This window comes from Rana temporaria, chromosome 12 (assembly GCF_905171775.1).
Source record: "Rana temporaria chromosome 12, aRanTem1.1, whole genome shotgun sequence".
Taxonomy (NCBI): Eukaryota; Metazoa; Chordata; class Amphibia; order Anura; family Ranidae; genus Rana; species Rana temporaria.
Genome location: NC_053500.1, coordinates 75,239,638 through 75,367,503, shown reverse-complemented (window position 1 = coordinate 75,367,503; position 127,866 = coordinate 75,239,638). Strand labels below are relative to the sequence as shown.

Sequence of the window (127,866 nt, the reverse complement as noted above, 5' to 3'; positions counted from 1 at the left end):
ATACCCCTGCAGGAGCTGGTTAACCACTTAAGACACGGACCTTTAGGCAGCTAAAGGACCCGGCCAGTTTTTGCGATTCGGCACTGCATCGATTTAACTTAATTGCGCGGTCGTGCGACGTGGCTCCCAAACAAATTTTTTTTCCCACAAATAGAGCTTTCTTTTGGTGGTATTTGATCACCTCTGCGGTTTTTATTTTTTGCGCTATAAACAAAAATAGAGCGACAATTTAGAAAAAAAATCTATATTTTTTACTTTTTTCTATAATAAATATCCCCCAAAAATATATAAAACATTATTTTTTTTCCTCAGTTTAGGCCGATACGTATTCTTCTACCTGTTTTTGGTAAAAAAAAATCGCAATAAACGTTTATCGATTGGTTTGCGCAAAATTTATAGCGTTTACAAAAAAGGGGATCGTTTTATTGCATTTTTACAAAAAAATATTTTTTTACTACTAATGGCGGCGATCAGCGATTTTTTTTTTCGTGACTGCGACATTATGGCGGACACTTCGAACAATTTTGACACATTTTTGGGACCATTGTCATTTTCACAGTAATCAGTGCATTTTAAATGCATTTTTTGCTGTGAAAATGACAGTTGCAGTTTGGGAGTTAACCACAAGGGGGCGCTGATGGGGTTATGTATGACCTCATTTGTGTTTCTAACTGTAGGGGGGTGTGGCTGTAGGTGTGACCACACGATCGATGACGGCGCCACAGTGAAGAACGGGGAAGCTGCGTTTACATACAGCTCTCCCCGTTCTTCAGCTCCGGGGACCGATCGCGGGACTCCAGCGGCGATCGGGTGCGTGAGTCCTGCGGCCACGGTCAAGGAGCTTCGGACCGGGTCACGTGCACGCGCGACCCCACGGCTGGGCTTAAAGGGCCTTGTACCTGTACGTGGATGTGCCCAGCCGTGCCATTCTGCCGACGTATATCGGCGTGAATGGGTCCTTAAGTGGTTAAAAGAGAAGTCCAGCCTGAGATTTTTAGGCTGGGCCTCTATGGGTCACAGGAGTGCTATTCGTTTGGCAACTCCTGTAACCCGTTTTCAGTGGAGAGCAATCTGAAGTCCACTCTCCACTGACGTCACTGCCATCAGTCAAGGCAGCAAGTCATCCCGACTTCCAAGTCTGGATCCACCAGCTGCCTTGATTGATGGCAGTCTCAGCGAGCCGCTGAGACAGCCTCTTCTCGCCCCTCCACATCTCATCGCTCCAATGAGCGTGGAGGACCAGATCAGGAGCCATGCTGACTGTCAGCATCGCTCTGCTCGGGGAGGAGTGAGAACCGAGCCATCGGCTTTGTTCGGTGGCTTGGTTCTCAGTGCAGAGACTAGGGTTGCCACCTGTCCGGGATTCACCCAGACAGTTCGGGTTTGGAATAATGCATCCAGATTTCAGACCGCTTGAAACCCGGTCACATGATTCAAACCAGACTATGGCTTCCCAGCAGGGTTGCTGGCTGCAGTTGTGTAAGCTGAGAATGTCTGTTACACTCGTTCACACTGCCCAAAGCCAGCACTAACAATTCCCCCTCCCTCCACACAGACAAGAGAGGAGAGAGGGCTTGATCTGCTCCTCTTCCTCTCGCCCCTACCCCTCTGTGTTTGCCCACACTCCAATCCCCAGTGCTGTGCCTCAGAAAAGGAAAGTGGGGGCCAAAAATTTGAAGTCCAGCAGCCTCAGATACATCTGGATGAGAGGTGCTGACTGCCAAGGTGTGAGTGCGCTCACCATCCATCCCTGTATGTGACTGAAGTCTCCCTCCCTTCTCTCTCCTGCCTCTGAGGGTTTTCAGAGACCCCTTACATCAGAGTTCCCCTTTACACAGTGTTCACATCAGAGTCCCTTCCGTAGATCAGAGTTCTTAGTGTTCCACCTTAGATCAGGGTTTCCAGAGCATCCCTTATGTTAGAGTCCCCAGAGTTCTCCGTTACATCAGAGTCTGTAGAGTCCCAGTCCCCCCCCCCCCCTTAAAGTGTAAGGGAACTCTGATGTAAAAGGGGAACTCTGTGGACTCTGATATAAAGGGGAACTCTTGTGCTTAACTTCCTTTGATTAGAAATGTTATTCAATTGCAAAATATATGTATAGTTTATATTTAAAAAAGATTGCTGTGTGCCGCTAAAGTGTTCAGGTTTGACTTGAAGAAAAGGTGGCAACCCTAGCAGAGACGCCAGGGGACAGCTGCAGCATCGGTCTAATGCACCATCTACCGAGGTAAGTATGAATATGGGAAAAAAACGAAAACCCATACTTCTCTTTTAAGTTAGTTCAGTCCGTTACTCTGCCTCTCAACCAGGGTCAAGTCCTGGGAAAAAAGTGTGGGAACTCCCACCCAAGATCCACTCCCCCACCAAAAAAAAAAAATGATACGCTCATATGCATAATTACTAAACCGCATGTTTTTTTTTCGATCCACTGTACCTTAGTAATCCTTTGTTACTGGCCACTTCCTGTATATGGATTAATTGGGTAGTGTGCGGGTATTCGCAGACCTCCGCAATGTCTCCTGGGAACAATGACAAAATCTCCCAGGAGACATTGCGGCATTGAAGAAGTGACGGAATACCCGCACACTACCCAATGAATCCATATACAGGAAGCGGCCAGTAACATAAAGGATTACTAAGGTTCGCCTGCCCCTGACAGTGACTCGAGCTGGGCATCGCTGCTTAGTGAAGAATTGGCTCGGGCGGCTTGACTTCTGCTCGGCTGCTCTAGTCCTGCAAAGGAGTTCCTGCTGTGAAAAAAGTGCAGGAACTCCGTTCCCACGCGTTCTGGCAGGACTTGAGCCCTGCTCTCAACCCTAATAACAACCTCATTCCCCTCTGGCACACCTGGAAATAGTGTAAGTGCAATGACCAATGAGAAACACACACGTTATAATAAAACACAGAAATTTGTCTTTACTGCAATATTTCTGTGGAAAAGAGTAACAAACAGTAACAATATATATTCAAAATAATCAACTGAAGAGCAAAAACTGGGATCAAGAGCAATATAGCCCTCAAGCTGCTTTCAGGGGATTCCAAACACTAGAATGTCCCCAAGAGCAAAGGCACACTTAAATGGTAAATAAAGCACATTATGGCACTTTAAATTAGATTGGTTACCTTTACTCAGATTGTCTCTATGAGTCCAGGCAGGAGGAGAGCAGAGGAATGATCCCCTTTTTGTCAGGCAGGGGAGGGCTGGCAGGGGGGGGGCAGAGTGGAAATCTACCCCCGGGCTGGTGACACTATGCACAGCCACCGGCCGCCACTACCAAATGCTGTTTTTGGAGAGCAGGAATATGCCTGCTGGAGCTCTGTTAACACAGGTCACGGCCGCTGCTCACCTCCCACTGAGAAAGGCACGGAGCAACACAGTGGGGGAAGGGCCGCATGACAGGGTGGGACCGTAAGTGAGGATTGGTCAGGGGGAAGTAGGGGATGGGCTGGCCGGGCAGAGGGGGCGTGGTCGGCAGAAGGAGACGTGGAGGAAGTGACGTGGGTCACTCCTCCATTTTACAGCAGAGGAAAAGCTTGTAGCTCGCAGCTCCTCTAAACATGGCGGCGGTTGCGGAGCTAATTGCGCAGTTACGCGCGCGGCGGCCACGGAGGGGGCCGATTGGGTGAGAGAGCAGGTGGCTGCAGCGTTGAGGCGCCGACCGCGGCAAACGCTGAGGGGGGTAAAACATCGCGCGCTAGGCGGTCAAAACCGCCGGAGCGGTACAGTCCGGGGCCTTCCCCAGGCACAGACCGGATACACGGAGACCCGCCAGGGGCCCTCCAGCTCCATCCCCGCAGCGGTCAAGCTGGGCCCTCGGGGGGGGGGGGGAGGAATCCGCGTCGCGGACGTTGCGCCGCAGTGGGGGGGTCAGACAGCCCGCCTGGGCCCTCACCACCAGCTCGACGGAGATGCCCGGACAGCGCGGTCGGGACTGCAGGGGACGGTCGTGGCAGTCATGCGACCCAGCGGGTGGAGTCCAGCCAGCGGGCCCGGGGCCACTCCCTACGGCGGCCAGGGGCCCGGCAGCGAGTGGAGGGAGTTCGGAGCGGAGTATGGGGGCGGCGAGGAGTGAGGGACGTGGTCGGGGAGCGGAGGCCCGGGCCAGCGGGCGCTCACGGAGCCCATCTGCGGAGGTCGCGAGCAGGTCTGGTGTTCCGGGACAGAGGGGTCGGAGTTCAGCGCAACACAGGCCGTCTGCAGCTGCGTCACGACAAGACGGGGACCGGCAGAGAGACTTTTCGCCAGCGCGGAGTGAGGACCGGTCCGAGGGGGAGCTGTCCGGGTCTGAGAGTGATGATGGTCCGGGACAACGAGCAGCGGTGGATTCCATTCCGGCGGCGCGTGGACCTAGTCCAAGGCGGCCTGGTAAGTCACAATCTACTTCAGTTTGTAATTTATTGCAGGATTTGTTAGTGCAGAGTGGTGCGGGGGGGGGCTCTGGGAAAGACAGGGCTCAGGAGACGAGGGGGGTTGCCACGGGCGGGGCACTGTCAGGGGGTGAGGCTCAGGATCTCTGGGCCGGGTTGCGGGACTTGGTTAGGAGGTTCGAACCAGGGGCTGGCAGCACGCCCCTCCAGCGGTGGCGTGGTCCCCGCTGGGGGGGGGGTCGGGTCAGACGGAGGGGTTCAGGCAGCAGGCCCGGTGCAGGAGGGCTCGAGCGCGGGGGCGGCGTCGGCGAGCGGAGCGGCGGTTACGAGTGTGTCGGGGCGCAGGTGGTTGCGCCGGAGGCGGCAAGTGATAAGAGGGAGGTTGTCCGGTTAGCAGATGCCGCGCAGAGCGAAATGTACACTTGCTTTGAGGCGACGTTGGGGGCTCATCTGAAGCCGGAAGTTAGGGAAAAAATTTGGAAGGGGGAGTACGTGGAGATTTTCACGTTACTTCCCCTCGAGAAATTTAATCTAACCCGGGTGAAGCCAGAATTGAACAAGAAGGAGGACGAGGAGCGACGGCGGTATCGCTGATACCCCGTACGTTTACCAATTGGCTCCAAGCGTTTTCGATCCTGGCATGCGTGGTGGGGGAGAAAGGCTGAGCACTGTTCGGGTTTATTTATATACCAGGAGGCTATCCGGTCGGCGCACCAGACGTATGGCGGGACGGCGTGGTTGCAGTATGATGAACAATTCCGTCAACGGATGTCTTTCCGACCGACACTGCGCTGGAACCAGAAGGACATCAACCTGTGGATGACCTTGATGACAGCGGCGCGGGCTCCACAACAGTTTTTTCAGGGAGGGGTCGGGGGTGCTTCTGCCTCAGGACTACCGGCCGAAAAGAGATGGGGCTATTGTTGGCAATTTAATGAAGGGACGTGCAAATACGGCACAAACTGCCGATTTAAGCACACGTGTTCAGGGTGCGGAGGCACCCACGCGTTGGCAAATGCTTTAAGCGGAACAAAGGTCGTCCCGGCGAGTCTGGGGGAAAAGCGGGTGACTCCGTGCGGGTGACAAGGATGCTTCCCTTCCTCAATAGATACCCCGACAGGCGCGCGGCAAAGTTGCTGGAGGAGGGCTTTGCCAGCGGTTTTAGGATACCATGTTCTCTTTCAGTTGTCCCCCCGAAGCGAGTAATTTGAGATCGGCGGTGCTGCATTCTGAGGTGGTTTCGGAGAAACTCACCAAAGAAGTGCGTTTGGGTAGGATGGCCGGGCCGTTTGCGACGGCTCCGGTTGATGACTTGGTCGTGTCCCCGCTGGGGGTGGTCCCCAAGAAGGAACCGGGCAAGTTCCGGTTGATACACCATTTATCTTTCCCAAAAGGCGGCTCGGTCAATGACGCCATTGCGCCGGAGGATTGCACGGTGTCTTATACGTCATTTGACGCAGCGGTCTCGTGGGTGCGCAAGTGCGGCCGGGGTGCTCTCATGGCGAAGGCAGATGTGGAATCGGCTTTTCGGTTATTGCCGGTTCACCCTGACAGCTTTCGGCTATTGGGATGCAGCTGGGATGGGGCATACTATGTGGATCGTTGTTTGCCCATGGGTTGCTCCATCTCTTGCGCGCTGTTCGAGACGTTTAGCTCCTTTCTGGAGTGGGTGGTGCGAGACGTATCAGGGCTCAGCTCCGTCATTCATTACCTGGATGACTTCTTGTGCATTGGCCAGCCTGGGGCGAACACGTGCGCGGTACTGTTGGGCACGCTGCAGTATGTGGCTGATCGGTTCGGGGTTCCACTGGCGCCGGGGAAGACGGAGGCCCCACTACCTCCATTGTCTTCTTGGGTATCGTGCTGGATTCGATGAAGATGGAGTGCCGATTACCGGAGGACAAGCTGGAGGCGTTGAAGGCGGAAGTGCGAGGGACCATTGGGCTACGGAAGATTCAGCTGCGCAGTATGCAGTCGCTGCTGGGTAAGTTGAACTTCGCCTGCAGAATTATGCCCATGGGGAGGGTGTTTTGCCGCCGGTTGTCGGGAGCGACGGCTGCGGCGGAAGCCCAAGCACTTTGTTACCCTTACGGGGGAGCACAGAGCCGACTTGAGGGTCTGGCAGGAGTTTCTGAGTTCCTTTAATGGCCGTGCGTTGTGGATGTCCGGGCCTGTGAGCAACTTCGACTTGGAGTTGTTTACGGACGCTGCTGGCTCGACAGGGTATGGAGCATTTTGTCAAGGCAGGTGGAGCGCTGAGGCTGGCCGAGGCAGTGGCAGGAGGCGGGATTCTTGAAGAATCTGGTGCTCCTAGAGCTCTTCCCGATTGTGGTGGCGCTGGAGCTGTGGGGTGAGACGCTGCGGAATTCGAAGGTACGTTCAATTGCGATAACCTGGGGGTGGTGCAGGTAGTGAATCGTATGTCGGCGGGATCCCCGCCGGTGATTTTTGCTGCGCCATTTGGTGCTACGTTGCTTGCACTTGAATGTCTACATGTATGCTGTACACCTACCGGGGGTCGAGAACACCTTGGCTGACGCTTTGTCTCGTTTTCAGTGGGACAGGTTCCGGGAGTTGGCACCAGCAGCGGAGCAACACGGAGTCCCCTGTCCCGCCTGGATGTGGGACATTGTTTTCACAGCGCAGCAGGGTGGATCCAGCGGTCGGTGAGCAAGGCGACATGGTCGGCTTACTCCAAGGTATGGCGAGAATGGGTGGAGCTGGCGTTAGGACTGGGTATCTCCCCGGTGGGGCAAGAGCAGGCATCGCTGTCCTCTATTTTCTCACGTTGAAGATGGAGCAGGGGGTGTCGGTGTCGCGATCGATCGGGTGTTGGCAGGCTTGACGTTTTTCTTTAAGTGGCACGGGGTGACGGATTGCACAAAGGAATTTTGGGTGAGGCAGACGGTAAAGGGTATAGGAAGGGCAGGAAGGCGTGATTGCCGCCGGCCGGTGTCGTTTGGGATGCTTCAGAGCCTTTTTCTGCGTTTACCGGCGGTGTGTTCAACGGCATACGAGTGTGCACTTTTCAAGGCAGCCTTTGCACTGGCCTTTTTCGGAGCATTGAGGGTGAGTGAACTGGTCAGTTCCTCGCGAGGGGTGCAGGGTGGTTTGCTGATTCAAGATGTGGAACTATCCGGGGGAAGTCTAGGAATCTGGGTGCGTAGGTCTAAGACGGACCAAAGGGGAAGGAATGCGGCTACAGTTGTTCAGGGTTCCGGAGCGGCAATTTGTCCAGTGCGGGCGGTGGAATCGTTTCGATCCATGCGTCCTGGGGCGGCAGGGTCCTTCCTAATGCATCAAGATGGGTCAGCATTGTCAAAGTTTCAGTTCGTGGCGGTTTCCGGAGATGTTTGAAAGACACAGGGTATGACCCGAAGATTATTCGGCGCATTCGTTCCGGATCGGGGCGGCTACCGAGGCCGCCCGGGCCGGTTTGGCTGCGGACGTGGTGAAAAAATTGGGCGGTGGGATTCGGAGAGGTTCAGGATCTACATCCGCCCTCATTGATGCTTGAGTAAGTTAGGGCAGGGGAGTTATCTGGGGGCAGTTGTTTTACACAGTGAGAGTGGGAATGGGGATTGCTGTTAGAAGTTATATATGTTTTACTTGATGTTTTTCAGGTGGTGAGCCTTGCCTGGTATGGATACTAGGCACTCATACGTGCATTGGGGGGCCAGACAGGTGGATGGTCGGCCGAACGCAGGCAACTGGGCATCCCTTTTCAAGAAGCTCTGGTCAGGTGGATTGGGTTTCCCGGGGTTGTATGGAGCAGGGTCATGCCGGAGGTACAGAAGTTCGTGCGGTTAGATAGGGCTCCGGACGTCCTGGTACTCCATGCAGGGCGGGAACGACATGGTTCTAGGTCCATGCATCAGCTAATCCGGGACATAAAGTATGATTTTCTTAGGTTGCGCTCTTTGTTCCAGACATGATTATTGTCTGGTCGGGAGATGGTTGGACGCACAGCGTGGAGATGGGCCTGTCGTGGAGAAGGTCAACAAGGCGCGGGTTAAAGTGAACAAGGAGGTTGGGAGGTTCTTTATGCGCAATGTGGTGGAGTGGTGTGAGACATAGGGAGTTGGAAGTTGAGACGTGGCGTTTTTCTGCGTAGGGACGGGGTCCATCTCAACGAGGTGGGCATCGCCCTATGGTGCTAGGGCTGCAGAGGGAATCCAGAGGGCCCTGAGGGTGTGGAGGTGCTCGCAAGGGGTAAGGCTTTATCCTTGTGAGCGGTGGCGTGTTTTTGGGTCTCGGTAAGACAAAAAAGTCTGGCTAGTTGGGGTAAGTTAAAGTTGTACCCATACGTGGGTATGGGAGGTTATGGTGTACCTTGTGGTTGGCGGTTGTTAACCAGGAAGGGGTTAAAGGGTTAAGGTCACTGAGACGGTTTATACTGCCTCCGAGTCGGTGTCTTGCGGCTGAGGCCTAGTTTAGAAGTATTTGTCCCAGTGTCCAAGTTCGAGAGGGGTGTCCTTTTGACCACCAGGGGGTTGTTGATAGGGTTATATATAGTTATTTAAAAGCTATTTAAAACAGTTATTTATGTTAATGTTATTGGTTTAATAAATAAGGCCTGAAGGCCAATTTTACTCCACAACGTGGTCTTTGGCATTATTGGGGTTAGCAGGGTAGTACGAAAGGGGGGTGTTAACATGGGGGGTTAAGGTATTAAGTGGTCACTAAGATCGGTCCTTAACATGTCATGAAGCTGTGCCTGTGTCAGCTCCGAGGTAGATGGCTGCAGAGCTGAGCTATGTCTCGTCTCACACATGGCTCAGCCTCAGCGCACACCACACTGACATCCCCTTCTCTCTCTGCACAGACACAAGGAAAAATAGAGCTCATCTGCTCCTCCTTCTTCTGAGTCTGCCCTGCCCACACTCCCCGGGGCATGTGTGGGCACTGACAGGAAGTTTGAACTCAAAAAAAGCATCAGACAGCCTGCCTGCGCCTCAGCCTCCATTCTGCAAAGCTCACCCTCTCTAGTCTCTCCTGCCTCCCAGTGTATAAAAAGGGGCGCTCTGTGGACTTTGTTAAAGGGGAGGGGGGCAGGCTTTGGTGAGCAGAGACCTCTTTACACAATAGTCCACAGCATGCACCCTTAAATCAAGTTTCCCAGTCCTCTGTGCGGACTCTGATGTAAGGGGAGGCTCTGTGCGGACTCTGATTTAAGGGGGGGGGCCTCTGTGCGGACTCTGATTTAAGGGGGGGCCTCTGTGCGGACTCTTGTGATCATGAAAAATCTTAGACTGTTTTCCCCCTCGATCCATCACTTTTCCACGCTCTATGGGCCACTTGACTGGACTTGCCCCCCAGGCCTAAGGCTGCCAGCCCTCCCCTGGTGTCAGGCCTCTCACTACTGTCCCTGGCATCACAGGTCCAACTTTACACACCTATTCAAGTCAATAAACAATGGTTTAAACTTTATAGATAAATTGTCCCACACAACCAATGCATATGCTTGAGCCCTGAATATGTCTGTGCGGATCTGTATGGCACTAGTAGCTTCAGTCCTTTTTGAAGCAAAGAACATTTGGGCCCAGATTCTCGTAGGGCGGCGTAAATGTAAGCGGGTGTAGCGTATCGTAGTTACGCTACGCCGCCGCAACTTAGAGAGGCAAGTGCTGTATTCACAAAGCACTTGCGTCCAAAGTTACGTCGGGGTAGCGTAAATGTGCCGGCGTAAGCGCGCCTGAATCAAATGAGAATAGGGGGGGCGTGTTTTATGTAAACTAATCATGACCCCACGTAAATGGCGCTTTTTTTCGAACGGCGCATGCGCGCGAATGCTCAGTATCACGTCGAATTTTCAAATTATATTACGCCCGCTCAATGCCTAGTTGACGTGAACGTAACTTACGTCCAGCCCCATTCACGGACGACTTACGCAAACGACGTAAAATACGACGCTGTTCGTATGTTTCCGACGTCCATACCTAACATGACTTACCCCTGCTTTATGTGGGGGTAACTTTACGCCGGCGTATGTCTTACGTAAACGACGTATCTTGATACGCCGGGCGCACGTACGTTCGTGAATCGGCGTATCTAGCTAATTAGCATATTCACCGCGGAAATAGACGGAAGCGCCACCTATCGGCCAGCGTAAATATGCACCCTAAGATACGACGGCGTAGGAGACTTACGCCGCTCGTATCTAGGCAACTGTGAGGCGTATCTGATTCTATGAATCAGGCACGGAGTTGCGACGGGCCGCACTCAGAGTTACGATGGCGTATCTGAGATACGCCGGCGTAACTCCTTTGAGAATCCGGGCCATAGTGTCTTGAGCTAGTCACTTTCGTTGGTGCACTTTAACTCCTGGGTAGCAGGGCAAACAACATAACTGGCCGAGATTATCAAGTGAAACAGACAAGATTTGTTCAACAAGGCGAGAGGACGATGGTGCCTGTATGTCCCAGAAATGGATAACCTTATCCTTTATCCCTGTAGTACTACAGTGTCAGTGAGATGACTACCGGCAATGATGTTTGTATACAGTGTTCAAAATAACTCTTCTGTAGTGCAGTGTCTCTGTTCCCTGCAGATGGGGAACAGATGTGCAGGAGGCAGTGGTGGAACAGGTGTGGGGGAAGCAGTGGTGAACAGGTGTGCGTGAGGCAGTGGTGAAACAGGTGTTCAGGAGCAGTGGTGGAACAGGTGTGCAGGAGTCAGTGGTGGAACAGGTGTGGCAGGAGTCAGTGGTGGAACAGGTGTGCAGGAGGCAGTGGTGGAACAGGTGTGCGGGAGGTAGCGGTGGAACAGGTGTGTGAGAGGCAGTGGTGGAACAGGTGTTCAGGAGGCAGTGGTGGAACAGGTGTGCAGGAGTCAGTGGTGGAACAGGTGTGGGGGAAGCAGTGGTGGAACAGGTGTGCAGGAGTCAGTGGTGGAACAGGTGTGCAGGAGTCAGTGGTGGAACAGGTGGGCAGGAGGCAGTGGTGGAACAGGTGTGCAGGAGTCAGTGGTGGAACAGGTGTGCGGGAGGTAGCGGTGGAACAGGTGTGCGGGAGTCAGTGGTGGAACAGGTGTGCAGGAGTCAGTGGTGGAACAGGTGTGCAGGAGGCAGTGGTGGAACAGGTGGGCAGGAGGCAGTGGTGGAACAGGTGTGCGGGAGGTAGTGGTGGAACAGGTGTGGGGGAGGCAGTGGTGGAAAAGGTGTGTGAGAGGCAGTGGTGGAACAGGTGTGTGGGAGTGGGGAACAGGTGTTTTGTAGGCAGTGGTGGAACATAAGGGCAAACTCTCTCCTGCTACCCCCTCTATGACCAATGGATAGAATCATGCATGAATGAATGAATGAATGAATGAAAAACGTATATATCGCGGCACATGCGAACTAAAATCGCTCTGGGCGCTTGTTGTTCCTGTCTCCTTTGATATCAAAAGAGATGAGTCTTGATCTTTCTCCTGAAGGCTAAATGGTTTTCCTCCAACCGAATGCTGGTTGGTAAAGCGTTCCATAGTCTGGGACCTTGGAGCGCGAATCTTCTTTCTCCTTTTGACTTGTAAATGGCTTTTGGGTATCTGGAGCAGATTTTGGTTGGTGGATCGCAGAACCTGATTGGGGTTGTGAGCTTTTATTTTTTCGCATAGGTAATGGGGAGCATTCCCATGGATACATTTATGCGTTAGACAGAGTGCTTTAAAAGCAATTCTGTCTTTACTGGCAACCAATGAAGGGCTCTCAGTGAAGGTGAGATTGATTCCCATGGTTTTTCCCCAGTCACAAGTCTGGCGGCCGTATTTTGAGTGACTTGCGGACGAGCGATTTGGTACTTTGGGAGTCCGAGGTAAAGGGGCATTAGCATAGTCCAATCTGGAGTTTACAATTGTTCCCACCACAACTGCTATGTCTTCTTTGGGAATAAAAGGAATAAGTCTGCGTAGAAGGCGCAGCAGATGGTGAGATCCGCTGACTACTGACCCTATTTGTGCATCCATTGTCATGTAGGAGTCGAAGATGACCCCGAGACTTTTGACTTTGGAGCTAGGGGTGATGATTTGGCCCAGAATGGGCGGGGGTGTCCAAGTTGTTGCAGGTTGATTCATACGCTTGGCGTGAAACAGGAGAAGTTTTGTTTTCGCTCCGTTGAGTTTAAGATAACTCTTTGTCATCCAATTTTCCATCAAAGAGAGGCATGTCCTCTAGATTGAGATGATGATCCTTTTTGTTGCAAATGCGGAAATACAGTTGCATATGAGTGATAAAGCAGTTTTTTGGCTGATGATGATTTCAAAGAGTGGGCGAAGATAGATGTTAAACAACACCGGCGACAGAGGGGATCCTTGAGGGACTCCGCACGACACCGTGCGTTTTCAGAAGTGAAAGGTCCCAATTTCACTATTTTGTGATCGGTTTTCCAAAAAAGATGAGAACCAAGATAAATCACCTTCTGCGACTCTGGCTACTTCAGCTAGCCGAGTTAGTAGTAGTTTGTGGTCTACAGTGTCGAAAGCTGCACTTAGGTCCAACAGAACCAGAAGACAAGATTCTCCTTCGTCTGCGGCCTCGAGAGCGTCGTCCCATATTTTTGAGCAATGCTGTTTCCATCCCGTGTCCGGGACGGAAACCCGATTGAAATGGATCAAGTAGGTTATGGGTATCTAGATGCTGTTGCAGCTGTTGTACCACTACTTTTTCCATTACCTTGGAGAGAACATTTAGCCTGTTATGGGACGACGGTGAATTGGGGTGAATTCATGCATAGCATGAATCTATCAATGGCCGCTGCTGCCACCCCCCTATTCAGGCGCCCGGCCCCTTTTTGGGTGCCGGGCGCCTGAATTACAGCGACGGGGGGGTGTTTTTAAAGCACCTGTTTAGAGCCATAGCCTCTATTAGGCGTCAAAAACGCTGACCCTGCGAGCGCCATGCTTGTTAGATGGGCACAAAACAAATAATGGTGGTGATTAGTGACTTATAGTGGGACTGCAATGGTGTGTGTAAGGCAGCGGCGGAACAGGTGTGTGGGAGGCAGTGTTGGAACAGGTGTGTGGGAGGCAGTGTTGGAACAGGTGTGCAGGAGGCAGTGTTGGAACAGGTGTGCAGCGGTCATTTGGTGAACAGGTGTGCAAGAGGCATTGATGGAACAGGTGTGCAGGAGGCAGTGGTGGAACAGGTGTGCAGGAGGCAGTGGTGAAATGTGGGCAGAGTCAGTGGTTGAACAGGTGTGCAGGAGACATTTGGGGAACAGATGTGCAAGAGGCATTGGTGGAACAGGTGTGCAGGAGGCAGTGGTGGAAAAGGTGTGCGGGAGGCATTGGGGAACAGATGTGCAAGAGGCATTGGTGGAACAGGTGCGCGGGAGGCAGTGGTGGAAAAGGTGTGCGGGAGGCATTGGTGGAACAGGTGTGCAGCAGACAGTGGTTGGAACAGGTGTGGAGAGGCAGTGATGTAACAGGTGTGGGGAGGCAGTGTTGGAACAAATGTGCAGGAGGCAGTGTTGGAACAGGTGTGCGGGAGGCAGAGGTGGGACAGGTGTGCAGGAGGCAGTGGTGAAACGTGTGCAGAGTAAGTGGTTGAACAGGTGTGCAGGAGAAATTTGGGGAACAGGTGTGGCAAGAGGCATTGATGGAACAGGTGTGCAGGAGGCAGTGGTGGAACAGGTGTGCAGGAGGCAGTGGTGAAATGTGGGCAGAGGCAGTGGTTGAACAGGTGTGCAGGAGACATTTGGGGAACAGATGTGCAAGAGGCATTGGTGGAACAGGTGTGCAGGAGGCAGTGGTGGAAAAGGTGTGCGGGAGGCATTGGTGGAACAGGTGTGCAGGAGACAGTGGTGGAACAGGTGTGGGAGAGGCAGTGATGTAACAGGTGTGGGGGAGGCAGTGGTGGAACAGGTGTGGGGGAAGCAGTGGTGGTACAGGTGTGTGGGAGACGGTGGTGGAACAGGTGTGCATGAGGCAGTGGTGAAATGTGTGCAGAGTAAGTGGTTGAACAGGTGTGCAGGAGAAATTTGGGGAACAGGTGTGCAAGAGGCATTGATGGAACAGGTGTGCAGGAGGCAGTGGTGGAACAGGTGTGCAGGAGGCAGTGGTGAAATGTGGGCAGAGTCAGTGGTTGAACAGGTGTGCAGGAGACATTTGGGGAACAGATGTGCAAGAGGCATTGGTGGAACAGGTGTGCAGGAGGCAGTGGTGGAAAAGGTGTGCGGGAGGCATTGGTGGAACAGGTGTGCAGGAGACAGTGGTGGAACAGGTGTGGGAGAGGCAGTGATGTAACAGGTGTGGGGGAGGCAGTGTTGGAACAAATGTGCAGGAGGCAGTGTTGGAACAGGTGTGCGGGAGGCAGAGGTGGGACAGGTGTGCAGGAGGCAGTGGTGAAACGTGTGCAGAGTAAGTGGTTGAACAGGTGTGCAGGAGACATTTGGGGAACAGATGTGCAAGAGGCATTGATGGAACAGGTGTGCAGGAGGCAGTGGTGGAACAGGTGTGGGGGAAGCAGTGGTGGTACAGGTGTGTGGGAGACAGTGGTGGAACAGGTGTGCATGAGGCAGTGGTGAAACAGGTGTTCAGGTGGCGGTGGTGAAACAGGTGTTGGGGAGGCAGTGGTGGAACAGGTGTGCAGGAGTCTTTCTTTCTGTCCACGCCAACAACAGTACAAACGGCCTCCATGTAAGCATTTTTTTTATAGTGTGGGGCACTTTGTCCCTGCCACTGCCTTTGGCCAATTATGACTCTCGCAGCAGAGCGTGCTGTGATTGGCCAAAGCATGCAGGTCAGGTTCCTGCTTTGGGCAATCAATCGACGCTAATGCACTGCAATCTCGCAGTACATTATGGGGCGTTCTGTGGCACTAGATTTTCCTGTGAATACCCCATAATGTTCGCTGTTCGACGAATGGACGAACACCCAATGTTCAACTTGAACATATTGTTCTGTTCCCTAGTCATGAGGTAGTTGGGAAACAGGGGTGCAAAAGGCAGTGGTAGAACAGGTGTTTGGGAGGCAGTGGTGGAACAGGTGTTTGGGAGGCAGTGGTGGAACAGGTGTTTGGGAGGCAGTGGTGGAACAGGTGTTTGGGAGGCAGTGGTGGAACAGGTGTTTGGGAGGCAGTGGTGGAACAGGTGTTTGGGAGGCAGTGGTGGAACAGGTGTTTGGGAGGCAGTGGTGAACAGGTGAGGGGGAGGCAGTGGTGGAACAGGTGAGGGGGAGGCAGTGGTGGAATAGGTGTTTGGGAAGCAGTGGTGGAACTGGTGTGCAGGATGCAGTGGTGAAACAGGTGTGCAGGAAGGAGTGGGGGAACAGCTGTGCGCGATGCAGTGGTGGAACAGGTGTTTGGGAAGCAGTGATGGAACAGGTGTGTGGGAGGCAGTGGTTGAACAGGTGCGCGGGAGACGCTGGGGAAACAGGTGCGCGGGGGAACAGGTGCGTGGGAGGCGGTGGGGGAACAGGTGCGCGGGAGGTGTGGGGAAACAGGTGCGCGGGAGGCGGTGGGGAAAAGGTGCGCGGGAGGCGGTGGGGGAACAGGTGCGCGGGAGGCGGTGGGGGAACAGGTGCGCGGGAGGCGGTGGGGGAACAGGTGCGCGGGAGGCGGTGGGGGAACAGGTGCGCGGGAGGCGGTGGTGGAAAAGGTGCGCGGGAGGCGGTGGGGGAAAAGGTGCGCGGGAGGCGGTGGGGGAACAGGTGCGCGGGAGGCGGTGGGGGAAAAGGTGCGTGGGTGGCGGAAAAGGTGCGCGGGAGGCGGTGGGGGAACAGGTGCGCGGGAGGCGGTGGGGGAAAAGGTGCGCGGGAGGCGGTGGTGGAAAAGGTGCGCGGGAGGCGGTGGTGGAAAAGGTGTGCGGGAGGCGGTGGGGAAAAGGTGCGCGGGAGGCGGTGGGGGAACAGGTGCGCGGGAGGCGGTTGGGAAAAGGTGCGCGGGAGGCGGTGGGGAAACAGGTGCGCGGGAGGCGGTGGGGAAACAGGTGCGCGGGAGGCGGTGGGGAACAGGTGCGCGGGAGGCGGTTGGGGAAAAGGTGCGCGGGAGGCGGTGTGGAAAAGGTGCGCGGGAGGCGGTGGGGAAAAGGTGCGTGGGAGGCGGTGGGAGAACAGGTGCGCGGGAGGCGGTGGGGAAACAGGTGCGCGGGAGGCGGTGGGGGAAACAGGTGCGCGGGAGGCGGTGGGGAAACAGGTGCGCGGGAGGCGGTGGGGAAACAGGTGCGCGGGAGGCGGTGGGGGAAACAGGTGCGCGGGAGGCGGTGGGGGAACAGGTGCGCGGGAGGCGGTGGGGGAAACAGGTGCGCGGGGAGGCGGGGGGGGAAACAGGTGCGCGGGAGGCGGTGGGGAAAAGGTGCGCGGGAGGCGGTTGGGAAACAGGTGCGCGGGAGGCGGTGGGGAAACAGTGTGCGCGGGAGGCGGTGGGGGAAAAGGTGCGCGGGAGGCGGTTGGGAACAGGTGCGCGGGAGGCGGTGGGGGGGAACAGGTGCGGGAGGCGGTGGGGGAACAGGTGCGCGGGAGGCGGTGGAGGGAAACAGGTGCGCGGGAGGCGGTGGGGGACAGTGTGCGCGGGAGGCGGTGGGGGAAAAGGTGCGTGGGTAGGGGCGAAAAGGTGCGCGGGAGGCGGTGGGGGAACAGGTGTGCGGGAGGCGGTGGGGGAAAAGGTGTGTGGGAGGCGGTGGTGGAAGATTTCCCCTCTACTCCTGTTCTAGTAACAACCCAAAAACTGGGATTTCTTTCCCTCTCGGTGATGAAGTACAGTAAAACAGACCAATAGAGAGGGTGAATCTCCCTTATGGGGCACAGACAGTTATAACAACTGACAGTTGTTCTAATTCCTCTCCAAGAACTATAAAAAGTCTTTCCTTCAGTGTCATTTCTAGTAGGAGAATAATAAGAGGTCCAGCTGAGGAGAATAAAGGGACAAAGGGGTTGTTTGGGGTCTCTATGGGTTAATCCTGTGCTGGGACATTCCTCAGCCTGTACATGCCTGCACTCAGCCCGGTCACCTCCCTTCTATTTTCATCATCTGCCAGCAGGCTTCTCCAATATATACAGTGGGTGTGTCCGTCAGTGAGAGGGGAGGAGAGAGTACAGTGCGGCTCCTCCCCATCCCCCTGTACAGTTATGCGGAGCTCCCGTGTCCCGCACTCACACTATCTGTCTTCTCCGCACCCCGCCCGGTTCTTCTCCCCTCTCTTCTCAGAGGAAACTTCCCGGACTCCTCCAGCTGAACATGGCGGACACCAGCCTGCAGATAGTGGAGCAGCCCACCGTCCTCCCTGACACCCCACCCGGGGAAAGTTCGGACACCGAGCCCATCAAAGCCGACCAGATAAACGGGGTTCTGGTGCTGAGCCTGCTGGACAAGATCATCGGAGCCGTGGACCAGATTCAGCTGACCCAGAGCCAGCTAGAGGTCCGACAGCAGGAGATGGAGAGCGCCGTCATCAGCATCCAGGGGGAACTGACCAAACTCACCAAGTCCCATGCCACCACCAGCAACACGGCCGGGAAACTGCTGGAGAAGGTGAGGAAGGTGAGCGTCAATGTGAAGACCGTGCGACACAACCTGGAGAGACAACAGACTCAGATCAAGAAACTGGAGAGCAACGAGTCCGAACTTCTCCGGAGGAGGAACTTCAAAGTCATGATCTACCAGGTCAGATCCCGTACACAGCAACCTGTCCTATATATCCTATATATCATCCCATATAAACCATCCCATCCCATATAGACATTGTCCCATCCCATATAGAAATCATCCCATCCCATACAACGAGTCCGAACTTCTCCGGAGGAGGAACTTCAAAGTCATGATCTACCAGGTCAGATCCCATACACAGCAACCTGTCCTATATATCCTATACATCATGCCATATAAACCATCCCATCCCATATAGACATCATCCCATCCCATATAGAAATCATCCCATCCCATACAACGAGTCCGAACTTCTCCGGAGGGAGAACTTCAAAGTCATGATCTACCAGGTCAGATCCCATACACAGCAACCTGTCCTATATATCTTATACATCGTCCCATATAAACCGTCATCCCATATAGACATCGTCCCATTCTATATACACATCATCCCATATAAACCATCATCCCGTCCCATATAGATATCGTCCCATATAGACATCGTCCCATCCCATATAGACATCATCCCATCCCACACAACGAGACCGAACTTCTCCGGAGCAGGAACTTCAAAGTCATGATCTACCAGGTCAGATCCCGTACACAGCAACCTGTCCTATATATCATGCCATATAAACCGTCATCCCATCCTATATACATCATCCCATATAGACATCGTCCCATTCTATATATACATCATCCCATACAACGAGTCCGAACTTCTCCGGAGGAGGAACTTCAAAGTCATGATCTACCAGGTCAGATCCCGTACACAGCAACCTGTCCTATATATCCTATATATCATCCCATATAAACCATCCCATCCCATATAGACATAGTCCCATCCCATATAGACATCATCCCATCCCACACAACGAGACTGAACTTCTCCGGAGGAGGAACTTCAAAGTCATGATCTACCAGGTCAGATCCCATACACAGCAACCTGTCATATATATCATGCCATATAAACCGTCATCCCATCCTATATACATCATCCCATATAGACATTGTCCCATTCCATATAGACATCGTCCCATACAACGAGTCCGAACTTCTCCGGAGGAGGAACTTCAAAGTCATGATCTACCAGGTCAGATCACGTACACAGCAACCTGTCCTATATATCCTATACATCGTCCCATATAAACCATCATCCTATCCCATATAGACATCGTCCCATCCCATACACAGCAACCTGTCCTATATATCCTATACATGTCCCATATAGACATCGTCCCATTCTATATATACATCATCCCATATAAACCATCATCCCATCCCATATACATCATCCCATATAGACATCGTCCCATATAGACATCGTCCCATCCCATACACAGCAACCTGTCCTATATATCCTATACATCGTCCATATAGACATTGTCCCATCCATACACAGCAACCTGTCCTATACAACAAGTCCAAACTACTACTACTACTACTACTACAGAGGAGGAACTTCAAAGTCGTGATCTACCAGGTCAGATCCCATACACAACAACCTGTCCCTTACACATCTTCCCATTCGATTAAACAAGTCTGATCTATTCATGAAGAAGGACTTCAAAGTCATGATCTACCAGATGAGATCCCATACACTGCTGTCCTATATATCCTATACATTATCTCATTCTTTACATATCACCCCATCCCATACACATCAAGCTGTCCTATATACATTAATGCAATTAGTCCAAACTACTGAGAAGTAAGAACTTCAAGGTCATGATCTACCAGGTGTGAGAGAGAGAGAGAGAGAGATTTATCTGATATCCTTGTCCATACACATCATCCATCCCACATATACGTCTTCCCTTATGCCTCGTACACACGATCTGAAATTCCGATATAAAAAGTCAGACGGACCTTTTCCATTGGAAATGTGTACGCCCATCGGAGTTTTTCCATTGGATGTTCGAGGAATGTGGTCGGAGTTTACATAGAGTAACATGTTCTCTTTTCCTCCCTCGGAATTCCGATGTGAGTTTGGTCGGGCTAAAGCCCAATCGTGTGTACAGGGCATTACACACTATATCCTTTCATACATCCTATCCTATATATACACACATCATCCCATCCCATATACATCCTGCCATTCATTCCATTCCATACACACATCATACCCTTCCTCACATCTCATCCATGGAAGATCAATGCATACATCAGCAATAGTGAACTTTCTACATCAGTCCAACTGCTTTTGATGAAAAAAGTTTAGAGGCAACAAGTAAGCAAATGCGGGAAATTATATTTGCAGAATTCTCAGTTGCTCCATACGTCATATAAGCATGTTAATGATCACCAGAATTTTCAATCCATCTCCTGCAAAAGCTATTAAACAAGTAGTTAAAATAATCGATAATCGCTGGATTTGATCAGAATTTTGAAACATTTAAAAAGATCCATACATGTATGGTCAGCATTACTGTCCTAGGCGTGCCAACTTCAATACCACCACCTTGCCACTACCATTTATCTCATACCTCTAACTGGTATGGTAACATCTATCATCTCTATTACACACCTCCGGTGTTACTAGGTGTGTTAGGCAGGCCAAAGACAGTGCAGATTTCTTGTAACCATGGGTTGCAGGAAAGAAATTTGCACCATTCCCAACATCAACACAGATAGTGCTGACAGGGCAATCCCTCCTGCTGAGCAATTGTCTGCTCCTGGCCAGGGGGAGGAAGCCAGAGAAGACAGTGATTATTGCTAGCAGCTATAGCAGCCACTAGTGATAATCGTAAGTGAATGCGACAGGCTCGTTGTACCCAAGCTGATTGATCGATCAACTTTGTACAATCAGCCTGCCCCCACATGGTTCCTGCTGAACCGGTCGAGATTCAAACCGTCTATAGCTGGCCTTAGCCACTGTACTTGTACTGCCATCTGGTAAGCTAGTATCCTCTTCAACATCTTACATATATCTATTTTAACAAAGTGTGCCAACGTCTGTACCTCTACCTTCGTGTGGTGTGCCCATACCTTCCACTCCTTACCTATCTCCATTTTTCCTAAGTGTGCTAACATCTGTACTACTTTTTTCATCTAGTATGTCAGTAATGATCACTTTTATTATTGCAACACTGTCTTTATTTAGTATGCCAGTACGTTCCACCTTTCACATAATTCCATTTTAACTAAGTGTGCCAACATCTGTATTACTCCCAGCATCTGTATCACTGGTGTGCCAGTACTTCTTACCTGTACGAACTACCCCCTTCTGCTATCCCCCACCCCACCCACTACATAAAGGTTGCTAGGATCTGTACTCCAGCCCCTACTTAGTACACCAATACCTACCGTGAATACTAAGGCCTCTTTCACACTGGGGCAGTGCGCTTGCAGGACGGGAAAAAAGTCCTGCAAGCAGCATCTTTTGGGCGGTGCCCATTTAAACAAAGCGCGTGCAAAGTGCTTTCTGCAGCGCCACAACACGGGTGCTTTTAACCCTTTCTTCGGCCGCTAGTGGGGCTTAAAAGCGCCCGCTATTGGCTGAAAAGCGGTGCTAAAACAATGGTAACGCACCCCCTGCCCCGGTGTTAAAGTAGCCTTAAACTTACTAGGTGTTTTGCATTACCACCAAAAATGTATGTGCATTATTTTGCACATTAACAACTATCACAATCATTTTGAATGGACTGTGAATGCACCACAACACATGAGAAAAGCAGACAGGGACCTTTTTTTTGCACAGTGCACCACAATGCACAGGGTTTTCATTGTGGAGTTGTGGTGCAGTGACGACCTCCTTTTGAAAATACAAGTCAATGGGCTTTCTCTGGGTTCAGTAATTAAAACACTGACCTGGAACAAGCAACCAGCGACTTAGAAAGCACTGAATCCATTGGATCTGTATATTATTCTGCTAATCCATTGGATCTGTTTGGAGACTAGTCTATTCAAAGGGAGGTCAGCAATGGCAGCCTCTATACTTTTCTTTACATGACTCCTTTTAACGCCATCTATATTATCTGTACCTATCTGTACTTCTTATCTCCACCTTTACTTTGTTTATCTCTACTCAATATGTCTACATCTACGATATAACAAATATGTATGGTACAAATGTCCATCATTCCAACAGAGAGTTTGGATCGAAAACAGATATGGGAAAATAGAAAAAAACAGATAGGCCCGGATTCACAAAGCACTTGCGCCGATGTATCTCAAGATACGCCGTGTAAGTGCAAATATGCGCCGTCGTATCTGTGCGCCGGACCCACAAACTAAGATACGCCTAAAAATAGGCTTCATCCAGCCGACGTAACTTGTCTATGTCGGCGTAGCGTGGGCGCATATTTAGCTGGACGCATGGTGGCGCTCACATTGATCAGCCATTCAAATATGCAAATTAGGAAAATACGGCAATAGTGCGCCCGACGCAGGCTACGACTGGTGCGCGTAAGTTGTACGTCCGGCGTAAAGTTAAGCCCCATAAAGGAGGTGTAAACCCAGCAGCAGACATGCAAAGGTTTGCACCAAGGAATACAAGCCTGCGTATTTTACGTACTTTAGGTTTGGACGTGAGTCTGGCTGGGCGTAGGATACGTTCATGGCGTAGGCAGTGATCCGGAGTATCTTAGGCAGTTGTTCCGACGTGGTTGTAAGCATGCACAGGGGGATGCGTCCAAGCACGATGCATGCGCAGTTCGTTAAAGGTACTTGTCTGGCGCTCGGACCACCATTTGCATGGGGTCACGCCTCATTTGCATGGGTTGCATGGGTCAAGCCCACTTCAACCTACGCCGGCCTGCGCCTTCGAAACCTACGCCACGCCGACGCAGCGTGGGGGAGCACTGGGCTTCCTGAATTCCATGCTTGCCTCTCTGCGCTGCGTCGGCCGTAGCGCACAGGCGGATGCGCTGCGATCGGCGTAATGTGCGCCCGCTCGCTGTGAATCTGGGCTATAGTGTTTTCCCCATATTTATGGTCAAATGCATTAAAAACCCACCCTCCCTGTATACCCTCAATGGACATAATAAGTGTGTGGCAGTGGTGGCCACCATCCTCTAAATGCGTCTCCTCAAACTCTAACAATGAAACGTACAAAAGATACATCTCAGTGCATGCCCTTTGTTTCAGGATCATGCAAGGCCCCTTGTGGCATGTGGGGTCCCGTGGCTCCAAAACAACAATTTAATCTGATATATATTTAATTATTTTGCTGGATTTAAGGAGTGCCGTCGTCTAGATCGCACATCTTTGTAAGTTCATCAGAAACTATTTATAGGCTCGCATTCCTCTTCCACACCCTTCCCCTCCAAATGCTGACGAATCTTCAGAGCCATGAGGAATGGAAGAAACAGTGAAATAACCAACTCAGACTTTAATAATAACCACAATGGGTATATTACAACTATCAATGATGTTCCCTTTGCTGTACCTGCATTCTCGTGCATTTTTTTGTGCTTTTTTATTTTTTAAGTGCAATTGTTCATGCACTCCCATTGTAGTCTATAGAGTCAGAAAAAAAAGGAAATGGAATTTGGGAACAGTGATTAGCTTTCTATGAATATCTAATACATTTACTGAAGAACAAACTGCATAGGAAGTCATAGAACAGAAAGTCGTTTTTTGTGATGAAAAAAAAACGACATTTTAAAAAACGTCATTTAAAATGATCATGTGTGGGCAAAAACGTCGGTTTTATGTCTTTAAAAAAAACGACCAAAAAAAATTCGAACATGCTTGAATTTTTTGTGTCGTTTTTCAAAACTTCATTTTTTACTTCACAGAAATTGACCGTGTGTAGTAGCAAAAAACGTTGTTTAAAATGACGTTTTTCAACCCGCGCATGCCCAGAAGCTAGTTATGAAGCGAGCTTCAATGGAAAAAAGTGGTGAAACGTAACCTCGCTTTGCTAGAGCATTGTGAAAAAAACGATAGTGTGTATGCTACATCGTTTTTGAAAATGAAGTTTCAAAAATGTCTTTTTTTTTCATCACATAAAACGTCATTTTTTTTCATCACAAAAAATGACCGTCTGTACGCGGCATAAGTGTAGCAATAAGTTGCTAAATGTTGTACCCTTCATTAATGTTACCATATTGCTACACTTAGAGGCGCCTCTCTTCTTTTTTTATACTCAGTTGTGACATGACGCTACTCTTATATCAAGACATCGCTTGTATATCAAGGCAAAATTTATTAAACATTTTGCTTGTCTTGCAAAGCGCTCTCAAACCAAGTTACTCTCAAACCAAGGTTTTACTGTAAATGTAAACCCTAACTGAACAACATTTATGTACACAGCAATGTGTATCATAAACTATTTCCATTTTTTTAAATAGTTAAATTGTTCATTATTTGTTGCCTCTCAGTGCAACTGATCCTCTGCAGCCTCTTGGCAGCCTTTTCGTGTCTGCGTGACATTTCTCAGGCGAGTTTCCTGATGGTGACAACAGTGAAGAATGCATTTGGAATGTGTGTTGGCCTGCCCACTTGTAGTCTCCATTGGTAGAGAGTGTGATTGGGTGACAAGCAATTTACAGACAGGGCATTGTCACCCAATAGCAGGAAGTATCAGAACAACGACCTTTAGGTTTGCTGGGTTAGTAGGTATTATTTTGATAAAATCTGAACAATATTGAAATTGACCTTTAAATTGACATTAACATGTTAAAGCTTATAGAGGATTATAGTGATTGGGGTCCGATCTGCTTTTATATTCCCTTTGCATACTTAAGAACTGAGATTGTTGGTGCGTTACCAGTGATGGGACAAGGTGTTTTAGCAATGAAGCCAAAAGGCTCCTTACACACGGTGGCATCTAGCCCTTGCATCTTGCATTTTCCGTGTTTTTGTGCGCCTGGGTGGCACATGTGCAACATCCAGCCCCGCTGCCTGCACCCTGTTAAAGTCTATGGCAGGCTGAAATGCACTGTGGCTGGGTGGGGCTGAACGCTGTACCAAGTTCAGGGATGCTTGCCTGGAACACAGAATTCCTGCTTTTCGGGCATGTGCCCCTGATTGCATTGGGGCCCTAAAAGCAAGTACTTTTTATTTGTATGTAACATTTAACATGGCCAATTCTGGGCCTAGTCACACGTGTCCCTAATGCAGCTCAACTCATGTTACTGCATAAAAGTGAATGACCCATAGAAATCCTGGGCCAGATTCACATACAAATGCGTTACGCTGCGGCGGCGTAACATATCCTATTTACGTTACACCGCCCGCAAGTTTACAGCGTAAGTGCTTGATTCACAAAGCACTTACCTGTAAACTTGCGGCGGCGTAGCGTTAATCCGCCCGGCACAAGCCCGCCTAATTCAAATGGGGCGGGGACCATTTAAATTAGGCGCGTTCCCGCGCCGAACGTACTGCGCATGCTCCGTCCATAAAATTTCCCGACGTGCATTGCGCTAAATGACGTCGCAAGGACGTCATTGGTTTCGACGTTAACGTTAATTGGCATCCAGCGCCATTCACGGACGACTTACGCAAACGACGTGAAATTTAAAAATTTGACGCGGGAACGACGGCCATACTTAACATTGGTTAGACCACCTAGAGGGCATGCTTAGTTTTACGCGACGTATCTCTACGGAAACGACGTAAATTTAGAGCGACGGGCAAAGCGGACGTTCGTGAATCGGCGTAACTAGTCATTTGCATATTCTACGCCGACTATGAATCAGGCGCATAGATACGACAATCGTATTTCAGAGATACGACGGCGTATCAGGAGATACGCCGTCGTATCTCTTTTGTGAATCTGGCCCCCTGTTCTTTACTAGGAGACAGGTTCGTATTTATGCGTTGAAGCTTAGTTTGTAAGGGAAACTATGTGAGCCCATTCACACCAATGCATGCTTGTTACCACACATGGTGCATGCGCAGTGTGAATCCAACCTTCAGTGTTATACAATGTCCTCATTGTCTGTTTCATATGTTTTCTATAAGCTGGAAGGCCCATCTGGATCTTGCATTTCTAGCACAGTAGGGAAGCACATTATACAGTTTGTCACCATATTTCCCAGGATGCATTGCAGTTCATATTTGTGTCATTGCAAAATGTCAGCTATGAGAGGCATGGGGCATGTATACTTCAGAGCAGTACTGTAGCTGCAACCGATCCAGCAAATAACCCGATCGTTACCCTTTACTTGTATAGATATCAAACAATTAAATGAAAAGCATTTCTGATCGTCATCCATCTGTTGCATCTATCAAATACATTTTCCAGTGAACTGAATAACTGTTAACATTCAGGTACTTAAATATGCTAAAATATCCCATGTAAATGGCTATAGGCCAAGTTGTTTATAACACTGCAGGCCCCTCTACTCGTGTGCGTGTTTTAATACGTGTGGTTTAGTGTGTTATGGCAACCCATTATTTTTGAGTAGGCTGACAACCCATCTTAATGTACAAAAAAACACGCCTGCAGCATTTTCAGCAGCACCAAAACGCATGGCATGTGGGTTGTGGTGCGCTGTAGCACAGTTGTGTTGTCAGCTATTGTGTAGGTAAATGACTGGCTCAGCAGCACAATACACATGTAGCCAGATTCAGGTAGGGCGCCGCATCTTTAAGGCAGCGTAGCGTATCGTATTTACTACGCTGCCTTAAGTCAGAGAGGCAAGTACTGTATTCACAAAGCACTTTCCTCCTAACTTACGGCGGCGTAGCGTAAATGGGGCCGGCGTAAGCGCGCCTAATTCAAATGAGGATGGGGGGCGTGTTTTATGGAAATGATTGGTGACCTGACGAGATTGATGTTTTTTTACGAACGGCGCATGCGCCGTCCGTGTACATATCCCAGTGTGCATTGCTCCAAAGTACGCCGCAAGGACGTATTGGTTTTCGACGTGAACGTAAATTACGTCCAGCCCCATTCACGGACGACTTACGCAAACGAGGTAAAATTTCGACGCGGGAACGACGGCCATACTTAACATTGGCTACGCCACCTAGGGGGCAGCTTTATCTTTACGCAGCGTATCTATTACGGAAACGGCGTATCTTTACTGCGACGGGCGCACGTACGTTCGTGAATCGGCGTATCTAGTCATATACATATTCTACACCGAACTCAATGGAAGCGTCACCCAGCGGCCAGCGGAAAAATTGCACCCTAAGATACGACGGCGCAGGCCGTCGTATCTTAGCTAGGTTTAAGTGTATCTCAGTTTGAGCATACACTTAAACTTACGACGGCTTAGATTCCGAGTTACATCGGCGTATCTACTGATACGCCGGCGTAACTATTTGTGAATCGGGCTAATAGTATGCACCTGTGTTTTACCACAATGCATTTAAAGTGTATTTAAGCAATTATTGCAGAGGGCTAATGCACAGAGTCATTCATTAGGGTGCACAACCATAAAGAGTAAAATGTGCCTGTTGTTGCAACACCTAGGAGCCACAGCTGTAGCGTAATTTAGCCCATGTTCTCCCAAACGTGCAGGAAAGTGAGCAAAGCCCATGTTCTCCCAAACCTGCAGGAAAGGGAGGAGGGAGGCCCATGTTCTCCCAAACCTGCAGGAAAAGGAGCGAATCCTATGTTCCCCCAAACCTGCAGAAAAGGGAGCGGGGCCCATGTTCCCCCAAACCTGCAGAATAGGGAGCAGGGCCCATGTTTTCACAAGCCTGCAAAAAAGGGAGTGAGGCCCATGTTCTTCCAAACCTGCAGGAAAGGGAGCGAGGCCCATGTTCTTCTTAACCTGCAGAAAAGGTAACAAGGGCCATGTTTTCCTAAACCTGCAGAAAAGGGAGCGAGGCCCATGTTCTCCCAAACCTGCCAGAAAGGGAGCGAAACCCATGTTCTCTCAAACCAGCATAAAAGGGAGCAAGGCCCATATTCTCCCAAACCTATATGAAAGAGAACGAGGCACGAGGCAAATGCTCCCCCAAACTAGCAGAAAAAGAAATGAGGCCCATGTTCTCCCAAACCTGCAGGAAAGGAAGCGAGGCATGTGTTCTCCCAGATCTGCAGGAAAGGGAGTGAGGCCCATGTTCTCCCAAACCTGCGGGAAAGCAGGCGAGGCCCCTGCTCTTTCAAACCTACAGGAAAGGGAGCAAGGCCTATGTCCTCCTAAACATGCTAAAAAGGTAGCAGGGCCCACGTTCTCCAAAACCTGAAGGAAAGGAAGTGGGCCCATGTTTTTCCAAGGCTGCAGGAAAGGTAGCGATGCACATGCTCCCCTAAACTAGCAGAAAAGGGAAAGGAAAATTACGGAAAGGTGAGTATACAATTTTCCGTTTTTCTGACGCATTCATGGCAGCACACATTGGGAAATAACTCACCAGTCGGGAGGGTGCAAGAAAACAGTAATATTTATTCTTTATAGCACTGAGGAATTGGTTTTAACAACAGATCTGCCGAAGTCGGCAGTAGTAGTAAAGTGAGCAGAATCCACTCTGTAGTGAGAAATGAAGGTGTGTCGGGAAGACCAAGTTGCTGCTCTGCATATGGTCTCCGGTGAAATCCCGAATTATATGCTGCCCATGAAGTGGCCACTGCCCTTGTCGAATGAGCCCTAATGCCCTCAGGAGCCGTAACTTGCTGGATGGAATAGGCTTCTTTGATAGCTTTAACTAACCAAGAGGCGATGGTACGGGAGGTAGCTGCCTGACCTCGTCTGCTCCCGTGTGGGATAATCAAGAGAGAATCCGTCTTCCTCAGGTGAGATGTAGCTGTGAGGTAACTGGAGATGGTTGACTTGACATCCAAGGCATGGGGCCCGCCTCTCTCATTAGTGAAAGACGGAAGGACGATGTCCTGGTTATAATGAAAGGAGGAAGCTACCTTTGGTCTAAATCGGTCTGAGGGTTTCAGTACCACTCTGTCGGGAAGACTAAATAGGGTTCCGTAGCCATAAGTGCTTGAATCTCCAACACTCTCTTAGCTGAAGTGATAGCAATAAGGAAAGCCAGCTTTAGAGTTAGGTTCCATAGTGAGACTACGTTGAACGGAAAAAAGGGTGGATTGGACAAGGCCTCGAGTACTACTGAGAGATCCCATGTTGGAAAGGCTGGCTGTACAGGAGGGACTTCCAAACAGGAGAGGCTTGAACCTGCTGGGACGATGTGCGGTAAGAGAGATTGCTGCATGTCCGTCCAATCTGTCAGGTGAGGATAAAAAAAGAGAATGGTGCGGGGCGTCTCCCCTTCAAATTTATAGCTACCCAATCCTGTCAGGTTGTGGGGGCGGAGTCACAACCCAGTGTGTGCTGCCATGAATGCGTCAGGAAAATGTGTTTGTTGTACATATACTGAGAGATTAAACAAGAGAAGCTTGTAGCGCTGGGAATAAATTTCATGGGTACATTACGAATTAGCACATCACTTCTGATATGTCAAGGGTGAGAATTGTTTGCTGGCTGTCTCTGATGCCTTGTACACACGAGCGGAATTTCCGAAATTCCGGCGGAATTAGATAGAGAACATGTTCTCATTGTTTCCGATGAAAAAAATCGGAATTTACGTTCGTTTGGATGCAATTCCGACGGACTAAAAACCATGCATGCTCAGAATCAAGTCGACGCATGCTCGGAAGCATTGAACTTTATTTTACTCGGCTCGTCTTCGTATTGTACGTCACCGCGCTCTTGACGGTCGAAATTTGGTGTGACCGTGTGTATGCACAGCTTATTCCACCGGGAAAACCGGTCGTGTGTACAGGGCATTCGTTTAACTGTTGTTGAAAGACAATGGTTGTACTAACAATAATGAACCAATCAAAATTGGTTTTATCAAAGGTTCCTTGATACCTGAAAACGATTTCAGGGGTTCTTTGGGGGTAGAAAGGCTGGTATACAGTAAATATATCCTGGCTGTAAGGATGATGAAAATGACTTATATGATGGCACAGATGTTTCTAGAGTGTTAATGTCTGGAGCTGTGTATATATAAGCACTATGGTTTATATTCTCTATTATACTCCTGCCATACTGAAGTGTGCACTAAATTATTCAGTAATGTGTGAAGTGATTTGACACATATGTTAGCGTCTTACCATGATTCAATAGCTGCTCGCCTTGTAAAAACGATTTCTTTACCATTTAGGGAATATGTAGAAACATAATGCTGCTGTGACCAATGAAATGTTTTTCCATCTTCTAAGTAAAAACAACTTGTCGGAGCTGGAGACATAATTATAGGTAAAGCAGCCTGTGTCCCTTATATCAAGGGACAGTCCTGGGTTCTAAAGACTTGTCCCTCAATTTTAGATTTAACCAACCACACAGTAAAATTGCGTCCTTCTCTGCAGGATAAAATTATTTTCAGGCCCTCCGGAACCTTTTCTAAAACCAATTTTTTGGGGTCAATGGAAAAAATGTTCATTACATTGGTGGTAAGTAGGAAGAATGCAACCCTTATAGAGGTGGTCGGATCCCACCCTTAACGACAGATAAAAAGATCATTGGTTTCTTGCTGCTGGTTTTGCCAAATCGCCTTGGTACTGGAACCAAGCAAGCACGATCAGGTCCTGGGGAACCTTTACTAAAACAATTTTTTTAGGGGTCAATGGAAAAAATGCTCATTACATTGGTGGTAAGTAGGAAGAATGCAACCCTTATAGGGGTGGTCAGAATGCCAACCTTAACGACAGCTCAAAAGATCATTGGTTTCTTGCTGCTGGTTTTGCCAAGTCACCTTGGTACTGGAACCAAGCAAGCACTATCAAATAAAAGGTCATCCAGCCACAGATCAAGGAACCCCTAGCAACCTCTGATGGAACCCTAGGGTTCCACAAAACACTGGATGAGAATGACTGGGCTAGAGTAGTCTTGTCAACACATGTTCCCTCTGCATGTTTATTGCAGAACAGCGTTTAATATGTAGAGAAGAATATTTGGCATGTTTGGGTATGTAGTGATTAGGGTTGTCTCGATACCACTTTTTTAGGACCGAGTACAAGTACCGATACTTTTTTTCGCGTACTCGCCGATACCGAATACCGATACTTTTTTTTAAATGCAGCCACGTGTCCCCAAATGCAGCCACGTGTCCCCAAATGCAGCCTTGTGCCCCAAATGCAGCCTTGTCCCTTAATTCAGCCATGTCCCTAAATTCAGCCATGTCCCTTAATTCAGCCATGTCCCTTAATTCAGCCATGTCCCTAAATTCAGCCATGTCCCTTAATTCAGCCATGTCCCTAAATTCAGCCATGTCCCTAAATTCAGCCATGTCCCTAATGCAGCCTTGTGTCCCTAAATTCAGCCATGTCCCTAATGCAGCCTTGTGTCCAAGACAAAGCCAAGTCAATCCCCCCCTCCCCCCGCCGCTGCCGACATCTAGTTACTATGCGCTAGGGGAACACAACAGCTGTCATTTGCATTTGAATAGCTGTGTGTTTCCCCGCCGCGCCGTCATGTATAGCCCCTCCCCCTTGCCCAGAAACTTTGATAGACAGGTCACCCGTCGTATCGTACGGCTTGTGTTCCCTGGTCCATACCTTTGCATGAGTTGCGCCTCCTATATGGGGAATAACTTTCCGCCGGACCTACGACTTACGCAAACCGCGTATATTATGCGCCGGGCGCAACTACGTTCGTGAATCGGCGTATCTCCCTCATTTGCATATGTGCATAGAAAATCAATGGGAGCGGCAAATGCGCCCAGCGTAAATATGCGCCCACGATACGACGGCGTAGGAAAGTTACGTTGGTCGGATGAAGCCTATTTTTAGGCGTATCTCAGATTGTGGGCACGGCACATAGATACGACGGCACATACTTACACTTACGCGGCGTATCTGGAGATACGTCGGCGTAAGTGCTTTGTGAATCCGGGCCTATATATTTACATGTTCATGATGGTCCTTCTGCAGTTTTTGGCCCCTTTTCACACGGGGAGGATTCCATTCCGATCAGCTCACAGATCCCCTGCTGATCGGAGCAGAACCAGCGGATGAAACATCCGTGTCCGCTCAGTTTCTGCAGAGCAGACATGAACAGAGCGCACTCTGCGGGCCACCACACCACCTTCAATCCTCTTTGCCTAAATGGAAGAGGACAGAATCCCCTTTGTTTTTTGTTTTTTTTAGCAAACCCAAAAGGAGGTAGGTATAAATGGACACAAGTCCGTCTGTCTACACCTACCTGTCCATAGGGATGAATGGACCCATGTGAAAGGGGTGTATCTGTTATTCTTCCACTGTACAGAGCGTTAGACGTTATTGTTCTTGACAATGCATTTAGAACCCAGCTGCAGCCATTTTTTTAGTTTAAAGTGATATTAAAGATAAAAATATTTGTTTAAAAAAAATACCAAATATGGCATGCTTTCCTGCTCTGTGCAATGGTTTTTCGCAGAGCAGCCCCTATCCTCCTCTTCTCGATTCTCCTGCTGGCGTTTCTCCTCTTCTTCGAATGCTCCCATAGCAAGCCGCCCGCTATGGGGGCACTCGTGCGTGCTCAGTCCCAAGCCCCGCTCTGTATGTCCATAAGACACACAGAATGGCGCTCAGCCCCATCCTCCAATCCCTCCTCACTGGATATGATTGATAGCAGTGGGAGCCAATGGTTCTCAAAGCCTTCTCTCAGCCAATAAGGAGGAAGAGACCTGGGAGAGCAGCTATTCTAATGCACGTTGCTGATTGTGATTGGGCTCAGGCAAGTATTGGGGTGGGGGCTGCATACTGAGGGGTTTTTTACCTCCATGCATAAAATGCACGAAGGAAAAAACCTTCAGCCTTTACAAGCAGTTTAAGATAGAGTGGGGAAGAATTAACATTCCTGTAGAGTTTTTATTTCTGTCATTTACTCCATTTGGGAGATTTTTTTTACGTTCTGACCCTGTGACACCTGTACAAAATGGTGCTGTCGTCACCAGGACAGAAAATCATGGGCAGCACGAAAAATAATTGTTACCACTCTCCACTCCACAACTAAAATTGTGTTTTTTTTATATATCTCCATTGGAAACATTTTTCAAACCCAATAGTGGTCAACTATCTTGATATAAGCAACCTTGTGTGCGGCCCCTGACCTCGACAAAGGGTCACACATACTATTCAGGGAATGTAATGCTGCAAAGACTGTCATAGCCTGCAGACACATAATGGGAGACGGTGGAAGACTACCAACATGCTGTAAGGGTTTTAGAGTCTGGAGACATCAATAAGACGGCTAGGGATTCCTGCTATCAAAGCCATTTATTAGATCAAAGCTTCCATATGTATAATTCCTATAGCCTTCTTAAAAAATACTTGATTGGACAGTGCAGGATGACTTATCCCAGCACAGGCACTGTGCCCAAATGTAAACTGAGCTGCGCGTGCACAGCTCAGTGTACATTTCAAAGAAGACTGAGCAGGTAGGTAAGATTATTTTATTGTTTTTTTCCACTTTAATTACTAGAAGCCTTTCTCAATATTGTTTTTCAGGGGCCTCAGTAAGGCCCCTTTCACACAGTCGGACCGTTTAGGTCCGCCTGTCAGTTTTGTCGGTGGACCTGAACGGCCGATCCATTCTTCTCTATGGAGTGTCGGATGTCAGCTGAGACATGTCCGCTGACATCCTATCCGATCCGCTAAAATCAGACTGATAGCGATACGTCGCCATCCGTCCATGGCGGATCGGATGAGATCTGATAAAAACGGACATGCTGTCAGTTTTCATCAGATCTCTCCATAAGAGACAGTAGTGCTGGACAAGCCCCTCTCCGCTCAGTGAGCAGAGAGGGACTTGTCATCTGCCGGCTCAGCGGAGATCTACGGAGAGATGGGGTGGAATAACAATGTTAAGTATGGCCGCCTTTCCCGCCGAGAGGTTCCAATTTTTTACGTCATTTGCGCAAGTCGTCCGCGAATCGAGATTTACGTCGTTTACGTACACGTCAAAATCAATAGGCCCGTACGGCCTAGGTAGCCGCAATGCACACTGGGAAATGTAGTCGCCCGGCGCATGCGCAGTGTCAGAAAACGTGAGGTCAAGCCTCAATTCCATACAACACGCCCCCCTCCAAGTCATTTGAATTAGGCGCCCTTACGCCCGCTCGTTTTAGGCTACGCCGCCGAAAATAAGCAGGTAAGTGGTTTGAGAATCACTACTAGCCTAACTAATTTACGGCGGTGTAGCCTAAAAAGGCTTGGCTAGGCCGCCCTAAAGTTAGGCCATTATATGTGAATCTACCTAAGTGAGCTTATCACAATGTAAAGAAAACAGAAATCAGGGAAGGAAAAATAGATTAAACTAAAAATTAAAGCCAGCAATAGATGGAGCAGAAAAATAAGTTGCTTAATTCCACCAACACAGTGGGCCGGATTCAGAAAGAGATACGACGGCGTATCTCCTGATACGCCGTCGTATCTCTGAGTCCGGCCAGTCGTATCTATGCGACTGATTCAGAGAATCCGTTACGCATAGATATCCCTAAGATCCGCCAGGTGCTTTTCCTGTCCCCTAAGAGAAATGAGCCGTTAAACCTTACAGTGCAGGCACAGCCCCATTGTAAAGAAGGAGTTTTCCCAGAGTTTGTCTTTAAATGATCCTGTGCGGGAGTTGTTCTTCCAGATAGACATTCCTGTCCTGCTTGTGAACCAGGCATCTCTCTAAACTCTATAGCCTGAGGATAGACATTCTGCTGCACCATTATCCCATCCCATAGCGGTTAATGGCAACATCTGTACTGTTCATGAACCGCACACAACCCCAGCTGCAGAATCTACCGAAGAAGCACAATAGAAAGAGATGTTTGCTGCCTGTAATTTAATGTTTGTAAGGACCTCTGCCAAAGGGATGAGTGCGTTCTGGTATTGTGTGACTCATGGCTGAGCGGTGGGTGTAGAATCATTCCGATTGATCGGGGCGTGCACTGGAGCAGTGGAATGGGGTGCGACGCCAGGAGCTATGACTTCTCCAACTGCTATCCCTGTGAAAATATTCCGAATCCCATGATTTTATTTTCCAAAGTAAAAGAGTCTCCATAACATAACATTTTCCTCTAAGCAATCATGCCGGTTAACCATGTCATGGTATGCAAGTAAACCCACTCTAGATAATGCAATCTTAACGATAATGTTTCTAATGTACACAGTGTAGTAACCAGTCATGACTATTCAGTATTAAAGGTGCCTTCAAATATAAAAGATTTTAGGAACTTGTGCACCCAGTGGTAAAATACGTTGGATCTTGCCAGATGGTATCTGAAAACTCCAGCATAAGGTTACATGCACACAGCTACAAAATAAAACCCCAATTTTTAAAGCTTATTTTGAATGCCTCTAAACACAGCCTAATACGTGCACATTGTGGTGTTCATTTAGGCATCAGAAAAAAATCGTACGGGTGTAATTTACACATATGTGTGCAAAAAACGCACATGTATGCTTGTAATTTCAGCCCAATGGCTAGGACAAATTAATGTTACAGCCAAAAGAAACACAAACATTTCCCAGCTCATTCTGAATGGCACCCCCCACACAGTTCGTGTGTGGGAGAAGACCATGCGATTTCCTTGCGAACACATTTTTTTAAAAAGGTGCATGCACCTTTTTTTTGTGGAAATGCAGGCATGGCAGCCTATTCATTTGAATGGGCTGCCGTGTCTGCACAAATATGGCCCAAAAAAATGCATAGGTGTGAACCTAGCGTTTGAAGTCTTTCCCTGCTGGTTCTAATAAGCTCCATGAATGCTGCTGACTGTACTCGTAGCACAAATCTGTGTGGGTATAGCAGGAACCTGAAGCTTATCCTGGCTGCCATAACTGAGAATAAGGGCACTGGGGACACTTATTTTAATATGCAGCTGAGATATTTATGTAAAAAAAACATTTGTCTTAAAGTGGGTGTAAACACCCCATGCACCCAGTGAAGAGCCTCAGATGATACACAGAGATGAAAAAAAGCTCCCTACATAGGTTTTACATGTATATCTGCTGTCTTCACATTTATATACTGTTTAGAAAGTTCAGATCATGTAAGAAAATGTTCTCTTGCTGTATAACAGAGTGTGATGTCTGTGCATACAGCCAGGATAGCTAAAATTGCTGATTGGAAGAAAGGCACACACCCCCTCTCATCATAGGCAGAAACTCCCAGAGGTGTTTTGTAACAGGGCCAGCTCACTGCTAATCTGTTAATAGAAACCTCCCCTGACAGAAATGTCAGGCAGCTTTTATCTGATCCAATAATTTGTCAGGAGTTATCAGGCTGATAACAGAGGAACAGGTCAGGAGAGAGCTATGGGGCTCTTTGAGGAAAGATAAGAAAATATTGCGGATATATGTGCCCATCTCAAATTTCATGAATTGGGTTTACATCCGCTTAAATGCTGGCTTACAGTACAGCACAAATCAAGAGCATAACTTTCATAACTTGATTTTAGACCCATATTTAGAGTAAGAGAGACCCTGGGAGAGTAGGGGGCCCAGCTGTACCACAACTGCCGGCATATTTGTGCCACCACCCTACCATGTGTATACCTTGTGTATTGCCAGTCCTTCCTGCAGTTTAAAGCTGTCTGTTGGTACCATTGAGACACAATGCTCTAATGCCCCGTACACACCATCACTTTATGTGATGAAAAAAAATGACGTTTTTAAAAACGTCACTTTAATTGACCGTGTGTGGGGGAAAACGTCGTTTTATGTCTTCTAAAAAATGACCAAAAAAAATTGAAGCATGCTTCAATTTTATGTGTCGTTTTTCAAAACGTCAACTTTTACTTCACAGAAATTGACCGTGTGTAGTAAAAACGTCGTTTAAAACAACGTTTTTTCATCCGCGCATGCCCAGAAGCTACTTATGAAGCGAGCTTCAATGGAAAAACGTGGTGAACGTAACCTCACTTTGCTAGAACATTGTGAGAAAAACGATGGTGTGTAGGCAACATCGTCTTTGAAAATTGAAGTTTCAAAAACGTCATTTTTTACTTCACAGAAAATGTCGTTTTTTTTCATCACATAAAGTGATGGTGTGTACGCGGCATAAGTGTCTAGCAGTTGAAAGCACAATCCCATTTTTTAATGTTTCACTACCTCCGGAAATTCGGATTAATCAAGCAGCAGATGTAGAGGGTGTAAGCATTGTCTCTTTTTTTTTTTTTTGCAGAAAGGATACAGTACAAATGTGGTAAAATTTGACAATCCAACAGATATAGAGGTCTTCAATAGAAGGCTCGCATTCAGTCTCCCGTGAGGGTAGCATACCATATGTTGATCCAAAGAAATGGGCGTGGTAGTACATTACATAGATCATGTGACCCGAAAACTAGGCCATACCACATATACAGAAATACTTAATATTGCTATAAATACTGGGCAATATCCACAATGGGACCACTGGTGTCCTTAGCCAAACTGGGGGGAAAAAGGGACGGCCTCAAAGGAATTGGAGGTAAAGCCATCAGTTGAGAGTATAGGGGGTGAAACAGATAAGGAGTAGAGAAGAGAGGGAAAAAAAGGGGGGGGATGGGGGTAGTCTATGAACACGAGCATGATGGACACGGCAAGGGCGTCGCCCCACAATCAGTTTGCGTCGGTGTGACCTTTAAGGCCGAGTACTCACGACAGGACATGTCCGATGAAAACGGTCTGCAGACCGTTTCCATCGGACATGTCTGGCCGGGGACTGCCCGGGGACTTCTGTTCGATGGCTATACACACCATCGAACAGAAGCCCGCGCGTAAACATTACGCGGGGCGTGTCCGCGGTGTCGCCGCGTCGATGACGCGGTGTCGCCGCGACAATGACGCGGCGACGTGGGCGGGCCGCCTTAAAAATGCTTCCACGCATGCGTCGAAGTCATTCGACGCATGCGAGGGATGCGGGCGGCAGGACATGTACGGTAGGTCTGTACAGACGACCGTACATGTCCGGGCGGACAGGTTTCCAGCGGACTGTTTTAAAACAAGTCCGGGAAACAGTTGTCCGCTGGAAACCTGTCCGATCCGTCCCAAAATGGTCCGCTCGGGCCAACACACGGCCAAACATGTCTGCTGAAACTGGTCTGCGGACCAGTTTCAGCAGACATGTTTGGTCGTGAGTACGGGGCCTAAGAGTTCAGTAAGGTCTGTCCTTCGTCGGAGAAAATGAACCAGGTCTTAGAGTGCTTCTCTTGTTTGTGTTGGGCCCATTGCCTCTTTTCTGGTGGGCTCTTGATTAGTATCCTGCACAGTCCGGTGCAAATAAACAGCATTTTTGCATGCAATAGAATCCTTTGTCCCCTAAAGATGAGTTTTTGTCACATGACACTGACAATATTATTCTGTTGCAGACAGTGCCCCTTTTTCTTCAGCAAAACACAACGATAAGTACGCATTTGAGTGTTTATGATATTTTGAGTGTTTATTATTCCTTGTCATGGCAGCAATGAGTCATACAGATGGCACGTAGTTCTTCATTATGAGAAGAAAAAGAACATTCAGTTTTCACATTTCATAGCAAATTATTTTAATAGTCGTGGAATGTACAATGCATGTGTGCAACCACCGGTCACGCGGTAAATATTATGGGATAGATGGAAGAAAAGGCACTTTCTTTTGACTCGTATGAATGGCTGTTTTTTGTTTAGTACAACTTTTAACATCGAAATGAAAGATATAATACCAACATATCAAAAATGTGTTTTGGAAGAAGTTGGAGAAAGGATCACCCCTTTGTGTCAGTATTTTCTTGAACCACCTTTTGCTTTCATTCCAGCCTATAGTCTGTTGGGATTTGTCTCTACTAACTTTGCAATATTTGCTAACTATTCTTTGCAGAACTGTTCAAGTTCAGTTACATTTGATGGTGACCGTTTGTGGACTGCAGTCTCCAAGTTATTCCACAGATTTTCAATGGGGTTTAAGTCTGGGCTCTGACTAGGCCATGCAAGGACATTCATCCTTTTCTCCTTCAATCACTGTGTGGTCATTTTTGCTGTGTGCTTTGGGCCATTGTCATGTTGGAAGGTAAACCTTCTTCCCATTGACAACTTTCTGTCAGAGGACAGCAGATTTTCCTCGTGAATTTGCCCCATCCATTTTTCCTGCTATCAAGACAAGTGCTCCAGTCCCGGCTTCAGATAAACACCCCCCTTAACATGATATTACCACCTCCATGCTTTACTAAAGGAGTGGTGAGCTGTATTGGATTTCCACAGACATATCATTTGGTGTTGAGACCAAATAATTAAATTTTAGTCCCATCTGACTATAATACCTTTTTCCATGTGGCTTTAGAATCTTCAAAGGTGCGTTTTGGAAAAACTCAGTCATGACTGCATGTGGCCTTTCCTAAGGAGTGGCTTTTTTTTGCAACCCTCCATACAAGTCACATTTGTAGAGAATTTGTGATATTTTTGTCACATGCACACAATGGGCCGGATTCAGATACAATGGCATATCTGTCCAGCCCGCGTAACGTATCTCCGATACGTTACGCCGCTCTAACTTTGGGCGTGAGTTCTTTATTCAGAAAGAACTTGCGCCCTTAGTTACAGCGGCGTAACGTATGTGCAGCGGCGTAAGGCAAATGTGGAAGGGGGGGCGTGTTTTATGTTAATGTGTGATGACCTGACGTGATTGACGTTTTTTACGAATGGCGCATGCTTCGTCCGTGTACATATCCCAGTGTGCATTGCTCTAAATGACGTCGCAAGGACGTCATTGGTTTTGACGTGAACGTAAATTACGTCCAGCCGTATTCGCGAACGACTTACGCAAACAACGTAAAATTTCAAAACTCGCCGCGGGAACGACGGCTATAGTAAACATTAGCTACCCTTCATATAGCATGGGCAACTATACGCCGGAAAAAGCCGAACGCAAACAACGTAAAAAAAGCGCAGGGCGGTCGTTTGTTTCTGAATCGGCGTAACTCCTCATTTGCATATTCCTCGCGTAAAAATACGAAAGCACCACCTAGCGGCCAGCCTGGAATTGCAGCCTAAGATCCGACAGTGTAAAACACTTACACCTGGCGGATCTTAGGGATATCTATGCGTAACTGATTCTCTGAATCAGGCGCATAGATCCGACCGTTGGAACTCAGGGATACGACGGTGTATCAGGAGATAAGCCGTCGTATCTCTTTCTGAATCTGGCCCAATGACTCTGTCATAAACTCCTGCAACTTCTTCAGAGTTGCTGTAGGCTTAGTAGCTTCTCTGACTTGTTTCCTCCTGGCTCTTTCATCCCGTTTAGAGCAAGGTCCTGATCCAGGGAGGGTCTGTGTTGTACCAAATACCTTCCATTTCTTAATAATAGACTTCAATGTGCTTCTAGGCATTGATAAAGCCTTTTAAATTCTTTTCTATCTATCTCCTGACTTGTGCCTGTCCACAACTTTATCCCAGAGATCTTTTGACAGTGACTTGCCTCCCATAGTTGATTGTTTGCTTCAGTTGCACTACCAGGGACTGAAATGCTCCAGGAAAGCTCTTTTCATGCTGCCCTAATCAAAATGAATACAGCTGATCATAGTTGAAAGTCAAATGGCATTGTGTGCTATTGAGAATATGATTAGTTATCTGGTTAAGCTTACAAGTTTACATTTACAGGAAGGGGTGATTTCTTTTCAACTCAGTGATTCTGTTTTTTATTTTTTATTTTTTTTCTGACATAGTGTTATATGGTGGAAGGAAAGTAAACTGTGGTCTGCTTTACAGTGTAATAAGAATAAAGAAGAATCATTATTAAAGCAGTGATACAGCCTTTTTTTTTTTAAGTCAGCAACTACAAACACTGTAGCTGCTGACTTTTAATAAGGGCACTTACCTGTCCAGCGAGCCCGCAATGTCGGCCCCCTGAGGCCGATCAGTTCTTCGGATCGGGTGGCGGAGCCACCATTCCACCTAAGGGAAACAGGCAGTGGAGCCTTGCGACCTTACTGCCCATTTCCTACTGTGTGAGTCGATTTGTGAATGTTCCCATTGTCTTCTGGGACACACACATGTCCCAGAAGACAACGGAGGAGCTCACCGAAGAGGTGTATAAATGTTTTTTAGGGAGGACCTCCGCTTTAAGCAGGAAGCAGAGGCTGCATACTGTATGTAATAGATACCTATACAGTATGTGCACTGTACATATAACTACATACTTCACAGAATAACAAAGTATTTAAAACATTATCACATACCGATACGAATACTTGTACGAAGTTGATCATTGTACAAATGTACATCTACAAATATTCTTGTATTCTCTTGTTAAAAAACATTATTGTACAATTAAAAGTTGAAGATGAAATCCAGGTATGGATATTTTTATATAGTTATATTATTTCAGCTTGGACCAAAGCAAATATGTACTGTATATACTACTTGACCGATGCCCCTGCAAGCTAGAAGACACTGGAGTAGACACCACTACTATAGTGATTGCCACTTGTTACTGGGTCCTGTGTTGGGCAGATGCCCTGCTGCGTTGTAAACACAGCAGATCGACTGTTTGGTGTGGGCATCATTCAGAGATTGCTTTGCACCTTCTCAATGAATGCAAAGTGTTCCCTGATTGGACAAGGTGGAGATCATGATGCCACTGCCGTGCCTCTCCACCTCGTACAATCAGAAGATTATTTTTTATTCATTGAGAAAATGCTTTCATCTCTGAATGGCTCTGATGCTGAGTGCCAGACTACCTGTGTTCAGATTGCTGCAGGGCAGTCACTCTGCACGGGATTCAGACGCAAGTGGAGATCACTGGAGTAGTGGAGTTGTGTCTACCAGCTTCTAGAGGGATCCCATGGGTATGGTATATACATAGTTACAGTGGTCTAAGCGAGGCCAGCGTAACTATTTAAAAAATGCCATACCTGTAATTTAACCGCTTGCCGACCACTCGCCGCAGTTATATTGCGGCATGGTTGGCTTGACTGCGTGAATCGCTGTAGCAGTAAGGCGTTTCGTGCAATAGCCTCTGTAGGTGCTCACGCGTGACGATTCACCAGCGGGGGATTCAATCGGCGGATCGTTCTCCGCAGAGACAGAATGGGGATCTGCCTAAGTAAACAAGGCAGATCTCCGTTCTGACATTGGATTACACTGAGATCTTCTCTTTCTAGTATGCACAAAGACAGATCTCTGTGTTATCCCAGGCAGCCCATCCCCCATACAATTAGTAAACACACCCAGGAACACATTTAACCCCTTGATGGCCCCTGATGTTAACACCTTCCCTGCCAGTGTCATTAGTACAGTGTCAGTGCATATTTTTATCACTGATCACTGGTTCACAAAAAAAGTGTAAAAAATGTCAGTTATGTGTCTGATCTGTCCGCCACAATGTGGCAGTCATGCAAAAAATCTCTGATCACCGCTATTACTAGTAAAAAAAAAATAATAATAATAAAAATGCCATAAATCTATCCCCTATTTTTTAGATGATATAACTTCTAGCTTTTTATAACCGCGCAATTATCAGCTAAAATAACGCAGTGCCGTATAACAAAAAATGGCCTGGTCATTAGGGGTAAATTCTTCTAGGGCTGAAGTGGTTAATATAGCTAAGAGCCCTATAGACACATATAAAAACCCATCTTTGAATCAGTCTATTAATTTTCAATATATAATAATGTTTTATGGTTCTGTTGGAAAGTGTTATAAAGGTAACCGGTTTTGTTTGAACATGTTGGGAAAGGAAACCTCTGTAGTTTGTTATAAATGTCTTGTTACTTGAAGCATGAGTCACTTTGTTCTCGTTTATAATAGAGTATTGTTTTTAGAGCATGTTAAGGCAGCAGAGTAGACAGACATCTCCATTTTTAGATTTATTTAGATGGTATTTGGTGGCAGAAATGAAGCTGTGTCGGTTTAGTGATTAGGATCTTTGATTTTTCATCCATTGCATCATGATTTCCACACTGTATGCTGTTCTTACATACTCTGCATAGACACACATGAATAATATACAAAAAAATGGGGCAGCTCTACCCCCAAATCTTCCTTTTTTTTTAGAAGGTTTTCTTGACTAGTTAACGTGTAAGTACCGATATTTCTGCATAGTTTCATTGGTCCAGCGTGGATCAGTGGAAGTATGTATTGGGCATTACTGTGGGTTCCCTGTGGAAGCTAGAAATCACAGTAATAGGCACTGCTCAATCATTGAACAGATATAGTTGCTTGCTTGGTACAGGTCCCATTCCGAGAACGCTTTGAACAGTGAGTGGAGACAAGTGATTGGACAAGGTGGACCATCTCCAACTCGCCCAATCAGAGAACTCTTAGCATTCATTGAGAAAAGATGCTGTCCTCTATGGGCAGTTGGATGTAAACAAATTGCCTGTCCGTTTACACACAACTGCCATCCAATCCACCAGATGGATAGGGAACGGATTCCCATCCGCCTGTCTTTAGCGGATAGGATCGGACGTCGGCGGGTGTCAATGGACACATGTGTGTTGACTCCGGCCACACTATAGAGGAGAATGGACGTTCCAATCTGGTGTGCCTGAAAAACTGACATTTAGACCCGATCGCTTAGCTAGTGTAAAAGGGCCTCAATCACAGGCAACTTGTCAAAGGAAAAGTCTTCAGCTTCTGTTTTCTGTAAAAATGATCACAAATCAGCACAGCAAACATTACACAAATGTGAGCATAGTGTCAGCCTTTCAAAAGCAACACATGCCAAAGGCTGGGTTACTTTTAGTAAAGGAACATAGTGTCGTCTCCATGGGCACCATTTAACAGGTGCCAGATGCTGTTGCTGCCGAGGGCAGAGAACCAAACGAGCTGGATTTGTTTCATGTCATATTTATGTTCCTAATTCGAAGCCTGACATCTGAGCCTTGTATACTTGTATGTTTTTTTTTTAGTGTGCATGAAACATACAAATATTAGTGTGCTAAGAGCAAAAAATGTATATAAATGTATTTTCCAGACATTCTGCAACCAGTTGAAGTTATTTTTGATTGTCCAGCTTAGGACAAATAAAGTTGTGTGAATATTTGGGCACACATTCCAGAAGTCTCCGTAGTAAACACAAGCTGGACCCTCAGTGACTGTCTGATTTCCTCACAGATGCTGCTGTTGTGTATACAGCGTAATGAGGGATTCAAGGCGCTATAGTGTGAACTAAGCTTCCCAGATCTTAACCACTTCAGCCCCGGAAGATTTTACCCCTTAACCTCCCTGGCGGTATGATTATGTCAGATTTTAGGTGCTGAAAGCGGTACAATTATTTTGCATGGAAATTTGGCGTTTTATATTGTAGGCATGTAATTCTTAGGAATGAGGCCTCGTACACACGAACATTTTCCTCGACAGAATCCATCAAGAAACTTGGTGGCAGAGCTTTTTTGCTGAGGAAAACGGTCGTGTGTATGTTTTTCATCGAGAAAACTGTTGAGGAACTCGATGAGAAAAAAAGAGAACAAGTTCTCTTTTTCCTCGTCGGAAGTCTCAATTTCCTCTTCGGGCTGGTTTTTGACGAGAAACACGTTTGTGTGTATGCTTAGAAACCAGCGCATGCTCAGAATAAAGTATGAGATGGGAGCGCACCTTCGGTAAAAGTAGCGTTCGTAATGGAGATAGCACATATGTCACAGTGTAGACTGAAAAGTGCAAATCGTCTCTTACCAAACTTTTACTGAACACGCAGTAACATGAGATTAGCAAAAGCAGTCCCAAGGGTTGTGCCAGTGGAATCAAACTTTCCCTGCTGTCGTACGTGTTGAACGTCACCGCGTTTGAGAACGACGAGATTTGGTCTTGACAGTGTGTACGCAAAGAAAGCTCGTCAAGATTCTCGACAAGCCTAACAAGGAACTCGTCGAGGAAAACGATGTTTCATTTATGACGAGTTCCTCGGTCGTGTGTACAAGGCATAACTCACTTAAATCTGTCCAAACAAGAGTCTAGTAGACATCCCGGGTATGATAAAGTTTGAAAAACAAAATCATAAATTATAATATAATACATAATTATAACAAATAATAATGTAATCAGGGCTCAAAATTTCAAGTCCTGAGCTACTAGCCAGGCCTCAAGGCGTACTCACCACCAGTTGCCCCGCCCAACCCCTACCATGTCCCGCCCCCTAATCCCACCCCTAGACACGCCCTCATAAATTATCTCATGAAATGACACTTAAATGTTTTATGCAGAATTAAGTTATAAAAATAAATATTAACAACAACTTTATCCGTGCCCAAAAATGCAGCCTGCCCATGTCTACCAATGCAGCCACGTGTCCCAAGTGCAGCCACGTGTCCCCAGTGCAGCCACGTGTCCCCAATGCAGCAAAATGTCCCCATTGGAGCCAGTGTCCCCATTGCAGCCAGTGTCCCCATATTGCAGCCAGATGTCCCCATATTGCAGCCAAATGTCCCCATATTGCAGCCAAATGTCCCCGCATTGCAGCCAAATGTCCCCACATTCCAGCCAGATGTCCCCATATTGCAGCCAAATGTCCCCACATTGCAGCCAAATGTACCCACATTGCAGACAAATGTCCCCACATGCCGTGTTGCATAAACACTATATAGTGTAGTACAGCCCTCAAAATTTCCACTCGCCTACTAGCATTTGGCGAGTGGATTTAAGCTGGGGGTGAGTGATGACAGGGCTGCATGAGCAATCTCCCTCCAATCTGTGCCTACACTTAGAGCCCCGATGAGATTGGACGGCCGGAGAGGAAAGATACATGCTCGGGAAAAGTAGTCTGTTGAGCCGCGCACAGGCAGAGCAGTACACAGGTGCTCTATTTACAATTCTCATTAAGCCATGGGACCTAACAGTATGACCTCTTTGAGCCCTCCCCCGGGCCCGGCCAATGTAGCTGGAGAGCAGAAAGTAATGAGTGAGGTGGAGGATTGCAAAAATTACCACTCCGGTGCAGCGCTCACTGAAAGTTGCCCTGACATGAGAGTGGCAGCCTTCCAGTTTGTGCAGTTTTCTTCTCCTTGTGCTCTATGTAGGTGTCCAACAGTTTAGCCAGAGCACTGTGAACAGACTAGTCTCAATGTGTGCTGTGCGCTGTCAGTGTGCGCTGTACTATGGTGTCAATGGCTGTGCAGTTGTGTGGATCTCAGCGCTGGATTGTACTCCCTCCCGCTGTGCTGCAGCTCCTCTCCTCTCTGCCAGCCTGAATAAAAGGGGGAAGTGGGGACATGCAAGCGTGGAGCCGCACACACAGGCTCCTGATGATGAGATAAATGGGAGAGAGAGAGAGGATGGATGGGAGTTGCAAAGGAGACAGCAAGAGAATGGGGAAGAGACCCAGTTATAGTGCCCTGTCCCTCTGGTCTGCCACCAGTGCCCTGTCCCTCTGGTCTGCCCCCAGTGCCCTGTCCCTCTGGTCTGCCCCCAGTGCCATGTCCCTCTGGTCTGCCACCAGTGCCCTGTCTCTCTGGTCTGCCCCCAGTGCCCTGTCCCTCTGGTCTGCCCCCAGTGCCCTGTCCCAATTTGTTAAAGTTGTTGTTGGTAATATTTAATTTTGTAACTTGATTCTGCATAAAACATTGTCATTCCATAAGATAATCTACGAGGGTGTGTTTATGGGTGCAATTAGGCACAGGGCAGTGTATGAATTAGGTGGGGCAACTGGTGGCGAGTAACTCTTGAGGCCTGGCTAGTAGCTCAGGACTTGAAATTTTGAGCCCTGGTGTAGTACACTGTATAGTGTACAAGCGTATTCAAAGAATAAAAATGTTCTATTCTTGGAATACGCACAATTGCTGAATGAGTGTTTACGTGAGTCATGCACAGCCTTTGATATCCATGGGTGGCTATACGCAGCAATTGGGCTTCCCGGATTGGCAAATTACGTTGGAGTTTAAGTTGCACGAGCCCAGGCGTCCTATATGTTGCAGTCTGACTACTTGTTTGCCAGGTACTCCTGATAAACATGTCAGAGGGTTGTTGTTCCTTAGTAGAAAAGGCCAGCACTCTTGTCATGCCACAGTTAGTGTCCTATTACTGGCTGATATGTGAGTTGCTTATGTGCGGAGTGTATGTCAGGGTAGGCAGAGGTGCTGGTCAGTGTGTGGGAGGAGGGGGTGAGAAAGATCATATCTGAGTACCCGTCTCTGACTATGCCTGCGTGGGCAGTTAATATGAGAGGTTGTATGCTTCATCTCGATGTGTGGGTGGAATGCTTCACATAATTCTTATTCCTGATCTCTGAGGTACCCAGGCTTACATGTTTGTATTAGGAAGCAATGAGAACTATACACTTAGTGAAGGGCTGGAAGGCTTTAGCTGGGGGTTGTACAATTTTCAGCAGAGAGATATGTGATCTGAACTTCACTAGCAATTGTCAGGAAATATAGGAGCTAATTATTGTTCTAATAATTATACAAACTTAGAAACCCAAAGCTAGAAAATCACCACAACTGAGGATTGTTTCAGACTTATTACTGATCAAAAAGGGTACAATTAGTTATGCTTTCATGGCTGTAAAATAAGTAAAAACGGGCTGATTTGTATTAAAAAATAAAGGACAATCACAAAATTGTACAGATCTAGGAGTCTGTGGCCAGCCTCTATGGCCTGTCTCTGCCACCCTTCTGCAGGAAGTAAATAACACAAACAGTTTGGTACTAAACTTCACTACTGTGTGTTGTTGGCAGCAACATAAATTCTGCAGTGAGCCTGCAAGTGACTCATCCATTGATTCTGACTGATGTAGTATCATTCAGACGGAATCCTTTCAGTGTCTTCAATGTCTTTTCCTAGTTTACATACTTATAGAAGCAAAGCAGATAGATGACGTTATAAGGTTAATTTCACTAAGCTATAATAAAGATTCTTATTTGAGATAATGACCTTTATTTTATTTTCAACACATTTTTATTAGGGATTTTAAGCACACGTACATTACAACTCATCTCACAGAGAATTGTCACAAAGTTAGCACCCCTTGGGACCGAGACTGTTTTAGGTCTGGTACACGCTAGTGCGATTTCAGATGTGACTTGTGTTGCACAGAATCACATGACAATGGAAATCACACCAATGCAGGGTGGCTGCAACACATTTTTGGAAAGGTGCAGGTGTTTCTTTGGTGCTTTAAACCCTATAGATATCAATGGAAACGCACCATGTACATGCATTTTTGTTACATTTTTGCCAGCGTTTTGTATTGGTTGTAAGGAGCTGGCATCCTGACAACCAGTGACTCATCCCTGTTGTCAGCCAGGGATTCCCAACCCCAGAAGAGGACGATCGGGGCCAGTCTGTGCAAAACGAACTAAACAGTGGAGGTAAGTATGATATGTTTGTTAATTATAAAATGTATAAAAATAAAAGCTTTAGTGTCACTTTAAGCCAACACCCATGCTTGAGAGCTTCGTCCACTCCCTGCACACAAAAATGTCAAGTCTGAAGCTGAACTCTGGGAACGAACCAAAAATTACCATGTATCAGACCTCCCCCCTGCACTGGACTGCGATTTATGCCTAGGGCAGGGTTTGACAAATTTGCTTGGAATCTAGCAGCCAGCTAAATAAGTTAGGAGCCAGAAAACGCGCCCGTCCCGCCAAGCTCGCGCGCAGAAGCGAACACATACGTGAGTAGCGCCCGCATATGTGTGTATTTTATTCTCTAGGGTGTAAGATTAAAAATATATACATAATGTTTGGGGGTTCTAATTAGAGGGAAGGAGATGGTAGTGAAAACAGTAAAAAAAAAAAATACACATTAGAACTGCTGTTTTACTTGTAATGCCAACGGCCACCACCAGATGGCGCCAGGTCACAGAAGGAAGCCTGGGCCTTCACAAGGCTGCAAAGCCGCGGCCTAAATTACCGGCCGTCGTGGGCCCACCGCGATAGCACGGCGGTGGAGGTGGGGGCGCACGGAGCCTCTGTGCGCCCCCCGATCGCAGCAGGCCCGCGACGGCCGGTAATTGAGGCCGCGGCTTTGCGGCCTTCTGGGCCGCAAAGCCGCGGCCTCAATTACCGGCAGGCGCCAGGTCACAATTTTTTGTCGCAATTGCGACCTGCCGCCCGGATTTTGTCGAGCCCTGGCCTAGGGTACCAGTAAAAAGGACTTTTATCTACCTTTTATCTACCTTATCCTATGCTCCCTAGGCACCCGGCACTATCCTCTTCTCCCTGACACTCCTACTTGTAGACAGTCCGTAGGCATCCTTACAGAGAGGCAGCTGCGGGGGTCAATGTTATAGCAAAGTAAATATCAGTTTTAATGGAACCATAGGCATTAAGCATCACTTGACCCTTGCAGTATGGGGGGAGCCTCACAGCAATGGATTTTTATCTCCCTGGAGTTCAGCTTTAAATTGTTTCTGTAATAAGAGAAGATACGGAAAGCAAGTGCTCATCTGTAGCCCACTTTATTTTCCATTTTGAGATGACAAATGCTGGTTAATCTTTTAGTAGGAATATTAGTTGGATGTCCTCAGTTCATACTAGGCCATGTAGGCCAACTCTTAAACTGCCACGAAGCCATAGTATGAATAGTGGCAGAGACCCGTCTCATACAAGTGTCCTACTCTGATAGTGCTGCTAATGCCTGGTTCCCGAAGGCTGGAGGAATTCAGGAATCCTGAATGTCTGAAACGTGAATCACTAAGCTAAATATGGATTGCAGCTTTTGCCAAGTTAACACCAGTGTAGTGTCTGCTTACTGTCCACAGAGCAGAGTGAGGCAAAGGAACTGGATAGCAGCACTGAAATCATTCTATGGAAAGATCAAGGGAGTTAAGACAGTATGCCTTCACCCAGTCTTGACACACAGGTGTCCAGGAACATTAAGATAGTGAGAAATTCTACAAATACTTGTGATGTACTCTAAATACTATAGTATATGTATTAGAGCTGCACAATTATTGGTTAAGAATCAAAATTGCAATCGTTTCCCATTTCCGATCTTCAAAACAGCATCTCACGATTCTTTCTAAGCGCCCTTTCACACGTAAGGATCCATTCCTTTAACTTGCTCAGCGGGGATCGCTCCGTTGATCCGGCAGATGACAGGGCGGTCGCTGCACACTGTGCAGGGACCGCCCTGTCAGATTGCCGTTCTCGTCTATGGGGGGATCGGATGAACATGTACTGTCTGTCCGTGTTCACCCGATCTGCAGACGGATGGAAAATCGGAGTATAGCAGACACTGATAAAATGTTCATCCGCTAACATGTATGTCCCTTTTTCATCCGAAAACGGATGGATGAAAAACGGACATACGGTCCGCATGTGTGAAAGAGCCCTAACAAGTGCAGAGAGTTCTCAGAGCTGAAAAAAAAAATCCAGGCAGCATGCCAATTTTTCTTACAACATGCGAATAAGTAGAAACAAAGTATTCCGGCGTGTAAATGAAGGGGGTTCAACCATTTAAAGACCAAGGGGTAGATCCACGTACAACGGTGCATTATTGCACTACGCCGCTGTAACTTACTTTTTTTTGTTTTGAATCCTCAACGAATTTGCGCCGTAAGTTACGGCAGCGTAGTGTATCTCTTGCGGCGTAAGGGCGCGGAATTCAAATGGATGTAATGGGGGCGTGTTTTATGTAAATACGTTGTGACCTGACGTAAAAAACGTTTTTTTAACTGCGCATGCGCCGTCCCTGGGGGTATCCCAGTGCGCATGCTCGAAATTTAACCGGAACAAGCCAATGCTTGCGACAGTGACGTCATTCTACGCAAATTCCTATTCGCGAACGACTTACGCAAACGACGTAAAAATTTAAAATTTCTAGGCGGGAAGGACGGCCATACTAACCTCCCTGGCGGTATGATTCTTTCAGAAAAAACATGCTGAAAGCGGTACCATTATTTGCAAGGAAATTTGGCGTTTTATATTGTAGGCCTGTAATTTTTAGAAATAACTCACTTAAATCTGACCAAACAAGATTCTAATAGGCATCCCGGGTATGACATTTTTTTAAAAACAAAATTATAAATTATAATCTAATAAATAATTATAACAAATTATAATATAATTATAATAAAAATTATTCAATAATGTAATCAAATCAAAATCACTGAAATTTGCTCAGTTGCAGAATTGTCGTTGTCATTATTTTTATTTTTTTATGACGAATTTCCCCATAAATCGCTATCGCACAATTCTGCAAGTGATTATAATTTATTATAGCTGATCTAAAACTATTTTTGACATAAAGGGACACTTTTGGTTGCTATGGACAATCTACAGTTTGCAGGGAGAAAAAAAGGTTTTTATTATATAAAATGACATGTAGGACACAGGACAGACCACTAGGGACAGGGGGGGTGTGTTTTTTTTTACATACAGTATACTGTAATCTTATAGATTACAGTACTGTATGTAATGTGTTTGTTTACGTTTTTGAATTTGGCGCCGTTCTCTGTCCCCGTGCGTCGTAACGTCGCAGGGAACGGAGATCGGCGGCACAGGAGGACGCTGTGTGAATCGAGCGAGGTCCCGCTCGCTCACACAGCGCAGTGGCATCGCTGGATCCAGGGACATGGTAAGTAAACACTCCCTGTACATCCAGCGAGGCAAGCCCGAGTCTGACTCGGGGTTACCGATTTTAGCCCAAAAATCTCACCCCGAGTCTGACTCGGGAATACCGCTCAGAAGGTTAACATTGAGTACGCCTCAGAACAGCACCTTTAACTATACGCCGGAAAAAGCCGAACGAAAACGACGTAAAAAAATGCGCCGGGCCGACGTACGTTCGTGGATCGCCGTAACTAGCTAATTTGCATACTCGACGCGGATTTCGACGGGAACGCCACCTAGCGGCCGCCGAAAAATTGTCGGATCGATCCCAGATGCCGTCGTATCTTGTTTTGTGGATACAAAACAAAGATACAACGCGGGAAATTTAAAATTACGCCGGCGTATCAGTAGATACGCCGGCGTAATCCTTTTGTGGATCTGCCCCCAAAGCTTTTCTGACATTTGTTGATTACCAGTAAAAATCATTATTTTCTGCTAGAAAATTACTTGGAACACCCAAACATGATATATATATTTTTTTGCACAGACCCTACAGAATAAAATGGTGGTTGTTGCAATATTTTATGTCACACCATATTTGCACAATGGTCTTTCAAGCGCAATTTTATTTTATTTTTTTAAATACACTTTAATGAATAAAAAAAAAAATGAAAAACAGTAATGTTAACCCATTTTTTTTTTGTATAATGTGAAAGATGACATTACACCACAAGAATCGTGTTCTTTATTCTAAGCAAAAAAAATTGTGATTCTCATTTTAGCCAAAATCGTGCAGCTCTAATATGTATCATTATAGGCCAAAATAAACTGATATCCTGCAAATGTGCTGGGCAAAATATTGAGGTACCACAATAAAACTGATGTTGTCTTCAGTAGTTCCATATAAAACTTCAGTGAGCTGCAGCAGTCACCTAAACATCCATAGGTTAGCAGCAGTGGGCCAGATTCAGGTGCGACGGCGTAACTTATCCGATTTATGTTACGCCGCCGCAAGTTTTTCAGGCAAGTGCTTTATTCACAAAGCACTTGCCTGTAAAGTTGCGGTGGCGTAGCGTAAATCACCCGGCGGAATTCATAGGGGGCGTGTATCATTTAAATGAAGCGCGTCCCTGCGCCGAACGAACTGCGCATGCGCCGTCCCTAAAATATCTCAGTGTGCATTGCTCCAAATGACGTCGCAAGGACGTCATTGGTTTCGACGTGAACGTAAATGACGTCCGTAACTTTATAAAATGTAGACGCGGGAACGACGGCCATACTTAACATTGGCTGCGCCTCATATAGCAGGGGCAACTATACGCCGGGAAAAGCCTAACGTAAACATTGTAACTTTACTGCGGCGGCCGCGCGTACGTTCGGAAATTCGCGTATCTAGCTAATTTGCATACTCAACGTGGAAATCGGCGGAAGCGGCACCTAGCGGGGAAAAAAATCATTGCAGTATAGATCCAACGGCGTAAGAGACTTACGCCTGTCGGATCTAAAGGATATCTATGCGTAACTGATTCTAATAATCAGTCGCATGGATACGAAGGGGCAAATTAGGACTTACGACGGCGTAAATGGCGCTGCGCCGTCGTAAGTCCTTTCTGAATCTGGCCCAGTGTCATTAGGTAAGATCCACTCTCGAGTCCAGGATGTCGATGCACTCCTTGAATTATAGCCAGTGGTAAGATATGGTATGCACACTATGCCCACCGCACCCACGTGGTCTGATTTTCTGCTATATTAGACATGTTTTAGCATTTAAAATGTAAATTAATTGAGATTTTTTTTTTACTGTTTCTTTTAAAATATAGCGACAGCAGAAACAGTGGTCTGTCTAAAGTGGACCCCCCCCCCTCACTAAAAATCACAATATGAGGCAGCTCTCTATATTGATGTGAAATCATCTTAGTTTAATTAAAGCAATTATTTTTGCTTTTACTTAAAATTACTGTTTTTTTCCACTTTCTGGTTGAGTGAGGCACAGGTGATGCAGACAGTGCCTCACAGACACATTCTGAAAGGGCTGCATCACCAGTGCCTTTTCCCTCAGATGATGTGCACTGTCACATGTTCCAAGAAGTAAAATGGTCATTGTGAAAATAATGGGGGGTAAAGGAAAAAAAGGTATTTAAAGAATAAAATAAGTACTCTATCTGTTTGTAGCTTGCCATTACTAAACATTTTTTAAAGGGGCCTTTGTAAGTTTTAAGATACGGGTGAAGTTCCTCTATTCTCTTTTGGTATATTTTTATCCCTGAGACCTTGCGCCATCTCACAAACATTTTTGCTGTACACAGAAAGGATCTTTCAAGTTTAGTTATTATTATTATTATACAGGATTTATATAGCGCCAACAGTTTATGCAGCACTTTACAATATAAAAGGGAGACAATACAGTTACAATTCAATAAAATACAAGATAATTAAGAGGGCCCTGCTCAGAGGAGCTTACAATCTTATAGGGTGGGGCAGATGGTACAAAAGGTTGTAAGTGTGGGAAATGGAAGTAGTAAAAGATTAGTTGGAGGCGTGATAGGCTTCCCTGAAGAGATGCGTTTTCAGGGATTGCCGGACAGGTTGAGGTAAAGAGTTCCAGAGGATGGGAGAGGCTCTGGAGAAATCTTGGAGACGAGCATGGGAGGAGGAAACAAGGAAGCTTGAGAGTAGGAGGTCTTGAGGGGAGCAGAGAGGACAGGACGGTTTGGGTGATATTTGGAGACAAGATTGGTGATGTCGTTCGGGGCAGAGTTGGGAATGGCTTTGTACGTTGTAGTTAGTATTTTTAATTTAATTTGCTAACTCAGGGGGCTGAATACAAATGCACCCTGCACTTCACTTTAATTGTAAAAAAATCTTGAAAATATCACATAAAATCCCAATAAAACCCATTTACATTTTTGGTTGTAATATGACAAAATGTGGAAAATGTCAAGGGGCATGAATTATTTTTCAAGGCACTGTATATGAAGTGGGTAAAATAAGTATTGTCACTATTTATTTTTCTGTAAATATATTTCTAAAGGTACTTTTGACACAAAATTTTCACCACATGTCGGTAACAACCCATGCAATTTATACATACAAAGAAACCAAAACAAATAAGTTCATAAATTAACTTATGTGTAATAAAATGGAATGACACAGGGCAAAATTGAACAGGGTGGTGCAAAAGGGCATGGAACTCCAAGACACCAGCTGAAATCTATCAGTAATTAAAAAGCAATCCTACCCCTTATCAGTGCAAATTAATATCAGTTGGTTCAGTCTCAACTGTTGGCCTATAAAAAGGTGTCTTATTTCTAAGGTGTCACATGAAACTCATGATGGGTAAAAGCAAAGAGCTCTCTCAAGACCTTTGCAACCTTATTGTTGCAAAACATACTGGTGGGCATTGGTTATAGAAGGATTTCCAAACTTCTGAATGTTCCAGTGAGCACTGTTGGGGCCATAATCCAGATATGGAAAGAACATCATTTAATTTCATCATAAACCGGCCACAACCAGGCATTTCTCCAAGATTTCTACAGAGGAATGAAAATAATTATCAGCCAAGTTGTCCAAGAGCCAATGACCGCTTGTGGAGAGCTTCAGAAAGACCTGGAATTAGCAGATACTATTGTTTCAAAACACAAACAAAATGACCTGAAGAAGGGCCACACCCGAAAAACGCCTCATCATGGCAACAGCCCCGTGACAGACTCCACTATGTCCATTATCCCCCTGCTATTTGTATGTCAACAGCTCCCAGCCTGTGACATCATCTCGACGTGCCACCTGTCCATCCCTGCCGGGTAGTGCAGCTTGTGACCTGTCCCCTGCCTCAAGGGATTTACAGTGGGCTCACCGCAGTACACTGCAGCAGACATCTGTGCCAGTGAACTGCCAGCTGTTTCTAGCCCCCCTTCCTTCTGAAACCAACTGTGGCAGCGCAGCATGGCTTCCTACAAACATCTTCCATGCCATTGATTCAGCTGACTCTCCTGGGATGAGGTAATATTTACCTGGGCAGACCACTTCCCCTCTACTCTCCAGCAGCATTCCCTGTAGGGTGTGCGGAGCCTCCTATTGTTGCTCATGACTTTGGGATGATGCGAAATTGACATTTTTACTAACCAGTCTGGTTTTTATGATTATTATTACTTTTTAATAAACTTCAATGGTTATATATACCTTGATGACAACATTCCTTTGGAATTATCTGTTTATCCCTGTGGGACTACAAGCAGCAGCAAGCTTTTTTAACAGCATACAGTTGAGGCTGCAGAGACTGACATCCACCAGCGCTACACTGTGAGGATTTTTTCTTGTATGGGTGTACAATTGTTGCAAAGAAAACAGTAAGTAACGCACTCAACCGCCATGGCCTGTATGCACGCTCACCACGCAAGACTCCATTGCTGAAGAAAAAGCATGTTGAAGCTCATTTAAAGTTTGCTGCACCACATTCTCTTTCACACGGATGTTCCTTTTTTTCTTTCCGTTCAGTTCAATTCATTTTTTTTGGAGTGAAAAACGGATGCGGATGTAAATTTTTACATCCATTTTCATGTCCGCGAACGTCCGTTTTTTCCATCAGCAGATGTCCGTTTTTCATCTTTTTCTATTGCTTTTTCTTCAGTTTTTCATCTGTTTCTCATCCTATTTTTATCTAATCTCCCATGAGACTTTGCTCTTCTCCAGCATGCTTAGTGTTTCACATGCTGCTTTGTGGTATATTTGGGTAAAAAACAGATGTCAATGGATCGGACGTAATCGGTTCATCCGCTGACATCCGTTTTATGTCCTTTACGGTTTTTATACGGAAGAAAAAATAGGGTTTTCCTATTTTCCATAGCGAAGACGAATGTCATCAGATGTCAGCGGATATACATCCGCTGACATCCACTATCCCATAGGGATACATGTATGTCCGTTTTTCATCCAAAAACGGATGGATGAAAAATGGACATACGGAATGTCGGTGTGAAAGAGCCCTAAGGCCTCGTACACCCGACCGAGGAACTCAACGGGCGAAACACATCATTTTCCTCGTCGAGTTCCTTGTTAGGCTTGTCAAGGAACTCGACAAGCTTTCTTTGCGTACACACAGTCAAGACAAAATCTCCTCGTTCTCAAACGCGCTGACATACAACACATACAACGGCAGGGGAAGTTCGATTCCACTGGCTAAACTCTTGGGGCTGGTTTTGCTGATCTCATGTGTTTGCGTGTTAAGTAAAAGTTTGTTAAGAGACGATTTTGCACTTTTCAGTCTGTTACAGCTTGAAAAATGTGTTATCTCCATTACAAATGCTACTTTTACTCCCGTCTCATACTTTATTCTGAGCATGCGCGGGTTTCTTAGCATACACACGCTCTAGTTTCTCGTCGGAAACCAGCCCGACCAGGAACTCGACGAGCCAATTAGAGACTCCCGTCGAGGAAATAGAGAACTTGCTCTCTTTTTGGCTCGTCGAGTTTCTCGACAGTTTCCTCGACAAAAATGTACACACGACCGGTTTCCTCGGCAAAAAATATATCTCCCAGCAAGTTTCTTGCTGGTTTTTGACCTGTAAAATATTCGGATATAGTGTCGTCAGATGAGACCAAAATTGAACTTTTTGGATTCCATAATACACACCATGTTTGGAGGTCAAATGGCATTGCACATGACCCTAAAAACACCCGGTTTTTCAGCATACAGTACTGAAAGACTTCATTTTATTGAAGGTAGAGGAATGGAAAAATTTACCAAGACATTATTGATAAAAATCTGCTGTCATCTACCAGGATTATGAAGATTAAACAAGGGTAGAAATTTCAGCAAGATCCCAAACACAAAGCCAATGAAATTCTCAATTGGTTTCAAAGAAAGTAAAGCTGCTAGAATAGCCCAGCCAATCACCTGACTTGAATCCAATAGAAAATCTATGGAAAGAACTAAAGATCAGAGTTCATAGAAGAGGCCCATGGAACATTCAATATCTGAAGACCGTTCATAAGGAAGAAGGGGCCAAAATCACACCTGAGCAATGCATATGACTAGCTTCTCCATACAGGAGGCATCTTAAAGCTGTCATTACCAACAAAGGATTTTGTACAAAGTATTAAATATAATCCAGTTAGCGTGTGCAATACTTTTTTTCCCCCTCTGTTATTCCATTTTAATACACATTTCTAAACTTACCGTATTTGTTTTGGTGTCTTTGTATGTATGGATTGCATGGGTTGTTACTGACATGTGGTGAACATTTCATGGGAATAGAAATATATTTACCTAGAAAATAGTGACGGGTTCAATACTTATTTTACCCGCTGTGTGTGTATATCCATCCCAGTACCCTCTGATTAAATCTCTGAAAGTAGAATTAATGATCCTTTGTAGCTTACGAGAGCAGGCATAAAGTTTACATTGTGCAGAAGGCTGTTTTTGGATGTGTTATGGTAACCGTTACTGTGGAAGAAGTGGGATTATTCAAGTGAGTCACTGCACTGGGATTGATGATGGTAAGGAACCAAATGTACGACGTTCCCGAATTCTGTGCCCCCTCTATGAAAAGCAAGCTAATGACAGCCTCATTCCTGCTGAAGACCTTATTAAGGCAACATTACATATGCATGATAGTGAACAGTGATTGTCCATGATCTGGAAGTGACAAATCAGAAAAGTAGAGCAATAATGTATACTGTATATAATGTATTATAACTCTTAATCATTTACATTTGGACATATATATTGTACATTTTGGCACATCAGCTGAGATTTTCCTCTTTCACTCTGCATCCTACCTTACCAATCACATTTATGGTGACCATTAACACTTCTATAAATGATCAATTTATTTTCCTAACAATCTTTTCAGATGGGAATAATTAATCTGATCGGTCGAAATACAATCATATTCATGAGCAAAGTATTTAAGTGCTTCCGAGCAATGCAAAATTATTGATAATTGTCTGCCCTGACCAATCGACTGAGGCCCCTTTCACACTGGGGCGGGAGGTGTGGTGGTGGTAAAGAGCTGCTATTTTTAGTGGCACTTTACCGCTAATCTTGCGGCTCTATTCGGCCGCTAGCTAGGCGGTTTTATCCCCCGCTAGCGGCCGAGAAAAGGGTTAAAACCGCCCGCAATGCACCTCTGCAGAGGCGCATTGCCCGCGTTATAGCCGCGGGGTCCCATTGATTTCAATGGGCGGGATCGGTGAAAGAGCAGTATACACACCACTCCTTCACCATTCCAAAGATGCGGCTAGCAGGATTTTTTTCCCCGTCCTGCTAGCGCACCGCTGTTTAGGGTCGGTTTGCAGGCGATATTTTTAGCGAAATAGCACCTGCACACTGCTCCAGTGTGAAAGGGGTGTTAAGGCCCGTACACACAATAAGAAAATCGCAAGTAAAATTTTGTCTGATGAACGATCTGACAATTTTCAGATTGTAAATATGGTGCTTTCCACAGCTGATTACGATTTTTCAAAAACTGTATGTGTATACATTTTTTATCGAACACAAAGTCAGATTCACAATTCTCGTACGACAGAATTCCACTTCAGAAGTAATGTCATGATGACATTACTTCTGAAGTGGAATTCTGTCGTACGAGAATTTTCGTATGAAAGTAACCTCTTCACTTTCGAGATGAGACTAACATGCAACAAAAAATGGACGAAAATTTGTCCGATAATCTGATCGCGTGTACGAGGCTTTAGTTTGATTGAATATTATGTAAATTGAGTCTAAATCGATTAGGAGGGAATTTATGGCTGTTCACGCATATACGTGTATGCATGTAAGTTTGGGCGCGTGTTGCGTGTAAATTTATATTTAAAGTATGTCCCTGAAACACAAGACTACTAGATGTTTGTAGGCCTCTCCACAACCAGCCTCCCTTGCTAAGCCTTTTTGGGGAAAAGTAAATTCTCTCAATATACAGTAGATTTGCTAGTACTAATGTTCATCCCTAAAAAAACAACCCCCCCAGAAAACTTGGAAAACAAAGTAGACATTTGCCATGTGAAGTGTTAATGTACAGTATTACGTAGTAAGCATTCAATCTGTGAATGTGTAGCCGGATACCGTTCACACTCATTGTTTAATGACTGACGCCTGACCAAGTCCCTTCTATTGTTCTTTTATGTTCCTGTTAGATGCTAATTGCTAATACAGATTTTGTGTTCTGGTTGTTGCTTGGACAAGGAACCTGGGGAATTGCAAGAAATAAATAAGACTATCAGCTGCAGGTTGGGGGCGTTGTTTTAGTATAATAATAGCAAAAGAGCCCTCACTTTAAAGTGTTATTAAACCCACAACAGTAAAATCAGTCTATATATGCAGTAAAGCATGCCTGTTATACTCACTGTGGAACCTAAGGGGTTATTCCTCTGCATTGTGTAAAAAGGCTGTTTGAGCCTGTCTTCTCTGACCCCCCCCCTTCTTCCACAGTCCCCAATCCATCTCCTGATAGTACAGAACATTGGGGACAAGCTTCACATGCTCAGTTTGGTGTGTATTGCTAGAGTTTTTTTTTCCTTGGGTGAGTTCATGTCATCAGCACAGGGCCAATCATCACTGTCCAGACAGAGGGTCAAGGGTCCTGCATCCTCATAGGACAATCAGGGGCTAATGAAAACGCCCTCCTACAAGCTTTAAGCAGTGCTCTGCTGGACACTGATCGAAGAATGCTCTAACTGCTGATGAGAAAAGGTATTCCGCAGTTTAAAATAATTGCATTTCCATGTTGTGTGTACTGTGGGAGACCAGATATAGTGAATGCAGGGTCCTGGGTTTAGTAACACTTTAAAAAGTTCAGCTCTCATACCTTTACCTTATACTCTTTATGGATCAGAGTAGTTTTTATATTACTACTATGGTCCTGTTCAGTAATAACTTTGTCATTGCTTAACCACTTCAATACAGGGCATTTTCAGCCCCTTCCTGCCCAGGCCAATTTTCAGCTTTCAGCGCTGTAACATTTTGAATGACAAATGCGCAGTCATGCAACACTGTACCCAAATTACATTTTGAGAATTTTTTTCCCACAAATAGAGCTGCCTTTTGGTGGTATTTTATCACATGTGCAGTTTTTATTTTTTGCGCTATACACAACAAAAGACAGACAATTTTGAAAAAACACAATATTTTTTACTTTTTGCTATAATAAATATCCCAAATTAAAAAAATAATAATAATTTCTTCCTCAGTTTAGACCAATAAGCGTATATTGATTGGTTTGCGCAAAAAAGTTATAGCACCTACAAAATAGGGGATAGATTTATGGCATTTTTCTTCTTTTTTTTGTAGTAGAAGTATTTTCGGCAATCGCTGATTTTTGTTAGGACTGCGATATTGCGGTGGACAGATCGAACACTTTTGTGACGAGCAATCGGGTGTCGAAGGGAGGTGTTTTGGATACACTGGCTCCAGACTCGCATCCCTTCTGGTCCCAACTTTGAGTGGAATGTTAGCCACTATCATGATTAGATACTTGCCATATTGTTGTGGACCCACTTTGTCTAGAGATGTTATGTTTCTTGCCATTTGTTGATCCATACGATGTTCTCCACTCTTCCTCCGCTCGTAAATGTTCAAAATTGGTTATTATATACAATTAACTGACAATTTATTATACCAGGTTGATGTGACTGTGGACATTGTTTATATTGTACTTAGGGGATGTCTTTTGTGGAGTATTTTTCTATGGCTATAGGTTGGGGTCACCGTGTGGTATACCAGGGGAAATGTTGCCTTTTAGGCCCCTTTCACACCAAGGCATTTTTCCTGGCCTGCAGTCTTCAGTGTGAAAGCCCGAAGGCTTTCACACTGAAGCGGTGCGCTAGCAGGACCACTCCAAGGCCCCTTTTACACTGGGGCAAGAGGTGTGCTGACGGTATAGCGCCGCTATTTTTAGCGCTGCTATACCGTCGGAAATGCGGCAGTATTTGGCTGCTAGCGGTGAGGTTTTAACCCCCGCTAGCGGCCAAAAAAGGGTTAATACCGCCCACAATGCTCCTCTGCGGTGTCTCATTGTTTTCAATGGCAAGGAGCGGTGGAGGAGCGGTAAACACACTGCTCTTTCACTGCTCCAAAGATGCGGCTAGCAGGACTTTTGGAGCGGTCCTGCTAGCGCACCGCTTCAGTGTGAAAGCCTTCGGGCTTTCACACTGAAGACTGCAGGGCAGGAGTTTTTCAGGCGGTATTTAGGCGCTATTTTTAGCACCAAACCGCCTGAAAAACGGCTTGGTGTGAAAGGGGCCCAAAAGTCCTGCTAGCCGCATCTTTGGAGTGGAGAAGGAGCGGTGTGTTTACCGCTCCTTCCCATTGAAAACAATGGAACACCGCGGTAATACCATCGGCAATGTGCCTCTGCAGCGATCCGTTTTCATCCAATCCCCCATAGAGTAGAGCGGAGCTCTGACAGTTCCGTCCCTGCACAGTGAGCGGAGACAGACCTGTCATCCGCCGGCTCAGCCTAGAATCACCTAGACAGGTGAGAACCCCTGAGTATTTAAAAACTACTTTATTTTATTATCCCCCTTAAAAGGAGCATTACCCAAACAAAGGTGGCTGTTTTGGCAAAATGTCCGTGTTTATTATTGAATAAAATCTAATATATTTAATTAAAAAAACAATAGTCTACAATTAATGGAAAAAAGATTAGGAGAAAATATAATATACCTTACATGAGGTGATTTTTGTGCAATTATTCAATAAAAGGACTAAGCAAACTCTTTAGCTGTGATAGATATTGTACATATGATATATCAAGTGTAACCTATTATCCAAATTGGCAGTATAGTTTTAGGATTTTCTTTTTTTTCTTTCATCTTTGGTACCCAATTACAACATACAATATCACACATACCCCCAAGGCTAGGTTATTGTGTGATCATGTGGATAACAGATGTCTAATGTGCACAAGATGGGAGTCTAGCACATATTTCATTGATTAAAGAAGTATACAAACATCAATATATATACGGTACCTATAAGTAGTGAGACCCATGCTAACAAACACTCAGTAATGGCTCTTAAATTGGATCTATTTGTGATGTGTCGGGTGCCGTGTGAACCAGGAATGTATGGAAGAGAAAGAGCTGTATGAGCTAAACCGGGTTATGGATGGAAGCCAGACTATGGCCTGGGAATAACACAGTCACTCCACAAATAGCTTCCCTTGGACATTATTTACTCCCATTGCAAGGAATTATGGGAAGGCACTCTGATGGTTTGGAAACAGTATAACTTCCCATTTCCCAGCTTCAGTTTCTTAAAAAATTGTAATATATAGCAAAATCATCATTTACCATAGAACCTTGGTGTTCTTTTAAACGTTATATAATATAGAGAGGAGAGGCAGCAGAATTTCCATTTTTAAGTTGGTTAGGCCTAGAGCTGGGGAAAAAAAATCGATTTTAATCTTGAATCTAGTTGCGAGGGCAAATCGATTCAGATTTTGACCAAATTGATTTTTTTTGTTCCATAGGACTGGCGCACCACGAACTAGGCCGAAGCCGCGGCCTCGCCTGAAAAATCCTGCCAGCAGCTCCCCGCGATCCTGGGAAAAGGCCGCAAGGCCGGACGCCGTTTGCGGCCTTTTCCCAGGATCGCTGCAGGCAGGATTTTTTAGGCGAGGCTACGGCCTTTTCCCAGGATCACGGGGGACTAGGGTGAAACTGCGGCCTCACCTAAAAATGTAGGACCAGCGCAGTGTCCATCAGGAAAAAAAACTTGATGAGAATCGTGGATTCAAGTTTTTTTTTTTTTTTTGGGCCAAAATCGCCAAGCTCTAGTTATGCCAGACTGGTGAAGAATGTTCAAGTGGACCTCAGAAACCTGAAGCCTCGTACACACGACCAAGAAACTGGACGGGCGAAACACATAGTTTTGCTGGTCGAGTTCCTTGTTAGGCTGTCGTGGATCTCGGCGAGCCAAATTTCCCCATTCCCGTCGAGGAAAAAGAAGACATGCTCTCTTTTTGGCTCGACGAGATCCTCGACAGTTTCCTCGTCGAAAAGTGTACACACGACCGGTTTCCTCGGCAAAAAAAAAAATACCAGCAAGTTTCTTGCTGGTTTTTGCCGAGAAACTCGGCCGTGTGTACGAGGCCTTACAGGTTTCTATTAAAGAGGATCTTCACCCTGTACAAAAAAATGCAAGTACTGTAGCTGCTGACTAAAAAAAATGCACACTTACTTGTCCCAGGATCTTGCGATGTCCTCACCTAATTGGTTCCACAGGAGGCTGCTGGGAGAAGTGAGGGGCGAACTTCTACTCTGATCACCTAGGTCATGTGTGCTCAACCTGGGGCCCTCCAGCTGTTGTGAAACTACAAATCCCATCATGCCTCTGCCCATGGAATTCACGCTTGTAACTGTCAGCCTTGCAATGCCTCATGGGACTTGTAGTTCTGGAACATCAGGAGGCCCACAGGTTGGACACCCATGGCCTAGGTCATAGGTCTTCAAACTATGGCCCTCCAGTTGTTCAGGATCTACAATTCCCATCATGCCTAGTCATGTCTGTGAATGTCAGAGGTTTACAATGCCTCGTGGGATGTGTAGTTCAGCAACAGCTGGAGGGCCGTAGTTTGAGTATCCCTGGCCTAGGTGGTCGGAGCAGAAGTGGGAGCAGATACTGGACAAAATCAGGTACCCCCCTTCCAAAAAAGAAAAACATTCCATAAATGAGAGAGGAGGGGGGGGAGCAGAACTTCTCCTTTTGGGTGAAGTTCTGCTTTAATAAAAATGTTTAAAGGGATTGTGTTTGTAGGTTTGTAAGATAGGTGTAAAATGAACATGCAATTTACAAAGGTTACAAAACATAACAAATTAATTCTTGTATAATACTCAAACATCCTTCCCCTCCGCTCATCTCCAACTGACATGAAAAAACAACCTGTCAAGTTATTATTATATAATTAGCCAACTTGGGTTATTTATGGATGTTTCAAGCTATTGGTGTCACATGTAACCTTAGCAGGGCACGTGAGGTTAAACTATAACGAAATGCCATTTTATTTTTATTTTGTTGGAGAGAGATTAGAACGCTTGTCAATTTGTATTGCTGTGTCCCCATTAAGGAGATTCACCCTCTCTAGTTATTCTGATTGCCATTATCATTTAAAGTGGAAGTAAAGAAAATCAAAAATTTTAGGTTGTCCACAGAAATGTGATAGGGGGAAAATATTCAAAGGGAGGCACTAGTTTTGGTGATCTGGGGGTCTTCATTTGCAGGCAATTCTTCTTACTTCTTGTTTGCCTATGGGACGGGAAGTGAATCTGACAGTGGTTATAACTCTTCTTTACTCTACCAATTTACGAAAAAAAGTTTAGGGTCTACTTTATATATGTTCACTTATATTAGGTAGAACATTATTAAAGCAATTGTAAAGTCTTGTTTTTTTTTTCCTATAAAAAAAACAAACATGTCATACTTACCTGCTCTGTTGCTGTGGATTTGCACAAAGCAGCCCATGTCCTCCTCTTCTCAGGATCCTCTCCTATGATCCTGGCCCCTCCCTCCTGTTGAGTGCCCCCACAGCAAGCAGCTTGCTATGGGGGCACCCGAGCCGAGTCACAGCTACATGTGTCCATTCAGACACAGAGTCCCGGCCCTCATCTCTCTCCCGATTGGCTAGCTGACTTTAATTGACAGCAGCACGAGCCAATGGCATGGCTGCTGTGTCTCAGCCAATCAGGAAGGAGAATCTTGGACAGCAGAGACACTCGTGGACATTACTGGACAGAGAGGGGACCTCAGGTAAGTGTGAGGAGGGCTGCTGCATACAGTAGGCTTTTTATATTAATGCAAAAACTTCTGCCTTTACAACTCCTTTAACCACTTACCCCCCCGGACCATATTGCTGCCCAAAGACCAGAGTACTTTTTGCGATTCGGGACTGCGTCGCTTTAACAGACAATTGCGCGGTCGTGCGACGTGGCTCCCAAACAAAATTGGCGTCCTTTTTTTCCCACAAATAGAGCTTTCTTTTGGTGGTATTTGATCACCTCTGCGTTTTTTATTTTTTGCGCTATAAACAAAAATAGAGCGACAATTTTGAAAAAAATTAATATTTTTTACTTTTTGCTGTAATAAATATCCCCCAAAAATATATAAAAAAACATTTTTTTTCCTCAGTTTAGGCCGATACGTATTCTTCTACATATTTTTCGTAAAAAAAATCGCAATAAGCGTTTATTGATTGGTTTGCGCAAAAGTTATAGCGTTTACAAAATAGGGGGTATTTTTATGGCATTTTTATTAATATTTTTTTTACTAGTAATGGCGGCGATCAGCGATTTTTTTTTCGGTATTGCGACATTATGGCGGACACTTCGGACATTTTTGACACATTTTTGGGACCATTGGCATTTTTATAGCGATCAGTGCTATAAAAATGCATTAGATTACTATAAAAATGCCACTGGCAGTGAAGGGGTTAACACTAGGGGGCGGGGAAGGGGTTAAGTATGCCTGGGTGTGTTCTTACTGTGGGGGGGGGGTGGCCTCACTAGGGGAAACACTGATCCTCGGTTCATACATTGTATGAACCGAAGATCAGCATTTCCCCTGCTGACAGGAACGAGAGCTGTGTGTTTACACACACAGCTCCCGTTCCCCGCTCTGTACCGAGCGATCGCGTGTGCCCGGCGGCGATCGGGGAGCGCGCGCGCGCGCCTCCGGCGGCGCGCACGCGCCCCCTAGTGGCGGCTATACGATAGGACGTATAGCTACGGGCTCTCGCCCAGGAGAGCCGACCTGCCGCCGTATAATGACGGTGCGCGGTCGGCTAGTGGTTAAAGTGTAAATCTAATTTTCAGTGATGTTCGGGATCATGCCTCACTGTATACACTTTTCTTCAGCGCATTGTTTTTTTTTTTTTCAATCTGTTGAAAACTTTCTTACCTGGCCAATGACAGCACTTCTTGTTGCAGGCAGACAACACTACGTAAACATGGCAGATCCCCATTCTGACAGGGGACAACATGGAGATCTGCTGTATCTAGTGCTCAAGAACAACGATCTCTGTGTTATGCCTGTAAGCCCACCCCCCACACAGTTAGAACACGCCCAGGGAACACAATTAACCCCTTGATCGCTCCCTAGTGTTAACTCCTTCCCTGCCAATGTCATTTATACATTGATCAGTGCATTTTTTTTATATATTTTTTTCGAATATGTATTATAGCAGAAAGTAAAAAATATATATTTTTATTTTTTTCAAAATTGTCAGTCTTTTTTTGTTTATAGCGCAAAAAATAAAAACCAAAGAGATTGTTTGGGGTGTAATTTACAATTAAACAAGCTTTATACAGTCATAGACCTCACACACTTCAACGAGTGCCGCTCCAAGCACCAAATCGAATTATTTCACTGTTGAAAGGGTGCTAGCATGGGTATGCTCATCCAGAAAGCTTTATGATCAAGTAATGAATGATCACCGCACACCGATCAGCTCCAAATGTGTAGACAGTAAGAAATGGCCTCAACCTCAGCTCTTAATAGCCACGCTACTGACGCATTTCACCCCAGACACTGGGGCCAAATTGTATATGCCTATGGGAGTGAATGTAGCATTATAGGGTTCATGTGTTACTAAACCTAAATTGTATTTTTTACCTTAATGCATTGTTTGCAATAAGGTAAAAAACGTTTTAAATTTCCCTGTGCCCCCCTTACCTGTGTGAAGGGGAAGAGAGGGGACACGAGATCAGCGCTGTGCAAGGCTGCATCTTTTCTCCCCTTACTCTTTCTAATCACAAAGTATTTGAGCAGCAGCAGTAGCCATTGGCTCTTGCTGCTGTCAATCAAATGCAATAAACAGGAAATGGGGGCGAGCCTAAGACCTGCTGTGAAAATATTTGTTATTTTAATAAAAAAAAAAAGATTTGACTTTAACCTGGCTCGGGGTGGAATTTCATCAACAATAGCGGTAACCCTGAGCCAGACTCGGGATTGCATCACAGGATACAGGCAGGGAGTTACTTACCTTGTCCCTGGATCCTGCGATGTCTCCCCGCTGTGTGATCGAGCTGTGTCTCCTCGCTCGATTCACACAGTGCCGCCAAGCTCCGTTCCCTGCAACGTTACAACAACGCACAGGAGCGGAGATCGCGCCAAATTCAAAAAAGTTAAAACACAGTAGACATACAGTATACTGTAATCTTACAGATTACAGTACTGTATGCAATAAATACACACCCCTTTTGTCCCTAGTGGTCTGTCTAGTGTCCTACATGCACTTTTATATAATAAAAACTGTTCTTTCTGCCTGGAAACTGGAGGTTGTTCATAGCAACCAAAAGTGTCCCTTTATGTCAAAAGTGGTTTTAGAGCAGCTAGAAAACAGCGATAATAAATTAGAATCACTTGCAGAATTGAGCGATAGCAATTTGTGGGGAAATTCGTCATCAAACACTAAATCTAATGACAGCGACAATTCTGCAACTGAGCAAATTTCAGTGTTTTTGATTTGATTACATTATTGAATAATTTTTATTATATTATTATTTGTTATAATTATTTATAGTTATTTTTTATATTATAATTTATGATTTTGTGTTTCAAACTTTATCATACCCGGGATGTCTACTAGACTCCTGTTTGGACAAAATTAACTGAGTTATTCCTAAGAATTACAGGCCTACAATATAAAATGCCAAATTTCCTTGCAAATAATGGTACCGCTTTCAGCACCTAAAATCTGAAAGAATCATACCGCCAGGGAGGTTAATAACACTTTCAGCTCAGGACCCCTTAGTAAATAAGGTTTAGACAGCATATGGATTTGGCAAGCGATCAGACAGGTGCACAAAATAAATGAATGGCAGGATTAGAATGAAATCCCTTGAACAGGAAGGCTGTGTGCCTTGAATATTTGGAATAGCAAAGTGCGCATGTTAAAGTGAAATGTGCGTTTAAATCAGTTTTCTCGATCTCGCTGTGAAAACAGGCAAGGTCCAACAGGATAAAACCAGATGCTTAAATGTAACCCTATAGAGCCTGGTACAGCGATTGTCTCTGTGCTCCGAACTTTACTTTATAATGGCTATAGTGTAAAGTGTCTGGAAAACACACAGAACCATTTTTGGAGATCATGAGATTTCTCTAAGCAGCCCAATAGAATATTATCAAATCTCTGGGCGCCCAGATTCCCAATTTTTACCTTTATTTACAGAAGTCCCATTATTACTAATGAAAGACCCTTTGTGTTCTTTAACATAGTCTTTATATACACGTATTGCGATACAAGGAATTAGCCACATATTAAGGATAAAACAGCGTGTGTGGCCAGGGCATGGATTATTAATCTATATACAGTGTGCTACAGCCTGCGGCAGGCATACCCCCTGGCCTATGTCAGTGTGATAGGTAGGAGCAGCTGGCTCTCTGGGAGCTCCTTCCCATAAATCTATCCTCACCCAACACTCTGGGGTTTCTATAGCAATACAATCTTCTGTATTGTACATAGTGGACATTAACAATATGCATAAGCTCAAATCTCTGGCTTAGCTTGGCGTCAGCTGCAGCACTATGGTTGCCACCTCTGTTAAATCAACCCTGTGGCTTCTCTAATAGTGGTGGCTTGTGCTCGGGGGGTTGCCGGGGCCCCGGGGCTACTCACCTGCCCCCACCCCTTGGGTCGGGGGGGTTGGTGGTGACAGTCCTGGATGTAGCCCCACATGCAGAGCTCAACCTCCGGGGCGAGAACCGTAGGGCCGGGTGGAGTAGGTTGGCCACGGATCCATGTGCCTATTTAAGGCCGTAATGCCCCAATTGGTAGGGGAGGGGGGGAGGGATAGGGGGAATGGGGTGGTTATAGTGCAGAAGAAGTGGGGGGAAGTGGGGGGGGCAAGGGAGAGGGTTCGGGGGGGAATATCTCCGATTATCTGTTTCAGAAATACGTTACCTGTTGAGGTTTTGCCCTGATGCTTATTGGAAAACCTGTCTATACAAGATTAAGATTAATATGTCGCAATCTACAGAGACCTACAATAATAACAATAAAGTAGCGGGAGTGGTTGGGGGGAGATTGACTATCTGGTAGATAGAACAGGAACCTTAAAAATACTCTCATATAATGTACGGGGACTAAACTCCCCTTTAAAAAGGGGCAATATTCTAAGAGAAATAAAACATCTTAAAGCAGATATAGTACTCATACAAGAGACACATATCTCGCAGGAGTCAAATCTTAAAATAAGTTCACCGGAATACCCACTATGGTACTACGGAGACTCACCAACTAAACGGGCAAAGGGAGTTGCCATAGGTTTTGCCAAGGAAGTAAGATTTGTCCTGGGAGAGAGAAAAGCAGATCCCGAGGGGCGGTATCTTTTACTTAGAGGAAAAATAAATGAAGTGGATTATTCTATTGCAAATATTTACTGTCCAAATACGAACTCCATGAGATTTCTTAGGGGGGTCACCGAGATGTTTATGGATTTCAGGATAGGCCGGGTAGTTGTTGCTGGCGACATGAATCTCTGTCTGGATCCAGAAGTCGACTGTACGTCTCGTGTACAGCGGACTGGAGATGCACAAAGAAAATTACTTAAAAAAAAATTACATCAACTTCAACTGATAGATGTTTGGAGAATACAACATCCGAAAACACGGGATTACTCATTCCACTCCGCTGTACACGGGACGTACTCCAGGATCGACTTCTTTTTAGTGGATCATAGCTCACTGGATGTAGTGACAGGTTCGGGAATTGGAATAACTACCCTGTCGGATCATGCGCCAGTTTCAATTAATGTAAAAATCGAGGGAACTCCCAAAAGTAACACCACATGGAGACTTAACGAGGATTTAATACAGGATGAAGAGGTTGTAGAAAGGATAAAACGGGAATTAGAATGGTATTTCAAGGCAAACTGCTCAGAACATATGCCGGAATCATTAGTTTGGGAGGCTCACAAGGCCTATATTAGGGGCATACTGATCGCAATAGGATCAGCGAAAAAAAAAGAAAGTAAGAAGAAATACGATGAGTTATATAAAATTATCTTTGATCTTGAACAGACCCATAAACAAACAGGAGGGCATGAAGCGGAGCGCAATGTTATCCTAAAAAGAGAGGAATTAAGAGATCTTATTGAATATGAAAATAGAGCGGCATTTCATAGACGTAAGAAAGAGAAGTATCAATGGGGAGACTTGTCGGGTAAATTCCTAGCAAAAGGGCTCAAAAACAAACCTAAGGGTAATTTTATAGAAAGCATTCAAACGGGCAAAGGGGGTAAGGTACATACAACATCTGAGATCGCAAGAGTATTTCAAGAATACTATGGGAAGTTATATTCGATATCGCAAGGGGACCCCCCCGAAAAAATTAAAAGGAGAAGTGATAATGCAAAAAAATTCCTAAACAACACATGTTTAAATAAAATACCCGAGGATAAAATTAGCTTTTTAGAAGAACCTATAACGGAAATGGAAATTCGTAACAATTTAAAGGAGTCACCAAAGGGGAAAAGCCCAGGCCCCGATGGGTTAACAACTGCATATTACCTAAAGTTCAGTGACATTCTGATCCCCAGGATGTGCTCTTATATAAACGGTATTGGTTCAAACTGGGATATTCGCCGAGAGGCATTAGAGGCCGCTATTACAATAATTCCCAAGATAGGTAAAGATTCCTCCTTATGTTCTAGTTTTAGACCCATCTCGCTATTAAATGCGGACGTAAAATTGTTTGCCAAAATCTTAGCCGGGAGAATGAAAATAATCATGAAAGATTTAGTACATACTGATCAAGTAGGCTTTGTCCCTGGGAGGGAAGGTAGGGACAATAGCATCAGAACACTCCTGTTAACACAGATAATAAAAGATAGTAAATCCCCAGGTCTACTCCTGTCTATAGACGCCGAAAAGGCGTTCGACAGGGTAGACTGGGGATTTCTACTGAACACATTGGAGTTCATTGGGATCGGTCCAAAAATGATGGGGTGGATAAATGCTCTGTATAAACACCCAACAGCAAGAGTCAAGGTGAATGGGATACTATCAGGGACTTTTGAGATGTTCAATGGGACCAGACAGGGGTGCCCCCTGTCCCCTCTTTTATTTATTTTATCTTTGGAACCATTGCTGGACGGGATTAGAAATAACCCGGACATCAGGGGGATTCAAACAAATGATGGGGAACATAAACTCGCAGCATTCGCCGACGATATCTTATTATATATAACGAATCCAACTATAACCCTCCCGAATCTATTAAAAACTCTTAAATTGTATGGAGATGTATCAAATTTCAAAATCAATCCTCTAAAATCAGAAATCCTTAATATTAGCGTGAATGCACAGGACGTACGGAGATATAAGCAAGAGTTTCCATTTATTTGGAAAGATATCGAGATAAAATATTTGGGAGTTAATATCACAGCATCCCCGGAGCTAATTTACCTACAGAATTTTATCCCGTTATTAAATGATATTAAAATTGATTTAAAGAGAATTGCATCTAGACAAAGATCTCTACTAGGGAGAATAAATTGTTTTAAAATGTTTATTCTCCCTAAGATATTATATAAAATTCAAATGTTACCAATCGTATTACCGGGTGCTTACTTTAAAATATTAAAACAGTTATTAAATAGGTTTATATGGCGGAGCAAAAAACCGCGCATAAGTATGGAAATATTAATTAGAGATAAGGAACGTGGTGGTTTGGGGGTACCTGATATTTACACATATTATACGGCTATTCACATGGCACGGGTGGTTGATTGGGTTAGAGATAACAATGAGAAAAGGTGGGTTAGATTAGAAAGTTGCTCAAACAAGTCACTGTTAGGAAAAGAGATTTGGATACCGCCACATTTCAGACAACAAAATACGCACATGCACACGATCACATTGGCATCCATGTCCATATGGGATAGGACACACAAAAAGCACAGATGGGGCTTTAACTCCCCATTAATCCCTCTATTCGACACAAATTTTTTTGCACCAGGGAAAATGGGCCTGTTTGGTAACTGGATTAAAAAACCAGATGCACAATTAAAAGATATATTAAAAGACGGCAAAATTCTTACCTACCAGGAATTAAGTAAAAAAAAAGAATTGTTTGAGCTGAACTGGTGGCGATATATGCAGCTGACGCATTTTGTAGATTCCTTCCCCTCCCCCCCGAGGTCAGATAGAAATCTGCTCCCTTTGGAGCGTTTGTGTTTGGCACCAAAAGGAAGAGGCGGGATCTCCTCAATTTACAAAATTTTGATGGGATTGAAAGATCCCGGTTTCCCTCCTTATATTAATAAATGGGAAGAGGAATTGGAAACGGGTAAAACCGAGTTAGAGGTCAGGAAAATATTAAAAAAGACGCATACTAGTTCAACTAACTGTGCATTGATCGAAATGAACTTCAAATGTTTAGCATGGTGGTATATAACCCCGGTCATAGCACACCGTTTTCGAGATGATACCTCCAAATATTGTTGGAGGGGCTGTCTCGAAGTGGGTACTATGTCACATATATGGTGGACCTGTCCAAAAATTAAAACATACTGGAATAACGTATTATTAGTAATTGAGGAGATAACCGGAATTAAAATACCTCCTGATCCATGGGTCTGTCTGTTCCACGGGACAGAAATGTCAACCAAACGGTACATGAGAACTTTACTTCCCCACGTACTAGATGCAGCAAAGAGTCTGATCCCCAAACAATGGAAGGACCCTATGAGTCCAACAGAGAGGAGCTGGTTTTGCAGAATCAATGATATATATTATGCTGAACAGCTCAGGTTCATGGTAGAGGAAGGAGAAGGAGGATTTAAATTAAAATGGCAGGATTGGGTTAATTTTAAACTTTCACAGAGGTATATAGATAGGATGATATAGTGTAAGAAGTATAACGGGCAAAGAGAGATACAATACGAGACAGAATTTCGGAGATAGGGGAGGGCGGGAGGGTGGGGTTAAGGGATGAGGGTGGGATGAGGGTCTGTTCGGCTAGGGGAAATTAATGTATTCATTCACATATTTAAGTATTTTTTTTCTCTTTTGTATATTTATTGACATATATTTAAATGCACTTTTGCAATAACAAAATAACCAAAAAAAAAAAGTTTCCCACCATGATGTGAACTAAGGAGACTGCGAATGAACGCAAATTGATTAAGTCTCCTGATAGTTCTCTGAGGCGGAACAAAATATAAAAAAAAAAAAAAAAAAAAAGTAAAAGTTTGATAAGAGACAATTTGCACTTTTCAGTCTGTTACAGCGTGACGATTGTGCTATCTCCATTACGAACGCTACTTTTACCGAAGGTGCGCTCCCGTCTCATACTTTATTCTGAGCATGTGTGGGTTTCTTAGCATACACACGAACGTGTTTCTCGTCGAAAACCAGCCCGACTAGGAACACGACAAGGAAATTGAGACTCCCGTCGAGGAAAAAGAGAACTTGTTCTCTTTTTTCCTCTTCAAGTTTCTCGACAGTTTCCTCGATGAAAAACATACACACGGCCGTTTTCCTCGGCAAAAAAGCGCTGCCACCAAGTTTCTTGATGGATTCTGTCGAGGAAAACGGTCGTGTGTAAGAGGCCTCTCTTTGTTTTCCTTTCTTTCCCCTTTATCTCTCTCTATCCTAATTTCTTGATTTTTCCACCCATCCCTTTCTCTCTATCTGTCTTTCTTGTTCTTTGTCTAATTCTTTTTCTCCCTTTTTCTTTGTTACTTCCCCCCTTTTCCTCTCTCCTCCATGTATTGTCTCTTCTTTTCCTTTCTCTTACTCCTTGGTAGGGGGCAGGGGGGGATCAGTGGCAGTGCTGGGGGGAGTTCTGATCAGCCAACATAGATGCTCTTGATCAAGGTCATCTGCTGATTTGAGAACTGCAGTGGGGAATTTTAATGGCAACTATAATCACAGGTAGTGTTACTCACTGTGTCTCCAACTCCAAGGTGTCTCGCAGCAGTGACACCTATGCCAAAATCAGGAGATAGGGTCTCCTCCACCCCTCCCACTCCACGTTCCTCACCAGCCAACTGTCTCTAGTCTCCACCCCCCCAGCCATGCCGTGAACTGAATGGGCAGGCTCCAGGAACAATATAGCAAGTAGATTATGCGCAAAAAAAAGTTTATCAGAGCATTGTTATAGAAGGCAGCATAGTCAATCTGTAAGGTTGAAATCAGTAAAAATTCCAGCTGTTTGGGGTGGTGATGGGGAATGTGCGGATATATTAGGATGGGAGTATGCACACAGGGCTGCCGTCAATAAGGAACAGAAACCATGTTCCAAACTAGCAAGCAAACAAGGAGAGGCAGGCGCCTCTGGGTGCAGTACTTAAAACAGTTTAAAAAATGAATTTAAAATTAAAATTAAAAAAACCACAAGTAAAAAAGAAGCCACTCACATTTTGGTGGTCAATCGAGAACGTGTGGAGTCAATTTTCAGGAGGGTAGGTAGGTATCATCTGGCGGTGTCTTTTCCCTTTTGTCCCCGGGTACAGCGCTCTGAGATGCAGGGGATCTGTCCTTCTGCCGCTGGTGGAATCAGTGATTTTCGGCGGTGGGCAGGGAATTCCTCTGCTGGCGCTGTGAGCCGTGTGTGCCGATGGACGAGCAGGGATGACGTCACCAGGAAAGCGACGCGTTTCTGAATGCTGGCCGCGAATGACAGGGCTGGCCGCATTCCTTTCTCAAGCTGCTGATACGGAGCGTGGGGCTAGACTTTGTATGACGGGGGAGTGGGCGGAGCTAGTCGGGAACAGACTGCAGTAGGTTTAAACTAAGAGCTGGGCGGGCTGATCTCGGAGCAGGACGAAAAAATTAGATTAAAAATTAAAAATGAGGAAATGAACAAGGTGATGAAATAATGGAAAAAGTATATATAAAAATGGAAAAGGATGTATAAAAAATTCGGAACAGAAAGTGGAAAGAAAAAAATAAAAAAATATAATAATAAGAATAAAAAATAAAAAATAAGGGTAAAAATAAATATAAAAAAATAGAAATGGTAGAATAATAAATGATAAAAAAATTGATAAAAAATGATGATAAATGATGATGAAAAATGATGAATAAAAAATGATAAATGATAAAAAAATAAAAAAAAATGTTAAGAAATGATGAAAAATGATGATGAGTATGTGTGTGAAAGAAATATATATATATATGTATATATGGGTGTAATTATAACATGGATGGTAGTAGATTGGGCAAGAGGACATGGGGAAAGAAGAATAATGAGCGATAGATTTTGTGTGGTCATGAGGCCATGACACTGAGGGATAGAGAAATTTTATTATAAATAATAAAAGTTCAAAAAAAAGGGGTAAGCCGTGTGTATGGGGTGTAGGGGGGAAGGCGGCTGGTGTGATTGGAACAAATTATAAGTAGGAACAAAAATACACACTTTTCGGTGATGTGGGTACATATATAAATATGTATATGGAGGGTACATATATAACCATATAATACAATACATAGTTATACTGAGGGTAGTAGGAAAAAGGGGGGGGGGGTTTTTGTTAAGGGAGGGAGCGGGGAACCAAGGGGGGGGGGGGGAAAGGGAGGGGAAGAAAGGGGGGGGGGGGAAATATATATCCAATTTATTGTATAAATATTAGTATAAGATGGATACTTACACCCGTCAAGACTATAAGGAGTGAGCACCCCACCAGTTAACCCAGACTATAGGTAATGTCTGAAAGTAAAAAATGATGAAGATATTAGAGATGGATAACAATATATGATGATAGGAAAAGGAGGGATAGGGGGAAGAGGAAGGGTGGGGAGGGAGAGGAGTAGCGGGGGAAAGGAGGGGGAGAGAGAGGAAGAATAAGGGTTAGGTTGGAAAAAGTGTGGGGGAGGGGGGGGGGGGGGTGTGGGGAGAAAAGGGGAGAGGAAGGCAGAAAGAGAGGGAGACGAGGGCTAGTGGGTAGTGGGGGGGTAGGAGAAGAAAGGGTGGGTAGTTATAGGATGGTGGAGATTTCAATGCTTTCATTGATGGCCGCCAGGCGAGAGGGTGTCCAAACTGTAGATCCAATATGTCTCATCGAGCACACAGTTTTTTGAATCTTTCAGCTGGGGGGGAGTGTTTTATCAATTTGTTCTATTATCCAAACTTGGAGTCCTGAGGTAGATTGTTTGGTTGTAACATGGTGAAGTGTCTGGGACACTATGCGGGTCTGTACCGCCTTCTATGTTCCTCCTGTGCTCTCCAAACCTCTCTCTTAGGGGTCGTATGGTTCGCCCTATATAAAGGAGGCCACAAGGGCAGCTGAGACCATATACAACAACCTCAGATGAGCAGTTTGTAAAAGTCTTTAAAGGATATGTTTTCCTTTAGGTTGAAATTTTTTTGTCCATGTTGAACGAAGTGCATGTTTTTACAGCGAGGTTTTCGGCATTGGTACATACCGACTAGTGGTATGAGAGTGGATGTAACCGATGTGGTGGGAGTGGTTTGAGTTTGCTGGGAGCATTTTTATTTTTGAGGTGGGGAGCTCTACGGTATGTAATTTTCGGACGAAGCAGGAAGGCATGGGTTTGAGATGAGGGTCTTTGTAGGAGGATATCCCGTGTTTAACTAGATGCTTTTCCATTTTTTTGTGTTTGTAGTGGAATGTTGTCAAGAACCTAACTGGATGGTTGTCCATAGTTCTTTTGGGGTTTTATAGTGGTTTTCCCATTCAGGTAGAGTTTAAATGCATTCTTCGGTTAAGCTCTCTGGTATTGTTTCTCAGTGAATTTCTTTTTCAGATGTTGACTGAGTTCAATATAGTCTGAATCTTTGGTACAATTTTGTCTAGGCGACAGAACTGGCTGTTGGGGATGTTGTTTTTCCAGCTAGGGTAGATGACAGCTTTTGAAATGTAGATATGAATTTCCTGCTGTTGGTTTTGTGTAATATTTAGCCCAGATGGAGTGGTCCGTCGGTGTCCCAATTCAAGATCAAGGAATGTCATGGAGATGGGGTTGGATGCAGAATGTAAATGATAGCCCATATTGGTTTCTATTGCAATGGTCGATTATAGGGGAATGGTTCCTGAGGGCCGTCCAGATGATGATGATATCGTCGATTATCGCGTCCAAAGTAGCTATATTGGCGGAGAATGGGTTGTTACGGTAGATGTGATTGTTTTCCCAATAGCCCATGGCTAGATTAGCGTATGAGGGAGCAAAATTGGCGCCCATTGCGGTGCCCTGTATTTGATGAAAGAAATCTCCATTGAAAGTGAAGGTAGTTGTGTGTAAGAACAAAAGAGTGTGGCTGAGAGGATGAAAGAAGCTTGGCGAGGATTGATGAGGGGTTCATTTAACAGAAATTGTTCCAGAGCCTCAATCCGAAAGAGTGTGGGATGGATGTGTATAGGGAGCAGACATCTAATGAGAAGCCATGTGTACGTTGGCTCCCACTGGTATGGGGATAAAAGCTCAAGAAGATGTGTGCTGTCTCGAACATACGATTCTAATTGGAACTAAGAGAGAGGTTTGGAGAGCACAGGAGGAACATAGAAGGCGGTACAGACCCGCATAGTGTCCCCAGACACTTCACCATGTTACACCAACAATCTACCTCAGGACTCCAAGTTTGGATAATAGAACAAATTGATAAAACACTCCCCCCAGCTGAAAGATTCAAAAAACTGTGTGCTCGTGAGACATATTGGATCTACAGTTTGGACACCCTCTCGCCTGGCGGCATCAATGAAAGCATTGAAATCTCCACCATCCTATAACTACCCACCCTTCTCCTACCCCCCACTAGCCCTCGTCTCCCTCTCTTTCTGCCTTCCTCCCCTTTCCCCCCCCCCCCCACACTTTTTCCACCTAACCCTATTCTTCCTCTCTCTCCCCCCTCCCCCTACTCCTCTCCCTCCCCACCCTTCCTCTTCCCCCTATCCCTCCTTTTCCCTATCCATCATATATTGTTATCCATCTCTAATATCTTCATCATTTTTTACTTTCAGACATACCTATAGTCTGGGTTAACTGGTGGGTGCTCACTCCTTATAGTCTTGACGGGGTGTAAGTATCACCTTATATAATATATTTATACAATAAATTGGATATATATTTCCCACCCCCCCCCCCTTCCTTCCCCTCCCTTTTCCCCCCCCCCTTGGTTCCCCGCCTCCCTCCCTTAACAAAAAACCCCCCCCCCCTTTTTTCCTACTACCCTCAGTATAATATGTATTGTATTATATGGGTTATATATGTACCCTCTCCATATACATATTTATATATGTACCCAAATCACCGAAAAGTGTGTATTTTTGTTCCTACTTATAATTTGTTCCAATCACACCAGCCGCCTTCCCCCCTACACACCCCATACACACGGCTTACCCCTTTTTTTGAACTTTATCATTATTTATAATAAAATTTCTCTATCCCTCAGTGTCATGGCCTCATGACCACACAAAATCTATCGCTCATTATTCTTCTTTCCCCATGTCCTCTTGCCCAATCTACTACCATCCATGTTATAATTACACCCATATATACATATATATATATATTTCTTTCACACACATACTCATCATCATTTTTCATCATTTCCTTAACATTTTTTTATCATTTATCATTTTTTATTCATCATTTTTCATCATCATTTATCATCATTTTTTATCAATTTTTTATCATTTATTTTTCTACCATTTCTATTTTTATATTTATTTTTACCCTTATTTTTTATTTTTATTCTTATTATTATATTTTTTTATTTTTTTCTTCCACTTCTGTTCCGATTTTTTATACATCCTTTTCCATTTTTATATATACTTTTTCCATTTTTTCATCACCTTGTTCATTTCCTCATTTTTTTATTTTTAATCTAATTTTTTCGTCCTGCTCCGAGATCAGCCCGCCCAGCTCTTAGTTTAAACCTACTGCAGTCTGTTCCCGACTAGCTCCGCCCCACTCCCGTCATACAAAGTCTAGCCCCACGCTCCGTATCAGCAGCTTGAGAAAGGAATGCGGCAGCCCTGTCATTCGCGGCCAGCATTCAGAAACGCGTCGCTTTCCTGGTGACGTCATCCCTGCTCGTCCATCGGCACACACGGCTCACAGCGCCAGCAGAGGAATTCCCTGCCCACCGCCGAAAATCACTGATTCCACCAGCGGCAGAAGGACAGATCCCCTGCATCTCAGAGCGCTGTACCCGGGACAAAAGGGAAAAGGACACCGCCAGATGATACCTACCTACCCTCCTGAAAATTGACTCCACACGTTCTCGATTGCCCACCAAAATGTGAGTGGCTTCTTTTTTACTTGTGGTTTTTTTAATTTTAATTTTAAATTCATTTTTTAAACTGTTTTAAGTACTGCACCCAGAGGCGCCTCTCTCCTTGTTTGCAGGCTCCAGGAACAGCCTAGTTGGGCTGCTGCGAAAAGGCTGGGAGAGTGGCACAGGCTCCAGGAACGGCCGAGGATTTGGCAACCCCTGGCAAATCGGCATTCGACTCCGAAGGGATTGCAACCCACAGGTTGAGAACCGCTGCTTTAAAGTTAAACGAATATACAGGGAAAATAACCCTGCCCTTGTCCTCCTCAAGACCTACAATAAATAAAAATGCAGACATGATGATTGAATGGGCCTTTTTAGCAGCCCATCAATGACTATGTTTACATCTGCTCTCCCTTTAGATTACTTTATAATGTTTAAGCGGAGCTCCGCCCTAAAGTGGAACTTCCGCTCCTTGGATTCCCCCCCTCCGGTGCCACAATTGGCACCTTTCTGGGGGGAGGGGGGACAGGATACCTGTCAAAGACGGGTATTCTTTCCCACTTCCGGGAGTCCGGCCGTGGCCGTGACATCACCGCATGGCTCCCTCCTCCTCCTCCCCTGGCAGCCGGGCTAATTGGAGAGAGGAGCGGGCCTCAAGCATGTGCAGTATGGTTCCCGGTATGAAGCCGAAAGGAAGACATAGTGGTCGTGGTGGGAGCTATTGTAAACTCAAGATTGGACTATGCAAATGCCCTTTACCTCAGACTCCCCAAGTACCAAATCGCTCGTCTACAAGTCGTTCAAAATACGGCCGCTAGACTTGTGACTGGGAAAAAACCTTGGGAATCAATCTCACCTTCACTGAGAGCCCTTCACTGGTTACCAGTAAAAGACAGAATCACTTTTAAAGCACTCTGTCTAACGCATAGATGTATCTATGGGAATGCTCCCCATTATCTATGCAAAAAAATAAAAGCTCATAATCCAAATCGCGTTCTGTGATCCACCAATCAAATCTCTCAGGATACCGAAAGCCAATTACAAGTCCAAAGGAGAAAGGAGACTATGGAACGCTTTACCCAACCAGCATTCGGTTGGAGGAGAACCACTTGGCTGGGCCTATTTATGCCCTGGGCATATCTCACTAAGTACGCCGGGCCTAGTTCCTATCTCACTGATTATGCCGGGCCGAGTTCTGAGCATGCGCTGACCATAGTCAGCGTCGTGCGCATGCGTAGTCCGGCCGGCCCTTCATTTGCATGGGGTCACGCTCATTTCAATGGAACACGCCCACCGTCCTTCCCCACTTTCAATTACGCCGGCTTACGCCTCGGAATTTAGGTCGCGCCGGCGCAAATTTGGGCGCAAATACCATGAGGATACGGCACTTGCCTCTCTAAATTGAGCCGGCGTAACAGAAAGGAGATGCGCTACGCCGGTGTATATATACGCCGATGTACGTGGATCTACCCCTCTATCTCTATCATTTTACTGGCAAGAGTTTCACATTTGGAAAATACACAGGCACGGGTGTATGAACGATTCAAAGAAGCATCTGCATTTACAAGGGCCTGGCCCTTGTACAGCTTATTCATTTATATGGCAGGCACATGCAGCTCTCAGAACCCAGGAAAGCATTGGGAATTGATGATCTAGACCTCCTCTAAGCTCTTGATCCCCAAAAGACAGTTGCAAACACTGTATATTGATATACTAGAAGTGGTGAAGCAGTAGCACCTCTAGACAATCCAGTGATTGACTATACAATTAAACTGCATCCTATGTTAGGAGCTGTGCATAGATTTGGAATAGCAGACTTCAGTAGTCCATCGTCCTCATAAGTCATAATTTACCCCAGTGGCGGTTGATGGTATTTTCTTTTTTGGGGGGGGGCAAACAGTGCACCCCCTGATTCCCCCCCTGGTCGGTGCACCTTTCTAAACCACAGGCGTATCCTTCTCCTGCTCTGCGGCTTCCTATCCTCCCTCCTCCTCAGCGGCCAATCGGAGCGCTTCTCCTTTCGTTAAATCGGAAACCGCGTCTCACATCCGCGCTTTCTGATTGGCAGAGAGGCGATTCAGTGTTAGAATAGCGAATATTAATTCGCTATTCTAACACACCTGGGTGGGCACTAAGCACAGTGCTCTGTGTCCGGAGTCCACCCTATTTTGAAACCTATTAGAGCCTCTGGTTCTAATCAGGTGCTTAAAAAAAAAAACTGCTGCAATTTATGCGCAAAGCGTCCTGAAAGGAGCTGGACGCATGAATAGGGGTTGGCAGTGGCAATGGAAAGGGGAGCCCCTGATCTACTTTACCTATTGATGGTCTAGGGGGCATCCCCATTTTTTCTGATTGCCTTTGCATCCATCTTTACTTGTTGGGGGGATTTTTGACTGTGCCTGTGTTGTTGGGCCTGCTGGATGGACAGACAAAATATACATAAATACAGTATGTTATGTGACGTTACCCACAATGCAGCTCTATACTGACTGTGACTGACAGTGATACATGTTTATGGTTTCATAAATATACTGTACAGTATAAGTGGATAGAAGATGATAGCTGGCAGTGATTATTGGGGAGGCATTGAGGCCCCTTTCACACTGGGGCAGGATGTGCGGTGGCGGTATAGCGCCACTATTTTTAGCGGCGTTATACCGTCGGAATTGCGGCGGTATTCAGCCGCAGGCGGTACGGTATTAACCCCCACTAGTGGCCGAAAAAGGGTTGATACCGCCCGCAATGCGCCTTGCCGGCGGTACTACGGTGGTGTCCCATTGTTTACAATGGGAAGGAGAGGTATACATACCGCTCCTCTCACCGCTCCAAAGATGCTGCTTGCAGGAGATTTTTTTTTCTCCCGCTAGCGCATTGCCTCAGTGTGAAAGCCCTCGGGCTTTTACATTGAGAATGCTGGGGCAGGAGTATTTCAGGCATTATTTATGCACTAAAGCGCCTGAAATACGGCTCAGTGTGAAAGGGGCCTGATTGTGGAGATTTCATGCATGAAATGTCCTGCACACGTACAAAGATATCACATGGTTTTATACTGGGATTTTTATTATTGTAGTGCAAATATAATTTTTTTTTTATGATTTCATTCAATGTCTGTGTGGTGCCTTTAAAAGTCTGTCTTTTCCTTGCTCAATGACTTCCAATGTTTTTGGGATGTGATGTCTTCCACCACCCTATAAATTATATACAGATATCTAGGCATATAAAAGGCCTGTTAAAACTATATGTGCATGAAACCTTAAAGACAGTTAAAATGTTCCCCAAAACAAAGCATCCTTACACAAATCATAGACATCAGATAATCATTGAAGACACAAGTGCTATCCAACCATCTGTACAGTGTATGCCTCTGCTAGATTTAGTGCTAAACACTAATGCTGGGGGTCACATGTGGAGAGCTGGGGAGCCTTCATGTTCAGACTATGGAGTAGGGAGGAGAAGGCAGGAGCCGTTGTGAGCAGATGATTCATTCCCATGCTTCCAAAATATTACAGCATGATAGAAGCAGAATGAGCTTTCATTATCCATTGTCTGTAGTGTTAATGTACCGATTAATTCTATTTTCCATAAAGGATCATTAGTCAGATCACACTAACACACAAGCTTAACTACTGCATCACTGATTTATTTCACTGACCCTCCAGGGCTTTGTCCAGCTGCAAAATACAGAACATTCTCATTATTTAGATCACTGCTGAGTCAGTCTAATTATGTTTACCAAACTCCAAAAAACATCATCATGATTGCTAAAATAAACTATCAATTTGGCTTGTGCTACATTGATTCCCAGTGTCAAATCATTTACCAGATGAACCCATTTAGCCCGTTTGAATGTGATCTAGATCCAAAGATCTTTGCATCCAATAAATATATGTCCAGAATAGTATTTTGTAGAAGTGGTGGGGAGGAAAACTGGTGATGTTGCTTATACATCAGTAGAAAAATAATACATATGCAATTTACAGTACTTTGGTGGTAAACACAGTCCATACACACAACTGTTCAATGTAGCAGCACATTACCATGTGTACTGTCTACATAGGCCTGTGATACCTTGCCTGCTTTGATGCTCTTCAATGTGCACTTAGGCCTCGTACACACGACCGATCTGTCGCTGAAACTGGTCCGACGGACCAGTTTCAGCAGACATGTTCGGTCGTGTGAAGGCCCGACCAGACAATTGGTCCGGCCAATCGGACAGTTTCCAGCGGACAAATGTTTCTTAGCATGCTAAGAAACCTGTCCCGCTGGAACCATGACCGTCGGACATGTTCGGTCGTCTGTACAGACTCACCGGACATGTCCATCCCTCGCATGCGTCGTACTGATTCGACGCATGCGTGGAAGCTTTGAACTTCCAGGGCCGCCCACATCGCCGCGTCATCGTCGCGGCGATGGCGCGACCACGTCCCCGCGTATTGTTACGCGCGGATTTCTGACTGATGGTGTGTACAACCATCAGACAGAAATCTCCGGGCGGACATGTCCGCTGAAAACGGTCCGGCGGACCGATTTCAGCGGACTGTCCGTCCGGTGTGTACGGGGCCTCTTAGAGTGATTTACAGCATGCATTGGCCTAAAAATGCAGATTTATATCTGTTTATCAGATTTCAGAAAACACTCCACAATGTGCACTTGTGCAAAGCAGCCATATGACAAGAGAGTAAACAAGTATATGTGTAGCTCATATTCTAAACATAAAAAAATACATATTGCAAACATGTCCTGAAAAGATCTATGGTAAGTATCCTGGCAGATGCTGAGGATTATATTTCTTGCACAATATATACTATATATATATATATATATAATGTAGAACCTAGGATTACGAGCATAATCCGTTCCAGGAGTAAGCTCGTAATCAAGTACTTGCATATCAAAACGAGTTTTCCCATTGAAGTCAATGGAAACTAAAATAATTTGTTCCACATTGACTTCAATGGGATGCAATACCGCATGTGGCCAGAGGCGGGGGGGTGCCGGAGAGCCTCGGACACGACCTCGGAGAGACTTCCTACCGAGATTTGCCGAGGTCAGCCGCGCTGTCCTCGAGCCTTTCCGTGCATTTCCGAACAGCGCCAATCAGCTGTGATCGTGATGTTCAGCTCCGGCGCCCCCCCCCCCTCCTAGGTAGTCAGTAAGGTATACACAACCCATGAAATCGCGAGAGAGTATTCCAAGAATATTATGGGAAGCTGTACTCGATAACCCGCATACTACAAGAAGTTTAGCGATATTTTGGTCCCCAAGATGTGTTCCTATATGAATGGTATTGGCACTATTGGGAGATTGACAGCGAGGCAATTGGAGGCCGCGATAACGATAATCCCTAAGGAAGGCAAGGATCCCTCTCTGTGTTCCAGTTACAGACCCATCTCCCTACCTGAACGCTGACGTGAAGCTGTTCGCTAAAATATTAGCCGGCAGAATGAAGTCAATTATGAAGGATCTGGTGCATACCGATCAAGTGGGTTTTATCCCAGGCAGGGAAAGTAGGGATAATAGCATTAGAACACTCCTACTGATACAGAAAATAAAAGAAAGTAAATCCCCAGGTCTACTTCTGTCAATAGACACTGAAAAAGCGTTCGACAGAGTAGACTGGGGATTTCTTCAGAACACATTAGAGGCTTATGGGGTGGGACCTAAGATGTTGGGGTGGATAAACGCTCTTTACAATCACCCCAACTGCTAGAGTTAAAATAAACGGGACGTATCTGGGCCATTTGAGATGTTTAATGGGACCCGACAGGGGTGTCCCCTGTCCCCCTTACTGTTTATCCTATCTCTAGAACCATTGCTGGCGGGGATTAGAAATAATCCTGACATCATGGGGATACAGATAGAAATACTTAACATAAGCCTCAAAGCACAGGAGGAATGTAGATACAAACAAGACTTCCCATTTATCTGTTAAAATATTTAGAAGTCAATATAACATCATCACCTGAGTCAATTTACCAACACAATTACATCCCACTATTGAATGATATTAAAACGGATTTAAATAAAATCGCATCTAGTCAGAGATCTATGCTAAGGAGAAATATCAGTTTTAAAATGCTAACCCTCCCCAAGATTTTATATAAAATACAAATGCTACCGATCTCACTTCCGGAAGAATACTTCAAAATGGCAGAATAAAAAAACGCGCATAAGTATGGCAATAGTAACAAGTAACACATATTACAAGGCTATTCATATGGCACGGGTGGTTGACTGGCTAAAAAAAATAAAGAGAAAAGGTGGGTTAAATTGAAAAGTTGTATGAATAAGTCAAATATTAGGGAAAGAGATTTGGGATCCCGACACAATTAGACATCAAAACGAGCACATGCACACGATCACACTGACATCAATGTCAAATTGGGATAGGGTACACAAAAAGGAAAAATGGAGATATAATTCCCCACTAATTCCACTAAATGATACAAATTATTTTGCACCGGGCAAAGCGAGTTTGTTTGGTAATTGGATAAAAAAATAAAAAGATGCACAATTAAGGGACATACTAAAAGAAGGTAAAATATGCACTTATGAGGAACTGATTATAAAAAAAGAAATATTTGATCTAAACAGGTGGCGATATGCACAGCTGAAACATTTTGTGGAATCCCTCCCTTATCCGATTAGGCCGGAGGGTAATCTGCTCCCACTAGAGCGATTGTGCTCAGCGCCAAACGGAAAGGGTGGGATTTCCCCGATTTATAAAATTTTGATTGGGTTAAAAATTTCGGGGCCACCACCGTATATTAAAAAATTGGAAGAGGAGTTGGAAACAGTTGAAACTGAGATAGATGTTGGGAAAATATTAAAGTTGACACATTTCACATCAACCAACTGTGGTTTGATAGAAATTAATTACAAATGCCTAGCATGCTGGTATATAACCCCGGACACCACTATCAAAGGGAAACCTCTAAATTTTGTTGGAGGGGCTGTTTGGAACCCAGGAACTATGTCACACTTATGGTGGACTTGTCCAAAAATTAAAACATACTGGAACAAAGTGATATTAGTAATAGAGGAAATTACTGAAACTAAAATACCAGAGGAGCCATGGGTATGCCTGTTTCACAGGACAAAAATGCCTATCAAACAGTACATGAGAACCTTACTTCCCCATTTCCTAAACGCAGCAAAAAGTTTAATTCCCAGACAGTGGAAGGATCCTAAGAGCCCTACGGTGAGGAACTGGCTATGTAAAATGATTGATATTTATTATACAGAACAGCTAAGGTTTATGGGGGAGGAAGGAGAAGGGGGATTTAAACTGAAATGGCAAGATTGGGTAAATAATAAGCTGACACAGAGATTTGCAGACAGGATGGTATAGAGCAGGAAGGGCAATAGGCAAAGGGAGACATGACATGAGATAGTTGGTCGGAGAGAAGAGGGCGTGGGGGGTTGGGTTAGGGTTGGGGTTTTCTTAAAACTGGAAAATAAAGTATTTTTGTATATTTTTCTTGGGCCGGAACAGGCTATTTAGTCTGTGAATGAAATATTGTATGTACCTTTATACCTAATAAAATAATAAATAAATAATGTGGAACCTCAGATTACGAGCATAATCTGTTCCAGAAGTATGCTCGTAATCCAAAGTACTCGCATATCAAAGCGAGTTTCCATTGAAGTCAATGGAAACTAAAATATTTGTTCCACATTGACTTCAATGGGATGCAATACCGCATGTGGCCAGAGGCGGGGGGCGCCAGAGAGCCTCGGACACGACAGAAAAGGCCAGAGGGACACTCCAGCTGACCTCGGAAAGACTTCCTACCCATAATTTGCCGAGGTCAGCGCGCTGTCCTCGAGCCTTTCCGTGCATTTCCGAACGGCGCCAAAAAGCTATGATCGGTGACGTTCAGCTCCGGCGCCCCCCCCTCCTCAGGCCAAAAGCGGTACTGTACACCGCTTTGGCCGGAATCGTGCTCGTTTTGCGAGACAACACTCGCAAAACAGAGTCATGATTTTTTTTAATACAGTGCTCGTATTGCGAAACGTTCGGTTAACCGCGTTACTCGCAATCCGAGGTTCCACTGTATATATATATATATATACTCTGCCCCAGGATTCAGAATCTAGCGGTAATCACTGCAGTAACAGTGCATACTTCAGTGATTTCAAACATCCAGGGGGAATCCCACAGGTATGGTACATACTGTACATATTCTCGTTGGTCCATGCTGAACCAATTTTTATTATTATAATACAGAATTATATAGCGCAATAGTTTGTGCAGCGCTTTACAACATGATTGCAGACAGTACAGTTACAATACAATTCAGTAAAGGAGGAATCAGAGGGCCCTGCTCGTTAGAGTTTACAATCTAGAAGGGAGGGTCAAGTGAAACCAAGGTAAACAACTGTAAGGGATAAACTGATGGAGAAAATGGAAATACAGTTGTTAGGTGTGGGTAGGATAGGCTTCTCTGAAGAGGAGGGTTTTTAGGGATTGTCCTAAAAGCTAATAGAGTAGGAGATAATCAGACAGATTGGGGAAGGAGTTCCATAGGATTGGAGAGGCTCTGGAAAAGTCCTGGAGGCGAGCATGGGAGGAGGTGAATGAGGAAACTAGAGCGCAAGAGTTTAAAAAAAAAAAAAAAAAAGAGAACAATTAGGTTGGTATTTTGAGACTAGGCTAGTGATGTTCCTGGGGGCTAATTGTGGATGGCTTTGTAAATTGTTGTTAGTATTTTGAATTTAATTTGTTGGGTGAGTGGAAGCCAGTGGAGGGATTGACAGAGAGGAGTAGCAGACACAAGCGATTGTAAGGTGGATGAGTCTGACAGCAGCATTCATGATGGATTGAAGAGGGTATAGAGTATGTAGAGGTTAAGCCAATGAGAAGGGAGTTGCAATAGTTGAGGCGAGAGATGACCAGGGGGTCAATTAAGAGCTTTATGTCATTGGTTAGAAAGGGGCGTATTTTGGAGATATTGCGGAGGATGCGGCAGCAAGATTTGGACAGTGATTGGACGTGGGGCTTAAAGGAGAGTTCAGAGTCCAGGACTGCACCTAGGACCTTGGCATGCGGGGATGGGTTTATAGTTGTGTCATCGAGTTTGTCCGAGAGATTGGGAAAAGGGGTACATGGTGGAGGAAAAATTATTAAGTTAGGTTTTGGATAGAATGCGTTTGAGGTGGTGTGACATCTAGACTGATATATCTGTTAGTAAATTAATGATACATGAGGAGACTGAGGGGTGGCTATTAGCTGACCCAGGGAGGAGGTGTAGATTGAAAATAGGAAGGGGCTAAGAACAGAATCTTGGAGGACCCCAACAGAGAAAGAATGCAACTATGTAAAAATTGCCATACCTTTAATTCAGCTTTAAAGCGGGATTCCGGGCATAATTCTTCTTTTTTTTTTTTGCAAGCTAAAATTAATCACATGAAATAGTCCCTAAAACATATTAATAGCTCCCCAATCGTTCCAGAAATCATTGCAAACACTTGCCTTATATCCTCCAGCTCATGTTGTGGCCGTATCCATCATATGTGTGGGCATGTGAAGCCCAGTTCCTTTTTCTTCCTGGTTTTCAGAGAGAGGTGCACGCTGAGTCCAGATACTCCCTGGGAAATGAGTGTCATGAATTCCCAGGAGGCAATGGGGGTCTTAGGACAGGTAGTTGAACCACCTAGGACCAGGAACTAGGCAGATAGGAGTGAGTAAAAAAAACATTTTATTTATTTTTTACATTTAAAGGTACTAAAGGTACCAGTACTTCCATCCATTTAAAGTAGCCAAGACAATCAAATATATACTGTATTTAGCTTTATCAAATATGTGTTGATATCCAGTTCAAATCAAGGTTTACTGTTATAGATTATGAAAAACAGCCTTTTTCCTAACATTGTGTGAGACAGAGCTAAGTCTTGTATGTTTATTGAGAGTTTTGGCACAGGGCTGGGGATGGAAAATAATATGCACATGGAAAAAATAAAATGATTCCATTGGCAGCCGGTGGTGGACTGCAGAAAATTGTGTAAATCCGGCTGAAGTTTAAAGTAATGAACAAACAGAATGTGTGTCACATACCACAGCCCGCATGAGGTGGGGCTTTCATTTAAACACATTCAATTCTGTATTACAAGGATGTCTTTTGGGAAGCAGTGTCTTCTACCATCCTATAAATTCTACACAAATAACTAGGCATATAAAAAGCCTGTTAAAACCATATGTGCATGAACAATTAAATATTAAATTAAAATGTTCCCCAAAACAAAACATCCTTACACAGATCATAGACATCAGATAATCATAGGAAACGCAATAATGACACTTTTTTTTATTTAAGTTTTGGTTGCCAAGTTCAACCTACAGGAAACACTTAAAATGCAGTATGTTGCTGGAATAAAAAAAACGGATGTATAAAATGCCTTTGCTAAACTTCATACTTACTGAGATTATTTTGGGCATCAAAGTGAAACTACTCTCCGATATTAAATAGCTATAAAGAGCAGTGTTTCTCAACTCCAGTCCTCAAGGTCATGTTTTCAGGTTTTCCATTATTTTGCACAGGTGATTTGATCACTTTCACTGCCTTAGTAATTACCACAGCCATTTCATCTGTGGGAAATCCTGAAAACATGACCTGTTGGGGCACCTTGAGGACTGGAGTTGAGAAACACTGATATAGAGGATTAAAACCACAGCATAACAGTAGTAAACAGCCCAACTTTGCAAATCAGGCCCAGTTGACTTGTCATGTAATGTAAGTAAAGCTAGAGCGCTGTGGATCTGACAATTGCTGGAATCAATGGTGAGATCTGAGATCTTTAAGAATGTTAATTAGGTTGGGGGGGACTTTGAAAAAAATGTTAATACAAATTATCTCCCTGGAGTACCGATTTGTGGTCCATACTGTGTTGCTATATCTACCTGTTCTACTTTCACGCAGAGTTGACTAAATTAACATTTTACATATTAAACACAGGTTACGATGCTCAGTTATGTGAATGGACAGAGTCAGTGATCACTGACTCTGTCCATTCTGAAAAGGTAGGGGGGAGAGCGGCACGGAGGGGGACAATACAGCACGGCAGGAGAGCGGCACGGAGGGGGACAAGACAGCACGGGGGAGAGCGACACGGAGGGGGACAATACAGCACGCGGGGGAGAGCGGCACGGAGGGGGACAATACAGCAAGGCAGGAGAGCGGCACGGGAGGGGGACAAGACAGCACGGGGGAGAGCGGCACGGAGGGGGACAAGACAGCACAGGGGAAGAGCGGCACGGAGGGGAACAAGACAGCTCGGGGGGAGAGCGGCATTGAGGGGGAGAAGACAGCACGGGGGAGAGTGGCACGGAGGGGGACAAGACAGCAGGGGGAGAGTGGCACGGAGGGGGACAAGACAGCAGGGGGAGAGCGGCAGGGAGGGGGACAAGACAGCACGGGGGAGAGCGGCACGGAGAAGACTTGTAACTCCCCCCACCACCCAATACCTGACTGCCCAATTACTCGGGAAATGCTCGGTATTGGTACCGACACCGATACTAGTATCGGTATCGGGACATCCCTATTAAATATTCAAAGCATTAAATAAGAACTCTGGGAATTTCTTCACGCTTTAAAATGAGCTGGCTGTGTGTATGCCACCTTGTGGACTTATCTTTTACTTTTGATTGACAGTTTTACTGAGCACCAGGAGTACAGCTATAGCTACACTTCCTCTGCTTTGGCAGAAGAGATGCAGTTGCTGTGTGACTGCCCACCCCTCCCTGTGCTGTCAATTCACAAAAGGCTTTGTGTTTTGTGTGTAGTTTCAGATGCTGCAAAATATTCAGTGAATGGGTAAGAGGAGGGGCAGGCAGAGCAGCTGCACATGACTCTGCAGATTCTGCATCCGATACCCTAAGGTCCAGCACCAGAGCGCTGCAAGTATAGCCATAGCTGTGCTCTTGGTGATCCATAAAACTGTCAATAGTAAATAAAAGAAATCCATGAAATGGCATACACCTTGGACTTACGCCAGGGGTGCCCAACCAGTGGCCCGGGGGCCACATGTGGCCCACAGAGCCCTCTGATGTGGCCCACGACCTCCTGCTCTGGGATGGAATAGAATAGAATACTGTTAATAAAGGTCAGTTTATTACTAAAATCACAGGGTATATGGGCATATATTTTTTGCAGTGGTTACTGGGCTGCTTTCAAACTGATCCGCAGGTGCAGAGCAGTTTACCTGCGGGTTACCTGCTCTGAGCCATAGACTTCAGTTATTACCTGCGAGTTTGGTGAGCTTTCTGAAAGTGCACCAAACCTGCAGAATATAATAGAAGTCAATTGCAAAGTGCAGGAAAGCCAAAGGTACACTGCGTTGCACCCGTGGTGCAGGTAAATCTCAGCGCATCAGTAGTGGCAGACATAAACCAACTTGTGTTCTACCTCCAATATGATCTGTTAAAAAGTACTGTGGGCTGTGTCCGTGTCCGCTCTGCATATGCAGAGCAGACACGGACATGTATCCATCCCCTCCGCTCATTGTGGCCTGCAACCGGTTACCAAGTCGCTTAAGTGTCCCTCGCTCTTCAAAAGGTTGGGCACCCCTGACTTTGTAAGCCAGTACATTTTAAATTGTGAAGTAATTCATGGTGTTCTTCTTTAAATACATCTTGTAGACGTTTGCTGTTTTCACCTACCTCTGTTTATTAACTAGCTCCCTAGATGATCACTTAAAGCAGAGTTTCACCCGAAAGTAGAACTTCTGCTTTAAGCACTTCTCTCCTCCTTACATGCCACATTTGGCATGTCATATACCTTCTTTTTATAGGGACTTCTTGTCCCACTTCCTCTTCTCGGCCACCTAGGCAACTCCTCCTCTCGCCCTAGGCAGACCCTCCCTGCCAGCAATCTTCTGGGACATGTCACATGTCCCAGAAGATTGCCTGGCCAACAGCAGCGAGACTCGTGCATGTGCAGTGCGGCTTCACGGCCGGGTGCCCACAGTTGCTATGACTGCGCGGCAGAGAGGAAGGGCAGAGGAGCGAGGCTCCGGGCACCCGCATCTCTGGACCGTGGAACAGGTAAGTGTCTTAATTAAAATTCAGCAGCTCCACTTTTGAAAAAACAGGTGGAACTCCGCTTTAAAGAACACAAACACTTTTTTAAAGGGGAACTTGTCTGAAAAACTTGGCACTGTAGCTGCCATTGGCATTGTGCCATCTATTAAATATATGCGTATTATAATGTGAGAGTATTTTTGAAGTTTGAAGGTGCAAGACTGGCATTATATGCTGTTATTACATCTATGGTCTTCAAATACATCCAGATCCTAGATTTACCCAACAGTTTCCTATCAATATGATATAAAAATGTGTAGTTCTCGCCCAATATTTTTACTTTTACTCTATTTTATTTGTTGTCTTACCTTTTTTTTTTTTTTGCATTTACTTTATTCAGGATGAAACAAAGCTGCCTTCCAAGCTTAGCATCAGCAAGTCTTTGAAAGACACAGAGAAGCATGAAATAGAAGGAGAAGTTCAAGAGAATGAGAATAAGGAAGAAGATGAAGATCATATCCAGCTGTCATCTGATGAAGAGGTAGAGATGGAAGAAATCATTGAAGAGTCTAGAGCTGAACGAATCAAGAAAAGTGGAATGAGGAGAGTTGATGACATAAAGAAAGCTTTCTCAAAGGAAAAAATGGAAAAAACCAAGGTTAAAACCAAAGAGAATTTGGAAAAGACCAAACAGAACTTGGAGAAGACCAGGCACAACATTGAGAAGAAGATGACCAAGTTTGGAACCAAGATTGTGACAAATGAGAGACGAGAAAAGATGAAGACCTCCAAGGACAAGTTTAAAAAGTCCTTCACACCCGACCATCCTGTCTATGCCCGTTCCAAAACCGCTGTCTACAAGGTGCCTCCCTTTACTTTCTATGTGAAGAAAATCAGGGAGGGCGAAGTAGAGGTTCAGGCCACAGAAATGGTGGAAGTTGGAGGAGATGAAATGGAAGAAGAGGGAACCGAGCTGTTGAGAGGAGAAAGCCCTGATCCTCATTCCCTTCTGCAAATCACAGAGGACACTGATGCCGTACTGGCTGAGAGAAGCGACAGTGACTAGGAATGATACAAGAGTCACAATACTTCTATGTGGACAGCTATATTTTATAACCTTCTTCACATTGCAAATTCAATTCATTTCTTTTTTTTTCATAATCACACATATCTTTTTGCAGCTCTTAACACAAATAAAGAATATATATTAATCATCTTTGTACTAAGCAGGCCACACATTCAGCAAAAGGGGGTAAATAAAAACTGATCCCACGAATGTTATTATATTTTTTATAAGCACAGTATCACTGCCTCTCCTAATAATCTGCTGAATACTGTTACTAGTAGTACACTGGTCTAGGATGTTTAAAGAAAACAGATACTGGGTCCATTTACAGTACTTGCTATTGATACATTCAAAAACATTTCATAACTAAAGCACATTGCAAGAATGCTCATAGTAAGGCTGATCTGCAAAAGCTAGGATAAAAAAAAACAGTACAAATGTTGAACAATTTTCTATAATTGCAAATACATTTTATTCTTTCAAATGGTTTACAGAATCTAATTGGTTGTGCTAATCAACTAAACAAGTTTTAACTCAAGATTTATGCTCCAGTTTTTGTAAATAACCCTCAGGGTCTACTACTAAGCATTACTTTCTGTCCTAAAAGAGCAACTATATAGTAGCAGTGGAGGACTAGCTGGCCAGAAGACACCATTGAGCAGCCAACAAAATAGGAGCACCAGCACTATGACCCAGAGATGGGGATTCTGGGAAAAAATACAGAGGTAGCAGCCAGGACAGTTTAGTTTTATCTCCTCGTAGTCATGTGACTAAGCAGCATCTGCTCCATGCCTCCAGTTACCAGAGGTTCTGGTAAAGAATGCACAGTTGGGATCCAGGTAGGTTCGGGAGTTCCTGTAGGATAGTCATGTGACTACAATGCACAAGTTTCACACTTTTAGGAGCAAGGGATTGTAAGAAGGAATGCAGAGGTTGCTAGGAGTTCATCAGTTTTGTCCTGCTGAATAAAACAACTGGTTTTATGGAAGTGATTTCAGTGAAACCTCAATAAGGGTATTAACATGCAACTTGGAATTGTGCAGCAAAATGTGACACTGTCATTTCCCATGTGTGTTGCAATGGACCATTTGCATTCTTTCCATCCCTGATAGCCCTCCCCTGCAGATTACTCCTCGAGGGATTGCTCCCGCTGTAAGATAAAATGACTTAAACTAAAAGCCTAAAACGTGGAACATAGACTGTTATAATGTCTACAGTTGTCTAATTCATACAAGGCTTTAGTTGCTGAAAAGCCGGGATTGGCCATCCAGAAACTGGCATTTGTCAGTCTTCTTTGGGCAGGTGAAAATCTAATTTCATCTTGCAGACGTCTGCAAGCAACCTCTGTGCAGCAGTGATACCAGCATATGAACATTTATTCAACATTCAAAAATCTGTGTTCATAAACGTGTGTTCTGCTAGGGCTAGTTCCTTTTTTGTCTTAGTCCAGCACTACATTCACAGCTGCTCTTGTAGACTAATATTTAGGCAATTTAAGACAATTTATAATTGTTCAGCAGGTCTGGTGGAGACTGGAAGGAATTTTTAGCAGAATAAGTATGTTGTTCTATGTGATAAGAGGTATGTCATTGGGTCGTCTTGTGGTATAGTCGATTCTTCAGTGCAAAAACTAAGTAGGAGAAGAATCTTTTATAGCGTAAGGGTACAGGCACATGGGAATAAGTGGTAACGGCAGAAGATACTAAGATTAAGAAATTGCCAGGGAAGTGCTACCATACCTAGTTTGGTTTTGCATGTTTTTCTGCCCCTCATCTAATTGGTAGTAATAGCAACAATATACAGCAGATGTGGTCACGTGGGAGATGTTTTGTACCATGTACAACCCAAATGTACCTAGAAAGGTATACAGTCAGCTTGATCTGGCTCTTTCTCTAAAATGTGATCAGAGAAATCATAATGTACATCAGCAACCAATCAGAATTGAAGTTTCCATTAGCACAAGGTGGAAATATGTTGAGGATTTTGATTGACTGTATATAGATAAGCACATGCACTACAAATAAGTGGCAGTTCACACTACAGCGACATGAAAGTCGTCATGACTTTGTGAGGCAACTTCAAGTCGCCTCCAGGATAGATGACTTTGCCAGTGGCCAATCAAACAATAATCAGCTCTGTGGGAGGGAGGGGTTTGCCTGAGAAAACTATTTTCTCTTCCTGTAAAGTTGCTTCAGTTAAGACACTGATCTGACTTTGGAGGCGACTTCCATTGAAATCAATGGGTACAAGTCGCCTTGAAGTAGTACAGGAACCTTTTCTGAAGTTGGAGCAACTTCAGTAGTGTACATTAAGACGACTCTCATTTACTTTAATGTCATTTCTCATGTCACGCGACTTGGGGCGACACAAGTCGGATCCCAAGTCGCGGTAGTGTGAACGGGTACTTAAGCTCTGAAGATTTTGTCACTACTGCCTATAAAACAACAATTGCAAGCTGCTGAGTTATCTGTGTTCACTTCTGTTGTGTCAGCAGAAATTAATAGAATATCCAACGAAAATCCAGCCTGCCCAGTTCCATACATGATAAGATTATTCCATGCTAGCACAGAAAATGACTGGTAATCCTGGGAATAACAAACTTCCTGTCTCTTTATGGATACTCTTATTTCTCCGCTGTATCTATGGTAGGAGTCATAGTTGTCACACAGACTGGACTTGAAAACATGTCTTCCTTTATTCATCTATTACAAGGCTGGACTAGGACAAGAAAAATAAGTATGTTTGTAATTTTTCCCAAGCTCTCGGGCAGTGACAAAGACAATGCATTTCTGCCAAAAGCCACAGGTATTTTCTGTACTTGATGAAAATGTTCTTAGCATAAAAAAAGAGAGCTAATGCAACACCCACATCTGACGACTGGTAAGCTGAAATATATTACAATTTTGTTTGGAGGTTTAGATATGTTTTAAAGGAGACGTGTGGCCAAAGCTTATTTGGCCATACTTCTGTTGGTTGCAGTTCTATAGCCCTGGGGCCCAGCTTTAGCCCGCTGACATCACAGAGCTCATCTAGGCTTTGCAGGAATACCGACAATAAAGTTGGGATCCACCCAGATGCCTGACCAGCAGTTAGCTCAGCTTCTCAGTGTGCCACTGGGAGAATGAAGCCAGCTGCTCCCACCCCCACATCCTGGCGTTTCAGTGAGTGCTGGATGGGCAGAAAACAGAGTGGTGACTGACAGCGGCCTTTGATTACTCGGTTCTCAGTGTAGAGCTGGCGGGGACAGCTGCAGCTCAGATCGATGCTGCAGCCATATAGTCGAGTATGTGTATGTGATTCCTGCTCTTCTCTTTTAAGAGGAGCTTTTAGATGTGGTGTATGCATTTGTTTTATTTTTTTCAGGCTAAGAACCTGTTCAGTAAGTACAAAATATACCCGATGATCCTGCCAGTGTAAATGCAGTGTTTTGTCTCTTTTTGTGAGGTGGAATGAAAACACAATCTTATTTCCTTACATCTTATGTGAAATAAATCTCTTTGCCCAGTGTAATTGAGTTAAATAGAGGAAGATCTCTTCATATCCAAATAGGGAGAACAGCCTGGGTGGCAGCCATGGCTCCCCCCATAGTTACAGAGGCGGAATGAGTGTAGCCACCTTAAGACAGAAAGTGTGCTATTCACAGGATTACCAGGGGAAAATAAAGGGGAAAATGCCTTAAAAAAGGGAAATTATTGCAGGCAAGTTATCTAAGGACTGGTAAGCTGCAATATAACGTTTATTTTGGTTTTAGATATGTTTTATATTCTATTTGCCATTTGTTATAGCTGCCCTGTTAAACAAGAACTGATTTTGCTGATGGATGGATATTGATGTCCCTTCAGTGCAGGCACAACAAACAGAAGTATTCCTACATAGATCAAATCTCCTGCAAGCAGAATATTATTGCCGATCTGAAAAAAAAAATACCATCACTGTCTTTAAAACATGTCATCACATGTTGTGTTGTGTGCTTTATTTGGACCAATAGGAAGATATGTGTTACTTGAAGGTGGCGATACCGACATGCTGGGTACAGTAACATCACAAGGATTACCATGACATATTCCTTGAGAGGAAACTCATGTACAGTCAAGCAGTGAGCTTATGCTTTCAATCTATATTACTATTTAGATTATCTATAGTATATTGCACATGTAACTGATATTGCACCGTTCACTGCCTTTGGGATATATTTGTCCTGATGAACGCTGCAATTGTACAAAATAGATTTCCTTGGTGCTTTCAAAAGAAAATGTATGTAAAGGAAAATATTGCAATAAGGGAAATCAATTCTACCTGTTAAGATTAAATGAAGTTCAAGCACATAATGCTATTGATATATGATATGTATGGATGTGCAAGATATGTTTATTTCCCCATTTATTACAAGATTACAATTCAATTCGTCCAATAAAACCAAGTTAAGAGAAAAATGGTGTGGCTCTATCTTGGCTTACCAATGAGGACAGTCTGTGTTAGTACCTTACTCAAACATAAAGCCCGCGGGCCCTCCAGGCCCTTTGATGTGGCCCTTGTACCCAGGGCTTTTTTTCTGTCACCTGTTTCAGTTCTATCACCTTCTATTCTTGCCCTCCGCTCATTGCTCACCACTGTCACTTTCTACATACAGAAGCTTTCTGTGTTTACAATGAGAGCTTTCCTCTCAGCGGCTCTCACAGATCCCTGCCTGTTCTGCACTCACAGCGGGGACAAGCGAAATGCAGGTGCAGTGTGGGACTGACATCACCTGGTAAGCCGCTCAGGTGCACAAATACCAACCTATGATCTCCCTACAAGTGAGTGAGGCAAAGCCTGCCAATACTACCAGGAAGTACTTGAGCCAGGCCTGGGTAGGTGAGAGGAAAGGAAGCTTTGTGGGTGGGGGGGTTTCTAGATGAGGCCTGTGAAAGCAGATGTTTGCAGAGGTGGAGGGAGGGGGAGAATGTGGCAGAGGTCAGAGGCGAGGAGGTATGGAAGTGGGATGTGGTCAGCCTGTAAAAGAGCTGAACCCTACACTCTGTATGTAGCACACCCCTCAAACCTGCACTCTGTACACAGCACACCTCTCAAATGTGTGAATAGCGCATCCCTGAATGTCACGCATAACATACTCTTAGTATTTAACATACTCTTAGTATATATTTCCTTTTTGAGATACTCCCACTGTTGATGCAATATAGCCACACCCACCATTCAATGTAGGGGGGGTGGTTGAGTTCCTACTCCCATTCTCTGAGAAAAAAAGCCCTGGATAAATTGATAGTCTTAAAGATACAACAGCCCCTTTAACCACTTAAGACCCGGACCATTATGCAGGTTAAGGACCTTGCCCTTTTTGCGATTCGGCACTGCGTCGCTTTGACTAACAATTGCGCGGTCGTGCGACGTGGCTCCCAAACAAAATTGGCGTCCTTTTTTCCCCACAAATAGAGCTTTCTTTTGGTGGTATTTGATCACCTCTGCGGTTTTTATTTTTTGCGCTATAAACATAAATAGAGCTATATATTTTTTAGTTTTTGCTATAATAGATATCCCCCAAAAATATATAAAAATACTTTTTTTTCCTCAGTTTAGGCCGATATGTATTCTTCTACCTATTTTTGGTTAAAAAAAAATCGCAATAAGCATTTATCGATTGGTTTGTGCAAAATTTATAGTGTTTACAAAATAGGGGATAGTTTTATGGCATTTTTATTAATATCTTTTTTTTTACTACTAATGACGGCGATCAGCGATTTTTTTCGTGACTGCGACATTATGGCAGACACATCGGACACTTTTGAAACATTTTTGGGACCATTGTAATTTTCACAGCAAAAAGTGCTATAAAAATGCACTGATTACTGTAAAAATTGCAATGGCAGTGTAGGGGTTAACCACTAGGGGGCGCTAAGGGCTTAAGTGTTCCCTAAGGGAGTGATTCTTACTGTAGGGGGTTGTGGCTGTAGGTGTGATGTCACTGATCGTCGTTCCCTATAACAGGGAACAGACGATCAGTGACACTGCCACAGAGAAGAACGGGGAAGGTGTGTTTACACTCACCTCTTCCTGTTCTTCAGCTCCTGTGACCCGATCGCGGGACACGGGCGGCTAGCGGGTCATGGAGCTTCGTGCCCACCGGCGGCGCGCTTGCGACCCACGGCTGGGCTCTTAAAGAGGACATATATATCCTTATATATACGTCTATGTGCCCAACCATGCCATTCTGCCGACGTATATGGGCCTTAGGTGGTCCTTAAGTGGTTAAGGGCAACCATAATGCTGATGTGGCCCACGCTAAAATTGAATTTGACATCCCTGCTCTATACTGTAGAGCACAATGACATCCTGGACCACTAGTCATGGTGCTGACTGGACTGCTCTCGAATGTAGTGGCAGGAGCTCTGCTCAACCCTCACAGCAGTAGGATGCTAAGTGCCAGTACTGCAAATATGTTGGGCATGTGCAGAATCCTCCCACTATTATAATCAGAAAATTCTAACTATTATTGCTAAGATGCAGCATTCATCACCATACCTTCAAATGTTAGATGAAAAAGAGGAATGCCTTTTGGTTCCGCAGGGCTTAGAAATGGAACACATCCCAAAAAAGACTTGTGGTTAAATACACATTTGAAACACATACAGTACTGTGCAAAAGTTTTAGGCGGGTGCGAAGAAATGCTGTAAAATAAGAATGCGTTCAAAAATATATATTTTAATTGTTTATTTTTATCAATATGCAAAGTGAGGGAACAGAAGAAACAAAATAAATCAAAATTTGGTGTGACTAGTCTTTGACTTCAAACCAGCATACATTTTTACACTTGCACAAAGTCAGGGATTTAGTAGGATTAGAGTCAGGTGTGTGATTATACCAAACAGGTGCAAATCATTATCAATTTCATATGTAGGTTGAAACAGTCATTAATAGAAACAGCTGTGTAGGTGGCTTTAGGCCTCATGCACACTGGACGGTTTTTCAGCAGCTGTTTTTGGCTGTAGACATGTTTTTTCTACAGTCATTAAACTCTCCATCATGTTATCCTATGTGTCCATGCACACATAGGTTGTTATCAGCAGTTTTGGGCAGTGGCATTTTTAAACAGTAAAAAAAAACAAAAAACGAGTGGGTTCTGAGAGACGTTTTTCAGCTGTAAAAACGTCACTCACCAGCTTTTAACGTTTTTCTTAAAAAAAAAAACGCTAACGAGGATAAATGCTATTGCAAAAAAGTTAAAAAACTCACTGCAAAGCTACTGACGTTTTTATAACATTATTTTAACGTCCAGTGTGCATGAGGCCTAAAACTGGGTGGGAACAGCCAAACTGCTACTAAGGTGAGGTTGTGGAAGACAGTTTTGATGTCACAGGTCATTCACCATGGCAAGACTAAGCACAGCAACAAGACTGCATCAGCATGGTCTCTCCTAGGCAAAGTTTTCAAAGCTGACAGGTTTCAAGATGTGCTGTTCACGCCCTTTTAAAGCGCAAACAGACAAAAGTGAGTACCATAGACACCAGTGGATGGCCAAGAAAACTTAATGCAGCAGATGAAAGATGCACCATGCTTACTTCCCTTCATCATTGGAAGATGTTCAGCAGAGCCATCAGCACACAACTGCAAGAAACAAGTGAGATCTGGGTACACCCATCTTGTGTCCAGAGAAGTCTGGCCAGAAGTGGTCTTCATGGAAGAATTGTGGCCAAAAAGCCATACTTTGGATGTGGAAACAAGGCTAAGCGACTCAACTATGCATGAAAACATAGGAACTGGGGTACTCTGGGTTGATGAGTTGAAATTTGAAATATTTTGCTGTAGGAACTTTTTTTCACCAAAGGGCAGGAGAGTGGTACAATGAGTATTTGCAGGCAGCAGTGAAGCATGGTGGAGGTTCCTTGCAAGTTTGGGGCGGCATTTTTGCAAATGGATATTTGGTCAGGATCAAAGGTGTCCTTAATGCTAAGATATCCAAGCAGACGCTTACCCATCATGCCATACCATCAGGGAGGCATGTGATTGGCCCCAAATTTATCCTGCAGGACAAACCCCAAACATACAGCCAATGTCACTAAAGTGTAAGTTCATCTCTACAGAAAATCTGTAAGGTGACCTTACACAGGACCCCCTCCCCATCTCCCTGGTCACGCTGTACCAGACTGCCACGATCTCCCACAGACATGGAAAAGTTGCTTGATTCGAAATCCTGGCGGCTTTCTCGCCACTCCTTGCAGTGCTGACAGTATAGACTAGAGGGCTTCTGATTGGCCATCGTTGTCCATGTGACGGTGCTGGCCAAGTCGAATCTCTGCAGTCTGTACTACCTAAGCAATACGGAGACAAGGTTAAGCCACGGGGGTTTCAAATCCCTGGACTGGTGAAGCAGCTTTTTCCGTGTCTGACAGCAGGGGATCGTGGCAGTCTGGTACAGCAAGACTGAGGGGGGTGGGGAGAGAGTCCAGCTTAAAGTCACATTGCAGATTTTCTGTAAAGGTGAACTTACACTTTAAGAACTATCTTTAGCATAAAGAAGAACAAGCAGTCCTGGAAATGATGGTTTGGCCCCCACAGAGCCCTGATCTCAGCATCATTGAGTGATGAAGAGACAGAAGGATTTGAGGCAGCCTACATCAACAGAAGATCTGTGCTTAGTTCTTCAAGATGTTTGGAACAACCTACCTGCCCAGATTTCTTCAAAAACAAGTGTGCAAGTGTACTATAGTTACATAGTTAGTCCGGTTGAAAAAAGACAAAAGTCCATCCAGTCCAACCACAAAAAAAATAAAATAAAAAACACAGTACAATCCCATACACCCAACTCCATACCCACAGTTGATCAAGAGGAAGGCAAAAAACCCCAGCAGAACATGATCCAATTTGCTACAGCAGGGGAAAAAAATTGTTCCTGATCCCCCGAGAGGCAATCGGATTTACCCTGGATCAACTTTACCTACAAATCTTAGTACTCAGTTATATTCTGTACATTTAGGAAAGTATCCAGACCTTTCTTAAAGCAATCTACTGAGCTGGCCAGAACCATCTCTGGAGGGAGTCTGTTCCACATTTTCACAGCTCTTACTGGGAAGAAACCTTTCCGTATTTGGAGTGCCCCTTGTCCTCAGTGTTAACCGTAAAGTGACTAACTCAACACCAAGTTCACTATATGGACCCATTATATATTTGTACATGTGGATCATATCCCCCCTAATTCTCCTCTTCTCAAGAGTGACTAAATTTAGTTCTTCTAATCTTTCATCATAGCTGAGCTCCTCCATGCCTCTTATCAGTTTAGTTGCTCTTCTCTGCACTTTCTCCAGTTCCCCAATATCCTTCTTGAGAACTGGAGCCCAAAACTGAACTGCATATTCCACTTGAGGTCTTACTAATGATTTGTACAGGGGCAAAATTATATCTCTCTCTCTCTCTCTCTCTCTGGAGTCCATACCTCTCTTAATACAAGAAAGGACTTTTCTCGCTTTGGAAACCGCAGCTTGGCATTGCATGCCATTATTGAGCTTATGATCAACTAAAACCCCCAGATCCTCCTCCACTACGGATCCCCCCAGTTGTACCCCTTCTAGTATGTATGATGCATGCATATTCTTAGCCCCCAAGTGCATAACTTTACATTTATCAACATTAAACCTCATCTGCCACTTAGTCGCCCAATTAGACAGAGCATTGAGGTCGGCTTGTAAATTGGCGACATCCTGTAAAGACGTTATTTCACTGCATAGCTTGGTGTCATCTGCAAAGACAGAAATGTTACTTTTGATCTCAGACCCAATATCATTTATAAAGATATTAAAAAGTAAGGGTCCCAACACCACTGATAACCTTAGACCATTCAGAGTAAGAATCATTAACCACGACTCTCTGAATTCTGTCTTTTAGCCAGTTTTCTATCCATTTACAAACTGATATATCCAATCCTGTAGACTTTACCTTACACATGAGCCGTGTATGGGGAACTGTATCGAAGATTGTGTCAGCAGTCTTGCGCAGACACTCGCGGTGTTGCCTATCAGAGGGTGGCACTTGAGCGCAGGTGTCATTGCTGAGTGGCACCAGGGAGATCTGTGAAGGGGTATTTCACTCTGGTCCTGTTCCAGACTCGTCCACAGTTTTTATGTCCCTGTGTCTGCACCAGTCCAGAAGCCTACTAAGATGGCTTGCGTGGTAGTAGATACGGAGATCCGGTAGTGCCAGACCCCATGTAGCTTTGGGAGGGAGAGTAGTTTTCTGTTCAGGCGCGGGTGCTTCCCTGCCCAGAGGAACCGGGTCAGAGCAGCATGGGCCTGTTTAAAGTAGTTCTGGGGATAAATATCGGGAGGGCCTGTAGGAGGTAAAGGAACTTGGGGAGTATCGTCATCTTGAGAATGTTACAGCGACCCAGCCACGATTGGAGGCCACTGTCCCATCCCTCAAGCAACTTCTGGACACTCTTCAAGAGGGGTATCAAGAGGAAATTAAGCCTAAACAGTTGGGTCATTGACGTGGGTATATAGGTCCCCAGATATTTCAGAGCTGTGTCAGTCCATTTTAGTTTAAAGCCTTTTTTTAATTGCGTGAGCTGGTAGGGTGATATCCCAATGCCCATCGCCCCCGACTTGGTGAAGTTAATCTTCAGATTCGATAAGCGGCCATACAGGTCAAACTCCTTCAGTAGGTTCGGCAGTGAGACCGCGGGGTTCGTGAGGGTAAACATTAGGTCGTCTTCATAGGCAGACACCTTGTACTGTGTCCCCTTTATTCCTACGCCCGTAATGTCCGGATTTTGTCGGACGTGGCAGAGAAAGGGTTCCAGGGTCAGGGCAAAGAGCAGCGGGGATAGGGGGGAACCTTGTCTCATCCCGTTTGTAATTGGAAATGTCTCTGACATCACCCCATTCGCCCTCACCCTGGCCGTCGGCGTTGTGTATGCAGCCGCCACCCAGTTCAACATTTTGCCTCCCAGACCTATGTGTTTAAACGTTGCAAACATAAACCCCCAGTTTACGCGGTCAAAAGCCTTCTCCGCGTCAGTTCAAAGAAATATACTCTGGGTCTTGCTCTGCACCGCCACGTGGAGCAGGTTGAGGACTTTGGTGGTATTGTCTCTAGCCTCTTTGGTCGGGACAAAGCCCACTTGATCTAAGTGAACCAGGTGTGGGAGGTGCTGTTGTAGTCTGGACGCTAGTATTTTGGTAAAGATCTTAAGGTCAGTGTTTAGGAGGGAGATCGGGCGGTAGCTACTGCATTGGCTATGGTCTTTGCCCTCTTTTGGAATGACTGAAATTTTGGCCAACAGCGTGGAACTATGGAATGGTTTCCCTGTCCCAAGACCGTTGTACAGCTTGGCCATATGTTGGCCCAGGGAGGGGAGTAGGGTCTTGTAATTTGAGATGGTCAGTCCGTCTGGGCCTAAGGCCTTGCCTGTTTTAGTGTTTTTCAGGGCTAGGTGAATTTCAGACATTGTGATTGGTTCTTCCAGGAGTTCCCGGGCGTCGGCTGCCAGTAACGGCAGCGCGGATCGGTCTAGGTAATCTGTCATCTCGTCCCGAGTGGTCGGTATTTCAGGCAGGTTATATAGGGAGCTGTAGAAGGTTCTGAACTCTTGGGTGATCTGTTGGGGCAGGGACACCCTCTGCCCAGTGGCTGACTGAACGTGTGGTATGTATGATGCTGTGCGTTGTACTTGTAGCGACCGTGCTAGGAGTCTTCCGCACTTATTGCCTGACTCGTAATATTTCCGTCTGCAAATTTGGAGCGCCGCTTTAGCTTTGAATTGCATAAGGTCCATCAGCTGCGATCTTACCGTGTCAATCTCTGTCCCTAGTTGTCTGGTCGGGGCCGCCTTATGGGCCGCCTCCAGGGTTCGTAGTTTGGCAAGGAGCACGTCAATGTGTGCTGTTCTTGCCCTTTCAGTCTGGATCCATGCTTAATCAGTGTCCCCCTAATCACAGCCTTGTGGGCTTCCCAGACCACTCCGGGGTTACTGTCAGGGGTGCGGTTTGTGTCAAAGTAATGACCCAACTCCCTGGTCACATCTGCCAGGATGTCCGGGTCTTGTAGGAGGCTTTCATTCAGTCTCCATGGGGGGCGCTGTCCCCCTTAGGCCCCATACACACGAGAGGATCCATCCGCTGGAATTGATCCGCGGACCGGCTCCAGAGGATAGATCCCCTGGTGTGTACAATCCAGCGGATCTGTTTCTGCGGATTTTTATCCCCTGGGATGGATTTCCAGCGGATAAAAATTTGAAGACATGCTTTCAAATCTATCCGCTTGAATCCATCCCAACGGATTGATCCGCTGGTCTGTACAGACTCACCGGATCAATCCGTCCGAATCAATCCCCCGGATGCGTCGTAATGATTCGACGCATGCGTGGAATTCCTTATATGACAGCGTCACGCACGTCGCCGCGTCATCATCGCGGCGACGGCGCGACACGTCATCGCGATGGGATTTCAGCGCGGATTTCGATCCGATGGTGAGTACACTCCATCGGATCAAAATCCTCGCAAATCCTCAAGAGGATTTATCCGCGGAAACGGTCCGGTGGACCGTATCCGCGGATAAATCCTCTCGTGTGTATGGGGCCTTATGCTTCGGACAGAGCATAGCGTATACCTATAGGGGTGTGGTCCGACCATGTAATCGACCCAAAGGTCTTGTCTCTGATCGCGTGTAACTGGTCGTGAGGTATAAAGATATAGGCCCGGATTCAGGTAGATGGGTGCATCTTTGTGCCGGCGTAGCGCATCTCATATGCGCTACGCCGACGTAACTCTGAGAGGCAAGTGCAGTATTCACAAAGCACTCGCTCCCTACGTTGCGCCAGCGTAACGTAAATTGGCCGGCGCAAGCCCACCAAATTCAAACTAGGAAGGAAGTGGGCGTGATATATTAAAATGAAGCTTGACCCCATGCAAATGATGGGCCGAATGAACGGAGCGCATTCTCAGAATCACGTCAAATTTACTCCCTAAGATACGACGGCTCAATACCTACGACGTGAACTAAACCTATGCCCAGCCCCATTCACGTACGACTTACGTAAACTACGTAAAATCCGACGGCTGTTCCGACGTCCATACCCTAACATGACTTACCCCTGCTTTATGAGAGATAACTTTACGCCGGACGTACGCCTTACATAAACGGCGTCGATTACAGCGACGGGCGTAAGTACGTTCGTGAATCGGCGTATCTCGCTCATTTACATATTCGACGCGTAAATCAATGGAAGCGCCCCTTGCGGCCAGCGTAAATATGAGCACAAGATACAACGGCGTAGGAAACTTACGTCGGCCGTATGAAGCCAAAATTCAGGCGTATCTTGCTTGCAGAATCAGGCGCATAGATATGACGGCGCATCCGTGCACTTACGCGGCGTATCAGTAGATACGTTGGCGTAAGTGCTTTCTGAATCCTGGCCATAGTCTATGCGCGAGTATGTCTGGTGAGGTTTAGAATAAAACGTGTAGTCACGTTCTCCCGGGTGAAAAAGGCACCAGGTATCAATCAGGTGGGGAGGTGCGCAGACAGCGTCAGGAGGTAAGCCCACGACTTTCTCCGCCCATCCCCGGCCATTATGTTCTATAGTGTGAAATCAAAACCGGTGTACACAGAGCAAACAAAACATAAATGTATATTTAACTAAGCATTTAAACAATAAGAGAACCAGAATTTGACATTGTGCATACATCATCAGCAGTTCCAAGCCAAAAAGTACAGTGCAGGTTTAATGTGAGCCTCAAGCTCTATCCCTGACCTGTAGGATCACAATCCTCCCCCCACCCTGCACCCCAAGTACCAGGGAAAAACAGTCTGCAGCAGAGGCATGTACTCCCATCACGCTACATGTTGTCCGGAGGGGATCTCTCCGGTGTGTCTCTGGAAGGATTCAGTATCAGATCCCGCCGTAAGTCAACACCGCTCGCCGGTTCTGTGCCTATTTCCCCCTCCTCCCCCATCTTCCCGGAGCCATCCACCTCCCCGGGTGCTGCTCTCCCCCCTCCCGACGGAGAACGGCCCACCCCGCAGGCATGCCCAGGTCAGGCAAAAATAAAAGGCAAAGACAAACAACAACTCTGCGGGGCCAGGAACCTCCCGGCCGCAAGCCGTCTGCAGGGGGAAGGGCAGGTCGGACAGTATGGTTATCGGACTCAGATGGCGTGGGGCACGGCTGCCTAGGCATAACAGGAGTTTGTCAGGGTGATCGCGAGGACAGGATTCAGGGATGGGTGGCCCAAGGCCTACTCATGTGGCTCCTCTCCTGAGGCAGACCGATGCCTCCGTCTGCCTCTCTGCCGGCGTGGTGGTAGAGGACCGCGGCGTGCGGAGGCTCCCGACCTGCCCATCTGGCGTGGGAGGATCTGAAGCCAGTCAGGGACCGGTATCGGCGCCGTTTCCAAAAAGAGGAAAAGTGCCGGCAGGTCTGCGGGGGTCTGCAGCGTGAAAGACCCCGATTCTCCTCGGAACGATACCGACAGGGGGTACCCCCATCGGTAGGTGACTCCCTTCTGCCGTGCCAGGTCAAGGACGGGTCTGAGGAGGGCTCTGCGACGGAGAGTTGCTCTCGACAGGTCCAGCAGTATCTTGATCAGTGCAGTTCCCAGCTCCACATCGCCGTGGTCCCACGCCTGCCGCAAGATGGACTCCTTCTGGGTGTATCGATGGACCCTACAGATCACGTTGGGTGGCTTACTCGGGTCAGAAGGTCTGGGGCCTAGGGCTCTATGCGCCCTATCCAGGACAATCTCAGCCTCCTGGTCGCCCAGCACGGTCCGGAAGATCTCCGTCACTATGTCGCTGACATTCTCAGCCTCCGTTGGTTCAGGGATGCCTCGAAGCCGCAAATTGTTGCGGCGGCTACGGTCTTCTATGTCTTCCACATGTAGCTGTAGGGCCATGGCAGTGTCGCAGTGTTGGTTGCGGGACCACTCCAGCTCCGATACCCGGCTCTCCAGGGAGGTAACCGATGCCTCCCCCGCTCCTATACGCTCCGCTAAGTTAGACACCTCTCCCCTAACCTCTTGGATATCCCTCCTGTGCATCTCCTCCAGGTGGAGGATCAATGCCTCTATGGCCATCTGGGTCGGGAGGGCTTTTAACATCTCCCTGATGTCCTGGTCCAGTCCAGGCATGTCCGGCTGTCGGGTAGAGGACATTGCGTCCCGCAGTGTGTCCGCGGCTGCTGCCTGGGGTCCGTCGGGAGGTGCAGCGGTATCTCATGGGGAGCCCTCAGTACCTGAGGAGCAGGCTGCTTGTGTGCCTCCACGTGCAGGGCCTCGCGGTGCTGCTACTGCCGCTCCGGGGGAGATCTCCTGTAGGAGCTTGAAATACTTGTGGATCTCGCCAGAAATCTTACCCGCCGGGGGTTCCCCAGGTCACTGCTCTAGTTCTATACTTTTTTGATGAGCTCATACTGGTGTTAATGTGTAGTTTTGCCGGGGTATGAGGGTTCAGGCCGGGAGCTCAGTAAAAAAGCTGCCTCATTCAGCCATGTCCAGGCCACGCCCCCATCATCTTTTATATATTACCAAACAATTGGTTATTATATTGTATCTTTGTGCATTAAGATTCACTAAAATGTATTTTTTTCTTTAAAAAAATGAAAAAACACTTTTTTTTATGGCTTACACATATATTTGCAAATGTGTGCAAACAAAACTCTCTTACTGCAAATGCTGGTTATAGTTTGGGGTTGGGGAGGTTGGTACTTTTTTGTACAGTTGGTTGAATTGAATGTGGGGACACACGGGATGCCTATGTTGCCATTGTGCTTTTGCCGGAATCCTGTGTGTCCCTGTGCCTTAAAGGAGGAGTGGGCTCCCTCCAGGCAAACCTGCCCTTACTCTATCCACTGTTATATGTGCTCCAACTTGGGAGACTCTGAAAATTATAGTGTAAGGACTGCAGTACATGGAAGAGCCTTGACATAGGCACTACGACTTAAAAATATATTTGCAAATACGTGCAAACAAAACACTTAAAATGTCAATAATGAGAGATTTTATATTTTGTACAGTTGGGGCCAAATTCCCAAAAAAGCTGCCTAACTTAACTTTCAGCAGTTAAGTTACACTGACTTAAAATTTCTACCTAAGTGCCTGATCCACAAAGCACTTACCTAGAAATTACACGCCGTGTAACTTAAGTGCCTCCGTCGCAAGGCGGTCCTCCTCTCCGGGGGGCGTTTAAAATTTAAATGAGGCGCGCTCCCGCGCCGGCCGTACTGCGCATGCGTGTGACGTAATTTTCCCGACGTGCATCGCGTGAACGTAATTTACGCCGGGCTTTGTGGATTGCGACGGGACACTAAAGTTGCGACGGGTGAAAAAAAAAAAAGCGCCGGGAAAACAAAAACAAAAAAGAAAAATTGTCAGCGTCGCTCAGCATGCATTCCTGAAAGGGAGAACTCCATGCCAATTTTCAAAGAAAAAACCGGCATGGGTTCCCCCCCCAGGAGCATACCAGGCCCTAAGCTGCAGAAGAACCGGGGTGCGCCGAGTCAACAGCGGAGAGCGGCGAAGATAGAAGAAGACCCCCGGAGAGCGGAGAAGACCCCCCCCCGGAGAGTGGAAGAAGAAGCCCCCCCCGGAGAGCGGAGAAGACCCCCGGAGAGCGGAAGAAGAAGCCCCCCCTGGTATTAGAGCTAATAAAGAAGACAGGGGGGGCCTCCGGAGCAGACTAATAAATTATTTTAAAAACCCTTGTGTTGTGTGTTTAATAACTTTTACTTTTTGCCTCCAGGTGAATGGGTAGGGGTACGATGTACCCCATATCCATTCACTTAGGGTGGGGGGCCAGTATCTGGGGGCCCCCTTATTTGAGGGGACTCCCAGATTCCGATAAGCCCCCGCCCGCAGACCCCGACAACCAACGGCAAGGGTTGTCGGGAAGAGGTCCTGTCCTCATCAACATGGGGACAGGGTGCTCTGGGGTGGGGGGGCCCGCAGTGCGCCCCCCTGCCCCAGAGCACCCAACCCCCCCATGTTGAGGGCATGCGGCCTGGCACGGCTCAGGAGGGGGGGGGCGCTCGCTCGTCCCCACTCCCTTTCCTGGCCGGCCGGGTAGCGTGCTTTGGATACGGGTCTGGTATGGATTGTAGGGGGACCCCCTACGTCGATTTTTCGGCGTAGGGGGGGTCTCCTTACAACCCATACCAGACCTAAGGGCCTGGTATGCTCCCGGGGGGGGAACCCATGCCGGTTTTTATTTTACAAATTGCCGTGGAGTTCTCCCTCGGGAATGCATACCAAATGCCGTCGCTTGAATGGGCTTTTACAAGGTGTGACTAATTTTCCACATTGTAAAACCAGCCCTAGTTTTGCGCAAGCAAATCGGAACTTACGCAGAAATCACAATGCTGAAAAGCGTTGTGGATCTGCTTAAGTCCTCATTTGCATACTCAAAGCGGCATTTCAATGAGAAATGCCCCCAGCGGCGGATGCGGTACTGCATCCTAAGATCTGACCGTGTAAGTGTCTTACACATGTCAGATTTTCTGCCTAACTTTGGAAAAAGCCTTTTGAGGATCGTTTCCAAAGTTAGGCACAGACTGAACAGCAGTTCCGCCTGCGTATCTCTTTTGGGAATCAGGCCCTATATGTATATGAGATATACTGTATGTGTCTTTTTGAGACTTGATGTACATTGTTTACATTTGCTGTATAAATAGTTCTTCCCTTCTGCTTCCTATTGCCTCTAGGATTATGCCCTTCTTAGGGTGGGACGCATCAGAGCAGGGAGGTCCCAGATGGGGCTTTTATGTGAATATTCTCCAGACTAATAAAGTTTTATTGAATGCCAAGACCATCAGCGAATGGATTTTTGGCTGGCATATTAAAAATTTAGCAGAAAATACTTCTTAATGGGAAATGCGATTTTTCTGGGCAAAGTCACAGTTTCCACCGGCCATACATGGATTGAATTTAGAATTCCAATCCATGTATGGGCATGCTGGTTGTTTATGGATTGAGTTGTGTACAGCCTGCTGGAAATTTTTCTCTCAATCAGCGCCACCAGCTATAGCCAGCGGTGCTGATTAGTGTATTTTGACAGCAGGGACATTTCTCTGCTGTCAGAATACAATGACTCAGCAGGAGGGCTTCCCTCCATCCACATTAAGTGTGTGGATGGAGGAATTAAAGCGGAGGTCCACTCACGTTTTTTTGCCAACAGTAAAACAATCATACATTGACAATTTCAAACTCACTGTTTAGGATAATTTGATTGCCTGATGTCCGTTTTAATTGAAAAGATGAATTTATATAAAATCCGGACGGCCGTTCTCATCTTGCTTGTGGGCATTTGAAGCCCACAAGCATTAACTTCCTGATTCCAGGGATTGCTGATCTACCAGCATCCCTTGCTCATTCCTGCGTATGCTCACTAGTAACTACGTGGAGCGCCGCACACTGTGCGGTTGCCATCAGAATGGGCGGCGTCGCAGGAAGTTGCTGCCCCCTTGTGATGTCAAAAACAAATGTACACAACAAAGGCAGAGAAAGCACAGGCCAGTATAGGCATCACTTCCGCTTCCTAAATCCCACGATAACTCGCCAGTCGCCAGGCCTCCGCAATGACTCCTGGGAACAATAACACAAGCTCCCAGGAGTCAGTGCGGCAGAAAGGAAATTACATTATACCCGCACAATACCCGCCCATATGGCAACACACAGGAAACCGAGAAGAACATAAGGAAAAGCCAGGTACACGTGGGGGGAAAAAATTACATTTAAAATTAAAGACATTGCTGCAATGTGATTGAGCTTTTTTTTTTAAATAGGGTGGAACTCCGCTTTAAGTAATTTCCTTTCTTTCAACCTGCTAGCAGAAATAAAATAACTTATATAGGCCAGCCTAAGCAGGCCTATGTGGCATATGTGGATCCCTGGGCACAGCAAAGCCCAGAAGATTACACTAGGCATATAAGATGGCTGTTGAAGCCATGTGCATGGACCTCAAATCTTCTTTAATTAAACTACTAGAAAGCTAAGACATATTTCTAGAATTAATATTAATTTTTAGATTGTAAGCTCTGACGAGCAAGGCCCTCTGATCCCTCCTGTATTGAATTGTATTGTAACTGTACTGTCTTCCCTGATGTTGTAAAGCGCTGCGCAAACTGTTGGGGCTATATAAATCCTGTATAATAATAACAATTATTATGTTTAGGTACGCTGTAACAGACATATATAACAGATATATATTGGGGGCTTCTAAAATGTCTCCACAGAGGTGGAAATCTCAACTTTAACCATAACTGCTAGAACTCTTATAATCAGGATTCTATAGGCATCTTGTATTGTTCAGAATAGCATGCAATGTGCAATTAAGGGACATATTTAGGAACTGTTTTATTTTTTATAGAGCATTAACATACAATGTACCACCCAAACCTTTATATCTTTAACCCTTTGTAGGACAGACAGTGTACACATCTAGCAAACTAATAATGAAGATCTGCTAGCACAGTGCAGACAGGGTTAATTATGATAGATACATAACTCCTAACATCACATAGAAGGGAAAAGCTAGGTAGGATCTGTCAGTAAGTAAAAAGGTTGGCAGCATATTTTTTAAGGTTAGGATATGTGTATAGTAACATGTAACAAATATAAAGTGGGTGTTATCCTAATTTTGCTTCAAAAGTGGAAATGCACTTTAAGGATACAGTCACACTTCCACTCTTGTGAGTGATTTTTCTAAATACTGGAAAAATTATCTGGGAAATGAAATGAAAACAACTTGTATGCCTCCCAGGTCACTTTTTCCTGCATTATATGTTTCTGTTTTAAAATGGGTTTAACCACATTTGCATACGTATAGCCGTGTTTAGAATCTCTAATTGGATTCTGAATGCACCGAATTCTATTTTCTTCTATCTTTCTAAATTTAAACTTAGGTAAAAACTAATTTTGAGTACCGCTATTAAAAATAATTGCATTTTTATACATTAAGAAATATCCTCTAAACACAAAACACAGGTTTGACAGTGCCAGGGTGTATGATACCTTGTGTGAGAGGAGCTCAAGCATTACCATTCTTATCCACAAGATGGAAGCATTGTTACAGTCATGTTCAGCTTTTGTTTGATTTTAAATATATAGAAGGGAGGTAATTCAGATCATTTGGATTCCTGGTCCTTTCTTGGTAGAATGTGATCTGATCTGGAATTGATTTGTTCAATCATAGCAGCCCAGCTGTGTTCTAATTGTACATAGGAGTTGATTTACTAAAGGCAAATAAACAATGCACTTCACAAAATGAGATTGCACTCTGCAAGAGCACGTCCTCCAGAGCGTGGTAATTGAGCAAAAGCTCTGCTGACTTCCATCATCGAATCCTGTGTGAGCAAAAATGTGTTTTTCATTTTCCTTGCACGTGATTGGGTTTTCTTTGCAAAGTTAAGCTTTACTTCATTTACTAAGTTCTGGAGCAACTGCACTTTGCAAAGTGCACAGTCTTTTTGCGTTTAGTAAATCAACCCCATAATGCAGTGAGTAATGAGAGACCACTTGTGAGCCTCATATATATGGGGAAATGTAAATGACTACCTCTTCTATCGTGGCTGTTTTGATATCCAAGCATTTATCTCTTACCACTTTTCCACGATTCAGAATGCCCAGGTGTGATTGGAGCCTAAAAAAAAAATCAAATACATTTAAGCTCTCTAAACTGCTAATAAAAGTATTGATTGAACAGACAGAAATTAGATTCAGTTCTCCCAAGTTCAAGTTATTCCTCAAAGATAAATGTCTCCTTTTTTATATACTTGTGTATTTTTATGCATTTCTTTGTAATACACAGATCCCATATGTGGTGCTTAAAATTATTAAAAAGTATTTAAAAAAAATGAAAGTTGTTAATCAGCTAAATTCAATAAATTATACACAAATCATTGATGTATGATATTAAGCACTTATTTATTTATTTATTTATTTTGTATTTATTAATTATTTGAAAATGGATAGAGTGACCCCTCTCTCGCACTCTTTGCTCCAAAGCTTAGACTGCACTCAGCCCAGTATGGCTTCCTTCATTTTTAGAGCATAGCATTTTGTGCTATGGAAAATAGAGTTGGAGGCTGAAAACACATCCTACCACTAGTGGGCCTTTAGCAGACAGTCTGTATCCAAATCATCTGTATAGAGCAGTACAAAGCACCCCATACCAGGGTTGCCAACTGTCATGAAATTCAAGAACAGTTTGTAAAATCCAGAACTTTAACATCTGCCTAAGAATGTACATTATGGATGTGCAGTGGGCATGTCTGAAATGGACATTCATGGACAAATGTAATAATCACAGATTTTACAAACTGTAAGAAGGGACGGACTGCACCTAAATGAGGAGGGTGCGGTAGTATTAGGGGCATTGGAGGTAGGGTAACCAAAGCACATAAGCCCAAGGTAAGTAGAGTAGTAGGTCCTAGTTGCAATCTCGGAACCCCCAAGAGGATAGTATGTGACCGGTCAAAATATATTAATGCAGTAAAGTGTTTATTCACCAATGGCAGAAGTCTGCCAAGCAAAATAGGTGAGTTGGAAGCTCTGGTGCATCAGGAGAGATATGATGTAATCGGTATTGCTGAAACTTGGCTTCATTCCTCACATGACTGGGCTATTAATATTCCTGGCTATGCAGGAATAGCATACTCTTTCGTAAAGACAGGGTAAAAAGGTAAGATGGCAGGGTCTGTTTCTATGTGCGAAGTGACCTCAAAGCAAGCGTGAAAGAGGACCTGGTTGATGGAGAGTGTGATGAGGCTGAAGCATTATGGGTGGAACTGCATACAGATGTGCGTAGTTCAAAGTTAATCATTGGAGTTTGTTATAGAACACCCAATGTTAATGAGGAGGTGGAGACTCAGCTCCTTGCACAGATGAATAGGGCTGCAAGGGCTGGGATGGTGATAATTATGGGGGATTTTAACTACCCAGAAATTAACTGGAGTAATGGCACTGCTAGGACAGTTAAAGGACAAAAATGTATAAACCTATTGCAGGACAATTTTAAAGCTATAAACTTTAAAGAGCTTTTAAAAAATATAAAAATGAAGGAACACTAGTGTTGTTTAAATGTTACAAAGAATATAACAGTATATGTAAAAAGGAAATCAAGAATGTAAAAATTCGGGGGGCGTGGCCTGGAGCGGTATGGGATAGGACGCTAGGTTGCTGAGCTACGCCGGCCGAATATCCTATCAACTAAATCCTGGGATTTTACAAACGCCTTTTTACGCTGAAAACCTCCAGCAAGCCTCGGACACCACAGCGGTCATGGCCCCACCAAAAACGGCCAAGTCGGCGGGTCCTAAGATCGATCAATACCTCCGTCAGGAGAAGGACCCCCCGGGGCAAGATGGCGGCGCCACGAGGATGGACGAGACGGCGGCTAGTGCAGACATGGCCAAGGTGCTGCTGGCTATTACATCTTGCCAGGAAGCGGTAGCGACGTGCCAGGCCACCCTCACGACTAAGATCGAGGAAGTAAAGGTGGATGTTTCCCTGGTGAGGCAGGACATCCAGAAGCTAAGAGACAGGGTGGCAGAGGCAGAAGTGAGACTGGGCACAGTTGAGGACTCCCTCCCCCCCCTACAGCAGTCCTCGGAAGCCATGCAACTACAGATAAACCAACTGCTACAGAAGCAAGATGACCTCGAAAACAGAACCCGCAGGTGTAACCTGCGGTTCATTGGTCTTCCTGAGGGGGTTGAGGGGAGAGCCCCGCAAGACTTCCTTGAAAAACTACTGAAGGACACCTACGGCAACGCGGCCTTTTCCCCCATGTTCACAGTGGAACGCGCCCATCGAATGTCAGGCAGGCCTCCGCCGCCTGGAGCACCCCCCCGCACATTCATCGCAAAGCTCTTAAACTACAGAGACAGAGACACTGTACTCCGTCTGAGCAGAGAAAAGGGCAACATCCCCTTTGACAATAAAATGGTGGCTGTCTTCCCGGATTTCTCGGCCGAGGTCCAGCGCAGGAGGAAGACTTTCATGGAAGCTAAAAGGCGTCTGCGTGTCAAACACATCAAATACGCCATGCTTTTTCCAGCTCGCCTACGTGTGGAGGGAGATGATCGTGCATACTTTTTTGATGATCCGGAGGAGGTTTTGACCTGGCTGGAGAGACAAGAGAGGCGCAGATAAGTACTGACTTCCCCCTCCTTGCCCTTCTTTTGCCTTTGCTATCCCCCCTTCTGTGATGTCCCACGGTTGCCGCTGGTGCCTTGGGCCCCGCAGAGTATGTTGAGTGCCATAATGGAAATCCTTGGGCCCCCCCTGTTTGTTCTCCTGCCAGGGGGTGCCCCCCCGCACCTCCTTTTACATTGGTCTTCTGGGGGGTGATCGGGGGCTCCAGGCGGCATCGTGACATTGCTCTGTGATATCCGGAGCCCCGCAACGCATGGTGTTTTTCCCCCCCTATTGTGTGACCCCACTCTGGAGGATGCGGAGCGCACTGGACTTGGCCTCTCCCTACTTCATGATACTAGGCCCCCCGCTGAGGGACTATGTTGTCCGGGGACCCGGGCGGGGGGGCAGGTCTATAACACTGTACATATATCATTGAAACCCCTTTCCTCCTACGTGCCCCCCCTTTCATACTTTGGAGGACATTTTTCCATCCCCACTATGGACTCTCCTTCCCCCGGCGGAGGGAGGTGAAAAGCTCACGGGCTTACAGCGGACGGCGGACGCGGTCCTGTTCTGTACCGCAATGCGCAGCGATTTTTTTGCCCCAAGTGCGGCAACCCACAAACAAGCCTGGGGAGACACCGCCGCGCGGTCCCACCTAGGGAAGCTCAGATGGTCGCCGCATGGGACCGTGTCGGTGGCCCCCTATTGTGTATCCTTACTGATCTGTCTGCTAGATGTGTTACGGGTGCTGCAGTAGCCATGTTGGCGGTTTAGGGTTCAAGCCCGCACCAGTTGGGGACAGTGCAGGGCAGGGAGGGGGGTGGGATGGGAGCAATGGTTATGTGTTACTGTTTTATTTTTCTTTGCTTTTCTTATCAATGTATATTCTGTTTGAGCAAGACGAATACAGGGGGTGTTTAGGAGTACTGTCACTGTCATACAGGAAGGTGTGGCTGGGTGGCTGTAGAGTGATGGCCGGGAATCCTGGGGTTTCCTATTTTGCATGCCTCGTCCCATGGCCAAGCTAAAGTTATTGACTTGGAATGTCCGTGGGATGAGGGACCCGATCAAGCGCTCTGCGGTCTTCACGGTGCTCAAAAAACAACGGGCAGACATTGTAGCTCTGGTGGAGACACATGCAGAGGGCCTGGCCCAGAGGGCACTGGGGCGGCCTTGGGTGGGCTGGGGATTTCACTCGGTTCACACATCCCACTCCAGGGGGGTCTCCCTGTTAATTGCTAAAACAGTTAATTTTGAACTGCAGGATTCAGTGATAGATCCATTGGGCAGATATATTTTCTTAAAAGCAAAAGTGTATGGGGACCCGCTCTTACTGATGGCATTCTATGTTCCACCTCCGTTCCACTCTACAATATTGATATCTGGTTTTGACTTTATGGCCCTGCATGTAGGCGTACCGGCGATTTGGCTGGGGGACTTTAATGAGGTACTGGACCCCTCCCTAGACAGGTTGACGGGGGCTCGGACCGGGCAGGCAGAAACACGACCCACGAGATTCGCGAGGCTTCTGGCGGATTTCAATCTGGTAGACACATGGAGATATAACCACCCCACGGACAGGGCATACTCCTGCTTCTCGGCCACACACCACTCGATGTCCCGCATCGACTTAATACTAGCATCTACGTCCCTTGTCCCTAGGTTGAGAGGCGCAGGCTTCTCCCCCCGATCCCTCTCGGATCACTGCCCATGCTGGACAGAACTGTCACTGCCCCGGGCCCATCCGCCGCCTGCTTGGCGGCTAAACCCCTTCTGGCTGACCCTGCTCCCGGGAGATGCGGACCTGGCGTCGGAGTGGGAGCGTTTCTTCTCCGACAACTCCGGGTCTGCGTCCCCTCGGGCTGTTTGGGAGGCCTTTAAATTGCATGCCCGCATGACAATCTCAGCCCACATAAACACCCTCAAGTCCGGTTCTGCTGAGGCGTTGAACAGGGCCTCAGACCTTGCCCTAGCTAAGGAGAGAGAATTCATCACTAACCCGACAGCTGACCTGGCCGCTGACCTTAAGCTATACACCAGGGTAGTAGATCAGTTGCAATACGAAAAGTCAAAACAGAAGCTCTTTTTTCTCAAACAACGGACATTTGAACACGGAGAGAGAGCGGGGAAACTACTAGCGTACTTAATACAATGTGAGGAGAGACCCCCAGTGGTGATTTCCCTGCGCACTCCAGAGGGAGATTTGGTGAGTGACCCAGAACGGGTGGCTGACATGTTCCGCGAATTTTTTTCCTCCCTATATGACACGGTTGCCCCTGAAGGGGACTCCCTGGCAGAAGAGTTTCTGACGGATCTGCGTGTCCCCCATCTGACCACCTCGCAAGCACAGGCCTTGGAGGAACCACTAAGGGCAGAGGAGATTTCCGCTGCACTGCCTGGCCTCCCAAGGTCCAAAGCGCCGGGATCCGACGGTCTGCCGGCGGAATTTTATACCACGTACGCTGACATACTGGTGCCCAGACTCCTTGCCCTCTACGGCTCCATTTTTGACGGCTCCGAGCTCCCGCCCTCAATGAGGGAAGCGACTATAGTTTTGATTCCCAAGCCAGGGAAGGACCCACACCTACCGGAGTCATACCGCCCCATCTCCTTGTTACAAGTAGATATCAAGATTCTGGCTAAGGTGCTATCAGCACGCCTCAACTCAGTGATCCTTTTCCTGGTGCACACTGACCAGGCGGGGTTCATGCCAGGGCGGAATACCTCCTTTAACCTCAGGAGACTATTCATCAACCTTCAGGCCCAACATGACAATTCCGGTTCTAGAATAGTGGTCGCCCTGGACACAGCCAAGGCGTTTGACTCGGTGGAATGGCGGTACCTCTGGAGATGCCTTGCGGGGTTCGGACTGGGCCCCAAATGTATCCAGTGGGTGAAGCTGCTTTACCAGGCACCAGTGGCTAGAGTCCTAGCCAATGGATGGCCCTCGGCTCGATTCCCTTTGCGGAGGGGCACGCGTCAGGGCTGCCCCCTGTCGCCGCTGCTATATGCGCTGGCGGTGGAGCCCCTGGCAATAGCCATACGAGCACACCCAGGTATAACAGGATTGCAGAGGGGTGGGGTGGAGGAAAGAATTAGCACCTACACGGACGACACGCTTTTGTACCTAGACGACTCTACTGACTCTCTCCGTGGCTCTGGCCCTGATAGAGCGCTTCGGCGCCTTCTCGGGTCTCCGAATCAACTGGGACAAGTCCCAAATACTCCCTCTTGATAGCTACCCGGTGAGTGCGGATAGGGCCCTCCTCCCTTTGCAGAGAGTTGCCGAAATTAAATATCTGGGGGTCCGAGCCACCAGAGACCCGGCAGACTATGTCCCATTGAATGTCACGCCACTGTACGACATGATTAAACAGAGGACCCAGGCCTGGGCTCGACTCCCACTGGGAGTCATGGGCCGTATAAATCTTGTGAAAATGGTCTTATTGCCTAAGATCTTGTACATGGTGTGGCACTCACCGGTCTATCTGGTACTCAGGTGTTTTAGACTGATGGAAACTCTCCTTAAACCATTTGTTTGGGGCGCCGCGAGACATAAACTCCCCTGGCATAGACTTAAGAACCCGACCGACCTGGCTGGCCTGGCACTGCCCGACTTAAATGCGTATTAAAACCGAATGTTTGTCACCAATTAGGTCAAGGGGAAGGGGGAAAGGGGATTTTGGGGGGGACTATTCACGGCACTGGTTAAACACAGTATAATAAAAATAACAAGTATTTATTGAACATAAAACAGGTATCATAGAGCAACATTTAAAAACAATCTCCACATTGCACAACAGTAAGTTATACACAAACTATATCTGCATGTAAGGAGTTGATCGTCTCGACCGGTTTCGCGGTAATGTACCGCTTCTTCAGGAGAGGGTTTGTCTACAAGATATGCATAAAACATATAAATATACAAGCAAGTTTATACAGTAGTTGTAAACATTTTATAACATAATCCAAACAGCATGCCATATAATGGAGTGAAAAACTCACCCAGACTGGTCAATTGATCGAGCCAGGAACCCAGTTGAAAACCTTCTTTGGCGCAAGGAGGGGGATATATTTATTTAGAACGGGCTCTATTAAGGAATAAAATTGATAGTTTCATATGTAGCAAGGTGGTCAGTTATTTAATAGGGTGGGGATCACCGTGGAGTGTGTAAAAATGATGTATCATAGTGACGAAGGTGAATTAAGGAGAGTGAAAGGTTGGGAGTGAAATAAAAGAAGGGGAGTAGGGGGGGGGGTTGGGGGGGGGGGGGGGGAAAGGGGGAAGAGGGGGGAGAGGGGGAAAGGGGGGGAGAGGGGGGGGGGAAGAGAAGGGGGAGAGGGGAGGGGGGAAGGGGGGGGGAAAAAAGGGGGGGGGAAGGGGAAAGGAAGGAGGGCCGGAATGGTTAGGGGGAAATGGAGGATGGGGGCTGGGAAGGGGAAGAAAGGGAAATGGACGGGAATAGGGGGGGGGAAAAGAGCAAAAAGAAAAAAAGAAACGAGCGGAATAGAAAAGAGAGAGGAAGGGGGGGACAGGAATTGAAGTGAGATAAAAATGAGAAAGGGAAAAGGAAAAAGGGGGGGGGGGGAGGGGGTGTTTTTTATTCTAGGAAGGGAATAGGAAGGAAGGGGAAAGTGAAGAAAAAATATATAAATAAAAAAGGGGGATTAGAGTAATAAGTAAATGTGTTTAATTCTGCAAACATGCAGAGTGGCTGAAGTGAACGTGAAAATATAAAATTGAGGGAGTGCAAGGAATATCAAGGGAATCAAAAGTTAAAGAAACCAATCACCAAGCAATCTAATAATATTTATATAGGTAGACCCTGATGGGTCCTTACCATAGCTGTATACAGGTTATATATACTTGATTATACTGGGGCACAGAAAGACAGTCTCTGTCAGTCCATTCTAGAGTTTGCTCAACTGCCAGGGTATAGACAGTGCAATGCACTGGTTCCAGCTGAGGGAGTTAGAAGGCAGAGGGCCAGTTAGTCATGCAAGGCAATCAGAACAGGAGCCCAATGAATGGGTAGTGATCTGACTTACCGTGGCTGATATTCTTCCACGTGTGTCCCCAGGGAGAGCGTCCGTGCTAACTCACAAAAGCGGCTTTCTCAGCCGCTTTTGTAAGGATCCCTGGACGGCAATATGTGACGTCATCAATAGGCGACACTATCGCCGTCCAACGTCCCACCAACCCCTGCACGTGAATGCGTGGGTGTGCGGCCGTAGACCCAATGGCATGACGCCAGGTCATAGGCTGCAAACGGGGAGCCATGATTGGAGCTCCCTGCTGGGGACGACACTCCGTGCGCCAATAGTGAAGGAGAGGCTGGGCATCAGGCTGAATCAGCCAATCGGGGAGGTCAAACTCCGGAGGCAAGCTGAATTTGGAAAGTAAACATTATACATGACATTTAAATAACAATTACAGCGATAAACATCACAATTACTCGATACATATAGTTGATGGGGGATTAATCCATCATTTTGCCTAGCGAACTACATTAGAGCACAGCATTCTGAAATCTAAACAGGACACATAAATTTACATAAGGGATAAGAATATCGCAGTGTCACATCTATGTAATGGCTCAGGGGCCACATAACCCACACATCAGGCCATGGTTGTAGCCTAAGGATGTGGGGGATGCAATTGATGGATGGGAAAAGGGGAGTTTAAATACAGAGGAAAGGTAAGGGGAGAGGGAGCAAGGTCAGGGAGGAGTGGGTCGGGACAAGGCCATTCCTCCAGAAGATACACATATTAATGTTCCCGTAAAAATGGTTTATAGGAATTGACTTCATTCAATCCTGGGAACTTCATGGCATTTAAATCTTCGATCCATAGGCATTCTTTCTGTAGAATGGCCCTGTTCCAATCACCTCCCCGTTTAGTTTGGGGAATAACTTCCAAAACAAAAAAACGTATAACAGAAAGGTCGTACCGATGGTATAATCCCACGTGACGTCCCACTGTGGTTAATTTACCTACATCGGAATCGTATAGGTGATCACCCATCCGTTGCCGAAGTTCCCTAAAGGTCTTCCCCACATAGAAAGCACCGCAGATACAGCTCATGAGGTAAATAATACCCTTAGTGCCACAATTGGCAGAAAAGGGGGGGTAAAATTCCCGACCATTCGGCAACAAAAAATGTTGTCCCTCCATCACCCAGGGGCATCTTGGGCAATTGCCACATTTGTAGGTGCCTCGGGGTGATGTGTCGGTCGTATGTTGTGTGGTATAGTGACTTTGAGTCAGTCGATCCCTCAATGAACTGGCTCGACGAAACACCATCTCAGGTTTTTGTTTAACATATTTCTTTAGGATATTATCCTCGGCAATAATATGCCAATGGGTCTGTAATATATTGCGCAGTTCATTGTGGTTGGCCGAATAGGTTGTAATGAATCGCACTGACTCGTGAGAACCTTTTTTAATATTCTTGGAAGGATCGTATAGCAGGGAATGCCTAGATCGAAGGCATGCCCTGTTATAGGCCTTCTTTAGATTGGTGTGGGTGTAGCCGCGAGCCAGGAGACGGTCGCGTAATTCATCTGCCTGTCTCTTAAAATCCATTGACAATGTGCAATTTCTACGTAGCCGCAAGTATTGGGCAAATGGGATGCTTCGAATGAGCGGTTTTGGGTGGGCACTGGAAGCGTATAGTAAGGTGTTACCTGCTGTAGGTTTTCTATATAAATCCGTGTAGAGTATGCCATTGGCCTGTTTAATGACAGTCAGGTCCAAAAAGGGGACCCGACTCTCATCAAACACAACCGTAAATTTCAAGTTAAACTCGTTTACATTAAGCGTCTGTACAAATTCAAGTAATAGTTCACTTGAACCTGTCCAAATAATGAACAGGTCGTCTATAAATCGATACCATAACAAGATATTATCCATAAACCTGCTATGCATATCGCTAGCATTGAGGAATCGCTCCCATGCACCTAAGTATAGATTAGCGTAGGCTGGGGCACAGGAGGTGCCCATCGCCACGCCTTGAGTTTGTAAAAACAGTTCGTCATTAAAGGTAAAATGATTTTTGGTCAGTATAAATAATAACAGTTGTAAGACAAAGTCCATCAAGGGCCAAGAGGTATTATCCTGTTCATGAAGGAATGAGCCAGCCATCCTGACACCCTGCTCGTGGGGGATGCTGGAGTAGAGAGCCTCCACATCCAGGGCCACGAGCAGGGCGCCAGGAGGGACTTGGGTCCCCTCAATGTGTTTCAATAAATCCGACGTATCTCTAATAAAGGACGGAAGGCTGATGACATGTGGCATCAGAAAAGCATCAACAAATTTGCTGGCATGGTCTGTGAGCGAACCAATGCCAGAGACAATGGGTCGCCCAGGGGGTCTCTGTAGATTTTTGTGGGTTTTAGGAAGTGCATAGAAAGTAGGAAGACGGGGAAACTTTGGAATAAGGTATTCGAGGGTATCTTTGTCAATAAGACCTTTGTAGTAAGCTTCCGTACACATTGTTTTTAATTCGAAAGAAAAGGAAGAAATTGAAACAGGGGAAATCCGACAGTACCAATGGTGATTGTTAAGTATCGCCAGACACATGTCCTGATAGAACGAATGTGTCATCAAGACAATGTTCCCCCCCTTATCCGATTGTTTAATAACAATCTCTGGGTTCTTTTGTAACATTTTAAGGGCCTTAGTTTGATTGTCTGTTAGGTTAGGAGCAGTTTTTTGCCAATCCTGTCGCTTCAGGTCTCGTATTGTGGCCTGTACGAAGGACCAAATTGAAGGGCAGGTCATTAAGTCCGGAAATCTTTTGGAGGGGAGGCGAAAGACTTTTGGGGGAGGAGGGGGAATAGGGATGGGAGGACAAATAGGTGGAGGTTCATGACATGAACTGGGGTCTGGAGTCAACAGAGGTTCACTATTGGCGCACGGAGTGTCGTCCCCAGCAGGGAGCTCCAATCATGGCTCCCCGTTTGCAGCCTATGACCTGGCGTCATGCCATTGGGTCTACGGCCGCACACCCACGCATTCACGTGCAGGGGTTGGTGGGACGTTGGACGGCGATAGTGTCGCCTATTGATGACGTCACATATTGCCGTCCAGGGATCCTTACAAAAGCGGCTGAGAAAGCCGCTTTTGTGAGTTAGCACGGACGCTCTCCCTGGGGACACACGTGGAAGAATATCAGCCACGGTAAGTCAGATCACTACCCATTCATTGGGCTCCTGTTCTGATTGCCTTGCATGAATAACTGGCCCTCTGCCTTCTAACTCCCTCAGCTGGAACCAGTGCATTGCACTGTCTATACCCTGGCAGTTGAGCAAACTCTAGAATGGACTGACAGAGACTGTCTTTCTGTGCCCCAGTATAATCAAGTATATATAACCTGTATACAGCTATGGTAAGGACCCATCAGGGTCTACCTATATAAATATTATTAGATTGCTTGGTGATTGGTTTCTTTAACTTTTGATTCCCTTGATATTCCTTGCACTCCCTCAATTTTATATTTTCACGTTCACTTCAGCCACTCTGCATGTTTGCAGAATTAAACACATTTACTTATTACTCTAATCCCCCTTTTTTATTTATATATTTTTTCTTCACTTTCCCCTTCCTTCCTATTCCCTTCCTAGAATAAACCCCCCCCCCCCCCCTTTTTCCTTTTCCCTTTCTCATTTTTATCTCACTTCAATTCCTGTCCCCCCCTTCCTCTCTCTTTTCTATTCCGCTCGTTTCTTTTTTTCTTTTTGCTCTTTTCCCCCCCCCTATTCCCGTCCATTTCCCTTTCTTCCCCTTCCCAGCCCCCATCCTCCATTTCCCCCTAACCATTCCGTCCCTCCCTCCTTTCCCCTTCCCCCCCCCTTTTTCCCCCCCCTTCCCCCCCCCCCTCCCCCCCTTCTCTTCCCCCCCCCTCTCCCCCCCTTTCCCCCTCTCCCCCCTCTTCCCCCTTTCCCCCCCCCCCAACCCCCCCCCCTACTCCCCTTCTTTTATTTCACTCCCAACCTTTCACTCTCCTTAATTCACCTTCGTCACTATGATACATCATTTTTACACACTCCACGGTGATCCCCACCCTATTAAATAACTGACCACCTTGCTACATATGAAACTATCAATTTTATTCCTTAATAGAGCCCGTTCTAAATAAATATATCCCCCTCCTTGCGCCAAAGAAGGTTTTCAACTGGGTTCCTGGCTCGATCAATTGACCAGTCTGGGTGAGTTTTTCACTCCATTATATGGCATGCTGTTTGGATTATGTTATAAAATGTTTACAACTACTGTATAAACTTGCTTGTATATTTATATGTTTTATGCATATCTTGTAGACAAACCCTCTCCTGAAGAAGCGGTACATTACCGCGAAACCGGTCGAGACGATCAACTCCTTACATGCAGATATAGTTTGTGTATAACTTACTGTTGTGCAATGTGGAGATTGTTTTTAAATGTTGCTCTATGATACCTGTTTTATGTTCAATAAATACTTGTTATTTTTATTATACTGTGTTTAACCAGTGCCGTGAATAGTCCCCCCCCAAAATCCCCTTTCCCCCTTCCCCTTGACCTAATTGGTGACAAACATTCGGTTTCAAGCAGCCAATGGTGTCTTAATTAGTTAGGTCTCCTTATTTTACATACTAATTGGGATGAAGGCACATATTTACTTCTTATACCTTTAGTATAAAAGAGACCATACTCACCCTTTTTTCTATTAAATGCGTATTATTTGGCTGCCCAGCTGTCACAGCTTTTCCACGTAGACAAGGTGGACAGGACTCGGTTCCTTCGCCTTCTGTGCCCAGCATGGACCCAACCGACAGAAGACCCCTTAGTAGTAATAACGGGGGGGACTAGACCGTCAGGGGACCGACATTCCCTCCTGTTCCACTACAGGAGGGTGTGGAGTGTGGTCTCGACCAGACTCGCCATCTCGTCCCCGCATGGCTACACCTCCCTGTGGCACAACGCTGCCCTCCCGGAGATGGAGCTCATTCGGGATTCTACAGTATGGAGCTCTAGGGGAATATACACTCTGACGAACATCACCAGAGGCGGCAAACTGAAATCCTTTGACGTATTGCAAGCTGAATACAACTTACCTGACCATATGCTATTTCGATACACACAGCTCCGACACGCCTTTCGGGCCCAGTTCCCACAGGACGACTTAGTGTTGGCTGATAACCCTCTTATGGCAGCAATTAAATACCCCGACCCCAAGAAGTTGATCACTCAGTTCCACACCATGATTACATTACCGAGCGCGACAGTGTCGGCCTATGCTCTGAAACCTAGGTGGGAGCGGGAGGTGGGCTCCATGGAGGATGATGAATGGAGCGATGCTCTGGATGCCTGTAAGCTTGTGTCCCCAAAATTATCGGATCGCCTTACACAAACCTTTATTATCAACAGGTCCTATCTTACGCCCCTCAGAGTTTCCAAATACAGAAGGGACTTCCCTGCCACTTGCCCAATGTGCGGCCAGAACACAGGTACCTTCTTTCACCTAATATGGGAATGTACTAAGATCCAGGCCTTCTGGGAACAGGTGGTAAAATTCCTGCACGATAAGATGGGGTCCCCCATTACCCTGCAGCCGAAGCCATGCCTGCTGGGGATCTTTCCAAATGCTGAATTGAACAAGTTCGTCAAAGCATTTTTGCATGAAACACTCTTTGCAGCCCGGAAAGGTCATAGCGAGGGTGTGGATGAGACCAGACCCCCCAGAATTCTCTCACTGGCTGGTGGAAGTCAACACGGTCCTACCATACAAAAAACTGGTTTATTCACACAGGGGCTGTCCCCAAAAGTATGAGAAAATATGGGATAAATGGCTGAAGTCGCATGCAACCTGTGTGTAGGGATTCCTGAGGGATGCGAAGGGATCTATTGCCCGGGGTGGAACCAGGAGGAGGAGGTAGGGACTCGGGGGTGGCTAGTTAGCCTGTCTGTCAGCAGTGGGTCGCAGCATCAGAGAGCCCCAGAGTACACACCAATGCATTCTCTGTATTCCCTTACTGTTTTGTTCATGTGTTTCTCCGAGAATGTTCCTAACTTACTGTGAAATATACGCTGCATGTATACCCTGTATGATGAAGTTTTGCTCAATAAACAGATTTTTGATGGAAAAAAGAATGTAAAAATTCAAAATGAATGACAGATTGCAAAAGATAGGACAAACCCCAAGAAATTCTTCAAATATATTAATAGTAAAAAGGTCAAGTCTAAGCATGTAGGCCCTTTACAAAATAATCTAGAGTGGGTGACTGGGGACAAGGAGAAGGCTAATTTATTAAATATTTTCT

At 45.7% G+C, this 127,866-nt stretch overlaps 1 protein-coding gene across 1 annotated transcript; it reads left to right on the top strand.

Annotated features, from left to right (window-relative positions):
- The first annotated feature begins 17,412 nt into the window (after nt 1-17,412).
- CAVIN1 (caveolae associated protein 1) lies at nt 17,413-93,986 on the top strand. Its single transcript, XM_040330748.1, has 2 exons — nt 17,413-17,941; nt 92,783-93,986. The coding sequence occupies exons 1-2, from the start codon at nt 17,516-17,518 to the stop codon at nt 93,446-93,448; spliced, it is 1,092 nt and encodes a 363-aa protein (XP_040186682.1). The 5' UTR covers nt 17,413-17,515; the 3' UTR covers nt 93,449-93,986.
- Nucleotides 93,987-127,866: the final 33,880 nt, after the last annotated feature.

Coding starts and splice junctions, on each gene's coding strand:
- CAVIN1 (XM_040330748.1), top strand. CDS start 17,516: ATGGCGGACACCAGCCTGCAGATAGTGGAGCAGCCCACCGTCCTCCCT. Junction 17,942..92,782: donor TCAAAGTCATGATCTACCAG/GTCAGATCCCGT, acceptor TACTTTATTCAG/GATGAAACAAAGCTGCCTTC.